The 109,393-nt window shown below is 42.1% G+C and overlaps 7 protein-coding genes across 7 annotated transcripts; 5 read left to right on the top strand and 2 right to left on the bottom strand.

Annotated features, from left to right (window-relative positions):
• Positions 1–5,914: 5,914 nt before the first annotated feature.
• Positions 5,915–38,365, top strand: trpm4a (transient receptor potential cation channel, subfamily M, member 4a; the record flags this gene model as incomplete). The annotated part of the gene is made up of 28 exons (XM_080856644.1): positions 5,915–5,986; positions 12,915–12,976; positions 14,036–14,213; positions 16,270–16,450; positions 16,680–16,849; positions 17,058–17,235; positions 17,468–17,532; positions 17,871–18,110; positions 18,271–18,373; positions 18,764–18,882; positions 18,973–19,278; positions 19,532–19,633; positions 20,887–21,015; positions 21,128–21,257; positions 30,073–30,218; positions 30,518–30,630; positions 30,779–30,883; positions 33,121–33,167; positions 33,263–33,492; positions 33,583–33,698; positions 33,836–33,968; positions 34,264–34,438; positions 34,712–34,877; positions 35,243–35,424; positions 35,895–36,027; positions 36,473–36,545; positions 36,874–36,967; positions 37,592–38,365. The coding sequence occupies 28 exons, from the start codon at positions 5,915–5,917 to the stop codon at positions 37,627–37,629; spliced, it is 3,786 nt and encodes a 1,261-aa protein (XP_080712770.1). The 3' UTR covers positions 37,630–38,365.
• A 3,424-nt stretch (positions 38,366–41,789) lies between these two features.
• On the top strand, positions 41,790–46,919 carry LOC308379490 (uncharacterized protein). Its single transcript, XM_080856651.1, has 6 exons — positions 41,790–42,478; positions 45,022–45,086; positions 45,186–45,254; positions 46,184–46,235; positions 46,422–46,458; positions 46,558–46,919. The coding sequence occupies exons 1-6, from the start codon at positions 41,929–41,931 to the stop codon at positions 46,589–46,591; spliced, it is 807 nt and encodes a 268-aa protein (XP_080712777.1). The 5' UTR covers positions 41,790–41,928; the 3' UTR covers positions 46,592–46,919.
• Positions 46,920–47,949: 1,030 nt separating this feature from the next.
• Positions 47,950–57,053, top strand: nosip (nitric oxide synthase interacting protein). Its single transcript, XM_080856650.1, has 9 exons — positions 47,950–48,298; positions 48,637–48,742; positions 52,526–52,607; positions 52,787–52,922; positions 53,653–53,825; positions 55,994–56,110; positions 56,233–56,303; positions 56,534–56,642; positions 56,768–57,053. The coding sequence occupies exons 1-9, from the start codon at positions 48,229–48,231 to the stop codon at positions 56,837–56,839; spliced, it is 936 nt and encodes a 311-aa protein (XP_080712776.1). The 5' UTR covers positions 47,950–48,228; the 3' UTR covers positions 56,840–57,053.
• A 1,031-nt stretch (positions 57,054–58,084) lies between these two features.
• rcn3 (reticulocalbin 3, EF-hand calcium binding domain) lies at positions 58,085–61,844 on the bottom strand. The gene is made up of 8 exons (XM_080856649.1): positions 61,815–61,844; positions 61,165–61,388; positions 60,586–60,779; positions 60,202–60,374; positions 59,966–60,026; positions 59,639–59,730; positions 59,430–59,537; positions 58,085–59,195 (listed from the first exon to the last, which is right to left on the bottom strand). Exons 2-8 carry the CDS (start codon positions 61,380–61,382, stop codon positions 59,088–59,090), a joined length of 954 nt encoding a protein of 317 aa, XP_080712775.1. The 5' UTR covers positions 61,383–61,388; positions 61,815–61,844; the 3' UTR covers positions 58,085–59,087.
• A 6,250-nt stretch (positions 61,845–68,094) lies between these two features.
• On the top strand, positions 68,095–71,996 carry pax10 (paired box 10; the record flags this gene model as incomplete). The annotated part of the gene is made up of 7 exons (XM_080857108.1): positions 68,095–68,200; positions 69,240–69,413; positions 69,841–69,923; positions 70,573–70,729; positions 70,844–70,914; positions 71,600–71,747; positions 71,935–71,996. The coding sequence occupies 7 exons, from the start codon at positions 68,095–68,097 to the stop codon at positions 71,994–71,996; spliced, it is 801 nt and encodes a 266-aa protein (XP_080713234.1).
• A 3,931-nt stretch (positions 71,997–75,927) lies between these two features.
• Positions 75,928–85,435, top strand: bcl2l12 (BCL2 like 12). The gene is made up of 8 exons (XM_080857109.1): positions 75,928–76,085; positions 80,663–80,837; positions 81,291–81,540; positions 81,816–82,026; positions 82,325–82,468; positions 82,699–82,772; positions 84,375–84,455; positions 85,049–85,435. The coding sequence occupies exons 2-8, from the start codon at positions 80,665–80,667 to the stop codon at positions 85,346–85,348; spliced, it is 1,233 nt and encodes a 410-aa protein (XP_080713235.1). The 5' UTR covers positions 75,928–76,085; positions 80,663–80,664; the 3' UTR covers positions 85,349–85,435.
• Positions 85,436–86,010: 575 nt separating this feature from the next.
• On the bottom strand, positions 86,011–99,315 carry tspan4b (tetraspanin 4b). The gene is made up of 8 exons (XM_080856653.1): positions 98,868–99,315; positions 97,692–97,761; positions 97,239–97,430; positions 96,633–96,707; positions 96,380–96,475; positions 96,171–96,293; positions 95,962–96,045; positions 86,011–86,693 (listed from the first exon to the last, which is right to left on the bottom strand). The coding sequence occupies exons 2-8, from the start codon at positions 97,758–97,760 to the stop codon at positions 86,625–86,627; spliced, it is 708 nt and encodes a 235-aa protein (XP_080712779.1). The 5' UTR covers position 97,761; positions 98,868–99,315; the 3' UTR covers positions 86,011–86,624.
• Between the last annotated feature and the right edge of the window lie 10,078 nt (positions 99,316–109,393).

The raw sequence follows: 109,393 nt of genomic DNA on the forward strand, positions 1-109,393 counted from the left end.
TTACAGAACATACATTCAAATATTCAATCAATTAAAAATGTAATTAAGTATCAGTGTGTTCATTCATTTTCAGTCAGTTGGATTGAATGTGGTGTGGAATTCCTTTTTTTCTGTTGTCTGAAGGGAACTCGCCATCAGGTTGTCGTCGTTGTTTTCACAAAGTATTCAGTCAGTCAGTCAGTCAATATTCATTTGTAGATGATTCCTACAATGACAAATCTTCATTTCGATCGTACGGTATTCAAACAAGCATCTTATATCCAGCAGGTCTGCTGTAGCTTGGTGTTGCTAGCTGGCTAGGCTACAAGTTAGCACTCAACTAGCACAAATCACAAAAACATAAATCAAGTATTTTCAAACTGTACAACTGTACCTTTCGTATCAACCTCGTGTAAACAATTTGACTTTAAAATATCATCGAATAATTCAATTTGTTTTAACTAATCGGGTCATCAAAGACGTTAACTTTTAAAAAGGTTGTCACCGTAAATTTTAAAAGCGTCTCATGTCATCTCTATTCAAAGTAAAGTTGTGCGTGCTCTTCAGCACGCACTACGTTCTGTAGAGGGCGCTCCAACATTACATTTAATTTCATTCATTACAATGAATTTATTAAAAAGCTATGCTGAATCCCTAAGGTTTCTAATCAATGTTTAATGTTTATTATTAGACTATTTATGAATTAGTATACAAATTCACAGAATCTTAAAGATACTTTTGTTAACCTTGGTTACAATTGCACATTTAATTTTCCTCCTACAGTTAACGTACAATGCTTAATACTAAATGTAGAATGGAGCACTGTCTGCACTTTGTCCACAAGAACATTTCACCTTACACCACAATCACTTGTATTCTGAGCAGAAATAGAAAAACTTATTCTTTCATATTGGCCTCAATGTGAATATACCACAACTGGGGTGATATTTGCTAATTTCACCTGCTTAAGATGCTTATCCAAACAGTGCTATCCACCATATCAAGGGATTTAGTTACAGTAATTGCTGCTTGTCCTGGTAGCCCCTCACTTCAGATACTGCCACGATATGGCCACCAGGTGTCGCCAAACAGTCTTTCAATGTTTGTTTTTTCACTGATCAAAGATTCAATATATCTGCAGGGCGGTGTTAGTTGGTAGACTATATAACCAACTGGCAAAAATATACAATATCTGATTCATAGCTTTCAATATTTACATCAAAGGTTACACAGAACAAGAAGGTAATGTTTACAAAATGCCGTCTCCTCAACACTAGGCTCCTACAATCCAAAAGGAAATCACGCTTGATCTGCAGATTCAGAATGAAAATGTTAATCCACATGCCTGCTCACCAACCTTTGTTAAAGGTATTCAAAACTCTCTATCATTCTAGGAGTGTCTGTCTGTTCTGTCAGTTTTAGGAAAGCCAGGAAATGTGCTTCCCATTATCTTGCATGCTCACAGTTAACTATTTCCTGTTCTGAGTTTGCAGCTGTTCCAAAGAAGAAAAGATTGACTCTAGCTTCATATGAAGAACTACAGCATTTCAGAGAAGTACACCCTCATACTCAGTATAACATAAACATAAAGTTTTCAGTGCACACAAACTCAAACACAACTAATGCCATACGCTATCTTCCTTTTCAAATAGTATGGGAGGGGTAGGATTTTATGGCAGTGACTTTGATCTGCAGGAAAGTAAACAACAATGGAACATCCTTGGCCTTTGGTCACTGGGTCTTTCCCACACACTTAAGAAAGAAAGTTTTACACTTACTTACACTGTACTCAAGACTCAGACATAACGATACACACGTCACAGAGTATGCAGTTTTGGAGGAATGTTTACCAGTCTGAAACATAGGCGTATCCCCAATTGTCTAAATACAAAACAGTCAGGATCTATCTTGTAACATGAGCTATGAGACCAATACCCCTTTAAATAATATGAGTCATTTCCAAATAATCACCTTGTTGTTCCCTCTTTCAGCAGACCATTTCAGCTTTCATGTTTGGCAGAAAGGGTGGGAACGTGCACTCTGGATTCGTTATAAGTGTTGATCTTTTGGCTGCAGACAGACAGAAGAAGCTAAAACTCAGCCAGAGTTTTCTTAAATGCAATTTCTCAAAAAACCACAAGATGCCCCGGGCCGCTCTGTGTTAGAAGTGTTAAGGGCTGAGTTTGTGAAAATCGTTGGTGATTGCGTTCACATCAACTCTACAGACATCCTCGGATTTAGATAATTATAACAATAATGAATATGAGAATATTTTTATCATTAGCAATTACGTTCCACATTTATAGTCAAATCCAGGTGCACGAGAACGCGCCTTCAATTTAAGTTTGAGGGGGAGCACAGCTGAAAACACTTCGGCTCTGTTAAAACACATTTTCAGGCGTTCATAATTCTGGCGGAGATCTTCTTCTTAAGTTGGTTTTCTGAAGTCCGTAAGAAACATTAGAAGAAACTTCAGAAAAGTTCGAGAATGAGGCCCAATGTGTTTTTTTAAGTGTTGAAAAATCATGATCCCCCTATTCCTCAAAGTGGTTTGGTTCATATGCTGTTTCCAACGGCCGGGGCTACCGGCAGCTCCGTGTTTCAGTCAATCAGCCAGTACACGGTCAGATTGTGAAGAAACCAACCAAATTCTGCAGTGAAAGACGGCAGTTATGTAATATTGGTGGTATAATGTCAACATGTATTTTTACTGAGATTAGCTTATCTCACGTGTAACAAATAGGCGCCACATTGAAACTCGACTCGATATGACTGCACATCTCACGCAAGCATTGTGCCTGCTCTAACCTGTTAGCAAGGGCACTGAAATGAAAATCAACAGGAAACGCAGCCACCTCACACACATGCAGTGTGAAATGGGCCCTGATGTATCTGAACAGCTTCGCATGCAGGTCTGTCAATGTCTGTGGAGGGTCTGCAGGTCTGTGAAATTGTGTGGTTCTCCTGTTGAGGTCTCTAGTCCATAGCCAAAGACTGTGCTGAGAGTGTCCTGATGCAGGTGTTTGACAGTAACAGTCTCTGTAGTCACAGACTGGTGGATTGGCAGTCTCTGATGGATAGATAGATAGATGGATACTTTATTGATCCCGAGGGAAATTAAGGTCATCCTTACAGTGTTGGGAGTAAAGCAGGCCCTTCCTCTGCAATCCGTCTGCAGTCTCTGGAACACTGTTACTGATGTCTCTAGAACACTGGAGGAAGCAAACAGTTCTAGGGCATGGAATCACCCACTGCTAATACACGACTCTGCTTCAGCTCCTCCAGGAGCTACAAATTAAAAGGCCGGCCAATAATGGTCACTTCTTATGCAGTGTTTACAGGCTGGCTGGGTGTTTACACAATAAAGACCGTGATCAAAGGTTATCTCACTGAGTCACATTCAATTCCAATCACACTGAAGCCTCGAAATAGCAACAAAAAAAGTTTTTAAAATTTGCAATTCAATGTTTGCAGAGAGAGTAAGACAAAGGACAATGAAGGAAAAAATGAAGGAGAGGAAGGTGTGTTTAGACTGATAAGTTGAGATAAGTTGATAGGTAGAGAAAACAGGAGAATAATGAAACAGTGTGGAGACTGAGAGGGTTGTGGGATCATTTTGTGTTTTACAAATGTAGGCTATGTGCTTAGTTGAGGTAGGTTTTCTTATTCCTATGTCTAAGTTAGATGGACTTTGTTTGCTGTGTGTTTTCATGGAAGCCAAACGTTCCTGGTGCATCCTCTACACACCTTGTCTGGGAATTCCCTGCCCCTTCACTGCATTCCATTTGCTCAGTTAGTCTGGCCAACTCCTCATCAGCGATCCACTTCACTCACGTAATTGGACACGCCTTTAACCAATCAGACCAACGATACTATACAACGATACAACGATCGGTAATAAAGCAAACACATATTTTTTCTGTATGAATTGTTCCAGGGCAAGTTTCTATTCTGTTTTCAAAGAAAACTTGCCTTATCGAAGTTTTGCAGTGCTTCCGCGGCCACCATGTCCAATGTTTAAAAACTCTCGGTGCAGTAGATTTTGTAACGTAGCCGTGGTAAGTTTAAATCCGCCAATGGCGCGCCAGGTAGCCAAAAGCCAGTTTGTGATTGGCTCCAAGGATTCTGGAAATCTTGAAATGAACGGCTATCCGAAGTTGGCCAGACCCACTGCAGAGGCAAAATCAATTTGGCCTGAAGAAGTGGGGCAGGACTTCCCAGACTACTACACACCCACAGGATTAATTATCTCTTTCACTGTATTGATCGACCGATATGCCTCCGAACAAACAGACACAACATATCTTGAGATCAGATTTAAAATAAATGTTAACTTCAGTGAAAAAACAAACCAACACTTGCAGAGACACACATACTCATTCACACATACACTAGGCATATGCACAGAAATAGACACAGACACATACTCATTCACACATACACTAGGCATATGCACAGAAACAGACACACATACTCATTTACATATACACTAGGCATATGCACAGACACAGACACAGACACAGACACACATACTCATTCACATATACACTAGGCATATGCACGGACACAGACACAGACATACTCATTCACATATACACTAGGCATATGCACAGACAAAGACACACATACTCATTCACACATACACTAGGCATATGAACAGGCACAGACACACATGTCTAGTCCTACAAGATAGCAAACGCAGTACGAGGACAGCATAGAGAGAGAGAGAGAGAGGTCGATAGGGCCAGACAGCAATTTTTGGAATTACTCCCTGAAATTTTACAGTGTATTGTCCCCCCCTACAATTAACTTTGATCTCTGCCCCTGCTTCCAATGTGAGGTTTTGCTTTTCAGAATGGAAGAAACTGCTCAAATCCAGGCACCCATGGAGACAAAGACACAATGATTGCTGCCAAACCTGATATGCTACAGATACAGGGTATAGATATATTATATTTCTATTTTATACAAACAAAAACAATTGAAAGGAAATGTAACTCCTGTAAAGTAAGATGTGGAGGCACAACTTTCCAAAGCCATTCTAGTCCCTATTTCACAACTTACGGTCTTCTATCTGCTAGCATATGATACATTGTGTAGTTGTGGTAGTTCTGAGAAACAAATGTTTCCAAAACAATGGGAGAACTGGCTATGGTTTTCCACGAATCTCCAGCTCAGTCAAACAGGGCGAGGTACCTTAGAGAATTAGATTCTGTTCCTCTTTTATTTCACCTCTATTGTTTGTTTCCAATGGCACAGCCTAAGTAGTTTCACCCGGTCAGTCACATAATAGCATAGTCAGGCAGTGATCAGGAGGATCCCATTACCTAAATGTGTAACCATGTCTGTGTCAGTCAGTCTCAACAATTCTATTTGTGTTTTATGAGAAATAACTTAATAAAGTGCATTCTTTGTCTTTGCAAGCTCAGCCATTAAAGTACATCAGCAGATATTTGGTTATCATGGTGTTTTTGATACTGAACAAAACCGCTTAATCCTCATCACAATAGACTGGGCTTCTGGCTCCTCCCGCCTCAGCAGGTGAAAATATACAAGAACAGATTTGTAGTACATGGTTGTAGACTATACACATTATACGACCTGAAAGTCGTCTGTAGTGTGATTAATGAACAGCTTGAATCTTAAAAAGTAAATTACATTTGCTGGAAAAGCTTTGGGCTTATTCCAACTACTCCCACGTCTTGTCACCCATAATTGCACACACTCACCTGCATCATAAATAACCCTGAGCGTAAAGCTCGCAGAGGAATGCATCCTGCTTCTTGAGTGGGAGGGGCTGTGAGGCAAACAGCTTCTACAGAAGGATCAAACGGCAAGCGTCGTCTCTTCAACCTAGCAAGTGAAGGGCACTGTCTGTCAAATAGGCTACGGAAGTTCGGTGTCTTAGTCACGGGAGAGAGAGGGGGACAGAACCATGAAAGAAGTGGAGAAGGGCAATGATGTAGGAGGAGGCAAAGATGGGACCAGAAAATCAGAAAAGGATCAGGTAGGTCATAAATGTTGATGCTGACGCTGAGATGGAATTAATACTGTAGGCTACATGCCCAATGGTTTAAAATAGCCAAAAGTTTATTTTATGATTTTCATGATAATTGTTTTATTGCCTAAATCTCGCAACTCCACTTACTGCATGCATACCATTTGCATAACCCATGCTAAAATCCTGCCGACCGTAACCCACTTTTGGAACACTCTGCTGGACTGTTCCAGGTGTGCAAGTTAAGACTTGTGTGGCACAGGTTCCCATGTTAGTCCTTAAGGTTATAGCCTATTTTCCAGCCGCATGCCCTTCTTTTTGTCAGCATAGACTGTAGCCCCGGCTCTGTTTTTATGGTTTTAAAAACCGAATCCATTATCACACACTGTGCTAATACAACACAATTCAACTTTTATTTGAGATGATAAGTAGATTTTAAGATTACAATACTGTAAACGACAAATATAGCGTCCTGCGATAGCCATACGTTTAGTAGGCCACAAATAACCGGCTGGAGCATTTCAGTGAAAGATGTGAATGATCAGTTTTGTAAACGTCTTAAACTTCTGACAGACCATCGGGGAGTTGGATGTTTTCAAAACTCAGAACTCTCGTGACCAATGACCTACAGTCGGTGCTCGTGACCAATTGCACTACACCTCAAGCTTTAAGGCTGGAGCGCACATTGCGAAGGTGGTAAACCGCGAATGGCCCCGGGAAGAGGTTGAATTACATCAGCACCATTGCATTCTTCAGTCATTTGTTTAACGGTACTTGGTACGATTATTTATTTACGTTTTGACACGGTATCACACATTTTATATGACTGAAAGTTTTGCCCAGATAGATTTAAACCTCCCGTGAGATGTGTAGGCCTATCGGTGTAGCCTACTGTCAGCTCATGTTGTTTAACAGAACGCCCTTAACAAACGCGCAAGGAGGTAGAGAGAGCAAACAGAGAAAGAGAGAGAGAGCCCGGCAGTTGACTATTGAGCGTGTGTCGAATTGATCGCTTCAGTGTTTAATTCGGTACCCGCACTGCATTCCTCTCATTCCAGACAGTCTCTCCTGGTGTACTCCGGCGGAGATTATACCCTCTCCAGTCTGTAATGTCAACAACTCTGAATCTCTGTGGATCTCCTTGGATCCCAAGTCATAGTCAGTTGGCCCCACTCTTACATTGCCACCGAAATCCAGATACAAGGAGGCACTGCTAAATATGTTCTGTATTTTTGAGTAGGGGAGAGTGGGGTAAGATGTGCCAGTGGGGAAGTTGTGCCACCCCTTATTTCTAGGGAACCATAGAAAAAATTGGTCAAGTGACCACATATTTTTGAAGAGTCAGCCATTTAACTCATCCTGCAAAGAAGAGAGTCTCTTTGCATGAGAGATAAGCACATTTAAGTTAAAAAAACCTGTTTTTTGCCTTCCAAAGTAAAATTTCTATGATCACGGTTTTTTTGATTGTTGTGTCTACACAGGTTTACACAAGTTTAAAAACATTTCACACATGTTTTAGTGCTTTGGTAAGCTACACTATGAGTCTATATAGCTAGTATGAATTTAGCTCAAAACAGCTGGATGATGCATTTTTTCCAAAAAGGTGGGATTGGGGTGATTTGTGCCAAAGGGCCTGGGGTAAGTTGTGCCAGTGATCTGTATAGAGAATTCCATTCAATTTGGTCTTCATTTGAATTTCATTTTTTTCTGAAGATGTGTTCATGTAAATTACCTTTAAATAGAATTGGCTCAACTCAGCTTTGTTCTGATGTGGTCAGGAAGCTCTAGGCCTTGTTTAAGAAAATGTACCTTTGATGTGCTCATGTGGCGCAATAGGCTTGTAGAAAATCAGCTTTTGTTGTTGAAAAATAACTTTAAATACACCTTAAATGAGTAATTTTGCATTGAATTTGTCTAGCTTTTATATAGCAACACAGTTTCTGAGATGCAAATATACTGTTTTACTTCAATAATCTATGGCACAATTTACCCCAATGTATTCTCTTTAATGGCACAACTTACCCCGCACCGGGGGCAAGTTGTGCCACGAGACTACTTTTTTTCAGTAAGCTATATTTCTTTAATACTATATTTCAGATCCAAATTGATTGTTCCCAAAGATGCACAACATCCTGAAATATATGTACATATTTTAGTTTGAAGCATTACTGTCATGGTCTCGCTTATAAGTCACTTTAAGTAAAAACTGGCACATTTTACCCCACTCTCCCCTAATCAGGGTCACTTCAAATAGGCCTGTGACTGATTTACAATGAGAAAATGTTGTGCCCCTATCCAATGAAGCTGCCCTTTGTGTTTTCTTGTCAATGTATTTTTTCTGGTGGAAGATTACTCAATAGGATAGAGAAATCCCAAACATTAGGGCCATGGGGGAATTATAATGACCGCCATAATTGTAGCCCCCCTGAAGTAGGATAGGCTTAAATAAAAGCACTTTTTGGGCAAAAGCTCAACAACAGTTTCACCAGTAAGACATTTTTATGGCAAGATGGCCTTGAGGAGGTGCATGACCCTAGTTCATTACAACTCATTTGTGGAGTAGCACCACCTAGTGAATAATGTTAATGCAATAATCTAGCAGTTACTTGCCAATATTTTGCGATATAAAGGTTGTCTGGGAATTCCCCGTCCACTTCACTGCATTTCATTTGCTCAGTTAAGGCTGATTTATGCTCAGAGACGTAAGCGCAAGCGCAAGAGGCCGCGCAAGCCCCTTGCGCGACTTTTCACGTCTTGCGTGCGTCGGCCCCTTTTTCTAGACTTGCGTCATTTTTTACGTAAGGTCTTACGCGAGCCTCGCAGCATGCATTCTATCAACGAATGTTACGAGATGAGGTTACTAAAATATTCTGCATGTCTACTCAGTTTTACAGTGCTTCCCAAGTAAAGGTTTGAAAAGAACTTCAAGCTTCAGACTTTCTGTTAGGGAAGCTGTTATCTATCTGCAGAGCAAATGTCAGGCTCATACAAAAACATTAACGTGAATTAATTGATGCTAATACCTAGCACGATGTCTATAGGATTTCCCATATACGTTAGCATTAAGCTAACGTATTTTCTACCACAGTAAACCATGCAATACTATGTGATTGTTTTTAGAAAACGAATGTTACGTGATGAGATTACTAAAATGTAGTCTGCATGCCTGCTCAGTTTAACAGTGCTACCCAAGCAAAGGTTTGAAAAGAACTTCAAGCTTCAGACTCTCTGTTAGGGAAACAGCTTTCTATCTGCCAAGCAAATGGCAGGCTCATGACAACACGCGCAACCTTTGGGAGCATGAACTGCACTGAGCCTTAAAGGCGGCTGCTTGCTTCAGCGTTGGGGTTAATTGTTGCACAAAATTTACTCAGTGCAGTTCATGCTCCCAAAGGTTGCGCGTGTTGTCATGAGCCTGCCATTTGCTTGGCAGATAGAAAGCTGTTTCCCTAACAGAAAGTCTGAAGCTTGAAGTTCTTTTCAAACCTTTACTTGGGAAGCACTGTAAAACTGAGTAGACATGCAGAATATTTTAGTAACCTCATCTCGTAACATTCGTTGATAGAATGCAGGCTGCGAGGCTCTCGTAAGACCTTACGTAAAAAATGACGCAAGTCTAGAAAGGGGGGGCCGACGCACGCAAGACATGAAAAGTCGCGCAAGGGTCGTGCAAGGGGCTTGCGCGGCCTCTTGCGCTTGCGCTTACGCTTACGTCTCTGAGCATAAATCAGCCTTTAAAGGCGGCTGCTTGCTTCAGCGTTGGGGTTAATTGTTGCGCACAATTTACTCAGGGCAGTTCATGCTCCCAAAGGTTGCGCGTGTTGTCATGAGCCTGCCATTTGCTTGGCAGATAGAAAGCTGTTTCCCTAACAGAAAGTCTGAAGCTTGAAGTTCTTTTCAAACCTTTGCTTGGGTAGCACTGTTAAACTGAGCAGACATGCAGACTACATTTTAGTAATCTCATCGCGTAACATTTGTTTTCTAACAACAATCACATAGTATTGCATGTTTTACTGTGGTAGAAAATACGTTAGCTTAATGCTAACGTATATGGGGAATCCTATAGAGACCACGCTAGGTATTAGCATAAATTAATTCACGTTAATGTTTTTGTATGAGCCTGACATTTGCTCTGCAGATAGATAACAGGTTCCCTAACAGAAAGTCTGAAGCTTGAAGTTATTTTCAAACCTTTACTTGGGAAGCACTGTAAAACTGAGTAGACATGCAGAATATTTTAGTAACCTCATCTCGTAACATTCGATGATAGAATGCAGGCTGCGAGGCTCGCGTAAGACCTTACGTAAAAAATGACGCAAGTCTAGAAAAAGGGGCCGACGCACGCAAGACGTGAAAAGTCGCACAAGGGTCGCGCAAGAGGCTTGCGCGGCCTCTTGCACTTGCACTTGCGCTTACGCTTACGTCCCCGAGCATAAATCAGCCTTAAGGCAGCTGCTTGCTTCAGCGTTGGGGTTAATTGTTGCGCAAAATTTACTCAGTGCAGTTCATGCTCCCAAAGGTTACGCGTGTTGTCATGAGCCTGCCATTTGCTTGGCAGATAGAAAGCTGTTTCACTAACAGAAAGTCTGAAGCTTGAAGTTCTTTTCAAACCTTTGCTTGGGTAGCACTGTTAAACTGAGCAGACATGCAGACTACATTTTAGTAATCTCATCGCGTAACATTCGTTTTCTAACAACAATCACATAGTATTGCATGTTATTAGTATTAATGCTAACGTATATGGGGAATCCTATAGAGACCGCGCTAGGTATTAGCATCAATTAATTCACGTTAATGTTTTTGTATGAGCCTGACATATGCCCTGCAGATAGTTTCCCTAACATTCGAACATTCGATGATAGAATGCAGGCTGCGAGGCTCGCGTAAGACCTTACGTAAAAAATGACGCAAGTCTAGAAAAAGGGGCCGACGCACGCAAGACGTGAAAAGTCGCCTCTTGCGCGACCTCTTGCGCTTGCGCTTACGCTTACGTCCCCGAGCATAAATCAGCCTTTAGTCTGGCGAACTACGCAATGGCGGTCCACTTCAGTCACGTAATTGGACACTCCTTTAACCAATCAGACCAACGATACAGGTGACTTTGCATCTCGTTTTCAATTGAATCATTGAGAGCGTTAGATGCACACTATAAAAACAGATTATTATCGGCTTTTGTAGTTAGACTATCTGGTTGTTCTAGTGCTCATGTACAAGGAATAAACTGATATTCGTTATAGGTTTAAAAAAAAAAAACGTTTAACACACCTATTTTGTTACGTAGTCGTGGTTAGTTTAAATCTGCCAATGGCGCGCCTGAGCCAATAGCCAGTTTGTGATTGGCTCCAAGGATTCTGAACCAACCTGGCATATACACTCTGCCAGACCGACTTTGGAGGCAAAATTAAATTGGCCGGAAGAAGAGGGGCGGGACTTCCCAGACAAATATAAAGGTTCAAAGTTTATGAAATGTGACATAATGCATTGCTACCACATTTTTTGGACACTTGTTAAATTTCGTCCAGACTCCAGAGGAGACAAATTTCAACATCTCAAGAACAACAGCTAAAATTTGGAAATGTGCTTGGCTTACCGATGGTCATTCAAAATTCAGCAGCTAATACACAGTTTTGTGAATGAACAATGTTGATAGAATTGTGTAGGCTCATCAATGATGGCATGTAGAAGCTATTTACCCAATTTCAAACAATTTATCCATAAGATGTTGCTACAACAAGTTACACAGTGTTTTACTATGTTCCTCTGACATGGTTTGGTCTTTCTTCAAAAATTCATTTAGACTTTAAAACCTTACAGAACATTTACAAAATCATTCAATCTTTCATCTCTTGGAGCAAATTGTGGTTGGAGTCTGATGACTGCTGCCTTTTAAAATCTATGATAATATACCCCTGTCCTTCATGTGCACAGCTGGTCATATAGTGTTACTGCTTCACACCCCTTTTTGAATACAGCTGGCACAATCACAAAGCATAGTTCCTTATATTTTTGGAAACCTAGGGATCATTAAGTGTTGTTTCAGAGAGTCAAATTGTGGGAAACTAAAGTAACTGCACTTTACTTTAAATCTACTATTAAGAGTTTTTGATTTATGACTTCATTATCAATTCCTAAAAAACCTGCTGCATGCATCTGACATGTCTGGATTGTTGGCAGTAGTATGCCTTTGGATGCTGTATCCCAAATGTCTGCCTTTATGTAGAAGCTCACAAGGATTTGCAGGGAAGTCTTTGGAAATTAAAAAAAAATCTATTGTAAGAATAACATTTATATTGTTAGTTGTATTTCAATATATAAATGAACTATGTTGTAGCAGCCTATAATTGCTTAACATTTCCTACAAATCGTGTTGAAATTGTGTGTATCAAATATGATACAGAAGGTGTTAAACAAGTATAAAATATGTACAGCAAGAATTTAAGGTTATTCATCTGTAAATCCCTCCATTGTTTATGTATTTCAATTCATGTTACTGACAGAAAATTCATATCTCAACAACTCTTTCTAAAACAGAAATGTATACAATTAAAATTTGTGTTATCAATAAATTACCACAAAGGTACCACATGTATCAAATATGATACAAAGAAACATCATATATGTAAATGACTACGTTTGATTTTTTTTGTTTTTTGTCAATAGGTCCGATTAAACACTTTAAGGAATTTTATGAATTTGTGTCAGAAATAAAACACATTGTGACAGATTTTGAGTTTTCTTTCTTTAAATATGGTCGTCTTTGTTGATATCCTGTTTATATGTACCTTATCTGAAGTCAGACCTTGCTAGCTTCATGAATTTGTTTACTGCTAATGGTCCTGGTTGAAGCCCCAGAAGTGTTTGAACTCCAAATGTATCAAACAATTAGAGCACATCTGATTAAATGTGTCTAATTTATGTATTACTGTGTTCCCTCCAGAGATGGGTTCCAAAGACCATTAAGAAGAGAGTGTGCACAGCATTTGTGGAAGACTCCTTAAGGTACAGCCTTGTTTCAGTTGTCTGATATTTGTCCTTATGTGCACTCACATACACTGATTATGCTTCAGAGCTGGAATGTTATAACCCAAACCTTTTGTGTTTTTAAAGATGGTATACCCATGTGGAATGGCCTTCTTCCAATCTTCGTCTCATTGGGCTGATCCAGCTTAGACAGGGGTCTCATAGGGCTAATCCAGTTTAGACAGGGGTCTCATAGGGCTGATCCAGCTTAGACAGGGGTCTCATAGGGCTAATCTAGTTTAGACAGGGGTCTCATAAGGCTGATCCAGCTCAGACAGTGGTCTCATAGGGCTGATCCAGCTCAGACAGGGATCTCATAGGGCTGATCCAGCTCAGACTGTGGTCTCATAGGGCTGATCCATCTTAGAAAGGGGTCTCATAGGGCAAATTCAGCTTAGACAGGGATCTCATAGGGCTGATCCAGTTAAGACAGGGGTCTCATAGGGCTGATCCAGCTCAGACAGGGTCAAAAAGAATAGCCAGTGGCATGTATTTACTTTAATTGATACCGATTCATCAATACCTTCACTGTACTTTTGGCTATGTGGATTATAACATTTAATAAACTAAATAAGTTTTTCAGGAGAAATTAAGTATCTAGCTATCTATCTATCTATTAGAGAATAGTTTGCTTTTCAGTTGCCATTCCTTCTACACAGAAGCACAGCAACTAGTATACTGGTGGCTTCACCTCTCATTGACCTTCCTGTTGCATGTATAAGGTATTGTGGCTCAAAGTGCAAGGCAAGCCTGATGACCTTATTGGAAATGCGAACAATGCTTTAGTCATTAGATCCATATCAGAGCAAGCAGAACTGAGTTAATACTAGTACACCAAAAGGCAGGGCTTGTTGTTTTGATGTTGTTGTTGTTGTAAGCAGCAGAAACAAAGGTCATTTTTTTCTTGTTTTTGCTGATGTGATCTCAAGACACCAGGCTAAAATCCTGCTATTATTTAGGAATCTCAATAGGCCCACAGCCACATCATTAATACTAGTCTCAGCATCTCTTCCTCCCTCTCTCTATGTGTTCTCTCAGCAATGGGGTTCTCTGTCAGTGTGGAGGGGCGCGAGAGCTGCATAGCACCATCGCCACAGGGGATTATTTTGGGGCTGCCATCGTGAGCCAGTGGGCCAGCGCCCAGCATTCCTCTGAATACCCCACAGATGCTTTTGGGGAGCTGGAGTTTGCTGGGGCGGGCAGAAGACACAGTAATGTGGGTACCCTCTGACCTCCAGAGCTCCCTGCTTCTCAGCCTTCGCTCTTTGAGTCAGTCAGAAGAGTTCTTCCAGATGCTTGTCTTTTTATGTCCCTGTTGTACCCAATATTTCCTACAACATTACTGCATCCTATTTCTTTTTCTTTAATCTCTTTCCATTCATGGGTCAGAGACTATCTTTACATGCATGCCAGATGTTCGTGAGCCTGAATGAAGATGCAGATGTGTGTTTCACCTCTTATCTTGTATAAGGGCCATTCTACCGAATTCGTGTAATATGCAGTCCCTCAACAATAAAAACTATTTACAAAACAATTAGGTACTTAGGCATAGATATTTAATTAGAAAATGTTATGGTCTATATAAACCCAATGCATTACATGAGATAGTGATAAGCTAAATATATACAAAATCATCATTTATAGGGTACTTTCTATTGGGAAGTAGCTGTCCCCAACCCTGACATCTAAATTTCAATGCCTTTAAATAACACTTTTCAATTTTTTTTGATTTTTTTCGATGATTTAATTTCAAAGATCTTTATGATTGGGTTGAAACAGAACTTGGAATATTTAGATTTATTGTGGGTTTAATTTTTAAATCAATTTACTATACTCAAAAAATCATGTCCCTAGTTTTCATGTCACTACCAAAACACAAGCGTTTTTATCCATTGGCTGAGCCTGTGTTTTAGCCACGACTCTGCATTTTTGACCATGCAGTGACACTGCATCTCTGTCCCTCATGGTTGAATGGTAAGTAGCTAAATCCCATAGTTTTTATATAAATGTGTTCCAAAGTCTGAAAATCGACGTGTAACCTTAAGAATTGTCACTACCGAAACGCATGTTTTCTTCAATTAAGTCAACCTTTTAGGGTTTCATGGAAAATCTTATGTTTGTATGTGTGTTCACCTCTTCAAAGATGTGTTTGCAAGCCGTGTGCTTGCTAGAATTCTTTATTTATGCTTAAAGTTAGCTAGAATTGTCACTACCGAAACAGTCACTACCGAAACATTTGGTAGTGACCAGATGATTTTGGTAGTGACAAAATGAAATGGTAAGTAGTTCAATCCCATCATTTTTAAATAAATGTGTTGTGTGGACTAAAGGGCGGCCCAGAGCACCTTTTGGATGATTTTGGGAGAGAAATGAACATCCATCCAACAGTGCAGTCACTACCGAAACAGTGCAGTCACTACCGAAACAGATAAATTGAACTTCAAAATTTGGTAAAAAAAATTCATTTCTATGGATTTCATTGTGAAAACCTTCAAGAAATATTTGTAAAAATACTCTTCAGAGAATGGAAGGAAACACAATCTGAACAGGTCAAAAATAATACTTTTTTACTATAGTAAATGTGATGTTTCGGTAGTGACAATTTTTGGAAGAGGAAAAACATTCCAACACATTCTGAAAATACAATATAAAACTTGACTGTTCTTTTACTAGATATGTGTACTTTAGATATGGTACAATATACATACGGACAAAGTTTTGGGAATAAACCATAAAAAAATTCAAAATATATCCGACATGACTTTGCATCAATTCGGTAGAATGGCCCATAAAGGTATTCTACCTGTCTACTTAAACCTCTTATGTACAATTGCCTTCTGTTTTGCCAACTTGCACTTACTAACCTCAGTCCTTTCAACTCCTTACTGCTCGCTGGCTAGCTTAGGTTTGGTGGAACTTGAATGAGGCTTTTATATAATTTTTTTCCTTTTTTTAAACGTTTTCTTTTTGAAAAGAATATATGTGATATTTTTGATGAACTCACAGGACAACTCACAGATGAATAGAGACCATGAGTAGCCATCATGTGATAGCTCACTGACTATTTAGGGCTGTGATCATGCTTTGTGCTTATAATAAAACTAATTACACAGAGAGCAGCTGGGACTAACACTGTTATTTCTGAACTCCTCTCAGTAGAAACATACCAGCCAACATCTAGTATAATGCTGTCTTTATCTCTCTATGGATCGAGTGTGTAATGAAGAAAATGTTCTGGGTATTTACGTCTCCTCTCACGTCCTGCTCGCCAGTTCCTGCGCCTGTCGTGTGACACAGCCCCTGAGATTGTCTACACGCTGATGACGGCCCACTGGGCAGTGCCAGCCCCCAACCTGGTGGTGTCTGTTGTGGGGGGCGAGGGCAAGGAGGTGGCCAAGCCCTGGGTGAGGGAGGTCCTCCGGCAGGGCCTGGTGCGGGCTGCACAAAGCACAGGTACATTGTGGGGGTTTGTTTTGTGTTGTCTGGTTTGGAGGGATTTGACAAGAGTGACACTCTGTTCCTATCACTGTAGGAAACTTGTCTTTTCTCAGCTCCATGTCCCTTGTGTATTCTGTGTAAATAGAGTGGTGTCATCATAACACACAATCTTCCTCTGTATTGCTCTCTCTGTCTCTGTCTCTGTCTCTATCTCTATCTCTCTCTATCTCTCTCTCTCTCTCAGGAGCGTGGATATTTGCTGGGGGCCTTAGGGAAGGCGTTGGTCGTTGTATTGGGGAGGCAGTGAGGGATCATGGGACAGCAGCCTCCTCTGTATCCCAGAACAAGGTTATTGCTGTGGGTGTGGCACCTTGGGGCCTTGTGCACAATCGCCAGCAGCTTGTCAATCCAAAGGTCAGATATAATCTCATAATTCTCCTTCCCCATGTTTTCACACACACACACACACACACGAATTGACACATACGCGCTCATACCAACAGACAAACAGGCTTTAATTGCGAACATCTGTACTTCATGCATAACTTTTGTTTACATTATATGCTTGTCTTCTCTCTCTTTCTCTTTTTCGTTCATTCTATCTTTCTCCCTCCTTTCTTAGGGAAGTTTCCCTGCAAGGTATTATGTTCAGAACACTTCTCGAGATTCCCGATGTCTGGATAGTAACTACCAGGCTTTCCTTCTGGTGGATGATGGCAGTGTAGGCCGCAGAGGAGGGGAGATGGGGTTCAGAGCTAACTTAGAGGACTACATATCCCATCAGCGCACTGGCATCTGGGGTGAGAGTCTTTTGATTGTTGATATTATTGTTTAACTTGTATAACTCGTAAGATAGCGTAAGCTGCCCTCTGCTGGTCATTTCTATACTTGCACTTATTATGACTAGTTGATTATACCGTGCATGTCACCACAGTGGTTTAAAATGTAGAAGTTCAAAACAAAACAAACTATAAAACCTTTATCTCAGTGATGAGCGACTGATGATGAGTCTGATGATTTGGTTCCTCACAGGCAGTGGCAGTATTGAGATTCCAGTCTTGTGTATGTTAATATCCGGAGATGTCTCCATGCTAGAGGTAACTTTCATAATCTTTTATCACAGTGTACGCCAGAATACCTTTTTCTAGGTATAAGGATTCCCTTACTTGACAGCATCCTCGTATGTTTCCTGTTATTTCTATGTCTTTCTGACTTTAGAAAATAAAATACATATGTGTTACCTGAGTAATCACTTGAAATGATTCAATGAAGTAATACAATGTCTCTGACTTTCACAAAGTCCCGATTCAGTTGCTGTTCTGTTACTGAGTGTATATAATAATCAGATTAAGGGGATGTACGCCTACATATGAATCATTCGACCTGGCCATATCCTGAGATGTGAACCTCACAGATATATCTCTCTCCCACACAGAGGGTGGATCTTTCCCTGCGTAAGGCCACGCCGTGGCTGGTTCTGAAGGGTTCTGGCCCTGCAGCCGACCTGATCTGTGAGCTCCTGGATGAGCTGTCAGCGATGCCCAAGAGCCCCACCTCACCCCCTGCAGACGGGGAGGGCGTAGATGGCCCCAACATGGAGCAGAGGGAGCGGGTGCGGGACCGGATCAGCAGGGCCTTTCCTGGCGAGGCTGACCTGGAGAAACTAGTGGACCGGGTAAGGTTAACACATCCTTCTGTGTGTCAGAAAATGCTGAATGCTCATTGTTCATTTTTGTACATTGTACATTTTTGTGGACTTTGTTTGAACCATTTTGTCTATTTATCGGTGTCTTCTTCTCCTCCCTCTCCTTCTCTCTCTCTCTGTCTTTCTCTAGGCTCTCAGCATTTACCAGAATAGGGACCTTATCACTGTGTTCCATGGGGAACAGGAAGGGGCAGATGACTTCGACACAGTCTTACTAAAGGCCTTGGTCAGAGGTATCATTACATGTTGCCATTGATAATCAGGGTGATAGAATGTGTGGGTGTGTGTGGGTGTGTGTGTGTGTGTGTGTGTGTGTGTGTGTGGGGGGGGGGGTGATAGAGTAGAAGAAATTAAGACAAAGCAGAAAAGATGTGCACTGTAAATATAATCAGAAAAATAGAGAAAGTGATAGGAGAGGGAGAGAGAGGGAATGGGGATTAAGATCAAGAAAGACTTTCTCACAATCCCAGATTTCAGAGGAAACTATTTCAGACTAAAAGACATTAAAAGAGAGAAGGATGGAGAGAAAAGAAAAAGTCTCATTTACTTAATCACTTGCTTTATGTAGCCATCAATTATTAAATCATTATTCATTCCAAATGTGTTTGTGAAATGGCATTCAGCCAGCAAGCGCGTGTCCAGTGACGCCAGTGAAAACATTGAGGAGCTGAAGTTGGCCGTAGCCTGGAACAGAGTGGACATCGCCAAGAGCGAGCTCTTCAATGGGGACATCCAGTGGCGGGTGAGTGTATGAACACCATGGCCCTCTCAACCATTACACAGCTTCTTTCAAACACCCTTCCTGATCTTCATCCCTGCCTTCACCCCTCAGTACGAAGACTTGGAGGACTCCATGACGGACGCGCTGGTGAACGACAAGCCTCAGTTTGTGCGTCTCTTCACGGAGAACGGCCTGAACATCCTGGACTACCTAACCAACCAGCGCCTGGAGAGCCTGTACAGCTCGCTTTCTGAGAGCTCGCTTGCCTACACCCTGCTGCAGCGTATGCTCAGTGAGCGACAGGGGTTAGCCGCCAACCTCGCCCCCGTTCCAACCCCTGATCCCAGCACCCCCCCCAAGAGCCCCATCAGCTCCATCACCGACCCCTGCTTAGCTAACAAGCTCAGCCTCTATGAGGTAAGAGTTCAAAGGGCGCACATCACAAAGGGTCAGGAGTGAATTCTCTGAAAACAATTGGGGATTGCACTAACAAAAAAGCAGTCAAAGCAGTAATAATCTGTATAATTGCATTAAGGAGGGTTGCCTTTAATGTCTTATGTGACTGAGACCTTGTTAGTGGTTGTCTGATTGTCAGTTAAAACTACAGTGATGCTGTGATTTACCACCATGCATTATTTAGCATTTCAGTCACAATGCCATGTTGTTTCAGGTATCCCGAGTATTGTGGGACATCCTGGGAGACGTTTGTCAGCCCTTCTATTTTGGTCCACTGCGTTTGCATCATGGTACTAGCACAAGAAAAGCACTGAAGGTATGGCCCATACTTATCAGCATCATGTACAGACTGTGGAAACATCTGCAACCAAGAGCACTGTTGATCAATAGGGCCTTTAGATTTGTCTGTGTCAGTTGGAGCAATAGTTACCAGCCAATAATGGGTTAGTCTCAGTACCTATGAACTATGGCTGATGTCAGAAACGTGCACAGGAATTTTGAAGGGCCATTGCTCTTCCCCGGGAAAAAGGGGCAACACGTTCATTTTTGTCACCGCCGCCACCACGTCCCTGTCCCCTGGACGCATATTCTGCCTATATCACTTGTAACGCTGAAATTGTCTGGGTCAGTGGCGCCTGCAGCCGTACGGCTGTACGCACTCTGCGTACCTTCTGTTACGCGATAAGACAAAAAAAGAGAGAGTCTGAAATCATGCGCTGAGCCTGGCAAAAGTGCACAAGGCACAAACAAACGAATAGTGATTAAAGCACAAACAAACGCTTACAAAAGTTATCTGACACACGCTGGTCCCAGCACCACGCATGCATTGCCACTGTAATCAAATATTATGAACGCATATTACAAAAGGGAAACTGCAGACAGAGGGGAGCGCAAAAAATTGCGGTACTACGAACTCCCTGTCCAAATGAATGGAGTAATTTGACTTTATGATCAGCGATATTTCAGGGGTTGCTTAAGTATCTTACGCCCCTCGTCCTTATCGGGCGTTGGTGGCTCTGTGCGTACCTCCCAAAAAAATTCTGCAGGCGCCCCTGGTCAGGGTCGATCACTAACCGCCGCCACGCCCGGCCCCCTGGACGCATATTCTGTCTATATCACTTTTAACTCTGAAATTGTCAGGGTCGATCACTAACCGCCGCCACCACTCCCCCTGGACGCATGTTCCGCGATTATTTTATCTAGGCCTACATGAAGTTCTGCAGCCGTAATACTATTTAAAAAATATATATATTTCCTTCGGAGGGGCAACTTCAGTCGAGGAGGGCAAACAGGCAGTTGCCCGAGCAACCTTAGCCCCCTCCTGTGCACGTCCCTGGCTGATGTATTCTCACATGTCAGTAAAGATGACGAAAGCCTGTGTGATGACAATATGACACATAAATCTTTATTAAACAAGTCAGTGCGTACAGTAAATGTAGATTCACAATGCTACGTTATGATGAACCTATTACCTGATATTTGACATGGTAGAGTATGTTTGTCTGACTGTCTCCCTCTCTGTTTCCCTTGTCTGTCCCTCTTTCTCTATCCTTCTTTTCTCTCATTCAGCAAGTGAATAAGCTGTTGCTGGGGGAGTGTTCATACAAAGAGCAGCGCTGTCTCTCTCCTTGGGCATCCCTCTTTATCTGGGCTGTCCTGCAGAACCGCAGTGAAATGGCCATCTTCTTCTGGGAGATGGTACAAGCCCCCTCTCCTCTGACATCTACATTGAGGCCAGTGGCTGAGTCCTAGTGCCTTAAAATGTGTGATTGCCCTGCCTTTATTTTGTCTCTCTCTCTCTTTCTCTCAGGCAGGAGAGTCTGTCCTTAGTGCTCTCAGTGGTTGTAAGATACTGAGAGAGTTGTCTAAGATGGAGAATGAGACCGAGTCAAAGTTGGCCATGAAGGAGCTCGCCCAGCGCTTTGAGAACCTGGCACACGGTGAGAGGAGCACAGGAATGATGAAAAATACAGCAAAATACATCATGCACTTTTTAGGTCATTAGAATATTATAGATATAGCCTATTTAGTTATATAACTAGAATTGTTTTTACAAGAAAGTGATTAGAGGATATTGTAAAAGGCTATGCTGGCTTTTACCTATGGAGACAAATAGGTCAGGTAGTAGGGGTACAACACTGACCTCCAGGTTGTAGGAGTACAACACTGACCTCAGAGCTCAGGTAGTAGGGGTACAACAATGACGTCTAGACAGAGCTCAGGTAGTAGGGGTATTACACTGACCTCAGAGCTCAGGTAGTGGTAGTACACTGACCACCAGGTAGTAGGGGTAAAACACTGAACTCAGGTTGTAGGGGTACAACACTGACTTCCAGGCAGATATCAGGTAGTAGTGATACATCACTGAACTGAGGTAGTAGGGGTACAACACTGACCTCAGAGCTCAGGTAGTAGGGGTACAACACTTACCTCCAGGTAGTAGGGGTAGATGGGCAAAAATACATCAAAATGTATTTTGATACAATATACAAAATACCCTTCAAATAAATGTATCAAAATAAAATACAAAATACTGTTGCCAGAAAATGTAACAAATTACAATACATGTATTTTGTATTTTTAAAATACAGGAAATACTTTTTCTGAATTTTCAGTTTTATCTCAATTTGGTATAGCAGAACATTCAGGTTTGGGCTATTCAGTGGCGTAACGTAGTTATCACGGGCCCAGGAGCAGGCTATTATGACGGGCCCTAATCAGTGTTGTAAGGCAGTGGTTCCCAAACATTTGAGTACCGTATCCTTTTTTTCATGTTACCCCTGCCACCACGCCCCTGCCCCCTGCCCCGCACACATATTCCGCCTATTACACCTGTCAGTGTAATTTTTTCGCTGAATATATGTATACATCAGTATTTTTGGCAATGTGACTTGGCTATTCAGACTATTTAGATTGAGATAAATATGTTTATGGGCCCTGGCTACGGGGGTGTGTACACAAAGCTCTGGTGAACCCAGTAAAAAAGAAAGAACAGTCACAGAATGTCAGTGTAACTAAGCAAAGCTATTAAAAGACAACAACTTGATTGATTTTGTATATATTTTTGCAGGCAGCAGCTGTGTGACTTTCATGTTTTCACAAAACAGGGCTCTCATTGCAATCTCTATTAGTGTTGTGACGTTCGAGAACGAACCGATTCTTTTGAACGGCTCTTTAACATGAACGATGTGAACCGAGTCGCAGCCAGCTAGGAGCCGATCTTTTTTTTTTTTTTTCAGTTGCGTGGGGAGGAGCGCAGCCCTGCGTGGTGCTTGCTAGGGTTCATAGGGTTCCGGACTCCATAACAGCAACAACTTATTTGCCGTATTTAGCCTATTCCAACTGTGTAGCACTGTAGGCCTTCTATCTTATCTTTGTAATTTTTCATTTCACTTCACTTCATTGTACTTATTTGTTTTTTAATCTTTTGAATTCAATTGCTTCCAATGTACTGTAGCCTACATTGCATGTTGTTATCCCAATTCCTATTCCGAACCCCCTGCTGCTAAAACATGTGAATTTCCCTCACGGGATTAATAAAAGTTACCGTATCTTATCTCATGTAAATGCTTTGAAAGTGTCAGCACTCATGTCGGGCTAATTAAAAGCCCGATGTAGGATACAATAGAAAGACCAACTAGGTTTACGAAGGCTCTTCAGCTCATACAGAATTCCATAGGACAAATTCGACATTATTGGGAAGTTATTCCCGTTTATTTCAACAATTAGCTGAAAAACATACAAATACCTGCTGAAAAGCTGTTGTAAGTTCCCCCCCTATCCTTCGTTGGTTGGATAATGATTATCTCCGGTCTTTCTGGCCAAAGTTGTTTGATGGCAAACTAACTTCTCATCCAATGTTAACCTCTCAAAAGGCTTTTTGTATCAGAAATGTAACAGGGCATTCCATGGTATAATGTTCTAAATGTCCTGTCCATAACGACAAAAAAAATTCCTTCTATTTTCTTAATCCTACAAAAATGTGGCTAAAATGATTGTAACACCTCATAAGATAGGTAATGAACTTGATCTAGATGCAATTTGATGTAGGCCTATATCACTCTTTTCTAATTAAAGTTATGTCAAAGGTTATTCGTTATGGACAGGACATAGTATGTCGCAAATACCATGGAATGCCCCAACACTGTTAGTTACAGGTGCAACGCCACTCGCAATTTCTTCATCTGATCTGATTTAAACACGAAAGATAGCCTACTGGCGGAATAATTTGAATTAAAACATCAACAGAGTATGACCATGGGGCAGAGCAGACAGTTTCAGTTGTTTTAAAGTGCTATATAAATAAAGTTGAGTTGGTTACAGTTAATCCAGATCAGACTTTGATTATTTCCAGATAAAATGAGTTACCGCCAAGCTGGCTTCTTTAAACTTAATACATATTAAAAAAGAGCCAGTTTTTTGAACGGCTCTTTGAAAGGAACGGCTCACCAAGTTCCGGCTCCCCTCAAAGAGCCATAAATCCCATCTCTAATCTCTATGGCTTCCGGGAGGGCTATCCCCACCATGCTTTGGACATCATACGGCTTTGATCAAGTCACATTCTGTCAAGATGGCTAACGTTCAGTGCAACAACTCGATTCGCTCTTTGAAAGAACCTCCTTTTAGTCGGTGTACTAATTAAGATACATTGACAAGGATCAAGACAGCTAAGTTTTCGACCTGAGCCCTGTTTTGTGAAAAAAAATGGATTTAACATGAGAGTCAATGAGAGAGATCTGGGGTGGTTTCCTTTTCGCCCCAAAAAGGGGCGGGCCATAAGAAGCACCACTTTTGACTGATGCCTGATTCGACAATGACATTCAGAGGCAGATCAGATGGTCTAGTGCAGTGGTCTTCAACAGGGGGTCCGCGGAGGTACTGCAGGGGGGTCGCGAAATCTTTGGTTGATAAGATAATTTTTTTAATATTTCTAAAAAAAAAAAATTAAAAAAAATTCAACAAATTTTTTTTTTTGCACATTTAAATGTCTTCCAAATCAGAATTGTATTTATTCCCTTTAAATTTACATTAACATAAATCCAACATATTGTAGCGAACGTATAAATTGATCAAGAAGACGTTATCTTTCAGTCCAATCGACACATTCAGCTACCCACAGGAGCTCTCTCAAGCTGGGCACCGGTTCACTCACAGCACCTTTCATGCACAGGCACTAGCCAATCAGATCGCGTTTCTGCCCAAGTCTAAAGAGCGCGAAAATCAAAGATAAAAGATGGCGGACCAAACTCCATGGCTGGTCTTGTTTGTACCTATAAATTGTTAGTTTGACATTTTTTTGCTTAGATTTAAAAAAAATAAAAAAATAAACTAGAAAATGCATTTCCTGAAGGAAATACCAGTGCATGAAATGCAAAGGTTAAGAAAGGAAGAAGAAAAGAAAGAAGAGTGAAAGAAGGAAAGAAGAAAGGAAAGAAGAGTGGAAGAAGGAAAGACAAAAGGAAAGAAGAGTGAAGAAAGGAGAGAAGAGCGGAAGAAGGAAAGAAGAGTGAAAGAAGGAAAGAAGAAAAGAAAGAAGAGTGAAGAAAGGAAAGAAGAGTGGAAGAAGGAAAGAAGAAAGGAAAGAAGAGTGAAATAATGAAAGAAGAAAGGAAAGAAGAGTGAAGGAAGGAAAGAAGAGTGGAAGAAGGAAATAAGAAAAGAAAGAAGAGTGAAAGAAGGAAAGAACAAAGGAAAGAAGAGTGAAAGAAGAAAATAAGAAAGGAAAGAAGAGTGGAAGAAGGAAAGAAGAGTGAACAAGAGTGGCTCTGGATGAAGAGATAAAGAGAGAGTGAAAATATTGAAAAAAGGAGATAAAAATGGAGTGAAGAAGAGAGACTGAGTGTGAGAGAAAGTTGACTGAGAGAGAAAGATGGAGAGATGGAGAGAAAAAAAAGTAGAGAATGGATGGTGTCTTAATGTTCCTAGTTACAGTTAAATTGAGAGGGACAGAGAGAGTAGAGGTTCCTTTGATTTGGTGCAGCTGTAAGTGAAGCACAGGTGCAAGCCAGTTTAAAGACCCTATTGTGATGTCATAATGGCCCAATGTAAGTCAATGGGAGAAATGTATATTTGTTTTTCTTTAATATCTTAAAAAGTATAAAGTTTAGAAAAGTGAAAAATACATAGCATAAGTGTCGTTTACAAGACCTACGCGTCAAAGTTTGAATGAAGTTTCTACGTTAAGCGGTTCGGGCTGAATTAATCGCAGAAAAAGGTAACAAGAAGAAGAAGAAGAAGAAGAAGAAGAAGCCTAGGAATAACAATACAGGGCATTTCATGCACTGTAATAAAGAGAAATAGACACTGTACAAGGTCAAAAAACGTAAATTGTAACTGAAAAATAAGTGAGGATTTGCGAGGTGTGTGAGCCTCCTAGCTAATGTAAGCATGCTACTACCTACAATCTTAACAACTTGCTAGCGGTGTGATTGGTTTGTTGACCTGTCAATCTCACTATAACATCTATGTTGTCAACACAACTCCATGCGCCAGACTCCTCCTCCGTCATCCGTTGGATCGTGTCAGTCAGGAGTTATTGAAAAGAAGATACATCTCACTAATGTGGGAGGATGTGTGCCATCGACACAATAACAGGGTAGCTATGTTTATTTGGCACTAGGCCCAGAATATTATAAACAAAATTTTATGCAATTTATATAGTAGGGGGTCCCTGCTCATCTCGCCATCAGTTTGGGGGTTCCTGGCCTGAAAAACGTTGAAGACCCCTGGTCTAGTGGTAGAATCCGACAGAAAAAAAATCTCCTTCTGCCTAAACACTGGAGAAAGTATTTTGAGTATTCTAAATACAAAATTACTCCACTCTAAAGTATTTTGTTACAAATTACATTCGAGTTTTTATCGGCCCTATCAAATACAAATTACAAAATACTCAAAAGTAAATTAACTAGTATTTCAAATACAAGTAATTGAAATACTGCCCATCTCTGGACAACACTGACCTCCAAGTAGGTAAAACACTGACCTCCAGGTAGTAGGGGGTACAACACTGACCTCCAGGCAGAGGTTAGGGAATGGCGTACGTGTCAAGTGCCACACATTAGTGCAGCGTTTCTCAAAGTGTGGGGCGCGAAAGGACGCGATCTATGGCCCCCCCTGATCTATGGCAATGCTTTCATTTATAGACAATAGATTTTGATTGACGTCGTCGTATTAATTGCAGCGGGACAATTTCCAAAAAAATGAAGTTTAGTTTAGTTAGGGCTGTGTACTGTTCTCGCTACGTGTTTTACATGTTCAGTGTGTTTACAGTCAGCCAAACTTGATTTCACGAGCCAGGTAGCGTGCGTCATGCTCCTTTACTGATGTCAGACGAAACGGAAAATACTCACAAGGTATCTTATCTTAACACAGCAAGTTACTATTAGATTAATTACACCAAGAATCAGCGCAACAACAGATTACAGCACAGCTGGCTAATAAGTGCTAACGTTAGCCACCAACGGAGTTATGAATGAATGGTGTGCTAACGGTCACATAGAATTAATTCTAAATGAATAATAATTACAGTGCATGAAATGCCCTGTATTGTTATTCCTAGGCTTCTTCTTCTTCTTCTTCTTCTTCTCACCTTTTTCTGCGATTAATTCAGCCCGAACCGCTTAACGTAGAAACTTCATTCAAACTTTGTCGCGTAGGTCTTGTAAAGGACACTTATGCTATGTATTTTTCACTTTTCTAAACTTTATACTTTTTAAGATATTAAATAAAAACGAATCTAAATTTTCCCATTGACTTACATTGGGCCATTATGACATCATAATAGGGTCTTTAAACTGGCTTGCACCTGTGCTTCACTGACACCTGCGCCAAATCAAAGGAACCTCTTCTCTGTCCCTCTCAATTTAACTGTAACTTGGAACATTAAGACACTTTCCATTCTCTACTTTTTTCTCTCCATCTCTCCATCTTTCTCTCTATCCCTCTCAGTCTACTTTCTCTCACACTCAATCTCTCTTCTTCACTCCATTTTTATCTCCTTTTTTCAATATTTTCACTCTCTTTTTCTCTTTCACTCTTGTTCACTCTTCTTTCCTTCTTCCACTCTTCTTTCCTCCTTCCACTCTTCTTTCCTTCTTTCACTTTTCTTTCCTTTCTTCACTCTCCTTTCTTATTTCCTTCTTTCACTCTTCTTTCCTTTCTTCTTTCCTTCTTCAACTATTATTTCCTTCTTTCACTCTTCTTTCCTTTCTTCACTCTTCTTTCTTTTCTTCTTCCATATGGAATCAGATCAATGCCATAAATATTTTGTAATCTGTAATATAGATTTTGTATATGTAACATAGATTTAGTATCTGTGAAACCATCTACACTTTCAAAACCTATCTTCACTTTCAAAATGTATTTACAGATACAGATTTCAAATACGAAATGTAGCTACACTTTCAAAAACTATCTACACTTTCAAAAACTATTTAGACTTTCAAAAACTATCTTCACTTTCAAAATCTATTTGCAGATACGGATTTCAGTTACGCATTACGGATAGGGATACGGATTTCTGTTACGAATTACAAAATCTTTTTGGCACTGTCTTTACTGCCTTTCTAAATAGCCAATCAGCGCTTTTGGCAGATTTTCTAAAGCGCCAATCAACACATTGTATCCTCTACTGACTAGCCAATCAGCGCTAGCTTGCTGGCAACTGCTGCTGGCCCGCTCATTATTCAATAGTTATAATCTAAATCTGCCACCGCTCTGCCTAGGGAGAGATCTGGGGTCTCCCCCGCACGGTTTGAATACAATTCGGTGTACGAACACCGTGGGGGAAGTTAAACAAGCATGCCTTATGTCTGGCCCAAAGGGCTGATGAACACCTGTACTATTTAGTTAATCTTAGGCTCTGGCGATTCAGAGATCGCTTGGCTGCAGAACGCATTGTAACTAAGAAATTGGTCTCATATATCTCTTCCACAGAGACGCTAGAAAACTCGCTTCCACACAAAATACACAATAAAACGTTTTCAAGGACTTCAGAAAAGGGTTACAAATAGCCTACCCCAAAGTGCCATGAAAAGAAACGAAAATGACATTACAAGGTGGTTTTGAAATCAGGCTGGTCATTATCCAGCTGTTGAGGATGCATATGCACTTAATGGTATACCCCCACCATAACTTTGCATGTGTCTGGAGAACAAGACAATAGCAGTCTGTCTGCTAAATGTTCTCATCGTGATAATGGGTCATATGAATACTGTTCATTGTTAACTTAATTAAATGTGAATAGGACATCGGTCACGAAAATGCTAACGTTAGCTTTCGTTAGCTACCAAAGCAGATCCTAATATCTTCCATACAACGACAGGTGTAACGAAGTGTGGAGTGAAAACCACTGACTATGATTGTGCGTTTTACAATGACTTTATTAACAACTCCAAATATAGGACTTCTTACTTGTGCCATTTCTCGGTCTCTGATCCATGACTGCTGCATACACCATTTCACTCAACTTTCCCATTTACCAGCAAGCTAGCGCCGCTGATTGGCTAGTCAGTACAGGATACAATGTGTTGATTGGCGCTTTAGAAAATCTGCCAAAAGCGCTGATTGGCTCTTTAGAAAGGAAATAAAGACAGTGCCAAAAAGATTTTGTAATTCGTAACAGAAATCCGTAACTCGTACTTCAAATCCGTATCCGTAATGCGTAACTGAAATCCGTAACTGAAATCCATATCTGCAGATAGATTTTGAAAGTGAAGATAGTTTTTGTAAGTGTAGATAGTTTTTGAAAGTGTAGATACATTTCGTATTTGAAATCCGTATCTGTAAATAGATTTTGAAAGTGAAGATAGTTTTTGAAAGTGTAGATACATTTCGTATTTTAAATCCGTATCTGTAGATAGGTTTTGAAAGTGTAGATGGTTTCACAGATACAAAATCTATATTACAGATTACAAAATATTTATGGCATTGATCTGATTCCATACTTCCACTCTTCTTTCCTTTCTTTTCTTCTTTCCTTCTTTCACTCTTCTTTCCTTCATCCTCTCTTCTCTCCTTTCTGCACTCTTCTTTCCTTTCTTCTTTCCTTCTTCCACTCTTCTTTCCTTTCTTCTTTCCTTCTTTCACTCTTCTTTCTTTTCTTCTTCCTTTCCTAACTTTTGCATTTCATGCACTGGTATTTCCTTCAGGAAATGCATTTTCTAGTTACAATTTAGGTTTTAACACAGTTCATAGAATTTAAACATAGCTCGGTCACTTAAACATATGTATCACAGTGTGAGACAGCGAAAAACCGTAGTCATAGTTTTCGATGGTGCGAGGGAAAGCATCATTTAATAGAGGCTACTAGATATGTGCGTTCAGCGTTGTTAACGGTCACAGTTGTTCCCTATCCAACGAGAAGAGTATGATGTCAAAGTCTGCTAGTAGATGCCAGAGTTTTGGATAAAAAACATCAGACAGTGGAGACAGAAGTAACCTGAGCTGTATTCACTTATTATATGCCAATAGGTGATGAGTTTTAAATAAGGCTTAAATTACAGACAGGGCATCCTGGCTAGTCTTACAGACAGGGCATCCTGGCTAGCCTTTGTTGTTTAAGGCATCCCTGAAACAGCTTATACAACTATCAGTTGTTAAGGGTTTCGTTTGTTTAAGTGTATCATGTTGGCTCAATTCTGACACAGATGTGAGGGGTAAAATACAGTTAATGAAGGAGAGATAGAGTTATTCACTTGTGTTCAGTGAATGTGTGTAATCCGTTGCTGTAACTGGTTTTGTCTGTGTGTTTTGCAGATGTGTTTAGTGAGTGCTATAAGAGCAGTGAGAGTCGCTGCTTCTCGCTGCTCATCAGGAAGTCTCCGGTGTGGGCCGGGACCACGTGTCTGCAGATGGCCATTGCAGCCGATGCCCGACTCTTCTTCAGCCATGATGGTGTTCAGGTGAGGCTGCACACACACAAACACACACACAACACACTGTTCTCATCCCAATACTCCACAAACCTCCTTCACAAAAGTGTGCCTTGAACCACTGCTGCCTGTGACATGACCGACCATTACTCCCACAGGCTTGCCAATACCCCAATATTCAGACCACCAACTGTACCATCTTCTGATTTCTCTGTGGCCTGTCACTTCACCCATCACCTTCCAATGTGATACCTTGTCATGACTTGTCAAATCTGCCTGAGCCTGTTAATAAATTTCTCACACACACACACTCTCTCTCTCTCTGACAGGCACTGCTCTCTCAGATCTGGTGGGGTGACATGGACAGCTGCACGAAGGTGTGGAAACTCGTCATCGCTTTCTTTTTCCCCCCTCTCATCTACTCCAACCTCATCAGCTTCAGGTGTGTGTCCCATCATCATCTTTCATCTTCATCTGTAGATTTCATCTTTTCTATGTCTCTCCCTCTGCCTGTCTTCTCTCTCCTTGTGCCCTCTGTCCCATCAGTGTTGCTTCTCAGCGTCTTGAAGACAGTGTTTGATTTTCCGCAGAGAACAGGAGGAAGATCAGACGATAGAGGAGCTCTTTTCCTGCCGGGACAGCATGGACGGAGGTGGAGAGGCCACAGTGTATTCCCTCGACGACATCATGCACACGTAAGATCATCTTCATTATAGACAGAACATACATGCACACAATAATTGCCCAATCATAGCTCACATAAGTGAATTCTTCTTTAAGAAGCGATTCTTCTTTAAGCGATAACATAGTTAAGTTAAGTTAAGCTCGACACAGAGCTCTCATTTGTATACTGATTAAGACTGCAGTTATATGCCAATCATGTTTAATATGTTTTTATGGTTTAGTATGTTAATATACAGTACTGTGCAAAAGTTTTAGGCAGGTGAAAAAAAATGCTATGAACTAAGAATGCTTTGACAAATGTAAACAATAAATGTTTATTTTTTATCCATTTACATGGTAAGACTGAGCACAGCAACAAGACACAACGTAGTTATACTGCATCAGCAGGGTCTCTCCCAGACAAAGATTTCAAAGCAGACAGGGGTTTCAAAATGTGCAGTTCAAGCTCTTTTGAAGAAGACGTTGAGGATCGTAGACGCAGTGGTCAGCCAAGGAAACTTAATGCAGCTGATGAAAATCACATCAAGCTTATTTACCTTCGAAATTGGAAGATTTCAAGCAGTGGCATCAGCTCAGAACTGGCAGAAACCAGTGGTACCCAGGTACAGACATTTACTGTGTGGTCTTCATGGAAGAGTTGCAGCCAAAAAGCTCTACCCCGACAAGGAAACAAGGCCAAGTGACTGAACTAAGCACGAAAACATAGAAACTGGGGTGCAGAAAAATGGCAGAAGGTGCTCTGGACTGATGAGTCAAAATTAGAAATATTTGGCTGTAGAAGAAGGCAGTTTGTTCGCCGAAGGGCTGGAGAGAGGTACAATAATGAGAGTCTGCAGGCAACAGTGAAGCAGAGGTGGTAGAGGTTCCTTTCCAGTTTGGGGCTGCATTTCTGCATGTGGAGTTGGAGATTTGGTCAGGATGAATGGTGTCCTCAATGCTGAGAAATACAGGCAGATACTAATCCATCATGCAATACCATCAGGGAGGCGTATGATTGGCACCAAATGTATTCTACAGCAGGAACATAACCCCAAACATACAGCCAATGTCATTAACAACTATCTTCAGCTTAAAGAAGAACAGAGAGTCCTGCAAGTGATGGTATGACCCCCACAGAGCCCTGATCTCTACATCATCGAGTCTGTCTGGGTTTACATGAAGAGACAGAAGAATTTTAGGAAGCCTACATCCACAGAAGATCTCTGGTTAGTTCTCCAAGATGTTTGGAACAATTTACCAGCCGAGTTCCTTCAAAAACTGTGCGCAAGTGTATCTGGAAGAATTGATGCAAAGGGTGGCCACACCAAATATTGATTTAATTTAGAATTTTCTTCTGTTCCTTCACTGCATTTTGTTAATTTATGAAGAATTGATGAAAATAAACTGTTAACACTTCCATTTTTGAAAGCATTCTTAGTTTACAGCATTTTTTCACACCTGCCTAAAACTTTTAGCCTGACGATGTCATACTCATAATTCTAGTCAGAATATGAGTCTGAGATCGGACAATTGGGCTGTGATTATGGGGCGTGTTTCAACGAACCAGGAAAGAAAATTCCTCTTCGCTGAATTGGATACCTAGAACCAATCAGCGCAACGTAGTATTACCATCTGACAGATTAAACTTTTACCTGCTCCCGTAGGAAGGACGGCAAAAACATCTTTTCAATCGACAAATGCCTTGATCGCGTTTCTCTGTTCCTCTTTCAAAATGAATGCGCTGTCAATATCTGCTGCCTGCTCACGTTACTTAATTAGCACTCAAGGCTAGAAGCTACCATTAGTTTCAACGATTATTTTGGCCAACGCGTTAGCATAACCGATCAATAATGGTCTAGAGTGCTTTAGTTAGGACCTAAAATCCTCGGCAACACTCGTTTTGCGTATACACAACTAACCGAGTCAATGTAGACATAAAAAAGTCGTGTAGATAGCTTAAATCATATAAAATATGTCCCACTAAGCTCCCGAGACGGCGCCATCTTTGTTCGATGTATATTCCGGTATATTCTATCTATATCTGTCCATCAACGTATAAAGCCCGCCCTTACAATTTGATTGGTTTAGATTGCGTTTCAACCTTTTTGAAACGTTAAATCTCTCCCAACTAACTCGATTCCAGACTGAATCTCCCAGAACAAAAATTTTGTGGGCGGAGTTCAGGCTGGTATCCAGGCTATAAAACTTTTGCACAGTACTGTATACTGTATGTTGATATGATTGTTTTTTGTATGTGTTTGATTTACAGGAATGAAGATGCAGAAGAATATAATGCTTTAAGGGACAAATCTAAAGGTACCTAATGTTTATCTCACTGAATCACTTCCTGTTGACCTTTTGACCTTTCACAGATACCTAACATTTGGCTCTGGTTTGTTCTGCCACCATAGGATCCTCCCTCTCCAGCCAAAAGCGACCATTTGTGTTACACAGATGGCGGCAATTCTGGTTCTCACCCGTTACCTCGTTTCTTGGCAACGTGCTGATGTACTTCCTCTTCCTCTTCCTCTTTGCCTACATCCTATTGGTTGACTTCAAGCCACCACCCAAAGGCCCTACCTCCATGGAGCTTGTGTTGTACTTTTGGGTGTTCACCTTGGTTTGTGAGGAGATACGACAGGTACGCATACAAACAAAAATGGACGCATTAACTATGTTAACCCCTACACCTGCAGGAATAAACACAGACTTATATTGTATTGTCTTTCAGTCTTTCTATGTAGGAACCACTACTGTATTCCAAAGGATGCGGTTGTACATCCAGGACATCTGGAACAAATGTGACTTAACCGCCATCCTTCTGTTCACTTTGGGCCTCATATGCAGGTATGTGCATGTGTGTGTGCATGTGTGTGTGTGTTTCATGAGTTGTCTATACATCTGTGCACATGGGTATAGTATATATCAGACAATATTTATAATTTGTATTATTAAGCCATTCCTTTGTGTGTCTACATTTCCAGAATGTTCCCATGGTCGTATAAGTTTGGGCGTTCAATGATGTGTCTGACCTATATGGTCTTCACCATAAGACTCATCCACATTTTTGCTGTTCACAAACAGCTGGGGCCCAAGATCATCATTGTTGGGAAAATGGTGAGACAATGAGTAGATGACAAAGCCCTTCGAAATGTTAGTGATGTACGGTGAAGTTAAAACTAGGGCCTTAAAACGCTGAGACCCTCTTACTTTATGTTATTGTGTTTTATCCGAATTCATTTTCTTCGTATAAATTTTATACGGATGGCGACAGACGGACCTTTGTTCGGTGACGTTTGATGAATGCATGGGTCTGTGCTCTACAATCTGCGGCAAGCAATTTCCAGGCTGAATCTTCTTACAGTGACGAACATCAACACTTTATGACCCCTTACTGTTCCTTTTCTCACAGGTGAAGGATGTGTTCTTCTTCCTGTTTTTCCTCGGGGTGTGGCTGATGGCCTATGGAGTAGCCAATCAAGCACTTATATACTCTTATGATTCCCGTCCTGATTGGATATTTCGTCGAGTTTTCTACAGACCATACATGCATATTTATGGACAGGTACCACTGGATGAAATAGATGGTCAGTGAATACAATTGTTCTAGGAATTAGTCGCATAATAGAAATAGAAAAATATGAATATGAAAACAATGAATCTGTTACAGCATGTCTCTAAATACATAATGGGTGTGACTTGCAGGGAGCATAGTCTTCTTTAAAGAACAAAATGTACATTGATAAGTTTTCATCTCCCTAATATCTTCATTTCTTCTCCACTGTCTTAAGAATCTTAAAATTCTTTTCTCACTTCCCTGTGTTCATTCTCTCTCTCTTTCTCCATCTCTCTCTGCTCAGCTGACAAACGCAGTGAGATAGAGTGCACAAGAAATGTGACTCTAATTCAGGAGGGCATGGAGCCGTGTCCGCAGTCTGATACCAACTGGCTGGTGCTCATCCTGCTGTCCGTCTACCTGCTGGTCACCAACATCCTACTGGTCAATTTGCTCATTGCAATGTTCAGGTACCACATGCCACACTAGCCTATTGGTGTCTGGGCGGGAGAATACCCCAGGGTCCTTACATACCAGGAACCTAGGGTTTGGAGGTTTTATGCTAGTAGAATGCATTATGCTAAATGTAATAGTTGGGAAAGATTTAAATCTTGAGCAGTTTAGATATTTGAGGCTTAGAGTGGATCCCTCAATGGATCCCCAATCTTGAGGTCACTGACCTCCATGCTCAACATCAGCCAAATCATTTCTATATTATATCCCTCTTTACATTGTGTGTGTGTGTGTGTGTGTGTGTGTGTGTGTGTGTGTGTGTGTGTGTGTGTGTGTGTGTGTGTGTGTGTGTGTGTGTGTGTGTGTGTGTGTGCTTTTACAGCTACACCTTCAACAAAGTTCAGGAGCACAGCGACGTCCACTGGAAATTCCAGCGGTACAACCTGATTGTTGAGTACCACTCGCGGCCCTGCCTGGCTCCGCCCTTCATCATCCTCTCCCATCTGCACCTCTTCATCAAGAGGAACATCCGCAGGGTGCCCTCAGTCAAAATGACACACTTCGGTAAGTCATTTGGGCTTCATTTCAGGGATAAACGGATCTGTTTTGACCTGAACCGAAGATGCCCATTTTAAGACCACATTAGGCCTATCTGCTTGTCTTGCCCATTTTATAATTAATATAATTGTTGCGGTATATATAATATAAGTTATCTATATGAAATGAAACTGTAACTAAACACTAATGAAAACCATAGTGGTTTATATTTCATGTTTACCATTTTTACGGGGGGGGGGGGGGGGGGGAAGTGAATGTTTTTAGTGCGTGACTTTAGGTTTTTCCTCTCCTGTTCTCCAAGCCCGCATGGACCCTTCAGTGTAGGTGACTGTGTGTTTCCCCATTCAGCCCCAGGAGAATCTTCTGCCAGGAGCCCACACGGGACGTAAATCATGTTTTACTCTCTCTCTCTCTCTCTCTCTCTCTCTCTCTCTCTCTCCCTTCTCTCCCTCTGTTATTTTCTCTTTTCCTTAAAGTTCTGGAGATCAAAGGCAGGAAGGCTAGCCGGCTCAACACGTGGGAGTCCATTCAAAAAGAGAATCTTCTGTCCATCCAGAACAAGAAGCAGCGTGAGAGCGACACAGAAAGGCTCAAACGCACATCAAGCAAGTCAGTGATTAGTTCCCGCTCCCTCCCTGTCTTCCCATAGCAGCTGTCTCTGGATCTGGTCCTGTTCTGGCTTAGATTCACTGCCTGTGCTAATTAGGGTCAGAGCTAGCGACTGTGGCTGCGTCCTTTACAGTCTTGCATTTAGTTCTCTCCCTCTTGGGACATTTGCATTCTTTTCACTGTTGGTGTCAGCTAGTGTTTACATAAAAAAAACTTAGTTTGCCTTCTATGAGATTTGTACTCATGAGCTATGTGTTTTAGAGTAAAGGGGTCAGGTGTTACAAGACTACACTTCCAGGGCGGCTAGTTCTGTAACCAGCGCATGTTTTATGTGTGTTGTGGAATGTGGTTTCCATTGACCCAAGGCCACCGGCTTGCCTAAGCTTCATGTTTGGGTGTGACTCTGCCTGGGGGCTGATGAGCTCTCTGTGTCGTCTGCTTGAAGGGTTGATAGCGTACTGAAGCAAATGGTGGAGATCCGAGACCACGACCGCAGGCTGAGAAAGCTGGAGTCAGAGGTTAGTCTAGGGTGTGCCGCCCTTTCTCCCCACTCCCATGTGACACCCAAGCACACGTGGCTAAGGTTTCACTGACCACAACTGGGGTAACAGTCTGACTGTCTTGTTTGTGGTGTGTGTGTGTGTGTGTGTGTGTGTGTGTGTGTGTGCATGTGTGTGTTTGAGAGAGGATGGCTGTCTCTTCATTTGGAGATGCAGCTGTTTTAAGTGCATGCTCAGCACAGACCAGAGACGATCCATCAAGTTCACACTCATATACACTCTGTCTCTCTCTTTCTCTTTCTCTCACTCTCCCATTTCTCTCTCTCTCTCTCTCTCTCTCTCTCAGCTGGAGTACTGCTCAAGCGTCCTCTCTTGGATGGCGGATTCACTGTCCCAGAGTAACCTGATAAAAACACCACGCCCTCCCCCCACACGAAGAGGTACAGTCTTTCTCCCTCTCTCCACCCTCCCTTCTATCTCTATGGCATAACTAGGTTCTTCCTAATATAGCTCATATGTATTTATGAAGCGCTAAACTGGTGGGTGCTTAATGGAATGAAGAGCTGCATCGTGCTTATAGCAGCTAATTAAAAGCATGCTGCTCAAACAGCCTCACGTAAACATGCAACCTGTCCAATACCCAATGCACTGTAATAATTGAAATGGTTAAATGTTCAGGTATTGGTAACATAGAATGAAATATATCACATTATGAAAAATACGCCAGCTGGTATTCTGCTGTCTGGAGTAATGATTGAGATATGTCGGCCACAGTTGAGATATATTTGAAGGCAGAGGGAGTTTTTATTGCCTTATAAATATATTTCTATTAAACTGAATGGCATGCCTGTGAGACCAGTGCACAAGGTTCAGAGTTCCTAGCGAGCACACTTTGTGGTGAAGTGTTCACATTTCCCGCACTGCTTGTCTGCTTAAGATAAATTAACAATAGTTTTTAGAGACTATGGTGGTCAGTCTCACTACCTAATGCTCACTGTGTCCATGAGTCAGGTGCAGTCCTCTGGTGTCTCACTGTTTTGTCTCTTCTGTCTCTGATGTCCTAGATTCAGTCCTCACTTCTCCCACCTCTCCCAGCTGCTGATGGAGACGGGGAGGAGAGAGAGACGGAATGAGCCAGAGGGAGAGATGGAGTGGAAATTGGTGAAAAGACATAGAGATGGACACTTATAGAAGCACAGGTGCGACTATCACCCACCCACAATCTGGCTTTTTATTTGTTATTTGTCAGCATATAATGCCAAAGGCTTTGACATTTCCATTACATTGGTTTTGCTTGTTAGAGGGTGGACGTGTTTTATCTCCATGTTACCATATTTTGGTGTGTGTGTGTGGGTGGGGGGGGGGGCGTTTGCATTGTTTTGACATATTACTGATGTCTGCTCTATCTATCACCATGGGCTACAAGTTTCAAGTGAACCAAATGACCACAGTTGTACAACCACAACTCACTAAAGTTTTGCCAACATATAATATTGTGTTTCATCCATGCCATTTTTCTGTCCTGTGCAAGGTTTAATGTTAGAAGTACTAGAGTACTTGATTTAATCAGGGTATGACACTTTCACCTCATTCTATTGTAGATACACTTGCACATTGTTTTTTTATACTAAAATGGACTTACTGTGTCAACTTTTTGTGTATTTTGTGTTCCTTTTATTTCATTTGAAGGGTTATTACAAAACAGCTTTCATTCTTAACATGGGCATCATATGAAAATACTGTATGATCATAGATTAATTTCCTGTCACACAAGTCCTCCTTATGTGAACTGGATTATATGGATATTTGTGATAGATGAAAGTCATATGTGACACTTAAGCATGTAAATAGACCTATGTAAGCCGCTCTGCAAATAAACTCATATTTTGAAGTGAGCTTGTTGTGTTTTCATGTTAAGTGCCTTTTTAAATTTTAATTAGAAAATGTTATTGTGTAAAATTGATTGAGTTCAATTTAAAAGTTCTAACAATCTTCTGACATGCAGGCAGTGGAAATTGCAACCAGAGAGAAGTTTGAGAACATTGATATCAGAGTAAGCCCTAACTCCACTGATGTCCCATTATTTCTCTGAGGAATGTTTAATGTCTATGTGAAGCAATTTAACATCACCCACAAGTGGTTGTGATCACTTTGAACACAAGACTGCCTTTGATTGGTGAGCTGATTTTTAGAAATTAAACTTTGCAGCAAATGTTTTTCCTGGTTACTATGGTTGTCTATTCGCTATGCTAGCTAATTAGCTCGCTAGCGTAGGAAACTTTAAAATAACCTTAAACAGTTTAAATGTAAGATAGCTTGTTATGTAGTCACATCGATTTAATGTATACAATTACAATTGGAAAAAGGAGAAACCCTCAGAGTTTATATTTGCACATATTAACATGAGTTCATCAAACGCTAGCAGCAACCAACTGTTAAGATAGTTCCCTAAAATAGAGAAAGCTATAGTTCATAGCCATGTTAACTGAATCAGACCTCTCGCACCACTTGCAGAGGTTCGTGCTCCAAAGCATCCTGTGAAATACAGTCTTTATTGTTATGAAGACTGAATTTTTACTCAGCATGAATGAAAATGTGTTATCTATCCTGATGTTGTTTTTACCCTGAAACCTGAGATTCATATGTGAAAGAGAGGGAGAGAGAGAGCTGGGGGAAAAGCATTCCTGTGTACTAACTGCAGGAAGGCAGACATTTTGCAAAATCAGTGTATGAACTACGGCAAATAGTCAGGAAATATGTAATTGATTAAATAGTACAATGTGCTTTTTATACAACTACTTGTTTTTACAGATTGTTTGGGTTTAAAGATGTGCAGTTTTTGGATTTAAGATGCATACAATTACCTAACTATATTGCACCTAAGGTTTAGAACAGGGTGGAACATTTGACCTAAGAGCATAAAATCATGGGCTTGGCCTACGTCTGGGTCTTCTCTGACTGTGTCTCATCACGTCCACTCCTTACTGTGCCCTGTGCTCGCCCTGGCCTCACCTTGCCTCTTGGTCGGCCTACTTTCTCCTCTCTCTCCCTCCCTCTCTCTCCCTCTCTCTCTCTGGATTCCTCCATCCAGCGCCTGGCAGTATTCCCATCCAGCAGGCGCCATACATGGCTAGAGAGTTGTGTGGACCGGGATCAAGTTGTTATAGGAGAGGAGAACTTTTGCAACTTGGGGATCAGAGAGAGCGAGACGGACAATCATCAGAAGAGCCTCCCAACTGCATGACTCCAGATTGATTTCCACTGAATCGTTGTCATGATAATAATTACTTTGCTTTAGCTTTGCAAAGGGTTTCTCGTCGTTGGGCTTTAGTTTATTTCCTTGACTCTAATGACAAATCTCTATTCTAGGATGAAATTTAGAACCTGACTAGCCTCGACTGGTGGCCTTAAGCAACCTGAACTTGAAGCTAAGGAGTTAGTCCTAGTTACCAGTGCTGTTTGGTCGTTTTATGAGCGATAAATCATCTGCACTAGCCAGCCTAGGAATAGGTGTCACATCAGGCTCATCATACTCTAATCAGAAGATTAGCCTCTTCTGTGAGTGTCTAAAACCAAAACAGACTTTGATTTCAAACAGATTGACAAGGCTGCGTTTGGAAGAAGAAGTTCCTGAGTTTTAGAAATTCAAGGGTGTTTGATGTATAGACTGGCCACATCAGCCTGGCCCCATAAGGCCTCCCTTTCAATATCTGAGGAATCAGACTGGAGACATGGAGAGGGAAAAATGATATTTCAGAGGCATGGCATCATCCATATCCACTTTCAGCAACATTGCTCTTTTGCTCACCCACTCTCTTTCCCACTCTTCTCATTGTCACCACTCCCTACACTTGCCACTGCTTTCTCTCTCTCCTTCTCTCTATCTATCTCTCTCTCTCTCTCTCGCAAATTTTTCGCTGTTGGTTGTTCAGTCTTTTATCAGAAATGTGCTTTGTGCACTGATGTCCTTTTGGACCTGAACATGAAACCCTGAACCCTGGTCTTTGCGATGGCTGCTGCGTCTGAGGCCACCGGTTGCTACTGATGAGGGGAGATGGATGCCCCGGATGGGGGTGGGGTGGGGGGCTGTTGTGTAGGGGGGAAGGTGTTGTGGGCGCACTGAGCCAGCGAAGGTCACATTACACTGACACAGTGAGCGGAAGGTTTTAAATAGATTCTGAGAGACACACCCTCCCCCCCTGCACACTCACACACACACACACGCAAAAACACACACACACACATGCACTCACCCCGTCGCCCTCCCCCAGCCACTATTTGCAGACTGAGAGGCTATGGGTGCCAAGTCCAGGTCGCGAGGATCACTGTCCCAAAAAGTTGAGAGTGTGATTGCTGATTAACATCTGTGTGTGTTTGTTAGAGGGAAGGCAGAATATAAGACCTGTTATTTATTTGTATGAGTGAGTGTGTGAAACTGTGTAGGACAGGCACGTGAGATGAAAACTTTCAAACTCATGTGTTGATGCTGGATTAACAGGGACAGTGGTTTCAGAAACATTGAATGACCCCTGGGAGTTTCACCAAATGGAAATTGGCTGTGTGTAACTGTGTGTGCATGTGTGTAGTGTCTGTTGGAGTTTGACAGTTCATATTCATGCCGATATAACTTATAAAATGTTCTTCCCCCCCTTAAATCTCCTGACATCGTCTTTCCCAGTCGCTTGCCACTTCTCATTTCCTCCTCCCTCTCTCCTCGATATATGGTCATCATCTCCTCGTCTTGCCTGCACAACCTTCCCCTCTAAAGTTAAACCCCAACATTTGATGACGGCGGAAAAGCCGGCAACGTATGCCTGTTTGCCCCCCTCACCTCATTCCCCCCCGTCACCCCCCCCACACCACCCACCCCCCTACCAACCAGACTTATGGACAGTAAGCACCAAGCACGGCTTCCAGCATTTGCCCCTGTCACTCAGCTCAACTGCCCCCCCCACTTCTCATCTTACCCCGGGTTTGTCGTTCTCTCTGTCTGTGTCCCATTAGTGTGGTCAGTGCCACAGTCACAGCCTAGCCCAGCACCCCGCTCTTCTTTAGTCTTAAGACGCTAAATCTGTGCCTGAGAGGGAGCAGCATTTTTTTTCCCGCTTCCTTGTGCGTAGGGCAATCAAGACACCTGATTTCTGTGGGATCTTCTCTGTCTCTTGTGGGAACAAGCTTGTGGATTGGTCATTTGGAATACCTCGACAGTCTTTTGCTCTTCTTTTCTCTTATCTCAAAACACCTGTTCTACCTTTCCATATTTTTTTTTGCTTGCTGTGTGTGACAGAGTGTGTGTGAGCGTGTGTGTGGGTGTGTGTGCGGGTATAAAAGCGCTGTAAACAGGGGTGTCTTGTGCACCTTTTTCCCTCGAGCAGGAGGAGCGTGCTCTGTGAACTGAGACATGGCTTCCATAAGGAGTTGGCTGATGGGGCTGATGCTGGCCCTGCTCTGCACCTTCCAGCTGCCCTTGGCCCCCGTGGCCCAAGCCCAGGAGCTCCCGCTGGTCAGCGAGGAGGGGCTGTTTGCCGATGAGGATGCAGCAGAGGCAGGAGAAGCAGCGGCGGATGACGATGATGATGATGACGATGACGATGATGATGATGATGATGATGATGACGATGATGATGATGATGACGACGATGATGATGATGATGATGATGATGACGACGATGATGATGACGACGACGACGACGATGATGACGATGATGATGATGATGATGATGATGACGATGATGATGACGACGACGATGATGATGATGATGATGATGATGATGATGACGACGATGATGACGACGATGATGACGACGACGATGACGACGATGATGATGATGATGATGATGATGATGACGACGACGATGATGATGATGATGATGATGACGACGACGACGATGATGATGACGATGATGATGATGATGACGACGATGATGATGATGATGATGATGACCATGACGGTAAGTGAACCTAGCTTTTTCTTGCGTACATGCCTTGCTCCCTACTCTTGCATTTGAGCAGCCTCCATCCCCCACCCCATCAACGCAATCATAATTATTTGGGGAAAAAGAGGGGAGGGGCTAAGGAGCCATTTGGCCACTCCCAGATTCTTTACAGCCTCGTTATCAAGTGACATTTCTCCTAGTCAGTCTTAATTGCATCACATCCAATCAGAGCACTCAGAGCCCTTTAAAAAGCCCCCCTCCCCCCTCCCCTCAGGCTGCCTGCTACCCTGGCTGTCTCTGACTCTGTCTTCTCTTCCCCTTATCTAAATAGAGCTTTGAGTTCTGTGGGCCCACTGAAGGCGAACTGAGTGAAGTCCGGCAGTACAGTACAGTACTTAAGAGGACTAAAGAGAAAGAGAGAAAGAACAGTTACCATCCGGCGGCCGGGCCTCTGTGCTCCTGTCACCTGGCCAGAGGCTTAGCTCAGATCTGTCCTTTGATTTGTATCTCGTTTGAAAGGGCGGGGTCCACCCTACCTCCACCCTACCTCCTGTTTGGATTGGGGTCTTATCCACACTGATGTCTCTATGTGAACCTACAGAGAAAGAAAGAAAGGCAGAGAGATGTGGTGAGGGGCGGGGCTGAGGGGGTGGGATAGAGGGGGTTTGGGGGGGGGGGGGGGACGGGGAGAGAGGAAGAGAGGGGGCGAGAGGCAAAATTGAAGAGAGAGAGACAGCAGGAGGTGGGACGTTTGAGGGGAGACTTGGAAAGGGGCCTCTGACTCGATTGGGTTTTGATTTGATGAATTACAAACTAGAGCTTCTCTCTCTTTCTCTACATCTCTTAGATATCTTTCTTTCTCTGTAGACTATTCTGTGCCATTTGTCTGTAACATTATTGAATGTTCTCATCTGCAACCTCTGCTTTGTCTTTCTGTACCCTTGCTGTTTTAATATTTCATCGTCTATTTATATATTTCATATTTCATCATCTATTTATATATTATATTTATGTATTTGCTTGCTATAGTTACGTAACCATACATGATTCATGAAATGCATAGAAGAAAATAATTAGAAACAGAATTCTAATTTATATTGTAATATATTGGAAAATACTGACCATTTGACCATACATTTTGAAAAGATTGCAAATGGATTGGTGCATTGGTGAATTTTCACTCATTGGAACTAAAGAGAGATAACTGCTTCTCCTAAACTTTTGTTAAATTCAAAAGGCGATTGTAACAAGTGTAATAGACTTTTATTTGGCATCAAAATTAAATGATAAGATACAAACACTAAATATCAGTCAATATCAGTAGAGAGGTAGCCAAAGAGAGAGAATGTAAAAATAAACACAGAGGAAATACCATAAGGGAACAGGAAATACCATAGAACAACAAGATCTCTGTTTATGCTGGGGCTGCATGTGAAGATATGAATGTTGGATCCTTTTATGTTTTTTGTTGTTTTTATTTAGTTTTGTTTTTATTTACAACTTTCGCTCATTTGTTTTCAAATATACACAACAAACCCTAGTGTGTAACTATGGCTGCCAGTACAGGTCAATGTCAACAATATTGTACCTTTTCCCCCACTTTGAAACGATGGAATAAATCAAATGATTCTGAAGCGCATGGCCATCCCTATAACCAGGTGTCTGTCATCCTTGACCATGCATGGTTGACCACAGTATATGGCAAACAGTGTGTAGTTTGTGGGGTTGAAACACCTCCTAAACCTATTCTAACATCACAGTGGCAGGAGGGTAAAATATTGTTCTTCATTAAAGCGATGTTTAAGACTGTTTAAGAACCAAATCTTGAACATTATGTTTAGTATTTCTTAATTTTGACTGTGCTTACTGTATATGTGTTTAATTGTTTTGAGTGTGTGTGTGTGTGTGTGTGTGTGTGTGTGTGTGTGTGTGTGTGTGTGTGTGTGTGTGTGTGTGTGTGTGTGTGTGTGTGTGTGTGTGTGTGTGTGAATGATGGTGCAGCAAATATAACAATGTGTATGCACCAATACACATACTGTATGTATGACCACCATTTTCTGTGTGAGTGAGTTTTCTTAGTGAATGAGAGTGGGACTGAGATGAATTTCTGTAACATTTGATGGCATGTATGTATGGATCTATTGTTGTAAGTCTAAGTGAATGAAATAATTCCATTAATACTAATTTATTGATATTCTCATTTAATCCCTGTCCCATATTTGTAACATATTTAGATAATGTATCATTTGTGTTTGTCATACAGTGAAATTGCGAGGCCTAGGTTATGTGAACACACACACATAAACATATGTGTACACCCCCCTCCAACACACACAGACACAAACACAAACATACGTACACCCCCCTCCAACACACACACTCACACACACACACACACACACACACACACACACACACACACACACAAACAGAAACATATGTGTACACCCCCCTCAAACACACACACACACACACACACACACACACTGTCATGCACTCTAATGTGTAATACACACACATGCGCATTATATTGTGAATGTTAACATCATCTTTTTCAGATGACGACGACGATGATGATGAATATATTGACGGCTCTATTTGTTCACTGTGTGCACACTGCGAGGTAAGTTAATGTTCGAAATAAGGAACCCTCAACACTCATGCCTTGTTTCATGTTCACTGTCACACTTCTGTTTGTTTCCTGCGTCTGTTGTTCCTGTAGCACTGTGATGAGTGTGATGACTGCCCTTGTGAGAAAGGAGATGAAGCGGAACACTGCGAATACTGTGATGTGAGTCCACTGTCTGCAGAACAACATGAATATAGCCAGCCTTTCACCATAATACATACATTCACAATAATACTTACATTCAGCCATACATTCACAAACTAATGTACAATATACACCCCCCCCCCCCCCCCCCCCATCCAAAAAAATGCAGACCAAACAAAGACACATCTAGACAGAATTCAACATCAGAACCAAGACATCCAAGACAAATACTTATCCAGTCTACATCCAGACCAATCTCAACTGTAGCACAGACTGAACTTTCATCAACACACCACACCGCACCGCACCACACCGCATGGAACCGCACGGAACCGCACCAGACCACACCACACCGCACCGCACCACACCGCATGGAACCGCACCAGACCACACCCCACCACAAAAACAAAGAATGGCACTGCTCACAAATAGAGCAAATAAAGACCAACTTGCAAACACAAAACAATGCGAAGCAAAACAAACCAAAGAAAAACCACACACATGTTCAGTAGTAACACCACTGTGAGTGATTGTAATGTAATGTATATTCAGACACATAAGCAACCAATAAGGAGCAAAACGACAAAGGCAGACTAACTATGTGAAGCCAAGGGTGTAACTGTCTCATGACTCTCAGCTCCTGGCCCTCTGAGAGACAGTTTAAGGCCCACCATAGCTCAGCTGTGGCCTGATGACAGACGCCATAACTAGGTGTACACTAATGTGTCCAGTGCAGACAGACACACTGGACACAGTCAACCGAGTGAGACCTGCCGTCACATGGAAGATGGTGTGGAGAAATGCTTCAAATACCCCAAGCACTTTGTAATAGGCCCATTCTGGTAATAGGATTAAGGTCCATTTTAAATGCTAAGAAGCTCTGTCTCACTGAGAAACTTTGTAAGCTTATGTATCAAATGTTTGAATGTCTTTCTCCTTCGCTGCAGGACTGCAGCATGTGTGCCATATGCCCTGTGTGTGAGGCAGTCTGCCAGCCAGGTATGATGAAATAATTAAACTACGGATGTTTTTTTTTTGTATGCCAGATTTAGTTCATGTTTATGTTCTAGTTTGGGTTCAGTTTACCTCATAATCTTTATACTTGATTTGAATTTAGACTGCTGAGTGCCTTGTGAGATGATCCAGTGTACAGTGTATTATAATCAATTGTATTTCTCTTCATAGGTGGTTTCCTTGATACAATGACTGGATCAATCTACAAGTAAGACACCTGTGTGCTAATCCTGCTAGTTTATAAATTAAATAACCCCGGAAGGAAAAGGAAAGGGAACTGATTTCGATCTCATCTTGTTTCTTTTAGGACTGTGGCCGATGTCCTCGGCGCTGACAACTAAGCCCCTGTCGCCACCATGTGGCCAAATTAAGACACTGCAACCAGGGGAATGTTAGTATTTCACTGTCATAGATTTTCAATGCAATATTTTGATGATTAATAAGTTATTTTTCTGTCTTTTTTCTTCACTTTTTTGATGCAAAGGCATTGCACAAGACAGTTTGGTCAGCACATTGACTGTAAAATGTCATTGAACAATACCTTAAATTAAACTTATGTTTTATTAAATGACACGTGTGAGATGTTATTAACGAAGAACTAATCAAGGTCGTGTCTGTGTTGCTTGGACAAAACGGGGGTCTATGAAATAAAATTTTGGGTATATTTTATATATGTCTAAAGTGTCTTTTTTTACACTTTCACTCTGAAAAAAAACCCCAACATCCTTCTGCTAGTTGCACAGCTGCGCCTTATCAAGAACACATAATACTAGGCCTACATAATAAACTAATTAATTAATCATTCATACAAAATACATTAATTCTACATTTATCTATACATTTAGTTTAAAAATAGAATGACATTTTGAGGTCTGAGCACAGAGTATTGCACCAGCAGGTAAATGGAGCCAAATCAAAATAGCTTATCAGATACAGACATTTAGTTCATGTTTTAAAGTATGAGAAGAGCTTTATCCCATTCGGGAAAGCATACTTTACATTATGTTAAATGTGTTTGATGGTTGTGTAAGGTCATATGGGGATTCAAGTGTTGCATGGGCCTCCACAATTATGGTGCACCGTGCAAGTATGTAGTAGTGTGTAGTTATGTAGTACAAAATAGCATCAGAGCAGAAGGAGAGGTTCGAAGTCGAGAACGTCGGGGGGATAGGCGGAGCTCAACCTGTACAGAATCTTGGGCATCACTGAAGGACAAGAAGACTCCTGATAGGAGTCAGACAAGACAAGACAAGACAAAAGAGGACAATTGTTTATCAGTTAGCCAATTGGGATCGCGACTGAATATTTCAATCAAAACCCTAGGCTACTGAAATGTGATACACAACTTTTATGGGTCTACCCTTTGTCTACCGACAGCTACAAATATTTTGTGCTGAAAGGCAGCATACTATTTACTTTCTATTTATAATGTTGCTGGCAAGCGTATTATAAATGCAATAAGGTACTCGAGGCAGTACTGTATCGTCAATAATGTACTGCTCAAGGGTTTGCAACAACACCCCTGAACAGTACATTATTGACGATATAGTACTGGCTCTTGTACCTTATGGCTTAAGTATGATTGGTTTGCAGAGAGGCACTGAAGTGACAATATCGATAGTGCGGAACCATACACAAGACGCTTGTGCATAGGGGAGGACATTTTAGGACTGCACCGTTTATGTCGTAGTAACCTGTGGGAAGTTAGTTAGCTAACCGTGATACTTATGTTCTTACATGTTATGTCTGAGGAAGATCATAAGATTTAAGTCGGGGAATATAAAACAGCTTTGCAAAAGTTAGAATCCGAGAGAGAATTCCCAGCGCATTTCGGATGTCACTTAGCAACGTTAACTGGCTAGTTTACTAGCAAGCTATCACATCAAGCAACTGTTTAGCTAACATTTAATCTTCAAATAGAGAGGGTTAATTTAAAAAGTCTGTTTGTCTTCAAAGTTGTTAACTAAATTGTACTGCAATGACTCGCCACGGAAAGAACTGCACGGCTGGTGCCGTTTACACCTATCATGAAAAGAGGAAGGACACAGGTAATTTAATGTTATTGTGAATTGTAAGCTGGTCAAGTTAATATCATTAAGGTTTAAGTTAACTATCTGTATTCTGTATTTTTATGTTGCTGAATTATACTATTGTGAACTAAAGTTATAATTGTTTTAAGTGACACATCAAACGGGGACTCTAATTGTTATATGTTATTGTTTGATGTGACTCACTGAATCTGGTCTCGAGGTAGATTAATGCATTCTACATTCATTGTAAGGTTAACTAGCTGGAAACCAGGGGAAATATATTTTAGTTGCTAGTATCCAGCTTCAATTTGAAACCTTATATTAAGATGTTCTGTTTATCTCATTATAATTCCCAGCCTCATCGGGTTATGGGACTCAAAGCATCCGTTTGGGGAAAGACGCCATCAAGGATTTCGATTGTTGCTGCCTCTCGCTTCAGCCGTGCAGGGATCCCGTTGTTACGTGAGTATATGCACAGTGATTTACCGAGGTTCTATTGACATTATAATAGACTTATTATACGGCTCTTCAGAACGTTCCAAAAAGTACCGTTGATTTGAATGGGCCATTCCTACGTCATACCCATACATTAATTCCTGCTAACAGACCTCTGCCAAAGATAATCACCGCTGTCATTGGCAACGGGTTTTGTACTTCTAATTCACATCTTTCATATCATTCCGCCAGAAGTCCAGTCATTTTAACGCAACAGTAGAGAGTAATTTGAAGTCAGCAAGTAATGGGTTGCTATGCAACACCTGAAACTTCAAAGTTCTATTTGCTTGAAGAACTATTTATTTCTAAACGGGACACATGAAACGGCACCTAAATCATTAAAAAGAGATATGTTGGAGGAATGTCTTCTATCGTTTTTGGCAAGTACCCGTATAATAAGCGGGATAATGTATTGTCCGTCGGTCATTCTACAAAAATAATTCCCTTCGGTACAAAACAACACCCTCCGCTGCGCGTCGGGGTGTTGTTCGCCCCGTCGGGAATTATTTTTGTAGAATGACCTCCGGACAATACATTATCCCTTACATATTGAATTAATTCTATATGTCTATGATTATAACCACTCAGCATGACGTCACAATAACACAATAACAAATAAGCCCCGACAGGGCGAACAGCACCCCGACGCGAGTGACCGGCGTTCTCTACATTATCCCGCTTATTATACAGCTAAAACTAAAAAAATAACTTAACACAGTGTGTCTTTTTACAATGTATTTGTTTTTGTTACTATACGTAGTGTTAAAAAGCAGAGAAATCGTTCGCCAAAGACAGTTGAACATTCTTTAGAACACAGCTGCTCAACCTTCCGCTGAAACTCCCTTGATAAGTTACCGTACTACTTGCGGAGTGCTACGAAAGATGTGAATCAGAGGCAAAAATGCCACTTTCCTTGACAGCGGTCATTATTGCATAGCAACGGTCAGTTATCGGAAAATAGTTGACCGCAGAACATTGGGGTTACTATTTCTCTGCTTTCTCCGCTTTTTAATACTAATGGTAACAAATACATTGTAAAGAAAACACACTGTGTGAAGTAATTTTTTCGTGTTGGCAAGTAGCCGTATAATAAGCGGGATAATGTATAGAACTCCGGTCATTGTCGGGAAAATAAGCCCCTTCAGGGTGAAGCAACACCCCTCCGCTTCGCGTCGGGGTGCTGTTCGCCCTGTCGGGGCTTATTATACGGCTCTTCAGTATGTTCCAAAAAGTACAGTTGATTTGAATGGGCCATCCCAACGTTCTTCCATACATTAATTCCTGCTAACAGACCGCTGCGAAAAGATAATGACCGCTGTCCTCACATCTTTCATATCATTCCGCAAGAAGTCTGGTAATTTTAATGTAACAGACTCATGGTAATTTTAAGTCAGCAAGTAATGGGTTGCTGTGCAACACCTGAAACTTCAAAATTGTATTTGCTTGAAGAACTCTTTATTTCTAAACGGGACTCATGAAACCATTGGAGGGATGTCTTCTATCGTTTTTGGCAAGTGTCGTTCGCCACGTATTCATCATGCTTGGATGCACTAAAAAGTCTCCTGACGCCATGGTGGCAGATCCACAGGAAGTCGGCCATTTTGAGTGGAAGATGCGTTTTGACGGCGTTTGCACACCTCGCATCTGATCGAACTCCTCCGACAAATTTAATGGTAACGCTTTGAAATGTGGTCAGGTTACTCTTCGGCCATGGGCGACTAAAAGTTATACAAAATGTTCTCATTAGTCGGAAGGTGTGGGCGTGGCAGACCCTCAAACTTTGCCAACTTGCCAGTGCTTGCCACAAAATACAAAGTCTCTTATAACTCTTGCGTACATTGTTTGATCCAGAGAAAATGTCTTAGGGTGGACGCTGGATCCAGCCCGAACGCGTACATATGCCTGACTGATATCACCTATAGCGCCACCTGTTGGTGGTTGGAAACTTCACTTTGTTTCCACACCTCTTTATTTGACCTGTTTTAACAAACTACATTGCAAAAGAAAAATATACCAAAACAATCCACAAAAAAGTAGTACACAAAACATTACATAACCAAATCATCAAAATCTATCACAAATAATTCCTTTAAGACATAAAAATGAAACATAAACCAATTTACACACACAAAACACATCAAAACACACAAACACACTGACAACCATGACTCATTCTGTGCCAAAACCTACCGAACAGTTCGGCGGTCATACTTGTTACGCTTTGCGTTACGTCTAGTTTAAAACGTGTCCAAATCCGTATGACTTCACACAGTTGCAAACTTTCAAGGCTGTCTTAGCGTGAGAGTTGGTTGAGATTGACCAAAACATGACTTAATGTAAAACAGGTGTATTTATTTGGCGTGAGATACATTGAAGTCGATGTATTTTTTTCATGTAGGCGTGACGGGACATTAAAGCGTCTGCCTCATGCCACAAGCGTGAATGTGAATTTAACAACTGTCGCTCAAACAAAATGTAAACAAAATGTGCCTGGCGACGGTGCAGCACTATAGACTTTCATAGTCCGTAGCTGATGCCACACTGACTTCAGAATAGAACTTGTAGTTTCTATGGCAACTTGCGTACCTAGCTAACTTACACTAGTTAACTAGTTGAAGTCGTACCACAGAAGAGGGGCATCATCACTTTGCGATCCTATCATTAACATAGAAATAATAATAATAATAATGAATTTAATTTTTACTTTTCATTCAAAAGAATCTCAGAGTGCCTACATATTAGAAACTAACTATAATAATACAAGCAAATAAATTTGTTAACATAAGCATAATAGAAAACTTAGTGGTGCTAGGTTAAACACAAGGCCAGAAATGCCTTCCTGAATAAAAGTGTTTAAAGTCCAGCTTTAAATGAGTCCAGCGTCTGCGTTGCCCTCAGGTGGTCAGGGAGGCTGTTCCATAAGTGTGGCGCTGCCGAGCAAAAGGCCTGGTCGCCCATGGTGCGGAGCTTGGTTTTGGGGTCACGGAGGAACAAGCTGTTTGAGACCTGAGGGTGCAGGTGGAGGTTTAGGGAGTAATTAATTCATACGACTAGGTACTAGATTGCGATGTCTAAATCAACCATGGAAAAACATTGAATCTCTTCTCATCCAATCACAGAGAGCGAACTTTCAACATCTGCACCCTTTCAAATTTTGAGCAAGTGACAAAGTCTGCGACGTCCCAGTAGACACAAATGTTGTCTCTTCTATAAATTTGCTTTGAGAGAAGTCCCTGTTCACAAGCAGCCAACCTTCAGTTGCAACCCCGACGTCAACCCCATGTATGTGTATGGTCATAATAGGGAACATATGACATGACTGATTGGTTAACCTGTTGTTCTGAGGCATGGGTCGGGAACTTGTGGCTCGCGAGCCACCACTGGCTCTTTTGCTGACGGTCGGGGCTCTCGGACGAAAAGGGTTGGAGAAAAATACGGGGGGAAAACGTGTAATCAAGGGATCAGCCTAGGCCTAGTAGAAGGCTAAAATCAAAGTCAATACTACTTATATTAAAATAACAAGGCTTTGTGCCAAATACGTAGGTCTATCTGAGTGATTTAATTTAACTTTCCACCTCACTTGACTCCGTAACCATAGCCTGCACAATATTGTTACATCTCGATTTCACCTGTTTTAATTAGCTCAGTCTGTAGAATCTTTATTATAATGTGGAAATCTGTAAATGCCTCCTTATTTGAATTGACGCTTGTGGTTGTAACTAAATGCATGTTGTTTTTGTCACCCTGTAGTCCTGACGGATATTTGTATGAAAAACAAGCCATCCTGGAGTACATCCTGCACAGAAAAACTGAGACTGCCAAACAAATGAAGGTTTGAACTCCACTGCTCTCCACATGCATTTGTAGTTATTTAGCAGTGCATTTGTTATGGGACTGTAAATGTACAACATGATCACGCTAATATCAGCATGATTTCAGGCGATAGGAAATGGTCCATTCTCATACCACAGTGCTGAGGAGAGGTATGCTTCTGTTGTCCATCTTGTTCAGGCATATGAGAAGCAGAAGAAGGCCAAGCGCAGTGAGAACCACCTGGAGGCCACCTCAGGGCAGAGGGAACGAGTGGCCAACTTCAAGAAGAATGAGGGCAGCATTGTGTCCAAGCCCATCAACCCCTTCACCTCAGGTAGCACTTACAGCAGCTTTACTGACTGGCTGTTACATTTACATTTTGTCATTTAGCAGACACTTTTATTCAAAGCGACATACACAGGAGAGAATAATCATGCTACGAGCAATAAAGACCTAGTGTAACAAGAAATACTACTAAATATAAGAAATAAAAAGTGCAGGAATGTAACTATTGTAAGTGTGAGTGAAGTACTACTTAGAGGAGATAGCGTAAGAGGAAATATATGGAGAGTTAGGGGAAGGGAGAGAAAGTGCAAGTTAAGGAGGTGGTTAAAAGAGTTGGATCTTCAAGAGCTGTTAAAGGGGTCAGGCAGCACGAGTGCCCTGTCAGAGGGGTGGAGGTGCACGGATACAGAATTCTCTTCAAGGGTTCCTGCGCCATAGTTCAGTAGCAGTCCACGATGCTAAACTACTAACCTAAGACTGTTTGCATAGTGAACTTGATACAGTATGGTAGTTGAGTGCTGAATAAACAAAGACTTGTTTCATGAAACTTAATAGGCCTGCTTCAGTCTGAATTCATTTGTTGACTTCACCTTCACCCTCATGTAAACGTTCTTAAACAAAAAAGTGTAACATTATATGGTAAGGGCTTTAAATATCAGCAGAGAAGACTTGCATTGATGACTGATTATCAGATTATAGTCAGGTTAGAGAAAAGAAATGGGATATGCCACATGTGTGTGCTTATTGTGGTGCTCTGTCCATCCCTTTGTCCTCTCCAGGTAAAGACGGAGCAGCTCCGAGCGGATCAGCAGCTGTGGCGGGTACAGCTGGCGCCGATTCGGCAGTAGCAGGGTCCAGCTCTGGGTCCATCAGTAGCTCCGACTCAGCTTTGCCAAGTTTCTGGATCCCCATGCTCACGCCAGAAGCCAAGCCTACACTAGTGAAGAAACCAGTGAGTTGTCAGGATTGCAGTTCATGCCAATTTTAACAACTTCCCTCTGAGGCTACTGTCATTTTTATTGTCTTCCCCTCTTCTATTTAGTATTCTTTTCCTTGCTGGGCATAGCTGTTCATTTTTTTTTTTGTCTTGCATCTCATCCAAAAGTGCAACCGCGGTTGTATGTCAACTGGCAGTATAGAATGACAAGTATAGCTGGAACTGGGGAGAAGGTGTTTTATGTAGTAATGAAGTAATACCTGTGCTGTCATGTAGTTTGGCCCAAACTCTATACCAGTATCAGAGGGGGGGGGGGGGGGGGGTCTGATAATTATTTCATCAACAGTAATTCTGGATTGCCTCCACCAAACATGTAAATAACAAATAAGCAAATCAGCAGCAACGTCACAATGGATTGGCTCTCGTTGAAATGCATGGGGTTTAGAAACGGTGTCATGGGTTTGCACTTTGCAGCGTAATGTAGCAGATAGTGTTGAAGAATGGGTTACTTGAATTTGGACGACTTAAAATTATTATAAGAGTTAAACAACATTAAGGCTGTTATTTCCCGTTATATGTGATGGCTGAGATATTCATAACGTTTTATTCAGTCTTACTGGTGGTGGTCCTTTTGTAATACCAACAGGTGCACTTCGTTGTGGATACGTAAAGCCTACTGTTTTTACTACGTGTTTAGCATGACATAGCATAACTCTGTTTCTAGACAGTGGCGTATCAAGGCCTATTTTGGGGGGGCTTTATTTTGAGATCGTCAAATTCACACCTTGCAACCGATTAAGTGAACTTATTTTGTTACATTTTTTAGAGTTAGAAAGAATAGTCTCGAGTAGCACAGGACTCCCATCTGTATGAGACTGTGGTGGCTCTGTATGGTATTGAGTGAGTGAGCCTCGCGAGTGTGCAGACAGACATTGATAACGTTCAGTAAACAGATTTGGAGCAACTGTCCGACCCAAGCTGGTGAAAGCTGCCATAATCAGCTGCTGGATATAAAGGTATAGCTTAAAATAGTAAAAGAAACAAAATGGTTAAATCATCACGAGTGATTGGTAGAAATCGTGGCTCTATTTTATCATGCTGGTTCATTGATCCTGTGGGTATGCTACCTATTCAGTAGGTCCACCAGCTAGCCTATAACTAGCTAGTGAACTCTAGCCTAAAATGTTAACCTTCTCACTTGAGCTACAAATCCCTACCATGCTACAGTATAATTAGCACCTATCTCAGCAGATGTCTTCAATATGTTTATTGTTATAAATGTGTTAATTTCTCTTCCTAAAACCCACTAGAGGACACTATTTAAAAGGATATTTTCAAAAAAAATCTTATGGGGGAGCATGCCCCCAGACCCCCCTGGTTTTGCTGGGTAACAGGAATAATAATACATTTAAATTAAATATACACTTGCTGACCTGAATAAGCAGAGGGCAGAACAGCCTATTTTTGCAACATTTTTGTAGTCCATGTAAACTTTTATTTGGCATGTTGGTGAAGTTACTTAGAGGATCATTTCTCAATGGAACTGTATTTTTATTTAATGAATGTTTGTTTATTAATAACTTATTTTTCAACAAGTAACTCAATTAGTATTACAAAGAGGTACATTTGCAACTCTATCCCAACTTCCACTTGCTCCTGCAATTTCATTGCAACAATTTCAATCAGAGTTTATGTTTCGGAATAAAAAATGATATTGAATATTCCAAATTAGTGTTGGTGTATGTTGATTTTCAGAATTTCATTTTGCTCTATGTGTCTATAGGAGTGGGCAGGGGATGTCGGGGGTTGGTGGCAATGTAATTATATGGATATTTGCCGCGGGGCGAGGGCTTCGATTACCTCTCTCTTTTTTGACCATACATGTGTTTGCATCCCTGTAACTGTCATAGTTGTGTAAGAGTTTAGAGATCCCTGCTTTGTTGAGGAGAAATGGCTGGTTGCCACCCAGTCTAAAGGTTACCTGATGACAGTGCTTTGACCTTGGGATAGATTCTGTCACTACAGTTGAAAAGTCACCATGTCCTTTTTGTGTGTGTGTGTGTTTGTGTCCATGGTGCTGTATGGACACACAACTCTTTCACGGTCACTGCCCCTCGTGATTTTTCACGTTGAGAGCCTGATTCAGACATTTGGTGACTGGTCATCTCCTTCTGTCTCTTTAGGATAAGACAGTGCTGTGTCCGATGTCGGGGCGGCCCCTGAAGATGAATGAGCTGATCCCAGTGCGCTTCACTCCTTTGGACCCCTCTCTGGACAGGGTGAAGTTACTCACACGCCAGGCGAGTGCTTCCACGTGTCCCTCTATCCTGGTGTCTTCCAGTAGATCCATCACAGCATCCTCACCTGGTTGCTGTCAGAGTCTGTAACTAATGTGTGTTCGCCTTGCATCTCTTACCTGCAGGACCGCTACGTGTGTGCAGTTACCAAAGACACGCTGGGGAATTCGGTCCCATGTGTGTTGCTCCGCCCCTCGTGAGTGCAGCCTTCTGAGTTCATTAGCACATTCCTTCAAATCAACATTTAGACCTTTCATTAGGCCTACTCATTATTTTCATTACATTGCCTTTTTAGACGTTTCAGTGATATTCTTTCTGTTTTATCTCTGAATGACTATCATAATACATTAAACTTACAGAGGTATATGCTTTGTCTTACACACACATGCATCTTTCTTTCTCTCGCTCGCCCTCTCTCTCTCACAGAGGTGCTGTTGTGACATTGGAGTGCGTGGAGAAGTTGATTCGGAAAGACATGATCGATCCGATCAATGGAGAGAAACTAAAGGAAAAAGACATCATTGTTCTTCAGAGGGTAAGAGAATGTTTGCATATGTGTGCACACGTGGGTAGAGAATGCCAGGAGAGACTCTACAGCTGATGTGGGGAGAGAGAGACGGGGGAGACTCTTCAGCTGATGGCTTCTTCTTTTTCACTAAGGGAGGAACGGGCTTCGCAGGATCTGGAGTGGACCTGAAGGCTAAAGAGGCCCGTCCGGTCATGCAAGCGTAAGAGGTCGACATCGAAAGATTGATGAGATGATGTGGTGAAGGTGTAAACATCCTTTTTGTACCATTTGCTGATTTCCTGTTTGAATTATTGAAACTGTACAGGACTTGGTTTTTGTTTAGTTTGGCTGTTTATTTCAGTTCAGTTTTAAAAATATAAATATCCAACACACATACATTTACACTGCTTTTGCTTTGTTTTTTTTTAATAAACTGCCAGTTCAGTCCTACTCAAAACAAACAACTTGCGTCCCCTCTGATTTTTTGTTTTGTTTGAATGGCTACACGTCTGACACTTGGTAGGCGTCTCAGAGCTCATCGTGGTCTCCTAGTACGAGCATGCCGTAGTCAGTGATGGTACTGATCTTCAGTTCATCCACCCTCTCCATGATCTCGTCATGAGAGAGCTGACCATCCTTGGGAGACGAGAAAGGAATGAGAGATGGAGGAGGGGTGTGGAGGTTTGAGACAGACATTGTGCAGAAGAAAGACAACATGGGTGTTTGATCAGAATCACAGCATTACTTGGTTTGCTATTTTTGGAACTGTTCCACCACCATTCAGGCAGAGGACAGATCTGGCAAAGAATTTGCCATTAGCTCTACTTGGCAAGAGGAAGCCTTGTGCCCACCTTCATGAGTCTGACAACTTCTCTTTTTTTTTTTTTTAACAACATACAATATCTGGTTTTCATATCCACACCTTTTCTTTTACATTTTACCACACCTCAATACTACACCTCCAACAATGAAGTTTATTTCCTACAACATCGCCATCACAGATGTTGGTGAGAGCCGATCAGTCCCTGTACAGCACTGATTAGCCGACGTGATCAAATACTATAACTAAGAAAAATTAGGAAGCTCCTTCCTCTAAGACACTGATGATCTACAAAGATCCCAATGTGAAGATAAAATAAGGTAAACACTTTTTTTTTTTATCCAAAGTGACTTAAAGACAACTTGCAGCGATTGTGAATCAAAGCAAGAATCAACACTGCCTGTGAAGTAGGCTACCTACTGATACACCTAGATCCTCATATTGTTTTCTGAATATTTCTCCATAAGCTGTAGCAATCTGTAACAAGAAATCAGTGGCAAATCTTTTTGGGGGGGAAAACTAAATGATACGATTCAAATACATTCTGATTAGAAAAGTAAATAAATAATTTCAGTAAAATAATTCAAAGGAATTCAATCAAGATGAATCAATGTATTTAAAACCAACATGGCTTTATTGGGAATTCACAGAGAGAAAAATGTTCCACTTGAAAACAGTGACATTCACTTTATTTCTCCAATTTATGTCTCAATTCTTTTTCACTCTACTTTACACTGCATTCTTAGTGCCTTAGTAGGCATGCTGTTTCATGGGTGCGTCGCAGAGAAACCAGAGCTTAATGGTTCTTATGAAGTGTGTACACACCTAGGTGAGGGAGATCAACTGGTCAGCACTGAACAACTGACCTTCTTGTGTTTTAATGGAGTGTTTCTCACCTTCAATATGTGCCTGTGTGTTCTGCGAATGTGTGTGAAAGCGACCTTTTATCTTTGTACTAGAAAAGGTGCTAGACAATATAAATACTGTTTGTGACAAGGAATATTCTCCTCCCTTCCCCTGTAAAAGAAAAATCCAAATGTCCTCCCCTCACTACTGTCTCATTAACCTTAAATCAGTCCTTAAAACAGTTATATGTAAAAAATGTAAGCGTTCACCACAAAGGCCTGGATAAGAATGAAGTGAGTAATCATAGGTTGCATGGGCTCTCTGCAGAGGCATACCTGACAGCAATCTCTACGTTTTGAAGGCACAGTTTTGTTAGAGAGCCTTTGCACCCTATGGTCAGTCACTGTCTAACAGTGTATGGTCTTTCATGATAAAGCCTGGTTCTCTTCAGTTGAGATTGAAACTCAATTTCAGGCAGTGACTAGTAAGCACTAAAAAATAAACTTGAGGACGACAGTTTAAAATTACCTGCTGAACATGTATATGGCTTTAAAAAGATGATTGAGGCAACCTACTGATCCATACCTCAAATGGGATCACTAATCCTTAGCATAAAGCCTAGGGCACAATTACCTCAATGAAGAGAACAATAGGTCACAAAACACCCTCTACCCACCCAAATTAAAGTAACAGATCCCATAAGTAATAGTAACAGTTAACTCCTTGAATATTGTACCTTTCTCAATCCCTCAGCCTTTCAAACAAACCCTCCCAAATGTACCCTAGTCTAAGACGGGGTGACCTGATCAGAGCTCGTCATGTCTCCTGGTGAGGTCTTCGCCATAATTGGTTGCCTGGCTCCCCACAAACATGTTCCAGTTGGCTAGAATTTCTTTCTTGGAGATTTTCTCATCCTGCACAGGCCACCATTCATTTGAAAGAGATTCAGATTGAGTTGGATGAAAAGGATGGAAAAGTGGAGAAAACATGAAGAATGAAGAAAGTGTGTAGGAGGGACAAAGGAGGGAAAAGGGAGAATAAGAATTGCCCAAAAATTACTCACAGGTGAGTCCCTAAAGTTTCTTCAGTAAAAATGACATAGGTTAGTGTTCAATGACATTGTTGAAATGGCACCTTCCGGTTCGTACCTTATCTGTGTCCGTCTCCAGGATGAGATGCTTAGCCTCATTGTCTGCATGATCGATCTCCCCAGGCAGGATCCACTGAGCCACCTCACCGGCATCCAGGAAACCATCCTACAGTTGGAGCGGAGCAGAAGGTGGGGTTTACATTCAGTATCCGTGTCAGTGTGGACTTTCGTGAACATTTTTGAGTTTGTACATTCCAAGTTCTATACCTTATTCATGTCTCTGATCTCTGTAAAGTGCGTCTTCTCTGTCAGGACCCAGTCAGGTTCACTCTCCCCATCATCAGGGGTGAACATGTCACCTAAAGGATTGGAGGGGGAGGCACATATGCACTCAGAACTCAACTAAATTCCTGTGATACAGAGAGATCCAGCATTTCAGACACTGAGGTAGTCATTTCATTTCTGTAGAGGCTGTCGGATATACATGCATTCACATCAAAGTTGGTTATAGAACTGTCAGTTTTATCTATAAGTAATATTCAGGAGTGTCATTTTGGTCTGTGCGTTGAGACAGTGCTGTGAGGCCAGCCATACCAATGTACTCCTCCAGACCGATCTTGCCATCACCGTTCTTGTCAATGTCTTCCATAGTTTCCTGCAGAGGACCAGGTGAACAGAATTAGACACCCTGTGTGTGCGACACAATATCTCTGCACTGCTCCTTCCGCCTACTGTGAGCCCCTCCCTTGCCTCTCTCTCCATCGGAAATGTGGAGAGATTCCTAGGCACTCCATGGGTGCATTAGGGATGAAGAAGAGTTTGAATCTCACCTGAACGATAACATCCTTCATGTGATCGTAGTCCTCGGGGTGGAGGAAGGCAGTGAACTCTTCTCTGGTGGCGATGAGGTCCCCGTCCCGGTCGGCGACCTTGAATCGCCTCTCGTCACGCTTCAGCATGGACTTGTAGCTGGTTTTGTCATCAACGTCATCAAACTCCTCACCTGTGGTTCAAAGAGAGAACATGTACTTCTGTACTCCACACACACAACACCAGGAGATCCTCACACACTGAGAAAATTGCGTGTCTGCACCTTGCTGTGATGCAGTTTGGATAAAAGTGTGTCCTTACTGAATAAATGTTGAAATAAATGTTAATATGTTAGGAAATGTGAAGATTTATTTGAACATCTCACTGCTGGAGACAACCCTTACCTAAATAATAGCCATAGGTGGTGTTCTTGTACTCCTCCCAGGCAATCTTCCCATCCTTGTTCTGATCATACTCCTTCCAGTGCTTATCCACGTTCTCCTCGATGTACTTCCTCTGTCTGTGTTTGATCCAGTTGTGCAACTCAACATGGCTAACAAAGCCATCCTTGTCACCGTCAATGCGGCTCACAATTTTTCTGTTGAACAATGACAGATGCAGACCATGGTAGTAACCAGAAAGACACAACGAACTAAACGGCACAACGAAGCAGTTTCACATAGTTTCTCATTGAAATGCTCCATAATGTGGAATGTGGGTCCCACTGCAATGTGTGTCCCACTGTCACACCACATCACACTGCGTTTAAAGAAAGAACAACTAATGCAATTAGATCTGCTGGAGCTTCACTCATCCCCCCTCTACGTGACACCTCTCTGGCTGCAGCAACACCCAAAGACTTTACTACTACACACCATTGCTCTGACTATACTTCACTTGTGTTTCTATTTCCCCCCACCATGTGTAGACTAAAGCTTATTCAGAGCATAGTTGTCATGGTAGTGAATGTTCAACTGTCTTACCCCAGCCTGTCTTTGCTCTCCTCTGGGCTCAGCTGGTCAAAGGTCTTTGCTTCCTCTTTGCCCAGGAAGGCCTCGTGGTCATACTTGTATCCATCGGAATCGTCATGGGCATGGTCACTGAGGTCACGCTGATGATGCACTCGTTTTTCTTTCGCAGGTACGGTCAATGTGACCCCGACCAATACCGTCAGGGTTGCCAGCAATAGCAATGGCTGCATCTTTCCCTGAGTAGAGAAAAGAGGATGTTAGACCACTTTAAGTCAAAGGTTCAACCACTATTTTAAAACAATGTAGGCCTATATACACAATAATAACACAGACTATTTTATCTGAAGGCTACTCTAGATTGGTTGCAGGCGTGTGAGGTGACTATTCCATTATGCAACAAAGTAATTAATTCATTCATCCACCAGATATCAGACGTTTTAGAAAAATACTTTACAACTGGCGTAACTGAAGCAGGGTACCGAAACATGCAGGCTATCTAACACTTGTATGCAAGAGCTTTAACAGAGCTTTAAACCATTTGTTTTGGCCAAGTGACAAGCCAAGAAATGGTGCAATAGTGTTTTGAAGCATACAACAGAAAAGGCAAACCTATACTCAGCACATACAACTATGAAGACAATGAAACAATAAACGGGTCTTACCAATTGATCGGCGGAACAGCGACAGCGGCGTTTCCCAGATTTGTGAAAGGATATGCGTTGGCACCTACTGCCTCTTAAAAGTGGATGGAGATGGGGCGGTATAATTTGGTTGAAACCACGTCTACTTCTTGAAAAATTGGCACAGGGATTAGCCAATAAACGCATCAAAATGGGAGGGACAAAGAGAATGTCCTATTTTGACTGGCTAGAGAGCGCCACGTTGACACGCGAACGAGCCTTGCGAACGAGCCTTACAAGTTCTTGAGGATGATGAAGTTTGGGTACGTTAAAGTGCAACAACGAAGATGTATGTTGACGGTGTAAAAACAGCTGACCTAATGTAATCAAAGGGCTTAGCTATAAGTGCTTGTTATAGTAGCTATAGCGTATCGGATATTTCATTATTTTAACATAAATCTTGACCACTACATGAACAATTAACCCATCACGAGGATGGTTCCAAACCGAAATAACAACTGTAAAAATGTGCATTTCTGAGTAGCTTACATTTATTTGAACATTTCAGGAACAATTGATGTTCAATTTGAAGTGATCAGTCAATTTTGCCCACTATTTACTAGTGATGTTCTTCCATACAACCAACACACGAGGGCAGAGTGGACCATTCGAAGACTCTAGATTCTAGCGGTAAATGTACGCTAGGGCTCTTTTCAGCTATGTATGTTACCTTGCTTTGGTTTTACTGTCCATGAGTTTACGGTGCTGGACTAGATTCGACATGGCGCTTGTTTTGTTTTTATTGATATAGGAGGCTGAACTCCAAATTAAAGGCACCCAGTGCAACATTAGGGCATCAAAATGGAAATATTCTGGATAAGACAATCTTTATGATATTGACATTTACCTCACCATATTAGCACATTTGCATCATTATTTGATACTTTGGGCGTTACAAAGAGCGCTAAAACTAGCTGCAAGAGCGTAGCCCTTTATTTATTGGTGCCACCAATAAATAAAGCAGTATTCCACTCAATGGAAAAATGGCCTTTCCCCACCGGCGATTGTTGTTGTTTACGATTTTCTATCAGTTCTCACCACACAACGACGTCTCACCTTTGCTCCTTGAATGTCGATATGTAATGGTATGGAGTTATTGAAACTTACTACGTGTAAAAAAGACTAGAAATTGAATGTTTATTTTTCGAGTCTCAAGCTTATAAAGTTGCACTGGGTGCCTTTAAGTGTGATAGCCTCTGAAATAATGAACTTTGAGAAAATAAAATAACTACTTTGTGGTTCATGCAACAATGAAAACAAACCATATGGATCAACATAGGCCTAAGCAAGTGCATTTAGTGCATTCATTATTTTCCCTTCCTGTATTTTGCATTCTTTCCAAATCCAAATTTACACTGTGCACTTCTGAGTGCGAGAAAAAGTCTTGACAAAACTACTTAAAGATGTTCAATGAACATACTTAAATCATTATTTTGTCACTCTGCATTATTAATCTAAATACTTAAAATTAATGTTTTGTCTCAGTTTCACATCAAGCTTTAGTCTATGCTTCAGTACAGCCCACCTGGAGTAGCTGATTAGGTCAGAGTAAGCAAGTCAGTGAAAAGATAATTTCTTCAGAAGCCACCACAACCACACAGAACATGGTCAGTTGTAACCCAGTTTCTCTCTCTCTCTCTCTCTCTCTCTCTCTCTCTATCTATCTCTCTCTCTCTCGCTCTCTCTCTCACACACACACACACACACACACACACACACACACACACATACACAGTGTTTACCTGCTGTTTTTCCTTACCTCCTTTGTCCCTCCTCATCCCTCACTCCACTCTATGAGTCTGTCTTTCCCTCCCTCTCTCCCACCCTCATTTTTTTCTAGTCCTCTCCCTCCATTTCTTTCTCTCTCCTCTTCTTTTGCCCGAGGCTCTGTGTCTAGTTCCATGGAGCAATTGAAGGTGACAGGGCCAGAGAAAGGGGGGGAGAGAGGGTGGATGTGCCATAGTGTAGCCCGAGGGCACAGAGAGAGAGAGAGAGAGAGAGAGAGAGAGGGAGAGGGAAGGAGGGAGAGACAAAGCAAAGCAGAAAGTGCTTTAGCATTAGATAGAGAGGTTACTGCAAGAGGCAAAGATGGCTAATAAATATTTTATAAGCAGTGTATAAGTATTCATCTACTTCCACCTGCCCAACTAGTGACAGAGTTAATGTTAGGATGACTTAAAGGAAGTGGTGCGTTAGCTATAGCTTTAGCTATATGCACACACATAGATATATGAATGTATATGGACAAGCCTAGGCCCCCCTCCTGAACGCATATATTCACTTGTTCTTTGTTTTAAAGACTTGATGGTAATTTGTCCTGTCATTGTTGCTATGGTGACCTCTCTTCCCCCTCCCCCCCAGCAGTAAGCGAGAGGGAGAGAGGGTGACAGGGATGAACTAACAAGACACTGAAAAAAATGTGCCCTAAAGCTTCACAAATTTAAGTCACACACAAAAACACACACACTCACACACTCACACACACACACACACAGACACACACACACACACACACACACACACACACACACACACACACACGCACAGAAACAAGCATTAACAGTCAGAGACACATAAATAGAGCAGCAAAAAGAGAAATACATGACTTCATGCAAACATTTAAACATAAAATTATGAATTTGAATGTACATATCTTAGAATTTAGTTTCAAGGTGTTAGTGACTGCAGAAAACATGTTTAAACATACTTATAATACCTATATAGAGCTTGGCCAACATTATGTAAATTCTTTTTTTATTTTTCCTGAATCTAATATATATGCACATTCCAAATGTGTTTTCTTTCCTCTTATTTTATTTTCTACAGGAGTTCTATGAGTTAAGGCACAGATACAGAGAGATGCTGGGGTGGAGGGAGAGTCAGATGAAGGGGAAGAGTTGGAGGGAGGGAGGAAGAGAAGGGGGAGTCTTATCAACCGGAAATAAAGTAAGCTGGCATCACTGCCCCCCTCTCGCACGCCACCCTCTCCACCCCCTTCCTTCTTGTGCCCTCCTTGTCAGTCTCTACTCTCATCTCGGGCGTGTGTGTGGTGCTCTGGTGACGCTCTGGTGACGCTCACTGCAACTTTCTCCCCAGTCCCCCTCGGTGCTCCGAGTCTCTCTCACAGGCCTCTTCGCATGGCTCTGAGCTCTCTGCTCATGGGTTCTGCAACAACATTATGTGTGTTGTAGGTGCACACCATTCATGACAAAAGTCATCCAAAATATCAGTGCTGTCTTAATGTGTTCCAAAGTGGTGAAGTCAGTCTCAGAGCTGACTGGGAGAACGGTAGTATCATTAATCCCTGCTGTGTCATGTTGTGGATTATTCTACTGCTTGCTAGACACTGCCACCAAATTCATCCAGCCGCCAGGGTTTACCCGAAGTTGCGACCCAATGGAACACTTAAACTCTCTTTTAATTTCTCTTGATTTATCAAGAGATAAAGCCTCTGGCCTTCTACCTTTTTTAGATTCACACCTTTTTTTCATAAGTCTTCTAGAACAATCAAACAGGAACAGGCATGACCTTAAATGTTTACAGCCTATGGCATCACCCAGGTCCTGCAAATAGGGGGATATTACCAGTCTGCAAAAGCAGTTGAGACTAGACTAAGCAAGGAGGTCATAGATATGTATACCCCAATGAATGTGGCTTTTCAAGGTGTCCCTATTTTCAACAAACCCTCTTTGCCACAACCCACACCCTCCGACCCCATCCATCCCACCCCACCCCACCCCACCCCCACCACAGTACTCTGCCTAGCTCTTGCGTGCTCAAAACATCCCGCGTTACACGGCTAATCCAATAGAATATGCAAATGTGCTGTTGTGATCATGACAAAGTGCGGTGGAGGGAAAACTCAGACAACATGCCCTGACAGGCGTGTGTCATGCGTGTTAACATGCCACGCACACGGAAGTCCACACGAGGGCTGACCCCCCCACCCCACCCCCCTTGGTGATTAGGAGTCTGACTCTGCTCTTAACATCTCCTTTTGTTTCACTGTCTCATTGCTAGCATGAAATACCAAAGACACATTTTTTCTGGTAGCTTTTACTAATGGTTTTGAATGAACTCTGAGATCACTTTGGCACCTTGGGACACCTGTAATGGTAAAGGTCACTGCTGTGACTGCACCGGCTGGAAAAGGAGAACATTGAAATGTATGCTCTAATGGGAACTGTTACATACCTATAGGTGGTCTGTAGTCACATCCTTGGTTGTTTTATTTGCTTTGGTCTCTCTCTCTCTCTGTCTCTCTCTCTCACTTTATCACCCTTTTTCCTGGCATTACGTTAGGACCTGACACTGACATTGACTGTGTGTGTCATTTCTCTCTTTCACTTTCTCTCTCTCTCTATCTCTCTCTCGCCTCTCTCTCCCTCTCTCTCTCTGTCTCTCTCTCTCTCTCCACTCCCCCACCCCACTCTGTCTCTCCATCGCTCCAAGGACCAGAGTGCCTGCAGATGCATTTCTCTGTAGCCCACTGCCCCTCCCTGCTCTCCTCTCTTTCGCCCTGTCTAACCCTCTCTGTCTTTCCCTCCACTCTGTATCTCTCTCTCTTGCTTTCCCTCGGCACACGCGCTTCACTATCAACAAAGCCAGAGACAGTGGAGGAAGCAGGAGAAGGGCATGAGAGAAGAGTGAAGAGGTTTGAGTCGCTTTCATCCTCCCGAGAAGGTGAGTAACTATAAAATAAACCACAGACAGTCAAATACATAGAAATATTAGAGTCAGGCCTAGGTTAAGGTCAGCTAACAGACAGAAAACCAAAATAACAAATGAAATTGAGACAGCGGAACATTCAGTGAACACTGAAGAACATGACCTTAGCCAATCTCTCCAATGCTGTTTAGTATGGTCAGTTTGGATGGTGGAAATGCCTCTGCAACGCTTCGTAGCCTGGGAGAAGGTGGACAGTTAGTTGTGTAGAGGTTGTGTAAATAAAATGCATTTATCCGTCTGACTACCATGTTTTTCAGTGTCATTCAGCAGCATTGTCTACTCTAGTTGCGTTACTCTTGAATCTGTACATAGAAAGTTAATAAAACCTTACAAGATGAAGATTTGTAAATTTGGTGATGAACCATTCTTACTATTTCATACTGCATCAGGGATACATTCATTCTTAATTGTTACTTAATTTATCCTTAAATAATGAACTACAACACCACTGTGCCACCATTTGTCTAAGTCTTACATAGTATTGGTTTAGTTCTCATTTTAGTCACACTTGGACGATGAGTCTTCATAGACTATGATATTAGAGTGCGGTGATGTGTGTGTGTGTGTGTTTTGTCTTAATGTGTAGTTTTTTTCCGATGTTCTGAATGGTGGCCTTTTCCACATCTTCAGTCTAGTTCAACTTCATGTATGCTAGCCTTTACAAGCCTCTGGTGCTGACTTAAGTGCAGCTTATCTGCTTACCTTTCCAATAGCAATGTTGTGGGCCCCGTGGTCAGCTCACAGGGGAGGGATGCTTGCTTTGAGTCCTTGCTTTCAGCGTCTCCAGTACCAAGTTCAGCAAAATGACCGAAGTCTGAGTTTTTCATTCTGCTCCTTGTCTGATCAGCTATCTTAACAAGTCTATTAACAACGCCTCCATGGTGTTATATTATATGGTGTTTTATTTCTGTATTATTATGGCGTATTATTTTATTATTTCCATGACGTTCCCTCATGTATTAGCACTGGAGTATGTCAGTGTAATAATGATACTATCCTACCTTGTGTTTACACTGGTGTATTAGTGTATGCTTGTCAATGTTCTTGTAGTGCAAACATGAGTCTGTTCCCCTCTAGTGCATATATTATTGCGGATATCTTGTGCGTTGTACGCTGCTGTTAATGCTTGCTGACAGCGTGATTCTCTCCACTCATGCATGTGTGCGGAGCGGTGTCAGGGTAGATGTTCTGTAGCTCTTAATTACTCAGTGTGTGTGTAATGAACTCTCTTTGTGTCGCTGTTGGAGGTTAATGCATGACTGTGTGTGTGTCTGTCTGTGTGTGTGTGTGTGTGTTACAGTGTGTGTACACAAAACAAGCTCCATTCTCACAGACCTTTTGGTATTCAATCATCTAATTAATTATCTCTTCATCGTTCTCTCTCTCTCTCTCTCTCTCTCTCTCTCTCTCTCTCTCTTTCTCTCTCTCTTTTTCTCTCTCTCTTAAGTTGGTGTTGACTGACTGTGACTGGGCCTGAACAACAGGACAGCAGAGGTCAAGGGAAAAGGTTTCTATCTTCTGGCTAGGGTGTTCTATGTACGACAACTTGACCATGCTCAACCTCCAGAGTGGCTCAAACTGGACAGGGCCCACTAACTGGTACCATCAGCCCAATGCAATAACATCACAACATGGCACAGGTAAGAGAACACCCGGAGGCACGGGTGCGCGCGTTCACACACACACACACACACACACACACACACACACACACACACACACACACATATGTGTTTTGTGTGGTGGTTTGTGTATTTGTGTATGTGTGTGTATGAGCAGTTTTGTTACTCTCTGTCAGTATGTGTTGTTCACGCCTTGTATCTGTGTTGCTTGTGAAGTCAGCTTGGGGTGAACTGGAGACTCTTCCACATGACTGAGTTCAGAACGAGGGTGCCAATAGCTACAACATCATCTCTCTCCTGCTCTCTCTCTCTCTCTCTCTCTTTCTCTCTCTCTCACTCTCTTTCTCTCTCTCGCTCTCTCTCTCAGACACATACACATGTATACATTCACACCCACACACACAAATACACACGCAGACACACACACACACACTCCCTCTCTCTTTCTCTCACATACACATGTATACATTCACACATGCACACACAAACACACTCTCTCTCTCTCTCTCTCACACACACACACACACACATGCACACACACAGAAACACACACACAATGTCATGTAGATGTAAAATGTGTGTTTCAGAGAAAATGTATCATTTCAAATAGTCCATGTTAGATGGACCATTTACACACACACACACTCACACACTCACACACTCACACACACACACACACACATACACACACACACACACACACACGCACACACACATACAAACACATACACATACTGTCTCTGCCTCTAAAGGCATACTTGCCTTTCTTATAGGTTTAATTTACTGTTTTGTGCTGTAAAAATCACTCAATTCATTTTCATTCTAACCTGCGATTCTAACCTCGTCTTTTCTGTATGATGCACAAAAAGCCCCACATATACCAGCATTCCATCAGTCACCATGACACCAAGAGTAAACATTCTGAATTAGGAAATCCTTAGAAAGAACTTGACAGTGTAGTTAAGGAAGTATTTACATTATGCTTAATTTCTTCCCTCTCTTTTCTCTTTGCTTTCATTTCTCCTTCTCTTTTTACCTTCTGTCTCTGATCCCTCAGACGGCTTCGTTGACGACATGAACCTCCAGACGGGTGGTGCAGCTGAGGGGGTGGTGCCGGGGGAGAGGGAGAGGGAGGAGGCGGAGGAGTCACAGCTTCACCTGCAGCTGAAGAGGAAGCTGCAGAGGAACCGCACCAGCTTCACACAGGAGCAGATCGACGCCCTGGAGAAAGGTCTGAGACACACACACACACACATTCACACACACACACACACACACACACACACACACACACACACACACACACACACACTTCACACAGGAGCAGATTGACGCCCTGGAGAGAGGTCTGCGCCCAGAGCCCAAACATCACAGCTCATGGCTATCATCACAGAGCTCAGAACCCAGTACAGATGTCATAGATAAAGCTTAGAAAACTAAAATCTTTAGTCAAAGTTCATAACTCATCACACAGATCCCAAATAGCAGCACTTCACTGTCAAAGCTTTTGTATTATTTCCTGCCTTGCAACAATCCTGATAAAACATGTACTCGGGTCCCGTTAGCATCACAGTGCATAGGCTTACTCACTCATTAGTGAGAGCGGGAGTGCTTGAGTGTGCCAGCAGATTTAACTGTCTTCTTTCCATGTGTTGCAGAGTTTGAGAGGACGCATTACCCAGATGTCTTTGCACGGGAGAGATTAGCAGCAAAAATAGACCTCCCAGAGGCCCGTATTCAGGTAACACTACTGCCCCCTACTGACAAAACCCTGCTACCAACAGCATAGGCTGTCCTTCGTTTAAGAGAAATACGTTATAAATGATGTACATTTAGTTTACATTTATTCATTTCAATTAAGAGCTACGTATTGTTTATGTATTGTGTTTAAAATACACAGTCAGTGAGAAATTCACCATTATAGCATGGCCTGAACAGATTGTGCCACAAATTCAAAGCTGCCGGGGCAAATTAAGAATAAGAGAGTTCTGTTTGACAGTCTTGAACTTAGTCAGCATGTTTCCCCTTTGTTTAGATCAATATTTTTTAAAGAATTGAAGTTTAATTTTAGGCTTTTTACTTTCTTTTTTGGTATGTTAACTTTAGTGCAGCATTTGTTATGCAAAACAAACACTGTGCTTCCTTAAGTGCAGCAATAAATATAGTTTTAAATCGGTCATGTTGTACACAACCTTCTAGCATTTTCACTATTGAGATTTGTATCACTGAGTTGATTTCTTGAGTTCTCACTACTTGCTGCAAAGACATTTCAACGCAAATATGTTCAGTGTGGCCTGTTCAGTGAGATCTAATGGACTACTTACTATCTGGTGGCCATGTAGTGACCCTAAAAAACACTGAAAGTTGTGTTTGTGTGTCTGGATTGGCAGGTCTGGTTCTCGAACCGCAGAGCCAAATGGAGAAGGGAGGAGAAGCTTCGTAACCAAAAGCGAACAGCAAGCAGCACTTCCTGTCCTCAGGCGCACACACCTCTGAGCACTTCCTTTAATTCTTCTGTCTATCACTCTCACCATGGTAACAACTCAGGTGTGCCTCACTCATCTATCTCTGTGCTCAGTGATTGTTGCATGGCTCTCTTTCCATGTTCTCTTTCTTCCACTAACCACCACACCACCCCCTTTGTCTTTCTCTCTCTTTCAGGCTCAGTTCACAGTCGAAGTGAATCCTCACTCTCAGGATATGGGTCCCTTTCTGTATTCTCTAGTGTGCAGGTAACTCTTCACTCCAAGCTTAGATTTTGCATCCACTCCCTCTGTTGAACCTTCTCAGGTCTCAGGAGCCACAGGGACACTTATTCAACTATTTTTAGATGAGTAACTATTGTGCTTTTAAAAAAGTTTGACTTCAAATGATAAGATGGAATGACTTAAAATGTGGAATCTACATTTTTGGGTTTGTGTTCTATTGCCCCCTGCTGGTAATCACTGGATATGCTCCAAGCAAGCGTATGTTTGTTGAAGCCTGTTCATTTCATGTGGAACACCAGTCTTTATTCTGAAGACTATTTTAAATAATCCCCTATTATTCTATCATCAAACGATGATGCTGCAACACAAATCTATTACAGAACTTTTATATTTACAATGACAAATACATCAATGCCTTCTTAGCACAGAGAATAGGCTACAACATAGTGGCTATCATAATGTTTACTTAGTCCTCTCCATATCTGCAACAGGACAACCTAAATATGAAATTCTATGCTTCATTCCAGCAACTTCTCTTCTCTTTTCTAATTATTTCTTCAATCTCTCTTTCTTACCTCTCCTCTCCTCTTCCCTTTCCTCTCCTTGCCTCTCCTTGCCTCTCCTGTTGTCTTTTCCTACCTGGCCTCCTCTTCTGTTTCCACCTCTCCTCCCTGTCCTCTCCTCTCACCTTGTCTTATCTCCTCCTAAGTCTTTACCTCCTCAGCCAGTCCAATCTTACTCCTGCATGCTACCTCCTTCCCCCTCCGGCCCTCCATCCTCTCTCCCACGCAAGTTTGACCCTTCCCCCTACCCCTCCCCTCACATGCCCCATCCTGCCTCAGCCAGCAGCAGCGCAGGTGAGCTATACGCATCAGGGGTTATGGATGTCATATGGGTTATTAGGCCCAAAACCACCACAATTAGAGCTGTCTGTATTATACGGTTGTGAACTGACCACCCTTTCTCTCCTCCTTCCTCTTTCCATCTTTTGCTATGTTTTTCCTCTTTACTCATTTTTCCCACTCTCAGGCTTTTTGTCCTCAGGTCCGTTAACAGTTCCAGGTGGTGAGCAGGACTTGGGGCAGTACTGGACCAGACTGCAGTGAGATAGGGTGGAACCCAGAAATAATACACCGAAACATTGAACCTAGGTGCAGTTCAACATACATACACAATACATGCATGCACACACACACACACACACACACACACACACACACACACACACACACACACACACACACACACACACACACACACTCAATCTGTTTCACACAAATCAATTGTCCCCTTACCCACACAATTTCTATAACCGCCTGACACAAGCAGAAAAGAACTATATGACCAACTAAAGAATCAGCTAGAAATCTTTAAACCCAACACTGTGAAGCCATGTCCTACACTGAGAGTACAGATGCACAGGGTTGGCCTACCAGACCACAGACCTGATATAGAGGAGAAGCCAGCAGCAGCCCCTCTCATCTCCCTCTGGTCTGCAGAGGACTGATACATCAGCAGAGATCAGCCAGCCTCTGGGTTACGGACTGGACTACCTGCAGATACTGACTGCAAGCGATGACAATCAACATGCAAAATCAGTCACGACAGACGAAGAGGAGCAGGGACTATTATGAGCAGACATCCTGCTCGTGACCACACGCATGAACATCACATATCTGACTATCACGGACAAACAAGGAAATGCCAATGACAATCAGTTTTTGTAAATGAAAAGACCTAATTTAACACAAATGCTATACAGCCTATGACAATCAGTCCTAGTCCTGCAGTTGTAGTCAGGATTGAAGTGAATATAAGTGCACATGAATGGTGGTCATGGAATCATGCAGATCAAAGATAAACATTGGTGAGAGATGTATGATATTATTATCAAGTGTAAAAGTTAGTCATTGTATTTTTATTTTGATGTCATCACCATTTAATTCTAGCTTTACCCTGCATTGCTATAACGTTTCTCTTACACACATACCTACAGCCCCCTCTCTCTGTCTGACTGTCTTTCTGTGAATGTGTGTGTGTGTGTGTGTGTGTGTGTGTGTGTGTGTGTGTGTGTGTGTGTGTGTGTGTGTGTGTTTCATTCATCAAAGAAAGAGTGAGAATTTCGTCTTGTGTGTGTGGGTATGTGCATCCACAAGAAAGAGACATTTGAGTGTAAATCTGTGTGTGCATGTCATAATACACTAACACACAATCAGAAAAGCATTCATCTTAGGGTAAGAGAGAGAAAGTGAAAGCAGAAAATGTTACTGTGTGTATTATTAGTTTTGTGAGCATTTTTGTGTCTACCCTTTCATGAAACTCTTTACTCATGAATACATTTTGAAATGTGAATAAATAAATCTGTAGATTTGAGTGTTAATCACTAATCATAAAACCAGGACTGATCTCCTATTACTACAATTCTTTGTGACTCTTTACCCTTTCACATTTTTCTTTAAGAATCTTAAACTCAAAGTCCTCAAGAATCTAAAGTTGAATTCTCTCTCTTTCTCTTTGTGTTTATTTTTTTTTCTCAGAGGGTAACGTATCTACTGTTTAGCCCTGTGTTTATTTCTCCCTGTCACTGAACAGTAGCATTTCCTGCCTATGTGACTGTGAATTTCCTGTTTTTGCTACACACACATTACCACACCCACCAAAAATAATGCTCTGACTGACAAAGCTATTCTCACAGGAACAGAAGCGCACATACACCCACAGATATGTACTCAATTATAGTAGTACGACGGGTAGGGTAGAAAAAGATTAGTATTTATGTCTCCATGTTTATGTATTATTTTCTCATATTTATATATTCATATATTTTATTCATATATTTTATTAATATGTATTTGCTGCAAAGTCAATGTATGGATTTTACACCACACAGCAGCAGTTTTCTGTCAAACAAAGACATATTTCCAACCTCTTTTATAAACACTTTAACTAGTGTTTACTAAATGTTTTGTCAGTCAAGTCAGATGTGTAGGATGAATAAAAATCACATTATTTGCTGAATTGTATTCAATTCATGACCATGTTAACGCGGTCATCAACTGAAGCAGTAGCATGAGTAGAGCTCTCCATGTGTATTCCCATAGCGATTAGCTTGATGAGCTCTGACTGGAGGGAGAGGGTAATGAGCTGTGTAAACAGGAAGTTGGACGGGGCACGCAAGCAGTTCCATCACACTACTCCTATCCCCAACAGACCCGAAAAATCAGACCCATCAGGGCTGGGGGTCTTTATGTGGTCTTCTGGGGTGGGCACCACACCCAAAAGTGTTTAGCTCAGCCCCTCCTTGTATGTCTTTATCTCTCTGATTTCTGCGTAACCTTCCCCTCTATGGTAGTGCCCCAGGGGCCAGTGTATTTGGTTTGGGTTCAGCCTTGAGGTCTTAGTCAGTCATACTCATTGAGAGTGCACAGCTCTAAACACACGAATGACATGCATACATGACACAACCTTTGAATAAGAAATAGTAGGGCATGACTAAAGCATGGTTATGGCAGCCATTGGTTTAGCGTTACAGTGAAAGGCATTGCATTACAAATATGTACACAAGAGTAATTTGTGAACATATCTGTTCAAGAGGTTGACCTCTGTGCCATCTCCCATCCCCCATTAGACCTCTCTCTCTCTCACTCACTCACAAGCTCTCACACTATGTTTTCTCTCGTTTCCTGTCACAGAGGAAGTGCCTCACCCTGCATATTTGCTCCCTATTGGCTCCCAGTCAGGGGAAGTGATTTGGGAGAGATAGGGCGACCAAGGGAGGCATAGATAGAGGCAGCGAGGGACGGAGAGAGGGAGACAGAGCTGGGACAGGGCAGAGGGCACGCAGGAGGCACAGAATGCATGGTAGAGGAGAGAAAGAGAGAGAGAAGGAAGAGCTGAAGAAGACTGAAGTGCACTGAAGAGGAAATGGTTCTTTAGACACTGAGGTAAGTCTTGAGGCAGCAACCAGCGCACCACTGGAAGAGAGCAGAAGACAGACATATGACAAAATGATTACAAAGAGAGCTATAAAAGAGTTGCACTGCAAAAGTATTTATCAAAGAGATGTGGAGAACCTTAACAAGGTTATTCATGCAGAAACACCCATATAAAAGACTTAAAAAGTAACTTAACTTCTTTTTCAGATGATCTAACTTTTAGTCTATTTAGTTATGATTATGTCGCCGCATCAGTACTTTGAGAATAGGGAACTGCCTGACAGGTAACTTGCTAAACCGTGTTGCACTGAATTCTCTCTCTCTCTCTCTTTCTCCCACTCTCCTTCTCTACCTAACCACCTATTTACGTTTTTCTTTCTCTTTCCATCTCTCCCAATCCTTGTACCAGTGTGTGAGTCTGCTGTAACGCTGGACAGGGTTTGGGAGGGGTGGGGTGGGAGAGCTGCTACTGTCAAGGGGAGTCAAGATGTCAGCTCACAATCAGTTGCACTGTGTTTCAGTTGTCAGGTTCACACTGGAAGCCTCACAGCAAACACTTCTTTACTGTCTTAGGCATTTAATTTGCTCCCAGATAACATTTTAACAATAATGTAAGTAAGTGTGATGTATTTGATGGTATGATATTGCTTTTACTTTGAATGCTGGTTTAATAAACTGCACCTGTTCAACTTCATCAAGGTGTCATTTTCTGTTCAAACAGGTTCTTATCTTCAAATGCATGGCATTCGGGGGTTGGGTGGGGGTTAGTAACTTTAGAATTTGAAAGGGCCGTGTTTAGCCTGTCCTCCTTTGCAAGACATCCTTGATTGGACATGCGCAGATCCGCCCATTCCAACAGGTCCCAGAGCCGGGAGAGTTGTCGTGTGTCAGACTGTCAATCCATCCCATATCCACCGAAACTCATGAAGTCGGACGGCAGGTAGTCTGTCAAGGATAACAGATATTTCGATCAGAAAAATGAGATAATGACGCTGGAAAAGTGTTGGAGAGGAGGGGGAGTTTGAAAAAAGTGATAAATTAGGTCATGGTGTCGAAAAAAAGATTACGATAGCGTATTTCTGTTCTCAGCCGAAGGCTAATTTTACAAAACGCTAACACGATAGCTAACAGCAACGGTAGCTTTCAATCTAAATGTTGTTTTAATTATGTAGTATTTTTATAGTAGCTTGATGTGTGCAGTAGCTAGTTGGACTCAGTCTCTCTAAACTTCTAGTGAACAACCACGTCGTAGACACGAAGGTAAGTTAAGTGAGACTCGTCGCTTTCTGTAGCCTAATATGGCAACCAGGAGTTCTTACCTTGCATCCCTGTGTCGATTCGAAGCCATGGAAGTCTACGACAAGTTTGTACAAACCGATGGCTGTAAAAATCAGTGAATAGTGATTGGTACAAACACATGCCATACTTGACAGATACGTGCTACGTTGCTAAGTTAGTTTCGTGGGTGTGATTTGTTATCAGCTATTATTGGAAGAGTCTGGTGATCCTGTTGTGCGAGGTAATTGTCTGGGTAGTCAGACGTCGTTTATGTCAGCAGAAGAGAGCTAAGTAGCCCCATGACATGCAGAAGTACCCGGTTTAGCCTTTTTTAAGCGGTCATAAGCCTCGGTAAAGAACGTGTCTAATATATCTACAATAATTCCATGTGTGTCCTATTACTTAGCCCGTGTTTAGCAGATGTTACACTTCACATGAATGAAATACATCTGTAAGAAGACATACTGGTGTCCTCCCATTGACACGATTGGTTGAAATCTTTACATGCTCTTGACTTGAAATGTGTATTTGGGCTCCAACAAAAATGCATCGCTGTTGCCCCGGGGCTTTCATGTTCGTTTGTAGAACCCGTTGTGAATTGCTTTATTTCTATGTGACGGCCTACCAATTGCTTTTAGGCCTGTGTACCCATATACATAATATTATGTATGTGTATGTGTGCCACTTTTGGGGGGGTGCCGGTTGGGGGATGAAGGGGAAGTAAATGAAGGGGACTTGTCATAGTGACACTGTATCTGTGAGTCTGCTTGTGACCACTTGCATCACAGTACCAGGATGCCTTTGAGTGTGTTCTAGAACAACACAAACATTTTGAATTTTCGTTCATTCTTGAAGCACAGTGATGATTATCAATGATTCGTTTTGAGTATAAAGATGGAGCTGACGAAAGATGTGATTTAAACAAAGCCATTTCAAAAGCCATTTATCAAAACATATAAATAACCTACTTCTTTGGACTTGAAAGGTATACATTATGAAAGTTGTTGACTTTACTACGTGTTTCCCAAATCATGTCTTAAGAGTTCCCCTGATAGGAAACCTGATACCTGAAGAGGCTGAATCCATTTGTCTTGAATTGATTATTGTCATTCACGAAGGCTTGAGTGTGTGTGACATGATAATGACTCAGATTGGAGCGCAGGTGATCAGTATTAGAAAGATCATCGACAAGAAATACTATGCAAGTCAAAATAAAAAAGTTCCCAATTAGGACGGTTGTAGGCTAGATATTACTCATAGATTTGTATTCACATGGGATTAAAAATGAACAGGTAGATCATTTAAACTTTTTTTTATTTGTATTTAGGCCAATGAAGCAAAAGATGTAAGGCAACATACATTTTGGTTTTACATTGCAGTTAGTGCATACATCCAGTCATGAACACAACAATTTTAGGCATTTTTAGGCTAAAACGTCTTTTTTATCAGAAAACTGTGCAGTTACAGCAGTTATAACTTAGGATGGCCCAGACCAACCATATGAAAGTATCTCCTAGAGAAGGTACTTAGCTAAGGATGTTCTGGGAAACAACTTGAAACACTAAGAAGGCTTTGGGACACTCTTCCCCGAGTGGTAGTGGGGAGCAGTTTTGCTAGTGCATTTCTATTGTGGTCTGATCAGATATGGGACAGATGTGCAGCCTTGGGTGAATAAGTCAACACACTGTGTGTGCATTTATTAGACAGCAGTACCACGTGAACTGCTTGTGATGGCATTGTCCTTTCTGAACTGTGTGTGCATTTATTAGACACCAGTACCACGTGAACTGCTTGTGATGGCATTGTCCTTTCTGAATCAGTGTGTAAATAAGACGGTGATGAATGATGCCTCTTTGGTGATACAAGAATGACAAAAATGCTCCTAAACTGGAGCTGCCACTTGAGCTGCCACGATTCTAATCTCATACAGGTATTATTGACACATTCAGCACATTTCTCTTCACAGTCCTGTAGCTGTCTGTTCAATTAGCAAAAAACAAATAAATACATGTCTGTTCCAACTCAGTGTTCGAACATAGTCCTAACTCTTTAAATGGGAAACAAGCATAGTGGGTCAGACCGAGCCATAAACACTACCAGCTAACTAACACAGTGCTTCAGGAGTACGGAGGGGAGGGGTGTAATTTGATTGACTGTTGAGCTCAAATTTCAACAAACTTTTGTGATTCCGAATCGCAGACTCTCCCTTTAACAGATATTAGTTTTGGTATGTCCTTCCATCCATCACATTTACCTAAAACCATATTGTGTACCCAGGTTTTATCTGATAATTGTAACTACCTCTGAAGCTGATTTTGCAAGCAGTTGTTGGCATTGTTTTAAAGAAGTGGGGGGTTTGCCGACATATTTGAAATGACTTGGCTGATTTTACACCCATAAGAAGACCACTTAGGAAGGCTAATTTCACAAACCCATCATACAGGCTTAAATGTGTGCTCTGCAGAACCTAGTTATCTGAGTCAATGGCATGTCTTCAGAGACTGAGTATTCAGAAAGAAGTTTGTGGTTTATATATCCGTGCTGAAGTTCAGTGTCACAGGAACTAATAGTGTATTTTGAGGGAAGGAATAACATGGGGTTGTAGTGTACTCATCACCATGCTCTACCTTTCTATGGTATCCCAGTAGTCATGGGTTTAAGAGACATAGGCAAGCAGACAGACATGAAGGCATTATGCACTTTGAGGCGGGAGGAGAAGATACAAACATCAGTCTCATTTGAACCAGGCTTACACCTTAAAGCAGCACAATGGAGGAGTTGCTAATCGCTAACAAGATGCTAGCGGCTAAACCTAGCAAAACCTGTTGAAATCTGATTACTTTGACACTATGACAAACAAGTGAGTCAACAACTTTCGTAGCACAGTCAAACATCAAGCAAGTGCAACACAAGACAAAGCAAGACAGCTAATAAGTTACTTACTAATCCGCGGAGAGAAGTACCCTGGCGGCTTCCAAAAACCAACCTAATGCAGTACGGACCCTGGTAAGGCAATGGAACAGAGGCCATTCTCCATATTAAACGTCATTGTAGCGCCCTGTTACGACCTGGCTCTTGAGCCGCAACATAAATTGGAGACAGACCACAGAGTTGTAAAAAAAATACTATTTATTTTTATATAACCAAAAACACAGAGTAAAATAGTGAGGGCCAAGCACCAGCACCAAACACATGGTGAAAATGCCAGGCTTCCTTTTGAGGGCAAACCGTATGGCTTTTATCCACACCTCCCAGGTCCGGACAATCAGGATTATTAGGCCCATTCACCATCTTAAAACTGTTGCACTGCCACTGCAAAGCCAGCAAGGGAGTAGTAGGGCGTAACACTTCCCCCCTTAAATGGTTCCTCTAGGAGCCCTAACACTGAAGGTAAAGCCCCTATACTGCGTCTTCCAGTCTTAAGCCCTCCACAAATAGGACAAAGGAGAAAGAGGGAGAGAAAGACAGAAACATAACTCATACCACAGATTCCATTGATTGCATCTCCTGCAATAGGCAACCCTGAGCCACTAGTCACAGACTCCTAAAAGTGTACATATTGCCTGTTTACCCACAGACCAAAACACTCTTCAACGAGGCACACAACCAAACCCATAGAGCCATATGCTCTCACCAAGTAGACTGGCCCAACAAACAAACATGGACACCATTACCATGAACATGCACAAGAGATCCAAACACAAGTTGCACATGAACACACAAAACTAGTAACAAGTGACCCACACAAAGTGGAGCACAACAGTCACAAATGGATTATTCACAGTTACTACTACCACAGTAGCAACACACAATCCCAACAAAACGTGCACTGTTGTCACCACAACAAAAAGGTCACACACACAGTGGTCCCATACCACAACATATAACTAGAGTCTACCAAGTTCAATGCAGCACGAAACAAACACGCATGACCAATCAAGATTGGAAAAACCACACCCACAATCACAACTAGTGTGGCTCACTACCACACAAACATAATGACTGCCTTCAGCAGTTAATAGCAGTCTGAGTCTAAGGGCTAATAAGTCACCTGTGAATGATTCACAATGGAGCGGACATCTCCACAACACTTAATGGTCACTGAACACACAAATCTCACCTCATGAACATTCACACATTTAAAAATGCATGAAGTGGGCAAGTCTCTGTAAAATTGCTTATCCTAACCCTAACCCTGAAGTACAATTGCTACATACTGTTACTTTAATTTCTAGTGCCCTAGACTGTTTGTGTTGAGCCAGACTTTAGCCTCTGGCCTTTCCGCATACAAATCTGTTGAAGATGGAGTATGACGTGAACCTGACTCAACACTGATGTAAAGACTACCCTTGAGGGCAAAGATTAGCTTCAGTGTCAAGACATCTCCAGTTTTGACATGTGGCATCATGTAAGCATCATTGTAACCATCACAGTAGGGCTTGAAGGTGTGATCCTTAGTGTACTGTTTGTCTGTCTCTCCCTCACACACACCCACACAGCCACTTAATTCTCTTAGTTTTGTTTTTTGTTTTTGTTTTTTCTTTCCTTTGTCTCCACAGTGATGTCTGAGGGGGCGCCCAGACCCATGTCCCCAACCCACTCGGTCTCATTGCTGGAGGTAGAAGCTGAAACCCGGCTGGTGCTCAAGTCCTTCTTGCGCAATGCGCTGTCTGTTCCCCCAGCAGAGCGGCAAGGCAGGGTGGGTGGCACCTACCATGACTCCAGTAAATTCAGGTACGTCCGCCTTATGTGGAGAATAACAACACTCCCCCCCCCTAACTGGAAAAGCTGGTGCGTGCCCATCTACTGAGCTTTTCTCCTGTTCACAATTGACCATTCACTGAAGATGTCTCTCAAATGAGGTCAATTGATAACTGAAATTATTTATCAGTGTTAAAATATAGTGAGGAATAGTGATATTCAAAGCTGTATTTTTTTATGTAGAAGGATATAGTATTTGCTGTTGTCCCCTGATTACTGTTCCATGAGCATCTTTTCCATGCTGGGATCTGCGGGGCTGCCAGATAGCTTAGGGCTAGGGTTAGCTTAGGGCGAGGGTTAGGGTTAGGTTAGGGTGAGGTTAGGTTAGGTGTTTTGATTCCATCAATTCAAAAAGAAAAGAGTCTGCAACCCTTTAAGGCATGATGGTTGGACCTTCACCTTCTTCTGTCCCTGTCTCCCCTCCAGTGCAGGAACAAAGTTAAAGAAGAAGGGGGACGATGGCTGGGACTCGTGGGACGAGGCCATCAGTAACGCTGAGGAGAAGAAGCACAGCCTCAAAAACCTGATCAAGAGACGCCTGCGTCCCCGGCCAACCCCACGCCCCGAGGCACCATGCGGAGGCGGAGGCGGGACCTTGGAGAGGGACAGAAAACCTGCCCAATCAGAGAATGACCAGCCTACCACTTATCCAGAGATCCTGCAGAACAAGCTAGAGGTAGTCCTCATGCAGACTTACATTTCAGCTTTTTCAATGTAACAGTAATATATGTTCTCAAGGTTATGGCCACATGTTCTTATATGTACTTTGAGTTTTTTCTGATAACTGTTTTTGATGGGTATATATATATATATATACAGTATATATAAAATATACAGTATTGATCGAATAGGATGAGGATTGAGAAGTCTTCATGGCTGCTGTATGCAAGAAAGAGGAATGGAGTTGTCTTTGAATTCCCTGTTGTTCTGTTCTTTTGTTCCTTACATCAGAAAGATGGGGGCTCCTCGTCTTCCTTTTCTGAGGAAGAAGGGGAGAAGAAGAAGCAAGGCGAGGGAAGGAAAAAGAAGAAGAGCAAACTCAAAATCCATCTACCTGGAATCTTCCAGAAGAAAAACAAGCCCAAGGATAACGAGCCCCAGAGGCCGGGCACCCTCGAGCTCCGACCAGAGCTCCAGGAATCTCAGTCACAGCTATCACCCTGTGAGTCAGCACCAAACACATTCAGAGTTCAGACCCACCAACATGTAAACCAATCTGGGTATCGAGAAAAGCACTGTATTCTGTATTTAACTGTATGCACTTATTCACTCACTCATTCACCGGCCACTCCTGATGAGTGGGTGTTTTGACTGCGGTCAGAGGTGTTTCAGTGCTGAGAATACCGGTGTGTTTGTAGTCCCAGAGTGTGTGTGTGTGTGTGTGTGTGTGTGTGTGTGTGTGTGGGTTACCGTATTTGCTTTTGAGTGATTATTGACTGTGTGTTCTTCATCTGCCCCAGCCCACCCTCCTGAGTTCTATGAGGAGGTTGCCGGTACTCTGGAGAGGATCGCCAAGAAGAGCATGAAGAAGCCTACACCAGTGTCGCCCTCTCTCACCCCTGGGGTTGGAGGCAACGTGAGCACCCCCCAGAGTCAATCTTCAGGTACTGCAGTCTCTGGTCAGGCTTCACTTCAAATCAGTAGTGAAGCAAGAACACACACACACACAGACACACACACACACACACACACACACACACACACACACACACACACACACAGACACACAGACACACACACACACACACACACACACACACACACACACACACACACACACACAGACACATAACAAATGCCTTAAAGTGACAGCTTTTCCCTTTCTGACTCCCAGCTGAGGACAAGAACAACGTGGTCCAGCAGTTGGTCCAGGTCCTCTGTGCAGAAGGTGACCTCATCAATGAGAAGGTAGTCTCACATGATGGGTACCCCCCGTGTGTTAGCTCATCCCTTTACCCGTGAGGAATCAGTGTGGTGGCGTGTCTGGGTAAGAGTCAGCCCTAGTGGAAGTTCCAGGCGGTAGCATGGCCTGCTCCAGTAAGGTGACTCATAACCCTGCCCTGCCAAATTGTGCTGTGTGCGGAATGCGAAAATGTGACGTGTGTGTAATTCGACACCACTAACCACCTCGGTCTGAGGTGTTTCTGCTCGTAACCACAAACAGGGGAACAGTGTGAGTCACGTGACCAGTGGGTCATTTTTAGATCTTACTGTGGCAGTGAGGGACAGCTTTGAGAAGAGTTAAGGGCGATATATGCTCTGTTTTAGACGTAACGCGTAAGCACGTAAGATACACAACCCCCCCTTGCGCGGTAAAATACCCCCCCTTACGTGCTTAAGTGCGTCGGCCAAAATTCTTGACTATGCGACTAAAACACTACGGCCCTACGCAGCTCGCAAAGACTGCTATTGGCCGGCTACCACAGCCTTCCACAGAGTCTCACGTTTCCGGGTTAATAGCATACTACAGTCTTTTTTAGGCCCAGACATTTTTTTAAATCATGAATACCCTGCAGACCGTCTCACAAGGCTTTTCTTATGGATTAGGAACAAACATAACAGAAGACGTCCGAAGACATGAACTCCTTTACAAATCCTCTTTAAACACTTATAAGGACGCTCAAATTACCGCAAATTTATGGAGAGAATATCCCATTCTCACCCGCGATTGTTTGGAGACTTTTGCATAATGTGATCTGTCTTTTTCGCCACTGGTACTGAATTGCCGCGATTGTTTGGAGAGAATGTGGTAATTCACAAACAAATAGGTACTTTCATATTCATTTTCCGCCACTTGTGAGTCATGGTGATATCTTTCATTGAGTTCATATTGACGTGAATCAATCAATTGCACCCGCTAGTTTGATAGAATGAGCCCGGTCTGCTCATATACAAAAGTTAACATTAACCTGCCAGCACCTTGTGGCCAGCACCATTGTAGTTACAAGCATTGATAACATGATGAGATTCTCTCGCCGTTTACCACCTCATCTTTGAATAATGTAACTCATTAACACACCGTTTTAAAGCCTGTCGCAGTCATTAAAAGATGTGTCAATAAATGTACTTTTGCGTCATGTGATCTGTCTTTTTCGCCACTGGTACTGAATTGCCAACATTTGTATTTTGTGTAACACATGTATTCATAACATCAAGCCTTTTGCCCACTACACTTTCATGCTCCGGTAAGTTTTTTTCCTTTTTCCTGCTGCAATAAATACGCTTACTTAACTCAAAATAAATCTACAGTGCTGGCGTCAATTTGCTTTGCAACACGCAACACGGCTCACAAGCCTTGCAACATGGCTCTTCGTCTAAAACGAACCTTAAGGAACCGTAAATCAAAACTTGTCTAAAACAAGTTCCTTGTGTAAATTACGTGCTTACGGCTCTGCGTCTAAAACGACCCTAAATTGGCCTTTAGGCTGTCAGGTTGGCTGTCATGGCACTGCAGAATTCTGTTGTTTTCTGTTTCTGTTAAGTAGCTAATATACCCTTCCTCCCTCCCTCCCTCTCTTCCTTCTCCTTCTCCCTGCCTTACTCTGTCTAAATGCACAAGAGTCTAAGAACATGGCCACCAGCAGCATCTGGGTAATTACTGACCTCAGATCAGTCCTGAAGGGCCAGTCATTAGTTGGGGCTCAGTTTTCATACTGCATGGTAGAACAAATAACTGCAGGACATTCTGCATTGTTTAGCCTCAACTTGTCTTTATCATTTCATTGCTTGTGTTTGTCTGTGTGTGTGTGTGTGTGTACCATGGTAGAAAGTGTTATAGTCATGGTGACCTCATGCTTAGTTTCTGTGTGTGTGTGTGTGTGTGTGTGTGTGTGTGTGTGTGTGTGTGTGTGTGTGTGTGTTCTGTGGCAGAGGAGGTTGTGTTCCTCAGGCTACTTACTTGCTTTGTGTCAGTGTTGCATGGGAGAGTTGTAGTGATGCCTGCTTGGCTAGCCTGTGTGGTGTCAGATGAAGTTGTCCCAGATGACTGCATGTGGGCCTTGTGTCTTCATGTGTGTGTGCGTGTGTTTGTCTCTCTGTGTGTGTGTGTGTGTGTGTGTGTGTGTGTGTGTGTGTGTGTGTGTTTGTCTGTGTGTGTTTATGTGTGTGTGTTTGTCTGTGTGTGTTTGTGTGTGTGTGTGTTCGTGTCAGGTTAGGTTGTACTTCTAATGTCTCTCTGGTTCCAGATCGAAGCCAGCCCGTTCCTGCGCTCCTCATTGGTCCGCCTCTCATACCCATCATTCGCCAAGCTGCTGGACTCCTGCGCCAGGCAGACTGAAGCCCCTCCCCAGCCCGTCCCTGCCAGCCCCACGCTACGGAAAGTGGCCCTCACCATGGAGGCGTCCCGGCGCGTTCTAACCGCCACCGGTGCTCATCAGCGCATGAAGTGCTATGCCGAGCGTTACATGGAGAACTTTGCTCCATGGGTCAAGAGTCAAGGAGGCTGGGTAATAACCTCTCCCTATGTCACTTTATTCAGCCCATAGTCACTCCACCTGTTCTCTCTGTAAGTGTGTGTGTCCATCAACCTTGATCTCAGAATGAGGAACTGTAATTTGAGTCCAAGGTTGGGTCTTAAGTGTTTTGACCAAGCTGCTCTTTTGTCCGTTTTTCATTTATTTTTGTTTGGATTTTTTTTGCCTTTATTGAAATAGGACAGAGAAGAATGACATGAAATGAGTGTGAGAAAGAGATTGAGAGTGGGATCCGGGTCTGGAAATGGGCGCGGGTTGGATTGTGATACGGGTTCCATTGGGCACTTGGACCAGTTTGAATATTTAAAATATTTACTAAGGTAAATTTCAAGGAATGTGACAGCACATTGATTGAGAGCAAACACAAGTTGGCAACTTCACTTGCATGATTTTAACTATCCCCTCTCCCCTACAGGAAAGCATCGTGGATGATATCGCGGAATATGACTGACAGCAGGAACTATGATGAGCTTTTACAGGGACTTAAAACATGAACTGTGGATAATGGAGTCAGTCATGGACACGACATGAAAACAAAAAGGGGAAGAAATGATCATGTACATTGTGAACTGGGTTTTGAGACGAAAAGGAGAAATGATTTGTATGGTATGCTTTTTAAACTGTTTTTTATTGTTTTTTATAGAAAGCATGAAAACACAAATGCCTGCTGTCTTTATTGTAGTACGGTAAATTGATACGGATATTTACAATGATAATAGTAAAATGAAAAGCAGTTTGCTGGTTTACTCTTCATGCCACAAATAGCAAATGCGCCTAGGCAAATGCGCCTAGGGACATACAGTTGGTTATAAATAACTGAAGCATCTAAAAACAAAATCCCATTTGACCTTAATCATCAATCACAGTACAATGCAAATGTTTTATTTATTTACATGAAATGTATTGTTAACATTAATGCCCAATTATGTGGATATCATCACTTATATCACAATAGAACTCCAGCAGTAAATATCAGAGCAGTGGACTTAATGACAGTATTTGAAAAAAAACAATATTGTCACGATTACATCGGAATAATATCCACATTTGTGTCACTCCCATACAAGTTTAGATACACATGGCAGTCCATAACAGTATTTTTAATGGTACGCAAAGGTTGATCAAGAGTTCCTGAAATATTATATTGTTCACCTTAAGCATAGGTAAGCGATAGGTTGGGTATGAACATTCATATCAGGTTGATGCTGCACAACAGACGTGTAAATAAAAGCGTCGGGAGAGTGAGTTCTTGGAATCAGCCCAAATCGCACCTGTGCAGCAGACCAGGTCAGTCCAGGTACTTCTCTGCCCGCCTGATTTGGCAGTACATCATCATGGAGAAGACCAAAGCCAGGAGCTGAAATCACACAGACACCAGTTATATCCATACGGGGATGAGGATATGAGAGTAAGCTAACGCTTCAACATAGGAAGTGAAAGCCCACAGGGACTGTTCAGTGTGTCGAAAGGCCGATATTCAGAAATCTCAATATTCTGAAAAATAGTCCGAAATATCTTAACTCCGACGAAATTAAACCCTCTGTTCCGAAATGCCATTGTTCCGACCCGTGGTGCAGGTGTTGTACCCGATTCAGCACCCTCCGCGGCAGATGCACCCCCTCGCGGGAGCGCGCACCACTCGCTTCGCTTGATCGGAAAGGAAAGCAGTTCGCCTAAACAAACGCAGGGAAAAATACTATACTACGATTTCATTATTTGTGAAAGAGATGGAAGAGAAGAACACAAGTGATTACAGTCTTTAGAACTGTTCTAAAGAGTACAAACAACCGATGTTTTTCTTCCAAAAACCTCGGATAATAGCGAACGCAAAAGAACACCTTTTTGTTCTGTGGAAATATATAATATAGCCTACCCCAGCAATGACTACAAAATGAATTAACTTAATTTTGCTTTGAGCAAGTTGAATGTATTTGACACGGCGTTTCACAAGACTAAATATGATTCTAGCATTTCTTGCAATTCACAGGTTCAAAAGTTGTGCTTTTAATTGGGTTCACCTGTAGGTCGAAATAAAGTAGTTACAATACATGAAGGGGCAAATGCTATTCATTTCTAAGCTACTTGTGTTTTAGATTAGATTAAATTCAACTCTATTGTCATTGCACAGAGTAAAGGTACTGAGACAACGAAATGCAGTTTAGTATCTAACAGGAAGTGCAAATAAGCAGAAAGTGCAGAATATGTGCATATGAATGGCAGTGGTATATAAATAATGAGATAGTATATAATAAGATACAGTATGTGCAATGTGAGCAGTAAGGTTATAAACTATGAAAATACTATAAATAAGATATATACAGTATGGATAGATATGTACAGTAACATGGAGTAGAGAAATATGACAAAGACTATAGACATGAGGAATGAATGAAGAATAAGCACCCCCTGTTCACTTTTACTAGGAAGGTGGCACATGCATGAAACTCACTCTGCTTACTCATACTAGTCCCTTGGCTGTACTCTGAAAAGCATTTGAGGCTCGGATCAACACAATTCTTTTAAAGGGGGGGGTGCATATCATGACAGGCCAATTTCACACCATGCAGAATAAGCACCCCCTGTTCAATTTTATATATTCAATAATTGAGAGAAAAAGTTTTTTTTTTACATTAAATAAATATTATTCTTCAAAACATGTGTGCACAGGTATTGGCACCCCTTAATTAAATGTTTTGTGCAGCCTCCCTTTGCCAAGATAACAGCTCTGAGTCTTCTCCTATAATGCCTGATAAGGTTGGTGAACACATGGCACGTGATCTGACACCATTCTTACATACAGTATCTCTCCAGATCCTTCAGATTCTGAGGTCAACGCTTGTAGACTCTGCTTCAGCTCATCCCACAGATTTTCTTTGGGGTTTAGGTTGGGGGACTGTGATGGCCATGGCAAAACCTTTATTCTGCGGCCAGTGAACCATTTTTGTGTTGATTTTGAGGTATGCTTCGGATCATTGTCCTGCTGGAAGGTCCAACCATGGCCCATTTTAAGCTTACTAGAGGGGGCTGTTAGGTTTTCATTTAATATCTGCTGGTATTTGATCGAGTCCATGATACCATGTATCCTAACAAGATGTCCAGGGCCTTTGGAAGAAAAACAGCCCCACAACATCAAAGATCGGCCACTATACTTCACAGTAGGTATGGGGTGCTTTTCTGTATGGCTATCTTTCTGTCTACGCCAAACCCATCTTTGTTGTTTTTGCCAAAAAGCTTTATTTTGGTCTCATCTGACCATTTAACTCAGTCCCATTGAAAGTCTGACTTCCATTTGGCAAACTGTAGGCACTCTAGTTTGTTGTTGATTGACAGCAGAGGCTTTTTTCTGGCAACCCTTCAAAACAACCTGTGGTGATGTAGGTGGCGTCTGATGGTAGTTTTGGAGACTTTCTAACCCCAAGACTCAACTAATGTCTGCAATTCTCCAGCTGTGATCCTTGGAGATTATTTTGCCAGTTGAACCATCCTCCTCACGGTGCGTGGGGTCAATGTACACACACGTCGTCTTTCAGGCTGATTCTTAACATCTCCTGACGCTTTAAACTTCTTTATTATTTCCATGATAGTGGAAATGGGTATTTTCAACTGGTACGATATTTTCTTGTGTCCATTTCTTGATTTGTGCAGCTCAACAACTTTTTATTGCACATCGTCACTGTGTTCTTGGGTCTTTCCCATTGTGATGAATGACTAATGGAATTTGGCCTGTGTCATCTCATATTTGTACATCAGTGGAACAGGAAGTCATGGTTAACCTCTTAAGAGTTCATAATTAAACAGGTGAACTTAAAAATGTAAAACATGACTGAAAATATACTTCAGTTAGATTTCAATTATAAGATTTTTCTAGGGGTGCCAATAATAGTGGTACACATGTTTTTGTAAAAAAATATTTATTTAAACTCAACCGTTGTTTTCTCTTACAATAATTTAACTTCAATGTAAAGGTAAGATTTTTGTGAATATTTTGAGTGAAACACCAAGAGGATAAACAGCACGGACATATTTTTTTATACCCTGTTTGCTCATATTCACTAGGGGTGCCAATACTGCTGAGCGGGACTGTATATCTTATTTATAGTCTTTTCATAGTTTACAACCTTACTGCTCGCATTGCACATACTGTATCTTATAATATACCATCTCATTATTTATATACCACTGCCATTCATATGCACATATTCTGCACTTTCTGCTTATTTGCACTTCCTGTTCCTGTACTGATACTAAACTGCATTTCGTTGTCTCAGTACCTTTACTATGTGCAATGAAAATAGAGTTGAATCTAATCTAATCTAAAACATAAGTACCTTAGAAATGAATAGCATTTGCCCCTTCATGTATTGTAACTACTTTATTTCGACCTACAGGTGAACCCAATTAAAAGCACTTACTTTTCAACCTGTGAATCGCAAGAAATGCTAGAATCATATTTAGTCTTGTGAAACGCCATGTCAAATACATTCAACTTGCTCAAAGCAAAATTAAGTTAATTCATTTTGTAGTCATGGCTGGGGTAGGCTATATTTTTCCACAGAACAAAAAGGTGTTCTTTTGCGTTCGCTATTATCCGAGGTTTTTGGAAGAAAAACATTGGTTGTTTGTACTCTTTAGAACAGTTCTAAAGACTGTATAATGAAATCGTCCTTTCCGATCAAGCGAGTGGTGCGCGCTCCCGCGAGGGGGTGCATCTGCCGCGGAGGGTGCTGAATCGGGTACAACACCTGATTCATGTTTGTGGTGGGCTGGCAAAAAGTGCGTGCAAGGTGAAGAATGCAAGAGGCCAGCTCACTGACAGACGTGTTTGCTGCAGTCTGTGGGAGGAATTTTCATGTTTTCACATAGGCCTATACAGGGATGCTGGAAGTGCAGGCTCGCGAGTTTAATGAATGTTTCATGATATACCAAAATGTAGGCCTATGCATGCGCGGTGTTATATCTCACGCATATAACTTTTCCTTGGCAATATTTGTTAACTTAGCCAACTGGTTTTGAATGTGGTAGGCTACCACTAGTGCAAGGAAATCAGATTGTCGCAGGACATTGATTATTAATAATCTACTAGTGCAGTGCCCGTAGGAATTCTGTAGTGTTAGCAGATGTAGGTGTAGCTGTTGGGTAGTGTAATAGCAAGACATATTTGCACTCCACATAGGTACAGGTTACCCTGAAGTATTATTGTGATGCATGTTTCCTTTTCATATGTTTATTTGCGCAAATTTCGTGGACTCCATAGCAACAGATGGGAAAGCAATGAACAATCTGAAAGCCTCCGAGGCTTATCAATATTATCTACCATTTGTAGCGGTGTAGTACTCCACTCTTGCGTTGTGATTTTGATTGGCACCCAGCCGTTTATTTATACACTCTGACAGGTTTAATGAACACAGAGCAAAGGCGATCACACACAGTATCTTCCGAATGACAGCCTCTCCCAGCCAGGGTAAATGCAGACTGAGGTTTATAATATTGCAATAATGAGAAAACAAAGTACACACGAATTATAACAGATACATCGGGACACTAATACATCGGAAAACCTCTGTCATTGCGTCAGTAGATGCATGCCATGAACACATGGTCACTGGTCTAGGCTAACCAGCAACGTTGAATAGAAAGCTAACTCTTATACAAATACATCAAACTACAATATACTACTTAACATGGTAATGAGAGTTGGTTACATGCCAGGCCCATACACATCAGCTGGGGTAACATCTATGACGACGACTGTTCTAAGACTATGACATAATTCACGTCGCTAAAATTCATGCGTTTTGCATATGCCATGAATAAGTGCTGTAATCACAGTTACATTTCAACCATGCTTATGAAAGGAGTTTGCCAAGTTGTAAGTCAAATAAGTGCAGAAATGTACTGTAAAAATACGCTATACTAATAAACAATATGAATATTTTGATGGATTACTATTCCCTGTCTGTTAGATGACTGTACAACTCTAGACATTACTTTGAAACTTAATATAAAGAAGCTTATGCAAACGAATAGATAAAATCAATCACTGTCTTAAGATTACCTGAGCAAAAGTCTGTATCTGTTCACCAAGAAGAATTTGAATGCGGACCTCCTTATCGTATCCAACGCTATTCTGAACTTTGAGTGAAGGCAGGATAGTTTTAATACCGCTAATATTGTTTGTGACGTCATTTGTGACGTCATTTCGGTGCTACGGGAAACGATAACCCATTAGTGCCTACGGGAAACGGTAAAATACAAATATCTCGCGAACTATGATTTCAAAAATCTTCAAAATCAAGGATGCACAGGTTCATGACATGCGTAAGCTACATGCGAAATCTCATAACTAACGTAACTAGCGTCAGGGAGATACGCCCTAGACAGGCTGACACACTGACAGACACACAGAGGTTCCTGGATTTATAGATAGACTAGTGCAGTGCCCATAGGGGGTAACATCTATGACGACGACTGTTCTATGACTATGACATCATTCACAAAAAAGTGTCCCGATGTATCTGTTGTAATTCGTTTGTAGCCTACTTTGTTTTCTCATTATTGCAACTAGTGCAGTGCCCGTAGGGGGTAACATCTATGACGACGACTGTTCTATGACTATGACATCATTCACAAAAAAGTGTCCCGATGTATCTGTTGTAATTTAGCCTGGATACCAGCCTGAACTCCGCCCACAAAATTTTTGGTCTGGGAGATTCAGTCTGGAATCGAGCTAGTTGGGAGGGTTTAAACGTTTCAAAAATGTTGAGAAAGCAATCTAAACCAATCACATTGTAAGGGCGGGCTTTATACGTTGATGGACAGATGACCTGATGATAGATAGAATACCGGTATACATCGAACAAAGATGGCGCCGTCTCGGGAGCTTAGTGGGACATATTTGATATGATTTAAGCTATCTACACGACTTTTTTTTATGTCTACATTGACTCGGTTAGTTGTGTATACGCAACACCAATGTTGCCTAGGATTGTCGGTTTTAACTTAAGCACTCTAGACCATTATTGAAAGGTTATGCTAACAGCGTAGACAAAAAAAACATTGAAACCAATGGTAGCTTCTAGCCTTGAGTGCTAATTAAGTAACGTGAGCAGGCATATCTCAACAGATATTGACAGCGCATTCATTTTGAAAGAGGAACAGAGAAACGCGATCAAGGCATTTGTCGATTGAAAAGATGTTTTTGCCGTCCTTCCTACGGGATCAGGTAAAAGTTTAATCTATCGTAATAATAGCCTACTACGTTGCTCTGATTGGTTCTAGGTATCCAATTCAGCGAAGAGGAATTTTCTTTCCTGGTTCGTTGAAACACGCCCCATAATCACAGCCCAGTGGTCCGGTCTCAGACTCATATTCTGACTAGAATTATGAGTATGACATCGTCAGGCTAGTTGTAATTCGTTTGTACTTTGTTTTCTCATTATTGCAACTAGTGCAGTGCCCGTAGGGGGTAACATCTATGACGACGACTGTTCTATGACTATGACATCATTCACAAAAAAGTGTCCCGATGTATCTGTTGTAATTTGTTTGTACTTTGTTTTCTCATTATTGCAATATTATAAACCTCAGTCTGCATTTACCCTGGCTGGGAGAGGCTGTCATTCGGAAGATACTGTGTGTGATCGCCTTTGCTCTGTGTTCATTAAACCTGTCAGAGTGTATGAATAAAAGGCTGGGTGCCAATCAAAATCACAACGCAAGAGTGGAGTACTACACCGCTACAACGGTGACATGGGTTTGCACCATAGGCTACGGCAAACGGTAAAATACAAATATCTCGCGAACTATGAATTCAAAAATCTTCAAAATCAAGGATGCACAGGTTCATGACATGCGTAAGCTACATTACTTTGAAACTTAATATAAAGAAGCTTAAAAATAAACGAATAGATCAAATGAATCACTGTCTTAAGATTACCTGAGCAAAAGTCTGTATCTGTTCACCAAGAAGAATTTGAATGCGGACCTCGTATCCAACGGTATTCTGAACTTTGAGTGAAGACAGGATAGTTACTACGCGGATATTGTTTGATTGTGACGTCACTACCCATAGTGCCGACGGGACGGGAAACGATAACCCATTAGTGGCTACGGGAAACGGTAAAATACAAATATCTCGCAAACTATAAATTCAAAAATCTTCAAAATCAAGGATGCACAGGTTCATGACATGCGTAAGCTACATGCGAAATCTCATAACTAACGTAACTACCGTCAGTGAGATGCGCCCTAGACAGACTGACACCCTGACAGACACACAGAGATTCCTGGATAAGGCAGGTTTTTTGCTCTGAAATCGTTGCGATGCAAATGCCATGTGTGTATAATAATATTCTGAATTAAAGTTCATCGTTGTGAAATAAATGCATTATGTTTATGATTGTGTCATCAAGTCATTGGGACGTGCATGTGTAACAGTAGCCTGGATACCAGCCCAAACCCCGCCCACAAAAAATTTTGTCAGGGAGATTTGGTCTGGCTCTGGGCTAATTGGGAGAGAGTTTCATCGGTAGGATGAAACCGGACCAATCAAATTGTCAGGGCGGGCTTTATACGTTGATGGACAGATACCAACGCTTGAGTTGAATTAACCGGTAGATTCAAACTCCGACCAAGATGGCCGCGTCTCGGGTGCTTAGTGGGGAATATTTTATGTGAATTAAGCTATCTACACGACTTTTTAATGTCTACATTGACTCGGTTAGTTGTGCATGTGCAACACGAATGTTGCAGAGTATTTTTTGTCTTAACTAAAGCTCTCTAGACCATTATTGTTAGATCATTGCTAACGTGTACACAAAAAACCCATTGAAACTAACTGTAGCTTGTAGCCTAAATGCTAATTAATTAACGTGAGCAGGCATATCTCAACAGACATTGACAGCGCATTCATTTTGAAAGAGGAACAGAGAAACGCGATCAAGGCATTTGTCGATTGAAAAGATGTTTTTGCCGTCCTTCCTACGGGATCAGGTAAAAGTTTAATCTATCAGATGGTAATAGGCTACTACGTTGCTCTGATTGGTTCTAGGTATCCAATTCAGCGAATAGGCATTTTCTTTCCTGGTTCGTTGAAACACGCCCCATAATCACAGCCCAAAGGTTCGGTATCAGACTCATATTCTGACTAGAATCATGAGTATGACATCGTCAGGCTAGTGTAACAGAGTTAAAAATGTACTATATGATTTTCGCCTAAATTTAACTGTGAATGGGGGCCACCTTTGGACATATGGTGTACTGCATCTGTTGCGTATAGTCCAGTGCTGCTTCCCTTCCCGATCAGGATTCTGATCGGGTAGGTTGACTGTAAAAAGCACTGTACCTAGTATGTTCCCCGACTAGCCATAAACTCTGCTAGCCACCGTTGTGCTGTTGCATTTTAATTTACTGTTCTATGGAGCATGCATGGATTTGGATGTTTAGTTTAAAATGCATTAAAAGTATAATTAGGTAACAAGTATTATTAATATTATTATTATTATTATTATTATTATTAATATTATTACGACAGCGAACGTAAGCGAGTTCGAGGTCACTCCACGTGCTCAGACATTCTGTCTGATGTCTAGCTGGCTAGCAAGCTGATAGTGTACAATGGACTATTGACGGAGATGTTTATATGTTGCGCTATACATGGGTTTCTCGGCTACGTCATCACTGGTTGCGTGCGCAATCTCGCGGCAGAAAGAAGCAAGATAACGTTGAAGTGGATGAGAAAGCTGTAGAGGAAGGCAACATGACAGGGAGTTGTTGTGTGGTTAACTGCTCTAACAGAGTTGGTAAGATGTTCAGTATACCTAGGAGGAAGCATATACCTTAGCAAGCAGCTAGCATCTTAACGTCAAATAAAATATAGAAAAAGGCTCAACAATGTACAATGGCTTTCTGTCGCGGATTTGCGTGCGCAGCCTTCAATGTTTGTATACAAGAAACCCATGTATGCATTCTTTTATTTTGCTTGTGCAGATGATGCAGATTCACAACGTAGCCTGAAGGCAATATCTGTTTATTTTCTAAAGGTATGTGGCCCCATATTGTAAATAGGTTTAATGAAGTGCTGTAACTCTCTGCACTAAAGTTATATGTTCCGTTACTGAAGTAACGATCAGAGAAGTCTAGGATTCTGATCGGATGATGCAGATTTACAACGTAGCCTGAAGGCAATATCTGTTTGTTATTTTCTAAAGGAAAATAAATGAAAGAAACCACAACAGTTTCGCCTCCGTCTCCCCGATACTTGGCCACTGTTACACATGTGGGCTATAGGCCTAGTGGTTTACGTTGCTGTGCCCACAATTTCTGAACAGCGGACGGTAGGACTAATGAGTTTTGTGTTGTCGGAGTATAGGGCTACCATAACTTTGGTATCTGGACAAATTAGCATATTTTCGGAATACCAAGTTTTTGGAATACTGCTTTCGGAACATTGACATGGCACCATGCCCACGAGGGCAATTGGTTGCAATGCAAGATGCGTAGGCAACGTTTTACCTTGAAACTATGTTTGGAAAAGGTAAATAGCTAATTATAACTTTTGTATGCAAAATAATCCATTTACTTCCTGTCTCAAACTGTGTCAGAGGAATTGTGAAGAGATTCGATACCTGGACAATGACGATGCAGATCCCGAACACCAGCACCGATGTGATGTTATCGAGGAGCCACGTTCTGGCCTTTTGGTAGCAAGGCTATTTCCAAGAGAGAAAGAAGAGAACAGTTTTGCCAAACGCAGAACTTGTAGGCGACACAATCTAAGCTTTAATAATTGGACTAAACCTGTCCCTCATCCCCCAAGTATGTGACTGGTCCTGACCTCTTCCCAACCATGTTCACACTCTTGACCGCTTAGGCAGCAGGAGGCTGGCAAAGTGGGCTTGCCGTCACTGCTCAGTACCGGGTACCAGTCCGTCTTGTTTATCACGCCACAGCACTTGAACTAGGAGGCAAACAGACCACACAGCTATGAGGACTTGTTTTGCCCGAGCTCGCCATGTCTGATATCCTCTTATGTCAGAACGTTACCATTTTCTGCACGGAGTCCCATGATAGCTGCAGACGTTCGTCGGTCAGGTAGTCTTTCATTCCCTCTAACAAATTATTCTGCGCTTTTTTATCCAGCTAATGGCGGGGTCAGGGCGGCAAGGCAGGTGAAGGAACAAACCAAGAGTGGGGGGGAAAAGACAAATAAGGTAAGGCACTGAAACGTCTGGAAGTCACTGAAACATTTTATGACAAATCCAAACATCTCAGGTCTGGAAAAAGGAGAACCACTGACCTCCTCCTGATAGATATGAACAGTCACAGCCAGAATCACCTCCGTCAGAACCAGGATCAAGAGGATGACGAAAAACTGTAAGACATATAAAGTAGTGTTTTTTGTGTTTCTCCACTGTTTATGCTGCCCAATATATTGTTCACCGGGGGAGTCCATGGGCTGCGCTCAAGTCCTCAGGCAGAGCTGGCACACAAATTAACACATTTTTGAGAATTCACCATATGTTTCTGCCCATTCTCTGAAAATTGGACATGGAAGGCTAGAGGTTTTAATCTATGAAAAAGCAATTTCCACTCAGAATGTATGTGGTTTGTAGGTCCCACGTGTACAAAGAAATGGCGAGTTGGCGTATTTGAAGTTTTAGAAAAACTGGTCAGTCAAACTATCGACTATTCAATCTAGCATTAAAGCAAAACAACTGAAAATGATGTTATATCGAATCTCAGGCAAGTATTTGTGTTCTCTTTGTAGAGCAAATTGTGTGCACTTCTCAGTAGCCTACTGTCATTCCTCAGTACAGCAATGGCATATGAAAACCCACAATTGACCCTGTTTCTCATTCTTGTTTCTGTTGTGATGTCATCTAGCTATGTTCAGATGCCTCACCGTCATTAGCAAACACCGCTGCTCCTTCAGGGCACCTAGGCAGCCCAGGAAGCCTGTCACCATGGTGATGCCCCCGGCGACCAACAGCAGGTTGGCAGCAGAGAGGGAGGGAAAGGACAGAGGGAGGGATGATATTTCTGCCTGTTTGAAGGACAGCCAGACCCCCACACCGAACAGGCCACATCCCCCCAGCTGCACGGGAGACAGACATGCAAGTACACACAAATTAAAAGTGAAGAACACAAGTCTGGTGTCAAGTACAAGTAACCCTAAGACCTAATATAGTGTAGTAACAATATCGATGGTGCAAATGACAAACGTATGTGAATGCATTGGGAACTTTGATATATAGTTTTTGTGCATGAATTTACCAGAGCTGAACACAGAAGAGCCATAAGAGCCATAAGGGACACAGAGCACAGATTCTAAAGTACAGGCTGAGGTGAGACTGACCCAGAAGATTAGGTTGAAGATGAACATGAGGTACTTGACACAGCACAGACACCTCCGTGTCACTGTCATCCTGAGAGGGTGGGGGAATGAGAAGGACATTCAGGTTATTCCAGAAAGAAAATATCATATTTGGTGCAAGACCAGTGTGTCAACAAGTAGTTATTTCGATATCTCATCATAATAAACGTGTTTATTCAAAGTGGTCTAGCACTCTCAGTGCAGTGGAATCTAATGACCTGCTATTCTGAAAGGAAATGGCGTTTTCATATAGGAAGTAACCACCCCTCTCCCACTTCTATGCTAATTGTGTCATTGCAGGGCATTTTAGTCAGAGACAATAGACCGCCCCAAGTTCTAACTCACAGCAAATGTAGCCTACACTTAGCGAGATAGACCCTGTGGATACTACAAGTGACATGACTCAGAGATTTTCCTGTTTTTGCCAGGATGTGTCTGTCAGGAACCATCTTTCCAGCTGAACACAATTGTTCTGGAGTTCATCTAACATGGAGTTCTTCAGGCACAGTCTTGTGACTGGTATGGAGGAAGAACAGTTGTAGGTTGTAAAAGTTGAAAGACACCAAAAGTTGAAAGACACTTTTACTTTTACTAGTTTATGGCTATAAAAACATTTGTGACTTCTTCACTTGAAACATACAGAGGAAAAAAAGTATTTAATCTTAATGTATGAATATGACTTCCACCATGTTCCACCATGTTGATTTGTGACATGCACACACACACAAGCAACACTCCCATGACCACACTCCTCCCCACCTCCTCATCTCATCTAAAAACAGCTCTTCATCTAATCCAATTCAGTAAGCCAGGACAAAAAAAAAACCTGTTCGGCGGTCTCACTCTTGTGCAAAGTTTTTTTAGTTCATGGTTCACCCTGTTCAGGATTCAATTACACAACACTATCATCCTTTGATTATTATTTGATAACTTTATTTGGAAATGGTCAAATGAGTGTGTCATGATGCCAGTATGGTCAAACAGAAAACACGATTAAAGTACTCCAAACTAACATTCTAAAACACTGCAAAGTCCTAATCTAAATGTCCTTTTTATGTCGTTCTTAGGTTTAACTTTAGTGGAGCGTGGACTCTGAGAGCTAGTCTTAGCATTCACCCCGGGGTCTTATGTTGAGCCCAAGTGAGCTCCTTACTGTACCTGCGGTTGGTGGTAAGATTCCTCTGCGGTGACGAAAGGGTAACTGTTGCAGCTGACACAAGAGGTCCTCCTCTGGCCCCTGAGTGCTTCTCTTCTGATTTGGCCAGATGCCTTTGCTGAGACTGGGATTCTTCTCAATGCATATCCTTTGTGGTCAGATTTCCTTGATTAAACTCCATAGAAGTTCGTATGGCTGTTAGAGCTCCTTGAGTCCGCCTGAAGAATGCAGCACAGATAAAAAACAGTGCTCCTCTCTTTCTTCCAGTGGTAGTACTTGAGTGGTTCTGCCCCTGTTCCTGTCTTAATCGTTTTCTCTTTCCTCTTTCTTTGTTACAGCCTTGGCCTTGTTTGTTTGTATTTTTCTCTATTCTTCATCTGCTGTTTTGTTATTCCTTAGTTCTTTCCACTTCTCTATTAGCGCGACGTTTTTGCCTCTTCACTCCCCTGTTGTCAATGGTTTCCAGATGTAGGGGGTTTGCCCTCCCCTCTCTCTCCTACTCTCTCCCTCCCTCCCGCGCTCTCTTTCTCTCACTCCTCTGTCTCTTGAGAATTCATTCTTTTCCACTGGCCTTCTTCAGATCCCCCTCCCCCTCTGTCCTCTCACTCTGTTACCCCCCACCCTCACCCTCAGCCTTCTCCAGTCAACTGCTGGAGTGTCCCAAACATACATGAAACATCCCGTATGCTGTGTTCACAAAATGTTCTGCTTATTGTCTCTCTCTCTTGGTTCCTCTGTCCCTCGCTTGTTCTCTCTTTCTCTATCTCTCTCTCTCTCTTGCTTGCTCTCTCTTTCTCTCTCTCTCTCTCACTCTCTCGCTCTCTCACTGGTTCTCTCTCTCTCTCTATCTCTCTCTCACACACACACACACACATACATAAATACACCCTTTCCTTCCTTCCTTCCCTCCTCTCACCTTCTTCCCTGACCAGGTTGTGTGTGCACTTATATATATGTATATGTGTATGTGAGTGCCTATTGAAAGTGGGAAAACAAACTTGCAGAACTTCTGAACTCTTCATCAGTAAATTGGCAGATATGAATCCTGGTCAGTGTGGGGAAATCCTTTCTTCAGTGACAATGACTGCAATGACGGCATTGATTGTGTAGAAGGCTCTGACCCCACAGCATCTTAATATAAAATCTGAGCAAGTGTATTTGTTGGTAATATAAACATAACTATTCCATAGACGTAAAAAAAAGCCATGCCATGCCTGGCCTGTATACATGCAGCAGTGTTTCTATAACTAGAATGCGTTTCGTGAACGAACTGCGAGAGTGTGCTTGCTCTGTTGCGGCCATGACAGAGAGAACAAGTGCCTTGGAATTAGTCTCTTCCCCTCCTAGTCTCCTAGAAGAGTGAAGAAAGTAAAGAAGAGTGGAAGAAGGAAAGAAGAAAAGAAAGAAGAGTGGAAGAAAGAAAGAAGAGTGGAAAGAGTGAACAAGAGTGGCTCTGGATAAAGACAGTAAAGAGAGAGTGAAGAGGGAAAATATTGAAAGAAGGAGAAAAAAAAGTGAAGCAGAGAGATGGAGTGTGAGAGAAAGTAGAGTGAGAGGGATAGAGAGAAAGAAGGAGAGAGAAAAAAAGTAGAGTATTTGCAGGGCTCTACGCTAAGGTTTTTCCCAAGACGCACATGTGCTCCTAAATGAAAACATTTAGGAGCATACAAAAGAAATTTAGGAGCACAGCAGGTTTTTTTTACGCGGTAAATTGATCAAATTACTGCATTTGTTCATACAACGCTTTGGTTGACCTCTTATCAATTGTTATTAGTAGTATCTTACATAGCCAGCTTTACTTAAAGTTTATTGTAAGATATAGCTTGTTAGACTTAATGCAGTTAGAGTTAGACTGTAGGCCTAGTAGCTATCTAACGTAAGCAACACTTTTACTGTATAGCTAGAGCACGTGTATCACATTGGTTTATAGTCTGTCAAATTAGTTCTAGTTATTGGTGTTCGTTGGCATAAAAAGTTAGTCTCCTAGTTAGTACATCTGATTAGAGCTAGCAACCATGAAAAACCTCTTCTGAAACTAAGAAGGATAACTATGACTAAATGTGACTAAAACTAATATGCATTTTTGTCTTAAGACTGAATCTAAAATAGCTGCCAAAATGAATACATCTCAGTGTTCATTTTGGCAGCTATTTTAGATTCAGTCTTTTAGATTCAGCAGCTATTTTAGATTCAGTGCATATTAGTTTTAGTCACATTTAGTCATAGTTATCCTTCTTAGTTTCACACACTACAACAGCTACGCTGTGTCCAGGTACATCCTCAAACGTTTTTCAGTTAACCTAATGATTCAAGGTCTCTCATGAATCATTACTCCCAGGACACGGGTTAATGTTAACTCATGCTATCGGTCACGCTTAATCCTCTCCAACCACATTAGCAACGAAATAAACTGGTGAGCTAACAAGTTAACCATTCTTTCAGTATAAGCTACTTTTGCATAGCCCCATACAGCTAGGATAGCTCACGTTACCGTAGTAGGAATACAAGCCTTAGCTCACTATATTCACACAACTAAATTCATGAATTACTTCCCAGGTTTACTTCACAACTTGAATTAAGGAAAATGATCCCCCGTTACGGCTAGCTGAAACTGCCAGTGGATACTCCCGTTACGTAGTGTTACTTTAGCCTTTAGCCCCGTACTCAGATATTACAGCTGCTTAACACAGCTAGGATAGCGCTGCTTAACACAGCTAGGATAGCTAACGATACCGTAGTGGGAATACAAGTTTTTCAAGTTCGCACGTACCTATTTATGCGAGTGAAATACTCGCACTGTAGAGCCCTGGATGGAAGGTGTCTCTTAATATTCCTAGTTATACAGTTGAATGGAGAGGAACAGAGAGAACAGGTTCCTTGGCGCAGGTGTCAGTGAAGCACAGGTGCAAGCCAGTTTAATGAGCCTATTATGATATCATAATGCCCCTTAGTTCTGCCATGCAAGTTTATGGGGGAAAAAAGGGGATGAAAAAAGAGGAATAAAAAAGGAGTGGCAAGGAGTACCGCCACGAAAAGATATAGCAGGTTGCACCGGATCGGGCTGGACGTTTCGGTGTTTGAACGGCGTCTCTATCTCAATCGGGCGAGGCGTAGTTAGCTGCAAGACAAACGGGGAGAATAAAGAAATAAAGAAAACTTATGAAGAACAATACTGTGCTTCCCTTCGGGCAAGCACACTAATTAGCAAACCCCATCCTCTGTGTGTGGACCGAATGGCTCTCTATGTTCTGTTAGGCTACACAGGTCAAAGCAGAGATACTTTCATGTTCATGTGTTTGTATGTGGGGGGTTGGGATGGTTGGGGGTGATTCACTGTCCTAATATTACGAAGAGACTGTGGGGTGTTGGAGGTGATCCACTGTCCTAATATTACGAAGAGACAGTGGCAGAATTTGCCTGCATTAGGCTGACCGAAAGAAGAACTAGCAATCCCGTCCACTCATCGCCACACCCACAGCCCTGATGTGAAGTTAAATAGGTCAGAGGCTCCCCCTAGTGGTCCACTAGAGTCCTCCACAAATTGGAAATTACAACAGTTTCTTGTGTTAATATCATGTAAAAAGAAACTTAAGATTTACTTTATTTTGAAAACCTCGCCAACTTGCAATATTTTATATACTGACTGTAAATTAAGACTTTAAGACTTAAGGCAGCTCTCCTGTCCGTCCCTGACCAAGACTGGACATGAGCACCAGTCCGGGTCCCCGGCCCCATAAAGCATACGTGTGTGTGTGTGTCCTGTGTCGCCGCCCATTGCACGTGTGTGTTGTCGTGCTGTGTGACAACAATAAACGACTTTGACTATGACTTAAATCTTCACTGCAAAAAAATGTCACTCATTTGAAGTCAATATAAAAGGTCAGGTGACAGACTGAGACACTTTAAGCTTCAGTTTATTACAGCAGTATCTAAGTTGAATTTATTTATATATGCAAAAAAAAGAGGAATTTCAATGTAGCTATACATAGTAGACAGAAATACATTGGCACTGTTTTTATAGACTGTGGCTAGTTGGCCCAGGGCAGGGCATTATCCTGAATGTAGTAATATTCTGAAAGCTTTGGAAGTACAGTGAGGAAGGTGTTGTTCTTCTGTATGTCATACCTGATGTGTTCAATACAGGTAAAATCAACATAATTTGATTCACAGTTAAGTCAGGATTCCTTAGAGCTAGTCATGTGCAATTGCTTGACCACAGAAATCATTTATTTAGTTTAGTCCTCGTTTTCCCCATAGACTGACAATAGTTCAATTACGTGGGAACAGTTATGGACACGGTTTCACACCGCTGTGGTTTGGCAGAAAGCTACAGCTCCGTTCAGCACCCCTCCTGCCTCTCCCATCACTTCCCCTTTCTTCTGTTCCTCTGTCCCTTCCGCTTCCGTCTTCCCTGAACTTGGCCCATCCTGAGAGTGGGCCGATGGCTGCTCCTTGGGTGGGGTCTCCACCTCCACGTCCTCATCGATATAGAGCAGTGGCGATTGCTCCTCCCATTTCTTGGCCTCCTTTGAGCCTGCTCCTCCAACAGCCTTCTCCTCATCGCTGGGCGTAAATGTGCTGAGCAACACCTGTGTCTCCTCCTCCTCTGCTCCACCATTTTCCACCACATTCCCATCATCTTCTTTGGCGTCACACTCCTCCATCTCCACTCCACCCATCATCGCAGGCCCGGCCCACGCATCCTCTTCACCCTTCTTCTTTTTGAATCTCTGGCTTCGTCCCTTCATGGAGGTGCGGCCAAAGTTGTGGTCTGTCTTCTGTTTCCTGCGCTTGACTAGCAGGGCAATGCAGATGATACTGGCCAGTGCAGCCACCAGGGCGGCGATGACGACCCACAGCCACAGGGACCTCTTGGGTTGGCTCACTGCATCATCCGTAGAGGAGGGGCCTCCAACCAAGGATGGTTCAAGAACAAAGGGTATTCCTGAAGCACTAGAACTATCGGTGGTTCCTCTGGTGGTGGAGCTAGTCTCATGGTCAGGTGTTGCAGAGATGGGGATGGATGGGATTAAGGTTGTGTGTGGTGCCATTGTTGGGTTTACGCTGGTGGTTTCTGCAGGGGTGCTTGCAGTGGTAGCCTGAGGGGAAGTTGGGGATGAAGTGGACGGATCCATTGCAGAAGTGGTTTGAGGTGGCAGGGGAATGGTTTGGTTTGTTGTTGGAGGGGCAATGGGGCTTGACAAAGTGGTTTGATCCATTGTGGTTTGAGGGGTTTGGGTTGCACTGGGAAAGATCTGTGTGGTTTCTCGAGGAATCCTTGTGGTTTCAGGTGTGGTCTGAGGAAGAGCATGTGTGGTCGGATCTTCTGCGGCGGTGGTCTCTGATTCAGAAGCAGTCACCTGGTATGTAAAGTCACCTGTTGTATAAAGGCTTGTGGAGAGAGGCTCGTGTGTAAAACTAGTCTGGGGGACCAAATTGGCTTCAGAAGTACTCTCAGGGGGTTCGGTCACCGGACCTGAATCTGTGTCTGTGGCAACTGGAGTAGTAGCAGGCTCTGTTTGGAGCTCAGTGGAGAATATTTCTTTGGGAACACTACCTGTTGAATGAGCAACTTCTGTATCTACAGAAGCATCAGTTGTCATTGTTGACATATCAGGGGGCATGTCTGAGTCTGTGGAATCCTCCTGTGAATGAAGTTGCCAAGGACAAGAGGAAAGAAGAACCATAATGTAAAGCAACGTCTGCATTTTCATGCTGAAGAACAATCAGGGGTCAGGTTGGATGTTTTTGAATCTTTTTTGCTTTTACGTCCCTTATATTTCTGTGAAGTAGGCCTAGTGTTGTGGAGGTTTGGTGATCAAGTCCTGGTGTTGTGGGGCCTTGGTTGTCAAGTCCTGGTGTTGTGGGGCTTTGGTGGTCAAGTCCTGGTGTTGTGGGGCTTTGGTGGTCAAGTCCTGGTGTTGTGGGGCTTTGGTGGTCAAGTCCTGGTGTTGTGGGGGTTTGGTGGTCTAGTCCTGGTGTTCTGGGGGTGAATCTCATTTGTTGACGCCACCGCGCTCTGGCCTCTGGGCGAGGTGGCAAAGGAGAGAAGCCTTTCTTCTATTCTCCACCTCTGCAGGCTTCTCTTTGCCCTCAGCTCTGTCCTCTCATGCCCTCTGCTCTGCTGGTACTGGTGAGATGTGGTGCTTGAGATGCAGGTACAAAGGCCGGAAAAAAACACAGCTCTGTTTTTCTTCTTTTCTCTCAGACTTTATCTCCCTCTCTCTCTCTTCCTCTTTTCACGTCAACCACCTTGTGGTAAGTCGGGCTTCCAGGGCAGAGGGGAGTTTTCAGCTGCAGAGATGTTGAACACAGAGAGCCCTGTGAGTAAAAGGGGGAAAACATTAGTAATGAGAACAATTTGTTTTAAAAGAAATGCCGAAAAGAATGCCTCTTACACTACAATCACTATAATGTCAATACTAACTAAATACATTTTTAGGTTATCACTTCTTTATTTTTTTTCGAAAGATGTTTTACTAGACTGATGTGGATGTGTGACCTGATGACTGTGGCATTCAAAAGTGTTTGTGGAAGGTTGACTGCCATTTACACAACACAAAACACTCTTGCAACAATATGTACAACCCAGTAAGTGGGAATATTGCCTCACAATATGCAAAAGATCTTCATCTCAAAGTCCTGAGTTTCCAAATATACAGTCAGTTAATTACTATTTGTTTCAAGTAGAGTACAAACATTCATGTTTTAATCCATATTGATATACTACATGTATATACATTAAATATATATTCTATTTTCAAAGCTTTTTTGGAAATATGTTATAGAATTGTACGAACTCATGATACAATATGGGATTTAAAATATCTCATGGGAGAAGTCATTAGTGAACAAATTAGTTTAGATCTTACAAATGCGGAACGTGATTTTCTTTCTCTTCCACTTTTTTGCGATGTCTGTTATCGGCATGTCAGTGGCTTGCTGAATTATTCTCTAGGTGAGTTGAAATCCTTTGTGAAACTGTGTTTCAAAAGTCAGGAGCTGTTAGCTTTTTTTGTAAATAAGAGCAAGGCTTACCTGCCACCCGTGCATCGCCGGTTGATGTTATTCGTAGTGTGTGTTCATTCTTGCAATATTTTTAAAAAACTCTTCACGCAACTCCACTTTTTTGACTGCTCTTTCTCTGGATCTCTGTCTTCCAGTCACTTTCACTTCCTCTCTTGAAGTCTCCTTCTATCTCTCCTCATCTGAACGGGGCTGTTTGCTCCTGTTGAAGTGAGATATCTGAGGCTGGAGAAAGGCCAAGGGTTCGCTTTACCTCAGCACTCTGAAACAAGAAGTCACAACCATTAGAGGAAACCACATGCTGGGTGTGTTGAAATGGTGTTTGCATGATTGTGTTCCTGCCTGTGGGCATGTGGGTGTTCTTCTGGACTGTGTGTGTGTGTGTGTGTGTGTGTGTGTGTGTGTGTGTGTGTGTGTGTGTGTGTGTGTGTGTGTGTGTGTGTGTGTGTGTGTGTGTGTGTGTGTGTGTGTGTGTGTGTGAAAGAGAGAGAAAGATGTCATAGGTCGTAGAATTCGTAAGATACGTTAAAGGCAGGAAGCCGAGTGTGTGACAATTTCACACATCAGATTACCAACAGATTTGACTTGAAAATACGTCAATGAAATTCTGGGTATCAAGAATTTCTTTATATGTAACGTACAGTACATTTCACTCCTTGTGTGTGCAAATGATTTTGAATTTGATTGCCAGTTTGGTTGTGTATTTTTTTGCTTATTATGACCACAGTTGCACCGGAAAGCGTAGACTTCACCAATCCACATGAAACTTGGCATGATTGAAGCCCCACATGGCTGATTCGGAAAATATGGTATGTGTCCCTGGGTGGGTGGGAGGTGGGCTAGGCTCAGACCACTTGATGGATTGTCATGGCAAGTTGGCCACTAGCTCATTTGGACTTATCTGTGGAGTAGCGCAACCGAGTGAATAATAGCCAATAACTGTAACGCCTGTTGTATCATATTTACATCTGTTCTTGAGATGTCTACATCATTATGATCAATGCTTTCCTTAAAAACCTGTTGTATGCAATATGACACATGTCTTCTGCCCACTGGAGGATTATCCGTGCTCTGTAGGTGAACTGTAGGCAGTAGTGAGCCTTTGCCATATCCAAAATGGCTGCCTTCATAACTCTTAAAGGCACAATATGCAACAATTATGCTTCAGGATTAGGGTTAGGATAAGCAGTTTAACCTTAAAATAACAGCTTAAAAAAAATTGGGGCGCTACAATGACTTTTAATATGGAGAATTGCGTCCGTGCCAATGGCATAGCAGGGTCGATAGGCATATAACTGCCTTCTGTAGTTTTGCCTGCCGATGCCCGCCGACCTGACTTTGATTTCCTTCTGCCGATCTAGTAAGTAGCTTATTTGCCGTCTTGCTTAGTCTTGTGTTGCACATGATTGATGTTTGACTGTGTAAGGACAGTCGTTGAGTAATTAGTTTGTCATAATGTCAAAGTCAGCACATTTCAAGAGATTTCGTTAGTTTTAGCTGCTAGCATACCTTTAGCGAATAGCTATTAATCCTTAATGCACCTTTAAGTATAAAACATGATATAGCAAGTATTTAAGCTTATTCAACTGTAAATCCCTCCATTGTCTTTGTATTACAATTCATGATGCTGACAGAAAGATCAAATCTCACCAACTCTTTGATGACACGAAACTTGGGTTGTGCAAATATTTTTACATAATTTCACCACTGGATGTTGTAATAAGCGAAGGCCAAATCATTTCAGATTTCAATGCAGATTTACAAGATATATTTCTATTGTCTTTTTGACGATCCTATGTGGAGTTATGGCAACCGAATGGCAATACTTGCCTAGAAGGACTCTGGCTCACAAATGTCAAATCACACATGTATATAAACATATTCTGTCTTTTAGATATATTTTCAATACTGTTGTGTGTATTTTTGTCTATGTATCATTTGTCATTTTGTGTGTGTGTGTGTGTGTGTGTGTGTGTGTGTGTGTGTGTGTGTGTGTGTGTGTGTGTGTGTGTGTGTGTGTGTGTGTTTCTGTGCATGTGTGTGGTAGGGTAGGGTAGTGTGTAGAGATACAGTAAGTTTCAGTCATTTCCTCTTTTCCTCATGGTGTCCATTTACTATTAGTTCTTCCTGTCTCTTGCACCCGAACACACACGAACAACCATGCATTAATAAATCCCCTAATATATCCGCAGCCACATACTTGTTCCCAGACACAAACATTTTGACAAACCTCTCACACAAATTCATGATGTGGAATGAAACATTTACTTTGCAAGACAAAGTATACAGTGAGTAATTTACAATTGAATCAATATACAAATGGGTTTGCCTCAGAGATGAAACAGTGAGGGAACTGTAAGGCTGCAGGCCGACTGGTCCAGTTCCACAAGTCCTCATTAGCAACATCCTCAGTCTACGCAATGGGCCTCCTCTTCCTCCAGTATTACCAGGTGATTCCTCCCCATTGGCCTCTCCCTCCCATACCAAAACTCTGTGATGTCTGCCATAGTCACTTCAGGCTGAGGCCATAGGCTTCCATTCATCTTCTCCCCCTTTCCCTCACTCCATTTCTCCTTTTTTCTCTCCTTCCCTGTCCTTCTGTGTCTGTCACTGCTGGGCATCACGGTGCCGTTAGCGTTAGCGTACCAGAACTCCACACTCTCCTCTACTGTCACCCGTGGGTTTGCCCACAGGCTGTCCTTCTCCTCCACAGTTCCTCTCTCCACTCCTCTTGCCCCCGTCAGTCCCTCCATCCCCCAGCTCCTGTTCTTCCTCACAGCAGACAGACGAACCCACAGGAAGATGTTGAGTCCCAAGAAGAAGGACGCGGCCGTAGCAAAGAACCAGAGCATGAGGAAGCAGGTCAACTTTGTACAGAAGGGAGATGAGCCTCCTTCTGGGATTGTTTCTATTCCCGTGCAGTCCTGCGGCCTTACGCCTCCTGTCATCATCTGTGTGGTCGTGGCCAGAGTGTGTGACTGAATGGAGATGTTAAGTGATGAAGTGCTGTTGACGGGCAGACTGATGTTTGATGTATCAGTCTCAAAGTCCTTGGAAGTGTGCAGGGCAGAAGAAGGATCTGCTGTTGCTGCTCCAGTTCTTAAGGTGGTGAATATTGCTCGGAGGTTTGTGGTGGTGTGTGTGTCTCTGTCAGTAGGTCGTTTGAGATGGGTGCTTGATGTCGTGTCAGCATATGCATCGTACATCCTTGCGTTCGCGGTTGTCACACCGTCGGTGCGTATCTCCCTTTCCTGTCTCTCCGTGATGTCTGGCCTGGCCTGAGTTGAGTTTCCCCTTGGAGACATGGAGGAGTGGGTGGAGCTTAAGCTCTGAGGCAGATCTGCCTCACTGGAGGCAGTATAGTTTACACTCCGATCAATTTCAGTCCTCTGCTCGAATAGAGTCGAATTGAACCCAGGCCCAGGGGATGCTGTCTGTGAGCTTGCCGTGGCCCCTAGATGGCCCTGGGTCACCTCTACCCCCAGCAGGGAAGGCCTTGGTG

The sequence above is a fragment of the Sprattus sprattus genome, assembly GCF_963457725.1.
Source record: "Sprattus sprattus genome assembly, chromosome: 18".
Classification (NCBI taxonomy): domain Eukaryota; kingdom Metazoa; phylum Chordata; class Actinopteri; order Clupeiformes; family Clupeidae; genus Sprattus; species Sprattus sprattus.

Bases quoted from the DNA above. Each gene is read 5' to 3' on its own strand.
- nosip (XM_080856650.1), top strand. From the start codon at position 48,229: ATGACTCGCCACGGAAAGAACTGCACGGCTGGTGCCGTTTACACCTAT. The intron at 53,826-55,993 runs GTGAGTTGTCAG...CTGTCTCTTTAG, and splicing joins CTACACTAGTGAAGAAACCA to GATAAGACAGTGCTGTGTCC. The intron at 56,304-56,533 runs GTGAGTGCAGCC...TCTCTCTCACAG, and splicing joins TGTGTGTTGCTCCGCCCCTC to AGGTGCTGTTGTGACATTGG.
- bcl2l12 (XM_080857109.1), top strand. From the start codon at position 80,665: ATGTCTGAGGGGGCGCCCAGACCCATGTCCCCAACCCACTCGGTCTCA. The intron at 81,541-81,815 runs GTAGTCCTCATG...TCCTTACATCAG, and splicing joins TCCTGCAGAACAAGCTAGAG to AAAGATGGGGGCTCCTCGTC. The intron at 82,773-84,374 runs GTAGTCTCACAT...CCTCCCTCCCTC, and splicing joins GTGACCTCATCAATGAGAAG to CCTCTCTTCCTTCTCCTTCT.
- tspan4b (XM_080856653.1), bottom strand. From the start codon at position 97,760: ATGACAGTGACACGGAGGTGTCTGTGCTGTGTCAAGTACCTCATGTTC. The intron at 97,431-97,691 runs GTCAGTCTCACC...TCTCCCGTGCAG, and splicing joins TCTTCAACCTAATCTTCTGG to CTGGGGGGATGTGGCCTGTT. The intron at 96,708-97,238 runs GTGAGGCATCTG...TATGTCTTACAG, and splicing joins AGCGGTGTTTGCTAATGACG to TTTTTCGTCATCCTCTTGAT.
- LOC308379490 (XM_080856651.1), top strand. From the start codon at position 41,929: ATGGCTTCCATAAGGAGTTGGCTGATGGGGCTGATGCTGGCCCTGCTC. The intron at 42,479-45,021 runs GTAAGTGAACCT...CATCTTTTTCAG, and splicing joins TGATGATGATGACCATGACG to ATGACGACGACGATGATGAT. The intron at 45,087-45,185 runs GTAAGTTAATGT...TTGTTCCTGTAG, and splicing joins CACTGTGTGCACACTGCGAG to CACTGTGATGAGTGTGATGA.
- rcn3 (XM_080856649.1), bottom strand. From the start codon at position 61,382: ATGCAGCCATTGCTATTGCTGGCAACCCTGACGGTATTGGTCGGGGTC. The intron at 60,780-61,164 runs GTAAGACAGTTG...ATTGTTCAACAG, and splicing joins GAGAGCAAAGACAGGCTGGG to AAAAATTGTGAGCCGCATTG. The intron at 60,375-60,585 runs GTAAGGGTTGTC...TTTGAACCACAG, and splicing joins CACCTATGGCTATTATTTAG to GTGAGGAGTTTGATGACGTT.